Genomic DNA, 144,179 nt, shown 5'->3' with positions numbered 1-144,179 from the left:
TTTTTAACTCAGTGAAAGATGATGGCTGACATATTATTACAATACTCTACCAAGTTGTCCTAAATTCACTCAGAAAGCCTTCCTAAGTGAACAATGCAAAGAAATAGAGGAAAACAATAGAAAGGGAAAGACTTAAAGATCTCTTCAAGAAATTAGAGATACCAAGGGAATATTTCATGCAAAGATGAGCACAATAAAGGACAGAAATGGTATGGAATTAACAGAAGCAGAGGATATTAAGAATATCTTAAGCGGCAAGAATACACAGAAGAACTGTATAAAAAAGATCTTAATGACACAGAAAATCACAATGGTGTGATCACTCACCTACAGCCAGACATCCTTTACTGGGAAGTCAAGCAGGCCTTAGGAAGCATCACTATGAACAAAGCTAATGGAGGTGATAGAGTTCCAGCTGAGCAATTTCAAATTCTAAAAGATGATGCTGTGAAAGTGCTGCACTCAATATGCCAACAAATTTGGAAAACCCAACATTGGCCACAGGACGGGAAAAGGTCAGTTTTCATTCCAATCCCAAAGAAAGGCAATGCCAAAGAAGGCTCAAACTACTGCACAATTGCACTCATCTCACACGCTAGTAAAGTAATGCTCAAAATTCTCCAAGCCAAGCTTCAACAGTATGTGAACCGTGAACTTCCAGATGTTCAAGCTGGATTTAGAAAAGGCAGAGAAGGCAGAGATCAAATTGCCAAAATCCACTGGATCATAGAAAAAGCAAGAGAATTACAGAAAAAACATCTACTTTTGCTTCATTGACTATGTTAAAGCCTTTGACTGTGTAGATTTCAATGAACTACAAAGAACTGTGGAAAATTCTAAAAGAGATGGGAATACCAGACCACCTTATTTGCCTCCTGAGAAACCTGTTTGCAGGTCAAGAAGTAACAGAATCAGAGATGGAACAATAGACAGGTTCAAAAAATTGGGAAAGGAGTTCGTCAAGGCTGTGTATTGTCACCCTGCTTATTTAACTTCTATGCAGAGTAAATCAAGTGAAATGCCAGGCTGGATGAAGCACAAGCTGGAATCAAGATTGCAGGAAGAAATATCAATAACCTCAGATATGCAGATGACACCATCCTTTTGGAGAAAGCAGAGAGGAACTACATGAGCCTCTTGATGAAAGTGAGGAGGAGAGTGAAAAACCTGGCTTTAAACTCAACGTTAAAAAAACTAAGATCATGGCATCCAGTCCCACCACTTCATGGCAAATAGATGGGGAAACAATGGAAACTGTGAGAGACTTTATTTTCTTAGGCTCCAAAATCACTGCAGATGGTGACTGCAGCCATGAAATTAAAAGACGTTTGTTCCTTGGAAGAAAAGTTATGACCAACCTAATGTCTTAAAAGCAGAGACATTACTTTGCCAACAAAGGTCCATATAGTCAAAGCTATGGTTTTTCCAGTAGTCATGTATGGGTGTGACAGATGGACCATAAAGATGGCTGAGGGGTGAAGAATTGATGCTTTTTAACTGTGGTATTGGAAAGTCTGTTTAGATTCCCTTGGACTGCAAGGAGATCAAACCAGTCAATCCTAAAGGAAATCAATCCTGAATATTCATTGGAAGGACTGATGGTGAAGGTGAAGCTCCAATACTTCGGCCACCTGATGCAAAGAACTGACTCATTTGAAAAAACCCTGATGCTGGGAAAGATTGAGGGCAGGAGGAGAAGGGGAATTGGAGATGGTGAAGGACAGGGTAGCCTGGCGTGCTGCAGTCCTCGGGGTCACAAAGAGTCAGAGAGAACTGAGTGACTGAACTACAAGTTCGCCCATCAAAGCTGTAATAGTTAAGATTGGTTTCAATAGAAAAATCAAGAGCCTCTTACTCGAATTTCTCTGATATAAAGCCACAGAAATGATAACAATAAACATACAGTCAAATAAACCTACAATATGAAAGCAAGTATATTGAAAACATATACTCAAAATTGATAGCATGTAATTATAAAGATGATCATTGTACTGTGAAAACTTAGTTGCAATTATGTAGTATTGATAATCTTATAAGAATGAAATAAAATATATTATATATAGCAAATCTCAAAAACAATGTGAGGAATGCTAGAAATGTAATTACTTATCAGATTCAGGTCATCATTATAACTGTCAGTTACAGCAGGAAACATGCTTAGAAAAGCTATGAGGGAGTAAGACTGATCCTCAAAAAAGATTATTTTCCAAATTAAATAGACTTTTGCTTCAGTCCAAACAACTGCATGGCCCATTTCTCTTCTTTGTCTTGGATGTCATGTTCAAAAAGTGATGAGATGTTCCTCGCAGCCTCACTTACTAAGGGAAATATGTCAGTTTCCTCAGGTTCATAGCACAGGAGAACATATAAAAATCACAGCAATAGTTTGTTTAGTTTTAAAATCAGACTGTATATCTTCTTATACAGAACATGTATTCTTTTTCTATAAATAGAGCTTATACAAGTAAAATTTTAAATCTATCAACTAAATTGACAAAATTTGTGTTCTCCAGGTCCTAAGGATGATTAAGAACTAGAAATTAATAATATAAGACAAATATAGAGGATCAATGATTGAAAATAAGTGAAAAATTAACCCCCAACTAATAGTTAAAAGAGGAAATGTGGGGTACAATGGATGAAGCTTGTTAAATATAATGTAAAAAGTTCTTCAAAGTGCTTCTTATATGTTTACAGTCTTATTAAAAACAGATCAAACCTGAAAACAGGCTTCCCAGGTGGCTCAGTGGTAAAGAATCCACCTGCTTGTGCAGGCGATGCAAGTTTGACTCTGGGTCGAAAGATCCACCAGAAAAGGAAATGGCAGCCCACTCCAGGATTTTTGCCTGGGCAACCCCCTGGACAGAGGAGCCTGGCGAACTACAGACTATGGGATCGCAAAGGGTCAGACACAACTGAGCCACTCAGCACATGTGCATACATGCGAAAAGCAAAATTTGTTTCTCACCTCAAATATATAAAGTGGAATATTCCATAATATTTCAAAAATTAAATATAATACAAACAGAGAGAAAGTCTTTCACTAAATATCTGTGACAAGGGCCTAGGAAGCCAAAACATTTTATCTAGATGAATGAGAACACTTCAAGGATTATTTTTCTCAGGCAATCCTGCAAGTGTCCATTCAGCAGTCCAGATCTGTTATTTCAAACTTTGGGCTATTTTTGATATTTAAGAAAATCATAGACGTATTGGGAATCAACTAAATTTTGTGGAAAATTGACATTGGAAGAAATACACAGTTCAAATTCTGGTTGACGCTTTACTTTTTTTGGCCAAAGTCTGACACTTTACTGCTATTGTATTACATTGACTTTTTTGAACTCTCTTTTTATCTTCTGCAAAAGAGGGACAAGGGACACAAGAATCTATGTATTTTACTGCACCACATGCTTTAATTGCTATTTTCAGATCTCAAAAGTACTGTATCAAAAATGGTCTGAGGGACATAAGGTGAAAAATGCAGACAATAAGTGTATTTATCTCTGTTTTCTCTTTAAACTTTGTAATAAAGGAGTTTTTTAAAGTGATAAACTCAAACAGCAGATCTTTCTTAGCCTTAATGCTGCATGAGTAGTATTTAGTATATTATTTTTTTTAAGGGAGAGAAAGGTGAAATCTAAGAACTTGTAAAGGGTGGTGGCAACAGGGGACAAGGGAAGGGGACCAATGCTCCAGAACTGGAAAAAGACTCAGAAATTAGAAAAGTCCAGTTTTTTGGAAGGTGGTAGTAAAGTCTGGGCTCAAATGAGGAGGGTGGAATGAAAATATAAATATAAAAACAGCTAGATCCCAAATTCCTCCTTTTAGCACATATAGTTGCAAAACTACAACCAAACCACCTTTGTAGATGGAAAGTATGTTCACTGGTACAAATGATCTAGAGAAGCACAGGGCTCTGTGGTGCCTGTCAGGGCAGAGAACAGAGGTGAAATGAACTGGATTGACCGCTGCTGCTGCTACGTCGCTTCAGTCGTGTCCGACTCTGTGCGACCCCATAGACGGCAGCCCACCAGGCTCCCCTGTCCCTGGGATTCTCCAGGCAGGAACACTGGAGTGGGTTGCCATTTCCTCCTCCAGTGCATGAAAGCGAAAAGTGAAAGTGAAGTCGCTCAGTCGTATCCGACTCTTCCCAACCCCATGGACTGCAGCCCACCAGGCTCCTCCATCCATGGGATTTTCCAGGCGAGAACACTGGAGTGGGGTGCCATTGCCTTCTCCGTGAATTGACTACAAATCTATGTAAATAACCACACAGCATCTTTTTCCAACACAGCTGATGATAACTAGTAGGCAGACACAGTTCCCAAATTGGAGCCTGGAGGATCCCTATGAAGGGAATATGATCCAACTTCACACACGCACACACACACATCTTTTAAAGAAAAATAAATAACTTCAATTCCTTGAAAGCATAAAAACTATATCGGTTAGAAAGTGAAAATTTGTTACAAATGAGATGCTATTCAAATATGCTTGAGATATACTGATTTTTTTTTTTTTTTGGTCAAACAAACCATTATAGAAGCTATCTGTGGAAAACACTGAGTTTTAGAACTCAGGGCTTCAAGCAAAAAGAGTGAAGTCACCTTGAGATTCAGTCTGAACAGAATCCTGACCCCTGAAGATAGGTGCATGCATGTCTCTCTGTGCATCGTGGGTTAAAGAGAGAGGCACCAGAGAGACAGAAAGAAATGTAGATGTCCTAAGGGTCTCATGAAATTCTAAACGACAAAAACCTTTTCCTTCTCTTCACCTACTTTCAGTTTAAGACAGAGAGGCAATTCATTTGCAAGGTAAGACACTAGTTCCATCAATATAGGAGATAGAGAAAAGAAAAGTTCCTTTAGCTCTTCACTTTCTGGAATGCTTTAGGCTCTTCAAATGAGCTACAAGCTCGCTCACTTCTACCCAAGCACTCAAAAGATTCCTCTTCCCTCTACCTGGGAAACTCTTCTCTTCCTTACCCCATCCCACTTTATCCGGTTCACTTGCTCACCTTTCTAGGTATCATGTTTAATATTAGAGGATATCTACTCCTCTGTGTAGATCTTTTACCATAAGGAAATGCACCCTTTCCATTAAGTCTTTTCAAAAGCATTCTGTGTTATTTTTGCTGATATGGTTTACCATGTGCATTACATTGTTTTCCTCACAGACATACAACAAAAGATGTATTTTGAATAGTGCAAAGCCACAGTGTTCTACTCTGTACAAAGACACATACGCCATGCTGGGCTTAGTCATTCAGTCGTGTCCAACTCTGCAATCCCATGGACCAGAGCCTGCTAGACTCCATTGTCCATGGAGATTCTCCAGGCAAGAATACTAGAGTGGGTTGCCATGAACCTCCTTCAGGGGGTCTTCCCAACCCAGGTTCTCCTAAATCAGGTATCCCACATTGCAGGCAGATTCTTTACCAGCTGAGCCACCGGGGCAGCCTAAGAATACTGAAGTGGGTAGCCTATCCCTTCTCCAGGGGACCTTCCCGACCCAGGAATCAAACCAGGGTCTCCTGCATTGCAGGCAGATTATTTACCACCTGAACTGCCAGGGACGCCCACAAAGATATATACTGATTATCAACTACTAAATTTTCATTCATCTATTCCTTCATTCAGTCCATCAACGTAATATTTATTGATCATCCATTCTGTAACCCCAAACACTTAGAAAGTCCTAGGATGCAGCAGTGAACAAGGCAAGCAGCATCCCTCCCTTCAGGGGATTATTATATATTACTGTATTATTTAATTGGTGCAAAGTTTTCTTTATATTGAATCAACTCCATACTTGTTACTCAGTGGATTTCTGTAAGATGAACTGAAACTTGAAATGTACCTGAAGAAGACTAGCTAGGAAATCATCCCAGAGCATCTTCCTTTCCATTTTGCTGGGGGCTTGGGAGGAGTTCTGCCTGCATCACTGGTGATTAATCCATGTCTCAGCTTTCAACTGCTTCATACTGAGCTCACTGTAACTTTAAATATTGATAACCAAGCTCATATATCACAGAGCTGAGAGAATGACAGTTTCGGTGCATAATAGCTAAAGCTTTCTCCAATAATCAGATATTCAATAATTCATGAAAATATATCCCCCCAAATCAAATTGGAAGCTATTTTGTGTAATATATTATTTAAAATTCAATATTATAATGCACACAACCTCTCCTCAGCCAGAAGAGGACTATTTCAAAATGTGATTATGTGTGGGCTCTATTTAAAAGTGACAATTTTGCTTTTCATTTGTTTAACAGCTTAAGCAGAAGAACTCAGCTGGAACTAAGTCATCTGACAACAGAATCTGGGTGGTCACAAGCAACTTTGAGAAAGTGACATTAGGACCTAAAAAATGCACACACAAGTGGATTGGAGAGCCGTGTATTGGGGGAAAAAATATTTGTTCTTGTCCTACATCAGCTCACTCCCAAATAGTCCCCTCCAAATTAACTATAATTTGTCATCATTGTAAGATAAAACGTGAAGTCTGAAAGTCAAGAGAGCTTCACTTCACTCCAGTGTTGTAAGTAAGCAGTCTCTTCACTTTCAAAGATACTGACTATGTTTTGCACAAGGAAATCAGTGGTAAATTGCCCCGTAGCACATAGTCAGATACTGGTTTCATACTGTTTCTTTCTTGGAAACACCTTTCCATTTCTCCTCTGCCTATCTGAAATCTTCTTTCAGGAAATAGATCATGTTGAAGCCTTTTCAAACCAGATGTGGATCATCCATTCTCAGAACACCTGTGTGTTATTCCCCTGAGTGCTGTGTGTGTTCGTGCTAAGTCACTTCAGTCGTGTCCAACTTGTTGTGACCCCATATGGACTGTAGCCCGCCAGGCTCCTCTGTCCATGGGATTCTTCAGGCAAGACCACGCGAGTGGGTTACCATGCTCTCCTCCAGGAAATCTTCCTGATCTAGGGATGGAACCCACATCTTATGTCTCCTGCATTGGCAGGTGGGTTATTTACCACTAGCACCACATGAGAAGCCCCATATTATTCCATTAACTGCCACTTATTCAGTTTCAGATGTTCAGAACAGGTCTTCCCAAGATGTGCTACTTTGGCATGTGGTTTCTTTTGAGCTAAAGACAATGGAGACTCCGTGGGCTCACGAGAAACTGCTGCCCCTCCTTTTACTACTTAGAAGAATTTAAACTGGAGGACAAACACCTAACGACTCAACGTCTGATCTTCTTATCCTGCGAACGACCCTGTGTCGTTGGAAGCCCAGGTTCCCGTCACAGTCACATCCCTTAACTGAGGAATGCGTATATACCTAATTTTATCTTCCTGTCTTGGAACCTGTCATGTATGTGGTGTTCCCACGCATATGAAAGAAATGTAATTTGATTTTCTCCTGTTAACCTGTCTCATGTCAATGTAATTCTTAGTCTAGCAGAGGAACTTAGAAGGGTAGAGGGGAATTTTCTTCTCCAACAAACCCCTGAACTTAGGTCAAGACTCTGTCAGATGTCATGAACATACACTGTTTCCCTTAGACAATAGGTCACCGCTGCTACCCCTGTGATAGCTGAGGAAAGCGCATCAGCACAGTTCACTGAGTTCTTCAAGGATACAAATGAGGAAGTACTAGAGGCAGAAGTTTATCTGTCTGGTTTAGCATTTCCCTGGTCATCAGGGAAGTCAATAAGCCCCTGAACATTCAATTGCATAAATCTAGTGTTATCTTCTAACTTTGCAGGCAACTTAAGTGAAAAAAGACTGCTTGCATAAGAGTAACGCATGGTGCTTTAGAAGAAGCACTCCATGACTGAGGGCCCTGCCAATATCTAGACTCTGACAATTTGCAACAGGATGATCTTGAACAAAGTTATTGACTTTTCTGGTTCCCAGTATGTTCATTTACAGTAACTTCATTCTAGTCTGTTAAAGGAAAACTTCTACAAAGTAGTATAGAATTGTATGCTAAAATGTAGGCTCTACAGCAAGAAGACCTAGGTCTAGATGTCTAGATGTCAAGGTGTTAACTGACCTGCAGGACCCCAGGCAAGTTATTTACTGTCTGTATGCCTCCAGTTCCTCACATGGAAAATTTTTATGATAGTACCTTCCTAAAGGGCCTAACAGTTATACATGCTTTCCTAAATGTAATTCCTGCAAAACAATGTCTACTATATCAAAAATTCTGAGTAGATGCTGGGTCTCATTGTTAAGTATGTGTAATTGGCAGAGCATCCCACACAGAGCAGATCCCCAGATAATATTTCTCCCCTTCATTCTCACCACCTTGAAAAACTGACTTAACTGTGTGGGAACTCACCTGTCCTCATTTATTAAATTAGAATAATAAGCCTGACCTTTCTCCAAATAAGCAGAGCTATCTGACATTTTAATAATATTTTCAACTATAAGCTGCCAATATCATGCATGTGATCCAGAATTCGTAGACTGTAAAAGTAAGCACCATCCTCAGTAAAAAGAATGTCTGAGTCTAAGGGACTGACTCAAAGCTATACAGTTTAAAAATCTCTTGGATCAGGTGACTAAAAAAGAATCTATAGAAATCTCAGATTTGAACTGGGTTCTAATAGATGGGTAAAACTAGGAATGGTGGAAAGGATAAAAAAAATCATGAAAAATGAGTTACTTCACAAAGATATCTGCTATAATTTCACCAAATACTGACTAGTTTAATTTTATTATAGGTTGTCATATTTTCTGGCTTTAGGCGGAGTAACTAGAGGAAGAGCTTAATATACAGATACATCATCATGTCCTCCTCTATTGGTTGTGTATTATGATCTAAGTCTTATGCCTTTATTATTCTTCATTATTTTATATACTTACTATGAAGCATAATCTTCTCCATCCAGAGATTAGAAACCCGAGATTAAGCAAAGTCAGGTCACTTGACCAGAGCTCCCTCTCCGGGGTGGAACTCAGATGTGAACCCAGCTCAGCATCATACCTCGTGGCTGCCCTCCTTATGTTTTGGACTATATCATTTTAAATGCTTATGAGCTTAATGGATTAAAAATATTATTAAACATGCCTGTCTCCATAAGTCTCCATTAGCATAATGAAAATATGCAAATTATTAATTTTAAACCATCTAAACAACAGCAGCAACATTTTTTCTCCTGCCAGGGAATATTGGCTTAATGAGATTGCACTGGCCCAGTGCTACAGATGCTTAAGCCAAGAAATGAGGAAGAATGAAAAGAAGCATACAAAATAAAAAAGGATGTGGCTGGCCCCACTCTGGAAATTTATAAGGGTATAGACAATAATATCCAAAGGAAACCAAGCTATTTCAGGGCTAACATAGGCACTGTTTTCAGTCAAACATTTACATTCATACGGGGTGATTTAAAAGTCATAGAGGGCTTCCAAGATAGTACTAGTAGTGAAGAATCTGCCTTCTAATTCAGGAGACATAAGAAACACCGGTTCAGTCACCGGGTCAGGAAAATCCCCTGGAGGAGGGCATGGAAACCAACTCCAGTATTCTTTCCTGGAAAATCTCAAGGGACAGAAGAGCCTAGCAGACTAAGTCCATAATGTTGCAAAGAGTCAGATGTGACTGAAGTGACTTAGCACACATGCACAGCACAGTGTTTTTCCCCAATAGTCTGGCACAATGTATAAAATTCTAAATAATATATTTTCTTCCTTCTATCACTCCTTCATCCACCCTTTCCTCCTCCAGATATTTCTTAAGCACCCAACCTGTACCCAATACTGTATTAAGTCTTTGAATAATACAGTGATTGACAAGAAAGACGTGGATGGTGCCTGCATTGAATGTATTAGTCTACTAGGGAAGATGGGCAGTTAAGTAAGAAATTACAATACATGGGATACTACATGTTGCTCATGAATGTTTAAACATAATGTTTAAATAACATAAGTGTTATTTAAAAGTAAGTTGATGCTTGAAGGGATAAATAGGAGATAGCCAGATAAAGTAAATACACTGTGTGTGTATATAATCTGGATGTCAGTGAGATGTGGGAGTGTATGGATATGTGCTCCAGGCAGAGAAAGCAACATGTGAAGACTTCACAGTGAAAGAGAAAATAGAAGAGAAAGTTCCAAGATAAGTTTTAGAATGTGTAGTATGGTTGAACACGGTATGCCTAGTGTGGGTCTGGCGGATGTAAGACTAAAAATAAGGCTGAAGAGGTAAGCAGGATTCAGAGCAGCCCAAAGAAAGTAGACTCTACCTCATTCAGAGGCTGGAAAAAGCTGGAGAAAAAGGGATGGGGCCATATTTGTTAGGAAGACAGTCCATGTGGTTACACATGGAATAGTTCAGAAGATCTATTGCAGAGCAGGATTGGATTAGATGGAAAGTGTCTGGTAAGATATGAAGAGTATATGATATTAGTTCAAAGATGTCTCCCTGAGAGGATTTGCTGTTGTTGTTTTCAGTCACTAAGTTGTGTCCGACTCTGTGACCCCATGGACTGCAGCATCCAGCCTTCCCTGTCCTTCACCATGCCCTGGAGTTTGCTCAAACACATGTCCACTGAGTCAGTGATGCCATCCAACCATTTCATCCTCTGCCACACTCTTCTGCTCCTGCCCTCAATCTTTCCCAGCATCACGGTCTTTCCCAATGAGTCAGCTCTCCACATCAGGTGGCCGAAGTATTGGAGCTTCAGCTTCAGCATCAGTCCCTCCAATGACTCTTCAGGGTTGATTTCCTTTAGGATTCACTGGTCTGATCTCCGTGCTGTCCAAGGCACTCTTTCAAGAGTCTTCTCCAGCACTATAATTCGAAAGCATCAATTCTTTGGTGCTCAGCCTTCTTGATGGTCCAACTCTCACATCCATACATGATTACTAGAAAAACCATAGCTTTCAGAATATGGACATTTGTCAGCAAAATGATGTCTCTGCTTTTTAATATGCTATTTAGGCTTGTCATCACTTTTCTTCCAGTGAGCAAGTGTCTTTAATTTCATGGCTGCAGTCATCATCTGCAGTGATTTTGGAGACCAAGGAAATAGAGTCTGTCACTGAGAGGATTTGGAAATTTTAACTTGGAAAAGTTGAAATCTCAACAGATCTCAAAGGCTCTTGCTCAATATCTGTGACTCTGTCTCTGACTGAGAGATGGGGGTATCTCTGCTGGACTTAAGCACAATCAGGATCACTGGGTAGAAGTCAAGAAAAATCTTACTCTGTAGACACAGAGCTGATTCACTTTGCCATTCAGCAGAAACTAACACAACATTGTCAAGCATGCCACTCCAATAAAAATTAATTTTAAAAAAGGAGAGCTTATTTTCACAAGACTCCTTCTGTTGAGCAAAGCAATGGGTTCTCTCAGGTCCTTATCTGGTTCCTCTAGTGGCCGTTCTGCCTCTTTGCCTTGACTTTCTAATTATGTTCCTTTGGCCCATGTATCTGCCCCTTCACCAATACCACACTTTCTCAATTAATATAGCTAATGTTTAAGTATCAAAACCATATAAATAAAATCAAGTATTGAAGGTCTACCAGGTATTAAAAAAAATAACTATACTACATCTATTGCTTATCTATACAAGAGTATATTCAACTTGTCAATTTCTACACAAAACATGGGTGCAGTCCACATTAAGTTTATACTGATTCTAATTGAAATGCTAATTTCAAAAAGATCTTAAAGATTTTTTTTTCACTTTTTTCAACTCATGAGCATACTTTGTTTCTCCATTAGCTTAGACTTTAAAATTTTTAGTTAATTTATTATTGCCTTGCCTTCTTTATAATCTTGGAAGTATGCTAGTCATGATTCAACCAGAGAAAGAGTGCTTGTTGGAAAAGATGCAATAAGATATTCACTGCAAGCAGTTAGCTTACACAATTGTGGGACTCATTAGGAAAAGTCAAAAGTCTTTAGGGAGGCCATTGGGAAGGTCACAGTTATCAGGAAGGGTGGGCTGGAACCCTTGTGAATGAGATGAACCTGCCCTCCTGTCCATAGGTGGATTTTTTCTTCTTCAGAAGAGCATCAACTCTGTTCTTAAGACCTTTCAAGTGACTGAATAAGGTCCACCTATAGCATCTACCATCTGCAATCTAAATTGACAGTCTGGAAACTTGGAGACCTTGATGTCAGAAAAGTGAACTGTATCTGTATCCTAAATAACTTAAGATAAGAAGAACATTTCTATTAGCAAAAATCAGATTAAAGGTGATGCCAGTACATTGCTGTACACTCACCTGTTTCAGTGAATTCAAGATAGGAATATGTTAAATTAAGGGAGATAGGTATGACATAATCATAAAATCTAGTAAATAATGGAAGATCACATGCAGGATTAAGAAATATGAACAGACAGACAGCTTGGATGTAAAAATATAAACTTGTAACACAGGAAAACAGATTAGGTACCTGTTTTATAGTTTCTGGGTCCCCCCGCCATTATCTGTATTTTATTACCAAAGAAATCAAAGGATGGCACACAAAAGATAACAGTTGACCTTGAACAACAGGAATTTTAACTCTGTGAATTCACTTACAAATGGATTTTTTTAATAAAGGCATACTACAGTACTTCATGATCTGCAGTTGGTTGAATTTGCAGATATGGAACCTTGGATACAGATGGCCTATGGTCAGGTTATATGTGGATTTTCCACTGCGCAAGGGATCAGATTTTGTGTTGTTCAAGGATAAACTGTAATTGTTCTATACCTGAATCAAATCCTGAGATTTTAAACTTGTTTGTGGATGAAGAAAGGGGCAACAAACCTGTATCAGTTGTTATCAACAGCAACTGATAATGTCAATTATCCAAGGACATGCTCTCCAATTTCATTTTCCTGTAGGACAACAAGGGATATCAGAAAGGAAGAATGAACCAGAAGGTAAAGCCATGGGCTATGGAAGATACTGGACAAGCTAGTGTTTCTCACAGTGCAAAACCAGGGTCCAAAAAAGAAATTCACTGCCAGTGGAGAGCATAGTTGCAATTTCTGACAATTATTATTTCATTAGCATGACACAATGATGACTCCTGTATATTTTACAATTTTTATACTTTGTTTTTCATAATTGAGTTTTTTTGGCTTTAATTCTAGGACGAGTACCCTATTCCTACTCCTTTATTGTATATTGGATATGAGAGGGAGTAGGAATGTGGTATGGTAGATATTATGTACTTATTAATAGGTTTCTGGACTTTCAGAAGCCACCAAAATAGGATATAAAGTGATCATGGTCTTTGACTTACATAATTTCTCCCATAGGCAGACAGTGGTTGTGTAGAGTATACACAGATATCTGAGTGGCTAGAGGAGTATATTGTGGCCTAGAATACAAATATGCTCTGAGAATACATTCGATTTTCTTACTGTTAATAGTAGATTTTCAATCCCTGTAATGATCTGGCTGAGTACATGACTGTCCTTCAAAAAAACTTGTTCTGTAAACTCATTTGTAGCTAGGTATCATCCTGTGAAAAAGTTCAGACTAATGGGATGCCATTGGAAGTGACTGGTGCAATCTCTAATTCACCTCCTTAAAAATGAAGTTGTTTGCCTTGATTCCTCCTATCTTTCTTCTGGTTGAGAATTGAAAATAATTTGATTATTGGATTCAGAGATTAAATTTATATTTTGAGAAAAGCAAGCTCAATAAACTAGTCTAGATCCTGGACAACCTCATTGGGAAGAACAACCTCATGATCTCTGGACTGTTAGGTCAGAGAGAAGTAAACTTTGATTTAAACCACTGGGAGAAGATAGGAGTTAGACCAACACTTCCACTGATGACACTGCAGACTCAAGAAAAATTATACAGTTCACCTGCATGCAGACACTGCTGAGTGGAGCAAAGCAGATATTAGAAGGGTGTCATATCTTGAGAGAAAGTAATGACAAGTGATTATGTGAGTTTCCTGTTGTTATGGCTTCTAGCTTAGAGACTCTTTTCAGATGTCACCCCTTAAGGAGCCTGAGACTTGCATAGGAACCCACAAGTCTGCTAGCTTCTTGAAGAAGCAGAGTTTGGAGCAACCGTATACCTGAAAAATGTAGAGAGAAGAAGCTCCAGGGAGAAAAGAACTAGGAAGGGAGAGCTACAGATGCTGTGTAGGAAATCTGACAAAATAGTTACTCAACCTCTAAACTTTAAATGTATTAAGCAGAATTCAAGCAGCCCAGTTAAAGATAAAAAATATAAACTGGAAGTTTAGAATCTGAGGGGCTTCCCTGGTGGCTCAGATGGAAAAGATTCTGCCTGCAATGCAGGAGACCCAGATACAGCCGCTGGGTCAGGAAGATTCCCTGGAGGAGGGAATGGTTAACACCTGCTCTAGTAATCTTGCCTAGAGAATTCTATGGACAGAGAAGTATGGCAGGCATGTGCATGGAGTCACACAGAGTCAGACATGACTGACTAACACTTTCACTTTAGCATCTGGAGTTTGAGTTCAGACAAATCAAAGGCTAGCTAAACCCAAGAATGCCAGTGACAAAAACCAATACCTTTGAAACAAAGGGAAGGTAATCCAGAGTCTTTACAGGATGTTATGGAGAATCTTCATGATCCAATATAAATTACCAGTCACACAAAGAAACAGGAAAATTTGACTCATATTAAAGAAAAAGGCAATTAATGGAGACTAACCTTGACAGCTACTATAACACTTCTTAAGGGCATAAGGGAAAATACTTTTATAATGAACAAAATATGACATTTCAACAGACAAACACTGTAGATACCATAAAAATTTCCAAACGGAAATTGTGTAACTAAAACTGGCAAACTATTAAATAAAATTTAAAATAAAAGGATAGGCAAAAGAATAGATTTGAGATAGCCAAAGGAGTCAACAAAATAAAAGATTAATGGAAGTTATCTAATGTGAAAAAATTAAGAAAATAGAATCTCTGGCTCCTCTTGGAGAACCTCTAATGCTCCAACATACATGTAATTGGAGTCCCATAAGAAGAGGATAGAAGTAGGGCAGCAGAAATATCTGAAAAGATAGCAATTATTTTTCTCCAAATTTAATTCAAGATATATATATATCTTGAATTAAATTTGGAGAAAAAAAAATATATATAGAGAGAGAGAGAAGAAAGTTAAAAAATCAAGTGAATGTCAAGTAGGATAAACAGAAAGGAAACCATGCCTAAGCAAAACATAGTTATTATGAATAAAACAAATAGAAAATCATTAAAGCAGCAAAAAAATAAAATAGAAAAAGGAAAAGGTATAATAGAGGAATAATAGGTTGACTGATCACTGACTTCTCATCACAAACAATGAAATGGTATTTTTAAAGTACTGAAAGGAAAAAAAAAAATGCTGAAGCCTAGATTTCTATATCCAATAAAACTATCTGTCAAAAATAAAAGTGAAACAAAAAAATTTTAAGATAGAGGAAAGCTAAGAAAATTTGACACCAGTAAATCAGCGCTTCAAGGAACTTTAAAGGAAATTCTTCAGGCTGAAAGGAAACCATAACAGATGAAAATCTGAATCTTGAGAAAGAAGGACTAGCAGGGGAAATAGTGTTCAAATACTATCTTACGGGCAGTTATAAAATACTATCATTCCCTTAATTTATTTAAAATGCATATGCATACATAAAGCAAAAAGTTATAACATAATGAGTGGCTTAAATGCATTTAATTATAATATACATAAAAATTATTAATATTTCATAAAGGTTGGGAGTGGATTAAATGGATGTACTGTTTCAAGTTTTCTGTATTTTACTCATAGTAAAATGTAGTACTGTGTGGATCACAATAAACTGGAAAATTCTGAAAGAGATTGGGAATACCAGACCACCTGACCTGCCTCTTGAGAAACCTGTATGCAGGTCAGGAAGCAACAGTTAGAACTGGACATGGAACAACAGACTGGTTCCAAATAGGAAAAGAAGTACATCAAGACTGTATATTGTCACCCTGCTTATTTAACTTATATGCAGAGTACATCATGAGAAATGCTGGACTGGAAGAAGCACAAGCTGGAATCAAGATTGCCGGAAGAAATATCAATAAACTCAGATATGCAGATGACACCACCCTTATGGCAGCAAGTGAAGAGGAACTAAACAGCCTCTTGATGAAAGTGAAAGAGGAGGGTGAAAAAGTTGGCTTAAAGCTCAACATTCAGAAAACTAAGATCATGGCATCTGGTCCCATCACTTCATGGGAAAGAGATGGGGAAACAGTTGAAACAGTGTCAGACTTTATTTTTGGGAGCTCCAAAATCAGTGCAGATGGTGACTGCAGCCATGAAATTAAAAGATGTTTACTCCTTGGAAGGAAAGTTATGACCAACCTAGACAGCATATTAAAAAGTAAAGACATTACTTTGTCAACAAATGTCCATTTAGTCAAGGTTATGGTTTTTCCAGGGGTCGTGTAGGGATGTGAGAGTTGAACCATTAAGAAAGCTGAGCGCCAAAGAATTGATGTTTTTGAACTGTGGTATTGGAGAAGACTCTTGAGAGTTCCTTGGACTGCAAGGAGATCCAACCAGTCCATCCTGAAGGAGATAAGTCCTGGGTGTTCATTGGAAAGACTGATGCTGAAGCTGAAACTCCAATACTTTGGCCACCTGATGCAAAGAGTTGACTCATTGGAAAAGACCCTGATGCTGGGAAGGATTGGGGGCAGGAGGAGAAGGGGGCAACAGAGGATGAGATGGTTGGATGGCATCACCGACTCGATGGACATGGGTTTGGGTAGACTCCGGGAGTTGGTGATGGACAGGGAGGCCTGGCGTGCTGCGGTTCATGGGTTCGCAAAGAGTCGGACATGACTGAGTGACTGAACTCAACTGAACTGAACTGAAAATGTAGTACTGCTTGTAACAGTAGCATGCTGACTTTAAAAGCGAAAACTTTGTGTATTGTAATCTCTAGTACAATGAATCACTTTCCTGTGGCTGCTGCAACCCTAGGGATCAAACCCACATCTCTTATGTCTCCTGCATTGGCAGGCAAGTTCTTTACCACTAGCACCACAATTTAAGCTTGATCATCTGCAAAGACTATCACAAAATAAAGTCACTTTAGGTCAAGTACTTGGAGTTAGGAATTCAATATCTTTTTGAAGGACACAATTCCATACATAAAGTAACTACTAAAGAAATAAGGTACAGATGGATACAGATAAACAAAATTTAAATCACAGTAGTTTAAGGGTTTCTTCACACAGAAATTTAGGTTTTGTCCTAAAGTTAATATGAGCTTTTCTGGGGGCTCAGACAGTAAGGAATCTGCCTGCAATGTGGGAGACCCAGGTTTGATCACTGGGTCGGGAAGATCCCCTAGAAAAGGAAATGGCAACCTGCTCCACTATTCTTGCCTGGAGTATCCCATGGACAGAGGAGCCTGGTGAGCGATAGTCCATGGGATTGCAAACAGCTGGACACAACTGAGCAACTAACACAAAGGTAATAAAGTTACTACTATAATCCCCATTTTATTAATGAAAATTCTGATATTTTGGCAAATTAAATAGCTGGCTCAAAGTCTCACATCTATTAGATGCTTCATGTTCTCTATAATTTCAAAACATGCACTTTTAATCACTACATTCTATTGTTTAGCCTCTCGAAGATTACCAGCAGATAGCTCAAGGTCACAACCGTGCCTAGGACTGAACTGAAACTAAAACACAGGAATTTGGATTCTCTGGCCAGAGGTCTTTTCACAATAGCTATCTGCTTGCATGCTCTCTTCTCTATTTCAGTTTGTGGAGACCTCAAACAACAGATATCCAGAGGTAGCTCATGCTTAACGAAGTTGATTAATTTTTCAAAGGAGGTGACAATCACCATACATATAATTCACTTGGACTTCTAGAAGGCTTTCAATACAATGCACATCAAAGGCTAATCCACAGGGTTAATGTAGGGGGGCTGGTGGGGAAATAGTCAGTTGGATAAACATTTTACAATGGGTATAGTAATGGACAGTTACAGGTCTATAGAAAGTGACCTTGGCTCCAGTCAAAAAGATTAATCAATGCCAAGCTTAATCTAACTCATGCATCAGTTACCTGGGAATGTTAAAAAAAAAATACTGTTTTGTTTTTTTTTTAAGCTTTTACTGGAAACAATCAACAGGTCTTCTAAGAAATCTCATATTTTATATCCTTTTTATCCTTTAAACTTTATTTTTTTTTTAATATTGGGAGAGTGCTACTCAAAGGAACTGATTAATGTAGAACCTTTTCATGCCTGCCCTTTTAAAGTTAAAATTCAAGAGAACTGACTCCTAATGGTAACTGTCTATGGAATTTATGTATTTCCTAGAACCTGGTTTTTCTCTTTTACAAGTCTTAATTTCTGGACTTTTCAGTGTAGGGTATGATTCAGACAATTTGTAAGTATTCTCACAGCTATATAGTTGTAGAATTCTATAATCATATACTTACAGGAATACATAACATTTTCTTCCTGCTGAGAAAAGAGAGAGGCCTCTTGAATAAATAAAAATAAGTCATTTGGTGATTATCAGAAATATACTAATTTTCTTCTTTGCTTCTAAAAAGCGTTTCTATTTCTGAAGGACAGCTCAGACTTTGGACACTGTGTAGTTGGAGTCACAATCTCTGACTCATCAGCCCTGTTGGAGATTCTCTCCTGATCTTCCTTCTCAATGTATATCTACTTTTCACTTAAGGACATGCTTTCTAGATGCAAGAATAACTAATGGAGAGCAGCAAAGAGGACAACGGTCTGTGGCTCCTCCATCATAAAAGGCAAATGCTGGTCCCTGACACATATCATAACACAACTAAAGGTAAGATTATAAGAGATTTTATGGGTAACATTTTTAAAAAACAATTTATTTTCCTGTGTGAGACAGTATGCAATTCTTGTATAAGTGTGCAAGTCTCAAGTGATGGAGACAGAGGATGACACAGTTGGGCGTCATTGATTATTGGCATCTTCCTTTGTGTCTCTCATGAAATTCCCAGTTAATATATTTCATTTAGAAAAGAAAATGTCTTCATTTGAATCAGGTTCATTAAATCCAGAATTCACCCTCTGATATTCATAGAGTTCCTTCTTTACTTGGGCTATTAGGAAACTCAAAACTGAGTGTAACTTTCCTTTGCATACATTTCCTTAGGAAATTTAGCCACTTAAATGAAACTTAAAATCCACTAAGCAGTGGCTTACTGGTTTAAACAAATTAAAAATGTATCCTCTCCTGTATAAAATGTAGAAGGGGGATTTCCCTGGCAGTCCAGTGGTTAAGACGCAGCACTTCCACTATGGTTTGGGGAACTAAGATCCTTCATGCCATGTGGTGGGATTTACAAGAGCAAGAACAACAACAAAAAAGTCAGAAGGCCGGCTGCTCAGAACTGGTGTGCAAGGGCCAGGAAGTCATCAGATCTGCTTTCTGAAGCCCACGCTCTGTCATGCCTGGTTTGTCGCAGAGCGAGTCCACATCCTTGTGGAACAAGAGGACCGCGGGAGTCCCAGCATCACATCTGCAGAAGTGTGAAATGGATGTGGGGCTGACAACCCCAGCGACAGTACTTGGAACTGTCTTCTGTCATGACAACACACACACTAGCAAGTCACGGCTTCTTTCTTTTCTTTTTTCGCACACTTCCCAAACACGTTTAAGGATTTGAGGTGTGCTCACTTTATTTCTAAATCCAGAGGAGGGAGGGCTTAAGAACTGAAATAGATATCCCTGCTGAGGTAGATACACCGACACAAAGGTGAGAATCGGTTTTTGGAGTTATTTCTTGGCTTTTGAACTGCAGACGCGTAGAAAGTCTGCAGCTAGCACCATTAATGTGCTTTTGAGTCTTTCACATCCTCCATTGTAGGTAGTTGCTTGTTCTCTACTATCTCTTGCCCTTCCTACCCAATATGATAGAATATAGTTGTAATACGTAATTACTTGAAGAAACTTTCATTCAACCCAGCCATGTCTTTTTCACATGAAGAAAATGAGGCCCCTGGATGTGAAGTGATATGTTCAAGATCACAAAATAAAGGCAGATACCACCTATAGCATCCATTCCACTAGAGCAGAGGGGTGTAGAGTTAAGACACTGCTTGACCCTGAAGTCATATTTCTGGGGACAAATCCTTCTCTTCCACTTACTTGCTAACTGCTTTTGGGAAAGATGTTTAAGTTTTTTATACCTCAGTTTTCTACTCTGTCAAATGAGGATATCAACAGTACCAATGTCTAAGGGGTTTTGGTGAAAATTAAATGAGATCATTTATGCAAAGCATTTAACAAGTGTTTGGCTTGTTGTTAGTGCTTAATCATTATTAGTTAAGATTTAAGAAATGGCAGAGACTAGTAAACAATTTGTCAGTGGACAAATGAACACACTCTGTGGAAGGGATTTTGCCCTGAGTTTAGAGAAGGCAGCAAGTCCTGTGAACCTGAATGATGTGGGAAGTGTTCACAGAGAATTCTGCATGATTTCTCTGGCCAAGTTTGCTTGTTTAGTAACTTAAGAAAAAACAAAAAACAAACAAAAAAACCCAAAAAACTGCTGTCCAAGCTGTTAGCTGGAATTGAAAGATACAGTGATGGTTAGAGGGCCTATTTAGTAACAGCAGAAAAATGCACTGGAAGTGAATCATTTGTCTGGACACAGAAGGCTGAGTCAGGGAGATGGACTGTCACGTAGGCAGGTTGGGCTAAAGCCAAGAACACGGGGCAATGACTGCTCTGAGGAACAAATTCAATCCAGGCAGTAAGACTCTCTCCATACCCCCAGCCCACTCCCTGGTTCAGGGTCTTTCAATGGGTCTCTCAGTTAAAATCCGAGGAGGAGAGCACAGACTGGCAAGGATAAAAAACGGGAAAATGCCATCTTGTCCTCCACTGAATTACTAATAGCATGTTAGTTTCCTATCCAACAAGCCTCATATGACAGGAGAAAAAAAAATATTGATTCAACATGAGAAACAATACATTAAAACTCATGACTCTTAAACGACAGAATCTTTCCCTAAGAAGTAATGAGTTCTCCAAAGCTATAAAGGTTCAAGAATGCAAAAGATAAACCATAGTGAGAAGTTTTTCACTAAGCAGAACCCTACAGGGATAACCTCAACCCAACCTCGCTCCCTAATTTTATATTTTGGATTGAATTAGGAGCTATTAATCAAACATTGGGCTTTCCAGGTGACTCAATGGTAAAGACTGCCCCTGCCAATGCAGGAGACACGGGTTTAATCCTTGGAGCGGGAAGATCCCTGGAGGAGGAAATGGCAGCCTACTGCAGTAATCTTGCTTGGAGAATCCTATGGACAGAGGAGTATGGCTGGCTAGTCCATGGGGTCACAGACCACCCGAGCAACTGAGTATGCATGCACGACACAGTCAGACACGAGGTTTCCTGGTTGAAAAATGTGAAGATTGCAGCCAAAGGCAAGGTAAAAATAAGAGCAAAAATTAATAAATAGTTTGGAAGAATCTACTATATAGTGGACATGTCCTAGGTATGATGCAGGATAGAGAGTTGCAGTGATCGTAGTCACTGTCCTCCAAGCTCACAGTGAGGATAGGGAGGAGAGACTATTTTTACATCATTGGATTATTCATTATTTTTTTTCCCACCTGAAGGCAAACACCATTTACTGGCAACTATATTCCAAGTCCTCTTCTAGTCTGTGGTGGTAAAACACTGAATAAACTTAGCCACTGGTCTCAAAGTGGAGGAAGGTTTTGGAGGTCAAGAACTATTTACTGGAGGATATATACTCAATTAAGGAGAATGGGAGTAGAAAAGAACCTTCTCACATTCAACCCACATTATGGTCCAGAAGGGAGGGAGAGGTACCCTAGTGCCTTTAAGAATCTGAAGGACCTTCAGTATCTGGGGAAGTGAGGGAAGATGAGGGATGAAGATGGAGAGGTGCTCAGGGGGTGAATTGGAGTGCTTTTATAAAGCCATATTAAAAGGTCCGAGATTAATGGAGAGTTACTGTTGAGTTTTCAGCCGAGGAGTGACATCACCAGAGTAAAGATCATCCTGGCTGCTATGTGGGGAGTGGACTGAAGAAGATTTGTTAGCAAGCTGTTGAAATGTTTTTGGAGGTAAGATACTATAGCTTTGAGGCTAAGACAAGGCTGTAGCATCAGCTGATTGCTTTTAAATCAAACTAGATGTGTGGCTTTGGACAAGTTACTTCACCCAGAAAATAAAGATAGTTAAAGTGTTGCATTATGAGACTATTATCAAATCAAATGAGTCAGGCATGTAATGTGCTGAGGATGGTGCTTGGAACTTAGTAAGCACTCAATAAATATGATTTATTATTACTATTATTGTTGTTATTAAGTGCGGATGATGGTGAACTAGGTATTGATTACTAAACTGGGAAATATGTACACAATTATGGAGATACTGCAGAAGACTGTTGGATGCTGTAGAGCCAGGAAAAGACATGCGTAGTTACAGAATTCATGACTAGTCATACACAACGGGGCATATATACTATATCTCTCTCACACACACACACACACTCACAGCTTCCTGTGGGTTAGAATGTTCAAAGAATGCTTCATAGATCAATTTTGACGACCAAATATACTTTGAAGAACATAATTAAGACTGAGAGGAGAAAGGAGGGCCTTGAAGGCAGTAGAAAAATCAAGGGAAGTATGAACCAAAACACGCAGCCTGCATGCAGGCTAAGTGGATTCTGTAGGGTCTGAATCTTAGTGACCCCATGGACTGTAGCCCGCCAGGCTCCTCTGTCCATGGGATTCTCCAGGCAAGAATACTGGAGTGGGTTGCCATGCCCTCCTCCAAGGGATCTTCCTGACGCAGGGATTGAACCCACGTCTCTTATGTCTCCTGCATCGGCAGGTGGGTTCTTTACCACCAGCGCATCCTAGAAGGTGGCATATTTGTCAGAAATTTCTTCATTCATTCAACACACATTACTGAGTATATCCTATTTTTCAAGATAAAACAAAGAACAAGACAGAGAAGTCTCCTGGCCTCCAGGAACTTAAATTATTTTGGGGAGCCAGAGTTAGTTTTAACTCAATTAATAGCCCTAGGAAGCCTGTCTTTTACATGTAGTAGATGCTATTGGCATCAAACCTAGATTACTGTTACTTGGCAGGTGAATCTGTTCCCTAGATGCTGTAAGTATTGGCTACCAATGAATCACTGACTTACTTTCCTTGGCCAGTAGAAGTCAGCTTACCTGAAGAAACCTAGGAAGTTATACTTTCTCCAGAAATGAACTGAAGCCAAGACCTGATTGATAGATATGGGATAAAAAAGGCCAAGACTCTTGCCACAGGTGACATTAGCTCTACGACATAATTTATATACTGAAGATGTCCTGGGATCAGGTTGAAGTTAGACTCCAACTAAAACCACATTTTTACTTATTTGCAAACATGCCCTGGTCTCACCTTACCTCTCCTTTATAGATTTCTTCTAGGAGATCTTCCTCAATAAGTCACTTGCTCATCCATACCCAACTCAGGTTCTGCCTCTACAAAACTCAACATAAGATGATTTTTACTGTTCCCTTTCTCAAATTCAATTATTTTCCCTAAAAATTAATTTTTGTGTTCTGATTAGAATAACAGACTATCTACCCGGGACACAATTATTTAAATATATATATATATTTATAATAGTATCATAATATTTTTATTATATAAAAATATATAATATATATTATATTATACTAAATATATAATATAATATATTAATATATATTATATTTATAAATATATTTAATATAATATAATTATTATAATATATTTAATACAATATATATTTTATATATATATAAAATAGTATTTTCATCATGTTGTTGTTAAGTCACTAAGTCATGTCCCACTCATTGTGACCCCACAGCCTCCCTGTCCCTCACCATCTCGCAGAATTTGCCCAAGCTCATGTCCATTGAATCAGTGATGCCACCCAACCATTTAATCCTCTGCTGCCCTCTTCTCCTTTTGTTGTATCAGGTGGCCAGTGTATCCAAGCTTCATCTTCAGCATCAGCCCTCCTAATGAGTATTCAGGGTTGATTTCCCCTGGAATTGAGTAGTTTGATCTCCTTGCAGTCCAAAGACTCTCAAGAGTCTTCTCCAATGCCACAATTTGAAAGCATAAATTCTCCAGTGTTAAGCCTTCTTTATGGTCCAACTTTCACATGCATACATGACTACTGGAAAAACCATAGCTTTGACTTTACAGACCTTTGTCAGCAAAGTGATGTCTTTGCTTTTTAATTCACTGTCTAGGTTTGTCATAGCCCTCCTTTCAAAAAGCAAGCATCTTCTAATTTGACAGCTGTAGTCACCATCTGCAGTGATTTTGGAGACCAAGAAGAGAAAATCTGTAACTGCTTTCACTTTTTCCCCACTCTATTTGCCATGAAGTGACGGGACCAGATGCCATGATCTTAGTGTTTTGAATGTTGAGTTTTAAGCCAGCTTTTCACTCTCCTCCTTCACCTTCATCAAGAGGTTCTTCAGTTCCTCTTCACTTTCTGCCATTAGAGTGGTGTCATCTGCATATCTGAGGTTGTTGATATTTCTCCCAGCAGTCTTGATTCCAGCTTGCATTTCACATCCAGCCCAGCATTTCACATGATGTTCTCTGCATATAGGGCTTCTCAGGTGGCTCTGTGGATAAACAGTCTGCCTACAATGCAGGAGATGCAGGAGAAGCAGGTTTGATCCCTGGGTCAGGAAGATCCCCTGGAGGAGGACAAGGCAACCCACCCTAGTATTCTAGCCTGGAGAATTTCATGAACAGAGGAGTCTGAGGGCTACAGTCCATAGGGTGGCAAAGAGTCAGACATACTAAATCAACTGAACATGCACACATGCACTCTGCATATAAGTTAAATAAATAGAGTGACAATATATAGCCTTGTTGTACTCCTTTCCCAATTTTGAACCAGTCAGTTGTCCCATGTAAGGTTTTAACTGTTGCTTCTCGACCCACATATGGGTTTCTCAGAAGACAGGTAAGATGGTATGGTTTTCCCATCTCTTTAAGAATTTTCCACAGTTTATTGTGATCAACAGAATCAAAGGCTTTCATGTAGTCAGTGAAACCAAATTAGATATTTTTCTGGAATTTTCTTGTTTTCTCTATGATCCAGTGAATTTTGGCAATTTGATATCTGGTTCCTCTGCTTTTTCTAAACCCAGCTTGTATATCTGGAAGTTCTTGATCCAAGTACTGTTGAGCCTAGCTTGAAGGATTTTCCACATCATACAGATGCAATAATTATTTGATCTAGTTGCTTTCATCTTTAAAAGTATATGCTGTGTTTATTATATATATATCATATTTATATATACATATTTTAAAGGGTATATATATATTTAATTTTTTTTCTTATTTTAATAATTTGCAGGACTCTTCTGGTTACATGTTCCAACAAGCAGTATATCGTATTAACTCCCAATCAGCACCCCTCCTCCTGCATGTTACTTGGTGTACTATTCTAATCCCTAATAAATGTATGAGGAAACTTGGATTATGTAGAGATTAAAACTGCAACATTGACTCATAGAACCAGGATTAACCTCAGAGTTTCCTAATTCTCAACCCCTTGCAGCTTCCATTACTCCAATCCATTACTAAAGGAAGATGCTGAGTATTCATGGACAATGCATGCTCATTTGCTTTCATTTTGTGTCCTCACGGATATACAGTAAGAAGGAATTTTGATCCCTAGGTGGCGATGCCAACAAATCAGATATGTTGAGTCTCTTCACCTCCGCATTATGGAAAGATCCAGTGGCAGAGAAACACCAAAAGATGGCTTTCTATGGGTAGTTGCTGTGATTAGTCGCTAAATCATGTCCAACTTTTGCACCCCCATGAACTTCAGCCCACCAGGGTCCTCTGTCCATGGGATTCTCCAAGCAAGAATACTGGAATGGGTAGCAATTCCCTTCTCCAGGCAATCTTCCCAACCCAGGAATCAAACACACACCTCTTACATTGCAGGTGTATTCTTTACCACTGCATGGGGGAAGCTCCTATAGGTAGTAATCACAATGCAAATGGCCGCTGGACTAGGAAAAAATGCAATGAAGATTCTGTGATCAAACCTTTACCCAACAGAAACTCCAATAAGACTCAAGAATCTCTGGTATTTGGACACTGTTAGGTCCACACATTTCTTTTTATACCGAGTTGAAGTTGCTGTCATTTGTTATACTTCTCAGGATGCCCGAGTTTCCATTTTCATGAATTAAAATGCTCTTGATATTGTTTTGTAACAAGGTTATTACATATATATTGACACACACATTTACGCATGAAGATGTGGGAAACCGGAGAAGTCAGCAGAATGAGAGGAGTGGAAGAAATGTTCCAAGGAGTAGAGAAGAATCACATACTCTAGATCTATGCTAATTATGTTCTAGATTCCTAATCAGAATGTCCAGCAGACTGTGTAGGGCTGCGACAACAGGAGAACATGTACCATAAAGAAATGTTTGTTCTAATCTTTTAAACTCGTGTGTGCCACAGAGCTGGGCACAGAGCTCCCAGTAAATGTTTATTCACTAAATGTTTGAACTTTACATTCTACTCGAAGACCAAACCCTGTTTCAAACACTATTGAAAACATCATCATCTAGAAATAGATTCTTTTCAGTTGATATGCAATTGCAAGGGTAGAAAACATGCTTTAAAGACAAAGTTTGCCTGAAGGATCAGAAACTTCATGCCGACTCGGGCTTAATTCTATGCGGTGCAACTAACTAGGTGTGTTGAACTGGCAAGTGACCTAACTTCTCTCTTGTCTCTAGTTACCCTGAGTGTAAAATAAGGGGTCAAACCAGGTGATAGAGGACTTCTTAACAGTGCCTTGAAATTTTAACATTTTCTAAATTAAACTAAAGTTTCTACACTGTGTAAAAGTTTCCCTAGCCCTAAAATGAATTCCTATGGGATTTGAGTTCCACTGAAATACCTTTTAAAGAAAGTGTGCATTTCCCCCTACATATAGAATTTGGTGATGGGCAGGTTGCCTGAAAAGGTATTTCACTGCAATTAGTTTTCTTTACTTCCTGACAGAAGGTTTCAGAGCCCAGAGGCAGCTTCCACCAGGATAAAAATACTTTGCACTGTCAGTAGAAGATATTCTTATATAACTCACACTGATTTCTTTTCCCCATTTTGCAAGAATTCAGAGGAATTCTGGGGTTTGCTGACAACCCCAAGAGATCATCACACATTAATGCTTTACTCCCTTGTCTGATAGAACCAGAACATTGCTGATTTCATCTATTTTTTTGGATAAATTTATAAAAAGAACATTAGGTCAAGGGTAAAGATTTTTTCTCATTTTTTTTTTTTTTGCTCATGAATGCTATTTCTTTTACAAACATAAAGACAATGAACTGTTTTATTAAAACAATTGTTCTCAACCAGGAGAGGTTTTGCATCCCCTCCTCTACCCCACCAAGGAACATTTGGCAAAGTCTAGAAACATTTTTGTTTGTTGCAACTGGGAAAAGTCTACTTGCATCTCAGGGATGCTGGTAAACATTCCACATGCACAAAACATCCCTTCCCAAGAAATTATCAGGCCCCAAATTTACTCTACTTTATTATACTATGATTCTTTTCTTGCTTTCCCTCATAAGAAAATACAGTTTATTCCTCCAATTACAATGGTGTTATGTCCCAAAAATCCATTGTAAGCTGAAAATATCCTAAATCCAAAATGCATTTCATATACCTAACCTACTATGCTGCTGTTGCTTAGACAGTCAGCTGTGTCCAACTGTTTGTGACCTCATGGATTATAGCCCATGGGGATATCCATGGGATTCTCCAGGCAAGAATACTGGAGTGGATTGTCATTCCCTTCTCCAGGGGATTTTCCGGACCCAGGGATTGAACCTGGGTCTCACACATTGCAGGCAGATTCTTTACCATCTGAGGCACCAGAGAAGTCTAGCATACTATAGTTTAGTCTAATCTACCTTAAACATGCTCAGCCCTCTAAATCATCTAATGCAAAACTTCATATATTATTATTTATTGTTGAATATCTTATGTAATTTATCAAACACTGTACCTATAGTGAAAAATAGAATGGTTGTATGGGTACAGAGTGGTTTGTAAGTGTATGGGTTGTTTCCCCTCATGATCGTGTGGGAGATTTGGAAGATCTGACTGCCCAGTATCATCAGATAGTATTACACCATGTATTCCTAGCTTGGGAAAAAATCAAAATTCAAAGTACAATTACTGCTGAATGCATATCACTTGCACACCATCATAAGGTTGAAAAATTATAAGTTGAACCATTGTTAGTCAGGGATCATCTGTATGAATTATATAGTTATAATCATCATTTATATATAATTTAGCATTCTCATTTTATTAATATCACACTATAGACATTTTCCTATTGATGTTTATGTTCTCCTAACTTCCATTTTAATGCCTATGTAAAAATCCTTTGGGTTGATGTTCTATAGTACATAATCCCATTCTCCTATTATTGATCATTTAAGCTGTTCCCAATATATGCCCCTATCATAAATGATTTCTGATAAATTGTCAAGGATGTAAATAAGCACATCAGCAATATGAGATTTTTAAGGTTTTGGTTTTCCAAAGATTTGTCACAGGTGATATTGAAAGCTGGGATATCTTTTAAGTACCTTTACCAAGACCTCTTAAAAGTATTTTATAATACATAAGTGTATCAAACTAACATGTTGTATACCTTAAACTTACATAATGTTATATGTTAATTATTTCTCAATAAAAATAAATTTAAAAATTAAAAGCACTAAGCATCTTATGTAAAGAAAATAAAAGTGCATGGCAATGACGTGACCCAAATTTAGTTAACTTTTTGTTTCTCATTAAAAATACAATTTGAAAGAACAAAGTCAACAAGTACACATTATTTACTCTTTCTAACCTTTAGAAATATGTTTATTTCCCAGTCAAAAAAAGGGGGAATACCTCCAAGCCCTTGTTCCCAGCATTGCAATTTTCAAAAGAAGCATATATATTATAAAGTTCAGTGAAGAATCAAAACTAAGCGCAGTAATGCATGATACATTTCAAATATTCACACAGATTTCCTACAAGTCCCCATGGAAGGGAAAAAATGGGAAATGGAAACCACCTTGCTTGCTTGATATATTTGAAATAAATAACAGTGTAGATTATGGTCAGAGTCATTTATTCTCAACAATGACCGTCTTCCTTTCTCCCTTCCTTCCTTCATTTTTTTTTTGGCAACAAATACCTTTCGACAGCCTAGCATTGTATTGTTCTAAGTCTTTCTACCCATTCTGACCTTCGCTATCTTAGCTTAGAAAGAATGAATTGTTCCTTTCCTCTCAAACTTTTATAATGCACTTTCCCCTTCGATTAATGGAAGAGTCAAATAAGAAGTCACTTGAGAAATTCTGGAATAGGCAAAGTTACTAAGGGTTGGGGAAGCATGGAAAAGGTAATCCACTAGCTAGAAAATCTGTGAAGGGTGGCCCAGAAAAAGCAGAATTCAGATTGCTCCTGCACATTAAGTAGGAATTGATCCTCTGAGCAGCATAAGAAAGATATGATCCAAAGTGGAGGGGAAGTTCACAGAAGACTGAATAGGCATATATGAATTCTGTTTATCCTGCAACATTCAGCATAAAGCACTCCCTGTATTTAAAGAACCTCTTCTGATCCTCCAAGTAGGAAGTGATCTCTCCCTTCTCTTAACACAAAAAGATCCCTAAGAATACCTCTTCTGTGGGATGCTTTTTTATACATTTTTATTTTATTTCAAATGACAATATCTTGATGGCAGAAGGCATACCTCATTCATTTTTCTATTCCATATGATAGCTGATGCAATGTATTAAAGATAGTAGTTGTTCATTAAATAGTTTTACTGAAATGACAGGTAAATGAATATTTAACAAAGAGTATAACTAAAGAGAGGCCAGGGATGCTGACCTTTCTATTATGCAGATTATGTTTGCAGATACATGATTTGGTTTGATGGTTATTGAGAGCAAAGCATTCTGATTGCTGTAACTTTCAACATCACGAGCTAAAACAGAGAAATAAGAAGAAGAAAAAATAGAAAAAAGATTCAATAGAAAGACTCAGTGAGGAGAAGAAACATGAAAATTTGCACAGTCTGCTGCTGTGTAACAAATTGCCCCAAAATATGGTGGCTTAAATAATAAACAGTATCTCAATTCTTGTCAGGAATCCAAATGGGCTTTATATTAAAAAAAAAAAAATTCAGTTATCCAAAGACTGAAGTGGAAAAGACTCTTCCTGCAAGCTCACTCATAGATACGGCTGTTGGAAGGTCTCAGGTGCCCCGATGTGGACAAGGCAGGAGGTGTCAGCGCCTTGCCACATGGGTCTCTTCATAGGCAGAGGGATGACTTCAAAGGAGAGAGAGAGTGTGGAGGAGAACAAACAAGATGGAAGTCCTATTCTTGCATAACCTCATCTTGATACGTGAGATCTCATAAATCTTACCGTGATCTATTTGTTAGAAGGGAGTCATTAGGCTTACTCTCAAGGGGAGAAAATTACACAAGCGCATGAATACCAGAGGTGAGGATCATTGTGAGTTTATTTAGAGGATGGACTTCCATGGTGGCTCAGACGGTAAAGCGTCTGCCTACAATGCGGGAGACCCGGGTTCAATCCCTGGGTCGGGAAGATCTCCTGGAGAAGGAAATGGCAGCCCACTCCAGTATTCTTGCCTGGAAAATCCCATGGGCAGAGGACCCTGGTGGGCTACAGTCCATGGGGTGGCAAAGAGTCGGACACGACTGAGCGACTTCTCTTTCACTTTCGCTGTAATTTAAAGGATGACTATCAGATGGGTCAACGAAGGAAAATGAAGAAGCCCATTATGAGATTGGTTTAAAAAGTTAAAGAAAAAAAGAGAGAGAGAGCTTGGGGAGAGAAACAATGAAAAGAAAGGAAACAAGAAAAGATAACAAACTAAAAATAGGAAAAATGGGCAGGGGGATATGAAAGGCAGGAGATTTCACCCACACACTTCCAAGTTTACCTCAAGCTTTTTTTTCTTCCCCCTCCTGCAGTTGCCCTAATGAGAGAAGCAAATCTCTCTAGAGAAACTGTCTTCAGATTGAGCATCCCAAGAGAGTCACTCACCAGCACAGAGGACATAAACTGCTGTTTATATTCTCCATCACGACTTACTGTCTCATTGGACCTGGAACAACCTTTTAAAAAAGAAGTTTTGATCCTGCAGCCTGGGGAAGAACGTGCTTCAAAATTCTTGACCTTTTCCAGTGTTCCTAGGGGCCAGAAGTGTTTAGAGAAGTGAAAAATTCAATTTCTCTGCTTGACTTGTCACTCAGACCTTGAAAAGAATAGGGAGATAGATAGACCATTGCAAATATCCCCATAGCTTTACTCCAGGTCCCTAAGGAAGGGAAAAAATTGGGAAATCGAAACCATGCCACTGCCTTATGCTGGACAGAAATAACAGTCTTTGAACAGGAATGGGTATTTCCCCAACAAGTCATTGTTTTTCAATAAATAATCTTTTAGTTATTATTCTAATAGTGCATTGTTATAAATCACCTACATCTCTTTATGTTTAACGTGTTAAGCAATTTTGTATGATTACCCCCAAACCAAAAAGAAATAGAGCAACCTAAAATTTCCAAGTTTTTTCAGAATTCTCCTATCATTAGATGACTACATACCAAGAGCAAAGCTAATTTTTGGCTCACTCATAGTTTTGAGTGAAACACTAATCGTTTCACAGATGTCTGTATCTTAAAGGCTGATGCTAGGCTCTATTTCAATGAAGTTTTTTATGTTCTTACCAATTTATGCCAATATTTCTAAAACAAACCATCAGCTAACATCTTCTGTAAATGTTTCATTCACTGTCTGAAGTTTCTTCCCTACATCTTTCTCTTCTTGGATAGCTATTGCTTTTTTCATTTAAGGATTTTCTAAATATTATTTTTTTTCATACAACCTTTTTTCTCCATGTTACCCCTTTGATAAGACTGAGTTTCTTGAATCCCCTACACTGGGAACTTGGGCACAGACCAATTAGAACCCATCACTTTAATTATATACTGAAGGTGGAAGCTGTGCCTTTTGCCTATAATCATTGGTACTTAGCTTACTGCCTTACTCATAATATATGCTCATTACATATTTTTTGAATAAGTTGAGTAAACAAAAGTTATGCTTGTAACTCAGTTTTATAACTTACAGGCTAGAAAATTCTGTCTTCCCTAAGATTCCTTTGCAAAGAACCAATAACTGCCAAACTATCAATGCACAGGTGTACCATAATATCTGGCCATTGGACTACTTATCAGAGGCAAGGAACTGGATCTAGCTTACACTCAAAAGGTTGGAATAATACAAGCACATGAATACCACTAGCTGGGCTGATCCTACCCAGGGTAATTGCGTGGGAACTGCAAATATAGCTCAGGGTGCTACTCGGTCGGCATTGAGAATCTGAACTGAAGAGTCACCTGCAGCTCAAACTGAACAGCCGTCATCACGTCACATATAGATGAACAGAGCGCTGCTTCTCTCTGGGGACACCAGTGGGCACGATCTCTGCTAGCAGCCAGTTCTGGTGACTGCAGGTTTTCAACGCTCTCCGTCTGTTTATAATATTAGCACGCCAAGCAGTGGAGATAAGAGAAGTCACCCTTTTATCTCTGCACCAAAATACAAAGATTCAAACCTATTTGACCCTGGGCAATGGTCTGCACATAAACCTGACTTTCAACTATAGATCTGAGACATGGTGCATCCAAAACCCAAGTGGACAGAGGACAACATCAAGGGCAACGCACGCACATCTGGAGAAAGAACTGGGCCTCAGTAGGTCTTCCCTTGTCTGTGCTGAGTAAACTGAAAACAATCACATGGCATTTACGAAAAAAAACGTCTACATAGTAAACTGATAATGGCCTGAATGCTCAAAGGAAGATGACATTTGGTTTGAGAGTTTACGGAGCAAAATCATATTTGCTATGTGCTGTAATTGATTTTCATATAGATGGAGAAACAGCATTTTAATTTTATATATATATATATAATCTGCCTATGTTATATATTAAAACTTAAATATGTTTATGTACTTATATGTATATGTGCATATGTATGTATACAACTATGTATATATAGTTACGTATTCATATACAGGAAGACAGATGGAAACAGAGAAAAACTTTTCCACTTGGCTACATGCCAGGTGTTTTGGAAGGCATAAGACTTGCTTTGACTTCAGAGAAACTTTGGTATGCATGAAAGGCTTGGTTACTCACACAATTCTTGGTGCAGTAAGAAAAATCAAGTGAAAAAAATGTGTACACTTGAAAGGTTCTTGAGTGTCCTTCACTGACTTTCATGGGATGAAGAAATTGATGCCCAGAGACTGAATGTGAGAGAAGGAATACCCGTAGAAATATCAGGGTATCCTGATTTTCAGGTTAAAAATAAACTCCACTTCTTTCCCTGACTAATAGGAGTATCATGTAGAGTTTAAGAACTCTAAGAACTCTAATTTTGAAAGCAGAATGCCAGGTTTGAATGTTGACTGTCCCATTTGCAAACTTATTATACAAGCATGGACACATTATGAAATCTTCATGAACTTCTATTTTCTTTTCTCTATTTGAGGGTTTATTTTCATGGTGAATTAATGAATATCTATAAAGCATTTTGGTTATGACATATAATATTTGCTCAGTTAATAAATATCATTATTCTTACTATCGGTATCATTATTATTATTATAGTTGCTTGTGATCATGGCCATATACTAAATACTTTGATTAAAATGGGAGTGATTCAATAAGTGTCTCATTGACACTACCTGCTGTGTGAAGTTTTCTTAAACATCCTTCCACATAGTATTTTGTAAAGCCCTGTGTTACACAAAGTGTTATTTTTACACACCCATAGCCTCATCAGATTGTCTGTTTTTAGAGTAAGGACCATATTTTCTTTTTTAATTACTCTGGCACTAACTAAGGGCCTAGAAAATGCTCTGAAACTAGCTTGTTCTGCTTGTGAATGGATGTTAAGATTATGGTTGTGTTAGAAGTGGTCTAATGGTATGTTGGGACAAAATGCAACGATAAAAAAAGAGCACATAATATAAATAGCTTTAGTAATGGGGCTCCTTTGAGAACCTCTGAACTAAACATTTTATAGCACCACCATCACCACTGTCACTGCTAAGATTTATTGGAGCTTAGTATGTGGAAATACTTTACTTACATTATCATTACTTCATCGCAACTAGGGTGTTAGGAATCATCATTCCCCTACTCTAGAGAAGAAACCATAGTATCAGAGATTTTCACTAAGCAATTATCTGATTTAGACATTAAACCTCTACTTAGCTTTTATTTTGAAATTGAGGTTCCTAACTATCATGTCATGTTGCCTCTAACCTATTTTTTCCACTCATTTATTCATTCATTCATTCAACACCTCATAAGCACTTAGTATGTGGCAGGCTCTGACCTAAGACAGAGTTTGGTATTATCCTGCCTTGCACACAGGTGAGTAGTTTTCGGAGAGGTAGTATAAGCTTTCCCCTGTTGGCTTGCTCCTGTACACATATTTCATCTACAAGTCCTTGCCCTCTGCCTCTCTCCATCCCATTCCCTAGGTTCACATCTTCCCATTTACGAATGGGGGAAAAAAGAGAAACCCAATAGCCCTGTTAATTCTCTTAGTGACAGAGCCAAGAAAACTTGGCTCTGAAGGACTTGCCCTCCCGACTCAATGCACCATGTACCAAAGGTAATTAGGGCAACTTATTTAAAACTTACGATCTAATTAGTGGCTTTTAATGATAGTTAATTACACAGAGAGCAACAAAGCAGTTACATTTCCAACCAAGCTTTTTCCCAGACTGAGATAGGAACAGGTATTTATTTGGAGTTGTAAAGGAGAGGGGACACTACAGTTAACATCTAATTACACAGAATGGTCCCTGGTAATTATGAGCAATGTGATTTTATTTATCTGACAATTATACGGGCTTTACAAAATCTTTGACCTGGGAGGCTTGGAAAGGGGACAGAGAAAGTAAATGCTCTAGAGTGTCCAGGCATATTTTTTAAATTACCCAGGTGACTTGAAGTTAGTATGACCTGGTAAGAAAAAGAGGGGAAAATGCCCTCATTTCTATTAGAGAGGTAATGATAAGGTACATTGGCATATGCAATATAATAACATAAGATTGAATTAATTAATGAAAGCTCTAATTCAAATACCAACTTCACTACTTGCTAGCTAGGCAGAAAACTAATCACTCAGAGCCTCCATTTTTCTAAAAATAATATTTACCCTAAATATCTCTTGGAGACAATGAACTCATTTGTCATGAGTGAATATATAAGTATCAGATTTAGAAAGGAATAAGACATTTTCTCCCCTCAAGAGTCTTCAAGTTTAGTTAGGGAGACAAATATGAAAATAAATAAAATTAATAGCACATTCTCATTTTTAGAGATAATATTCTGAGATAATGTGGAAGTTATTTAATAATATATTAGTATATGTTATAACTAATTGTGTGTGTGTGCGTACTAAGTTGTTTCAATTGTGTCCGACTCTTTGCAACCTTATGGACTGTAATCCACCAGGCTCCTCTAATGCAGGATACATAATGAATTATTATGATGATAGTTATACCAATTATACCATTATTATAATTCAACTCAACAAACATTCATTGAGAACTGAGTATGTGCTGGGCACTTAAGTTTTCTGCCGGTGGAGGGCACTGTCTCAATTCAGACATAGGTCGTATGAAGTCGGTTCCCAGCCACACTGGGACATGTGCTTCTCCCAGTGTATCTTCTCTAAGGCATCCAGTACCCTCCTTCTTAGAAGCTGGGCTTTGCTGTCAGATAGAGCTGCATTCCAATCCAGGTTCAGCTCCACCTGTAGTTCTGTAATACCCATCAATCCGAATGGAAATCAGTCCTGAATATTCGTTAGAATGACTGATGCTGAAGCTGAAGCTCCAGTCCTTTGGCCACCTGATAAGAAGAACTGACTCATTGGAAAAGACCCTGATGCTTAGAAAGACTGAAGGCAGAACAAGAAGGGGATGACAGAGAATGAGATGGTTGGATGGCATCACTGATTCGATGGACATGAGTTTGAGCAAGCTCTGGGAATTGGTGATGGGCAGGGAAGCTGGCGTGCTGCAGTCCATGGGGTCACAAAGAGTCAGACACAACTGAACAACTGAACTGAACTGAATAGTGTTAAGACTCAATTTCCTCATCTACAAAATGTCAGCAATGCACTGTTACTTCTTGATACAACCAAATGGCCCACTTGGTTTCAAATCCACTCAACATCACTTTCATTAAAATTGTTCAGTCTAATTATTTCTAATGAAATATCAACATCGATGGTTGTTAAAAATGCTACCTTTGGAGGCAATACAGTTTTTGATAAAAAGTGACAGTTTCTGGATTCAAACAACCTGGGTATGTTCTCTTGACTAATATACTCTTTTACATAGCTTGACTTCTTTAGCTTGTGTATATACCATTTTATCACTGAAAATACACATCTGGCTCTTCTCTGTGGCACAGCTGGATTTTATTTGCATGTAACATGAATTTTGAGTTTTTTGATAAGTGCAGCTTAGTGTACAGAAATAGCACAACACAGTGAAGTGGTTCTAAACTAAGAGTCACATGATTTGGGTTCCTACCCTCAATTTGGTCACAGAGTGTGTGATCATAGATGAGTCATTCCATATTTCTATTTTTGACATTTCTAAAAAGGAATGCTGGTGGGAGGACGGCAGGGGGAGGTGCTCTCTCCCACCATCTCATCCCTTAGAATAATATTCATCCTAAAGTATTCTTGTGAAAATATGATATGCTAGATTTATTTTGCAGGAGGGGTGTAAGAAATGAAGATATATTGTACTTTTCCCAAGTTTTTTCATTTTGTATGTTTTTAACCTCACCCAGGAGCTAATAAGAGAAAGAAACATGCCACAGAGTTACTTAGCATCCTCCGTACTGACTTAGAGTTGAGGGTATATGATCTGCAGTAGCTGACCTGTTCCATTAACTCACTACTGAATGCAGTTGCTGACGGGAATGGCTCAGTGGTAAATGAATCTGCCTCCAGTGCAGGAGATACAAGAGGGGTGGGATCGATCCCTGGATTGGGAAGATCCTCTGGAGGAAGACATGGCAACCCACTCCAGTATCATCGCTTGGAGAATCCCATGGACAGCGGAGCTTGGTGGGCTACAGTCCATAGAGTCACAAAGATTCAGACACGAGTGAAGTGACCGAGCACGCAAGCACACACTAATAGGGAGGGGCGTAAAAAGGTCTCTGTGACCCCACGGACTGTAACTTGCCAGGCTCTTCTGTCCACGGAATTCTCCAGGCAAGAATACTGGAGTGGGTAGGCATTCCCTTATCCAGGGGATCTTCCCGACCCAGGGATCAAACCCAAGTCTCCTGCATTGCAGACAGATTCTTTACCATCTGAGTCCCCAGGGAAGCCCATGAAAAGGTCCCTTTGATCACAAAGAATAAAGGATTAAACTCTATGTGGAATTATTGTTTTGTTTATTAATTTATACTCATAAACCTCTATAGCCTGAATTTCTGTGACTTTCTATCTCTAAAATACAAAGTCATGATCAGGAAAAAAAAAAAAATTCAGAGGCTGACAGATGATTGTTTGCTATAAAGTGTATGTGCCTCTTGGGGGTAGGTGAGTGGCATGGTGCTAAACCAGCATATGTGTTGGCTATGTGCCCAGTTCAGACTCTAAATCAGTGAAGGATCTCCAGCAAGTCTCTTAACCTCTAACCAGAGTGACCTGGCCATGCCCTCCCAGGGTGTTCACCCAGTAAGATTTCCAATTTATGTTCCCAGGCAAAGCTTACTCCTCTCAGAATAATTCAAAGTGCTGTTTCCAGGCACCGATTGCCCTCCATTTCTCCCTCCTTTGGCCCCTACCTTTTTCCCTTCCACTGATTGATTTATTCAAAATGTATTTATTATGTATCATTCACAGATTAGTTATTTTCCTAGACACAAGAGCTGCAACTGAGTGAAAACATAAATCTATGCTCTTATGCACGTTATAGTCTATTGGGGAAGACTACAATGAAAATAAATAAGATGTCTATTTCAGAAGGTAATAGGAGCTGGGGGCAGAAATTAAGCAGAGAAAGGGAATAAGGAGTGTCGGGAACATGGTGATTCTAAATAGATGGTCAGAGAGGGTCTCAGTGGGGGTGACTCAGGGCCCCAAGGAAGTAAGTAACATGAGCTAAGCCAGGGGAAGACATTCCAGGTGAGTGATGTCTGAAATGCTTGAGATGCAGCTAGCAGGGCAGACTTGTTGTCACAACAGAGTGGGCAAGTAGACAGAAGTAGCTGGCAATGTCAGAGGAGAAACAGGAAGCCAGAGAAACACATGGCTTTGTAGGCTGATAGGTTTCCCTTGGAGTGGGAAGGGAGGCCACTGCAGGGCTTTAATGTGATTTTTATTTTAATAGGATCACTCCAGCTGTTGTGAAAAAAGCAGAAGACCGTTTTTTTCTTTTGGCGGGGTGACTACTATAATACATTATCATAGCCTAAACTAGACCCAATGACAGCATACATCAGTGTGGTGAGGGTGGAGGTGATGATAGATTTTGAATGTATTTTGAAGATTTTATTTCCACATGATCTTAACTACAAAACTTGACTTCCTTCAGAGTTACTCAGATACACCAAATATTATAAACTACTATGCACTCAAGATATGAAAATTAACAGGAATTTTTTCTTCTTTTAGGTTAGGTATACTTTCAGATAATTGCTTTTAGGCTTCCAGCAAGCCTGCCCTGTTTCCTTTCACTCAACAGTTATATTTTCTGAATAATCTACCACAGTTCATAAGAACCAAAGTCTAATGGTAGGAAACTTACAAATTAGTTACTATAAGGAACTATTTTGTGTTCAGTTCAGTTCAGTCGCTCAGTCATATCCAACTCTTTGCGACCCCATGGACTGCAGCATTCCAGGCCTCCCTGTCCATCACCAACTCCCGGAGTCTACTCAAACTCATGCCCATTGAGTCAGTGATGTCATCCAACCATCTCATCCTCTGTCGTCCCCTTCTCCTCCCGCCTTCAAACTTTCCCAGAATCACAGTCTTTTCAAATGAGTCAGCTCTTCGCATCAGGTGGCCAAAGTATTGGAGTTCCAGCTTCAGCATCAGTCCTTCCAATGAACACCCAGGACTGATCTCCTTTGGGATGGACTGGTTGGATCTCCTTTCAGTCCAAGGGACTCTTAAGAGCCTTCTCCAACACCACAGTTCAAAAGTATCAATTCTTCAGCACTCAGCCCTCTTTATGGTCCAACTCTCACATCTATACATGACTACTGGAAAAACCATAGCTTTGACTAGACAGACTTTGTCTGCAGAGTATGCCAGCAAATTTGGAAAACTCAGCAGTGGCCACAAGACTGGAAAATGTCAGTTTTCGTTCCAATCCCAAAGAAGGGCAATGCCAAAGAGTGTTCAAACTACCACACAATTGCACTCTTCTCACAAGTTAGTAAAGTAATACTCAAAATTGTGTGTAGCTGATAACTAAACAGAACTGCTCAGGACCCAGATTATGTTGGCTTTTCCTCACCATTTAGTAAAACATCATATCTGCAGATTTAATGCCACTGTTAATACCTTCAGAGCCCTAACAATTTGATCCCATTAGCACCTTCACCTTTTCTGTCTTGACCATTGTCCTACATAGCCCCCTCCCCCAGTTCCCTAATAGCTCTTCTATCAAGCCCCCATCTCCCATATCCAAACTGCAATTTACCAAGTGAGCATATACACTCAAGAATTGCATGGGGATGAATGAAAACCAACTCTGAAAATATAATTGAAGTGATTTTAGGGTCTACAGGTGATATATTAGAGCCAAAGGGAGAAAATGGCAAATAGTAGATAAACTGGAATTCACATAGCATCTGTGCCATTCTGTATTCTTTGTTACAAAGTAAGAGGTCCAGTTAACAAAAGATACCTTAAGGTATGTGAATACACCAGCCAGTACAAGGGACACAGAGATGCAGGTTTGATCTATGAGTCAGGAAGAGTCCCTGGAGTAGCAAGTATTCCAGCATTCTTGCCTGGAAAATTCCATGGTCAGAGGAGCCTGGTAGCCTACTGATCATGGGGCTGCAAAGAATTGGACACAACAGAGTGGCTGAGCACAAGCTATAGGTAGTACTATTCGGGCACTCCTGGTATAATTAAACTTCAAAGATGTCTGCATTTTGAACTGTCTTGTTGGAGAAGACTCTTGAGCATCCCTTGGACTGCAAAGAGATTAAACCAGTCTATCCTAAAGGAAATCAGTCCTGAATATTCATCGGAAGGACTAATGCTGAAGCTGAAACTCCAATACTTGGGCCACCTGATGCAAAGAACTGACTCATTGGAAAACACCCTGATGCTTGGAAAGACTGAAGGCAGGAGGAAAAGGGGATGACAGATAATGAGATGGATGGGTGGCATCACTGACTCGATGGACATGAGTTTGAGCAAGCTCTGGGTGTTGGTGATGGGCAGGGAAGCCTGGCATGCTGTAGTCCATGGGGTCACAAAGAGTCGGACAGGACTGAGTGACTGAACTGAACTGATGTCTGCATCATCAGCTTTAAATCTAGAGGAACAATTCCAAAAACTCAGAATGTAAGGTACTCAGTGGTAGACCTTTTGGGGTGAATGTTTTCCAGGGACTTTCCTCCTCTAGCTTACGTGGGTACAAGCAGAATCCTATAGAGGATGAGAGCTTGAACCATCTATAATATCCCTTCCAATTTCCATAGAAGGGAATGAATCCAAGAGCAGGGGCTGTCATGACTGTAGTCACAAGGTCATTAAGTGGCAGAATCTGCATCTGACTCAGCTCTACTACTTCTATGTTGCTCTTTCCCTATGGTCACATTCTGCTGATCATTGCTCTTTACAATCCAGTTCAAGTCAGTTTAGTTCAGTCGCTCAGTCTTGTCCGACTCTTTGCGACCCCATGGACTGCAGCATGCCAGGCTTCCCTGTCCATCACCAACTCCCAGAGCTTACTCAAATTCATGTCCATTGAGCCGGCGATGCCGTCCAACCATCTCATCCTCCTCGTGCCCTTCTCCTCCTGCCTTCAATCTTTCCCAGCATCAGGTGAGTCAGATGAGTCAGTTCTTTGTGTCAGGTGCCCAAAGTATTAGAGTTTCAGCTTCAGTATCAGTCCTTCCAAAGCCTTGTAGAAAAAGCCCCAGTGGGAAGCAATTGTTCTTTCTCCTCATTCTAATACATTCATGTTTTGGGAAAGTAACATTTGTGACCCAAATCCTAAGAAGTGAATGCTTGGACTCACACTCAGTCATGTCTGACTCTTTGTGGCCCCATGGACTCTAGGCTGCTAGGCTCCTCTGTCCATGGGCTTATCCTGGCAAGAATCCTGGAGTGGTTTGCCATTTCCTTCTTTAAGGGATCTTCCTGACCCAGGATTGAACCTGTACCTAATGTGTTTTCTGCATTGGCAGGTGGGTTCTTTACCACTTAACCCCCTGGAGAGCCCCAAGAAGTGAATAAGAATGCTAAAAGTTTCACTTTTCCCCAATAAGACACATAGGGAATCAAGATAGTTAACAATCATCCTCATTCCCCCAGGATATTTCTCTGTTGGAACAAGTCTCTTTCTTAGCAAGTGGCTCTAATTTTAGATTAGCTGTAAACATATTGTGACCCTATATTTCACCTAATAATTTTACTGTTTTTAGAGAATCTGATGATGGTCATGAATATTTCTGTGACTAAAGGTTCAGCTTGTCTGAGTCACGAATGCACATGCACACATACACAAAGATGCACAAATGCACACGTTTATTCCAGTTATACTGTCACGTTTTAGACTCAACATATCAATACAACATCTTAAAGAACCACAATTAGCTGCTCTGAGTTTGCTATCCACAATTGGATAGCAAGAGAAACACTTCAAAATAGAATAGATTTGTTATCAGATGGAACAAATAGATTTTAAAGCACCACATACTTAAATTTGCTGACAAAGGTCCATACAGTCAAAGTTATGGTCTTTCTAGTAGTCATGTATGGATGTAAGAGTTGGACCATAAAAAAGGCTGAGTGCTGAAAAACTGATGCTTTTGAACTACAGTGCTGGAGAAGACTCTTGAGAGTCCCTTGGACCGCAAGACCAAACCAGTCCATCCTAAAGGAGATCAACCCTGAACATTCATTGGAAGGACAGATGCTGAAGCTGAAGCTCCAATATTTTGGTCACCTGAGGCAAAGGGCCAACCCAATGGAAAAGACCCTGATGCTGGGAAAGACTGAGGCAGGAGGAGAAGGGGGAGACAGAAGATGAGATGGTTGGATGACATCACCGACTTGATGGACATGAGTTTGAGAAAACTCCAGAGATAGTGAAGGACTGGGAAGTCTGGTGTGCTGCAGTCCATGGGGTCACAAAGGGTTGGAAACAACTTAGCGACTGAACAACAACAACTAAAATTGCTATATTTCTAGTACTGCATGTTACACATCCCTTTGTAAGAATGACATGCTTTCGTCATTTTTTAAATAAAATAATTTTGAAGCTAGTTAAGGAAAGTATCTCATACACATGGTAAAACTAAAGGTTAGCAAGTAGACTGTCTTGCCCATGGAAACAGCTAGTTTTGAGCAATTCTAAGAGTGGGTTCCACACAACCTCATGCTTTGAATATATTCTGATTACTACTGTATACGCCAACATAGTATTTGTACATAATATGAAGTGATGCTGGCAGTCCAGTTGAAGGTGGCCTCTAACAAAACTATAGTCTATAAGACTACCTTAATGTCCTTTGGAAAGTGTCAGAGTAATGTTTTTGGCAAACATAACCAGGCATTTACAGCCAGAAATCATCATGGCTTGCTCTCCACACTGTCAGAACGTCAACACTGCCTTCTTTATTCATATCCATGGGCTGCCTGCCTTGGGGTCTCCTGCTTTCTTTAGAAGTGTTTTCCCCCAGAATGTGGGCTGTCTCTAGTTTAAAATCAGCAAAGCTGGTAACAACTCTGCTACACATTCGTGTTTTGTTTATGCATTGAGCCATAGGAGGGAGTCATAAAGACTGCAGCATGTTAGAGTGGGATGGGGCCACCGCAACCATCAATCATGCCATACAAGAGTCAGTGCTAAATCCTCGTGGGTTCAAATGACTTTCCCTGCAATAAAATCTAAGCCAGGATGAGGGATTCCTACTTTTGCCTATGAGGGAGTAACAGCTACAGGACTTTTTCTCCCACTATAATCTTAACAGAAAACTAAACAATATAAATGAAACATGTATTTTTCAGATATTGGACAAATAAGCAGCACCAATTTTACCCCTGAGAAAAGAAGCAAACAAGGTTTAATACATGATTATCTAGACTTTCTGTCTGGAGGAAATTTTCAGGCCAGTATGCAAACTAAGTCCAGTGGATTCATTGAGGTGAGGAGATGGAGACTGGAGTTTAGGGAGTCTGAGATGGCTGGAAATTTCAGAGAACAATTTGGAGAGGAGAGAAATAAACAAAGCAAAAACTCCAAAAATCAGTACAGAAAACTCTTGGAGTCTTGGCTGAATATTAATCTGCACAGGCTCAGGATGACATTGCATAAAGCCGTGTGACAAGAACAACTGCCAGAGGAAGAACCTAAGAGCTGTCGGCTTAAACATGCTCTAAGCTCATACAAGGCTTTTGTTGTTGTGTCCAACTCTTTGCGACCCCATGGACTGTAGCCCATCAGGCTCCTCTGTCCATTGGATTTCCCAGGCAAGAATACTGGAATAGGTTGCCATTTCTTTCTCCAGGGGATCGTCCTGATCCAAGGAACACACGTGTCTTGCATTGGCAGGCAGATTCTGTACCACTAAGTCACCAGGAAAGCCCTATACACGGGAAGGAACCATTTAACATCCCTCTACCTTGAGTGGAGACTTTAACAAATACAAAGGTCGTTCAGTAAAGACCCCAAGGTCACACCTAGCTCTAGAGTAAAGACTACTCTAAACCTGTCAAGAAAAAAAAAAGTTTAAATGAACTTTAAAGCTATCATGTTGATGCACGAATAAATTAATGACTGGAGCAAATTACTTTCAACATTCATTAAGGACAACAACAAAATTCAGCCTTCAGCAATGTAAAATTTGCAGTGTTTGGCAGGCAACCAAAACTTACTACTAGGTATGAAAATCAGCAGGAAAGACTGACAGAAAACCAGGAGAATAAAATGGTCAACAACAACAGACTTAGAATAGCAAGAGATAATGGAATTAGAAGACAAGAACCCTTAATTAGCTAGCATAAATTTTATAAATGTGCTCAAGGAATTAAAAGAATATATAGACACAATAAAGAGAGAATCATTACTTGAAATGAAATATTCATCCATTTGGCTTAACCCCAGAAGACAAATCAGTGAATTAAAGACATAGTAAGAGAAACTGGTTGAAACATAGCAAAGAGCAAAAGGTTCTCAAAAATAAATAAATAAATAAACAGTATCAGTATCCCACAGAACAATAATAAGCATGGCAATTAAAATTCAATAAGTAGAAGGAAAGAGAAAGGAAGAGGAATATAATAGAGGAAATAATGACTTAATTTTTTTCAAACTTGGTGAAAAAAACCTCCTCAACAAACCTTAAAAAGGAGAAAAATAAAGAGAATCACAGCAAAGTATATCATAATCAAATAGTTGAAGCACAGTGGTGAAGAGAAAAACCTTAGCAACAACAGAGGCAAAAAGACATTACTCACAGAAGAACAGGAACAAAAAAAGGATGGCTGCAAAAGTATGAAAACCAGAAAGAAGATAAAAATTAACTTAGAATTCTATATCTTATGAAGAAGAAAGACTTCTTTTAGCTAAAGCTGAGGAAATTTGCCACTAGCAAAACACACTCGATAAGAACTGTTAAAGGTAGTTTCCAGTCAGAAGAAGAATAGCAAATGGAAAAATGGAATTGCAAAGAGGAGCAAAGAGCACAGAGGTGGTAAATAAAAATATATGTTATTAACTCAATTTTAAATATAATCAAATTTAAAGAGAAAATAATGATGGGTTAGGTACAATGTTTATAACATACAGAGGCTCTGTGTCCTCACCACTTCTATTCAAAACTGTGTTAGTGCTCTTAACCAATGCAATAAAAGAAGAAAAACATTTTAAAAGTTACTAGAACCATTAAGAGATTTTAAAGCAAATACAGGATATAAAGTCAGTATCTAACACCAAGTATTTCTATAATCTAGTGAAAAATTCAAACTGAAAAATAATATATTGCAATATTACATAAAATTATAAATAAATTGTGATCTATTTCATTAAACATGCAATAAATACAACCCATACAATAAAAACCAGTAAACATTTCTGAGAGAATGTAAAGGAGATTCAAATATATGAAGTAATAGACTAATGGGTTAGGAGGTTCAATACTGCTAAGATGTTAACAACCCCAAAATTATCTGTTGTTTTCAGGCACATTCTTGATTAAAATATCAGTAAGCCTTTTTATAGAAATTGACAAACTGATTTTAATATTTATATTAGAAATTAAGGACAAAAGTAGTTAAAATAATTCTAAAAATTAAAACCAAAATTTCAGAACTTAATACTACCTGATTTCAAGGTTTATTTTTAAATTACAATGAGTAAAATTGGGTGACATTCCCATAAGGACAGATGCAAACTGTGACAGAACAGATTTGTACGTATATGGTTACGTGGTTTTCAGAAAATTGCCATAGCATTTTAGCACATGTATTATTTTTAAAATGTATTGCTCAAACTACTATATATTCAAGTGGAAAAAATAAATCTTGACCCTTTCTTCACATCATAGATTAAAAAAAATTGAAATGAGTTATAGCCATAAATATAAAGGCTATAATTATAAAACTTCTAGGAGAACATTTTTCTAAACTTATAGTAATAACAAACTTCATAGATAAACAAAAATGCACAAGCCATAAAAAATTTAAAATTCTTCTTCAAAAGACACTGTTAAGGAAATAAAAAGTTAGTACATACATTGACAAAGAACTAATATCTAAAATATAGATAGAATTCTTATAATTTTGTAATAATGAAGCAAATTACATGTTCAAGACTAAAAATATGAATACACTCTTTACAAAAGCAAACATGCATATACCAATAAGCATATAAAAAGATTTCAAACATCATTAATCATCATAGACATGAACGATGAAAACTCAATGAGACAACAACAGACCCTCACAAGAATGCTTACATTACAAAGCATTGACAATAGCAAACGTTCTTATGGAGGCGGAGAAACTGGAAATTTCATACATTGCTATTGGGAAAGCAGAATGGTGCATCTATTTTGGAAAATGGTTAAACAGTTTCCTTTATGGGTAAACACATACATAGCACATAACCTAACAATTTCACTTCTAGATACGTATCTGAGAAAAAATTAAAATTCATGTCCCCCAAAAACTTCCATGCTAATGTTCAGAACATCTTTATTTCTAATATCCCCAAATGTTCATATAACAGCTGAAAAGTGAAAGCAGTGGAAGTGTTAGCTGGGTCCAACACAGTCACGCCCCGCTCTTTGCGATCCATGGGCTGTAGCCCGCCAGGCTTCTCTGTCCGTGGAATGCTGGAGTGAGCAGCCGCTTCCTCTGCCAGGCGGTCTTTCCCAACCAGGGACTGAACCCAGATCTCTTGCATCACAAGCATGCAGTGAGCTGTCACTGAGCCAGCGGGGAAGTCCAAGGTAAACTGATACACAGATGTTGGCATACTCTTCCAAAAAAATACCTCTAAGCCTGAGAAATTTGAGAGTCAGGCACATCATTGTGTGTTCATTGCTTTTTACTGCTAAGTGAAAAGAGCCTGACCCAAAACACTTTGTTCTGTAGAATGCATTCTAGAAAAGGCAAAATTACTGTGACAGAAAGCAGATCGGATCTGCTACTATTGGGAAACAGGACATGATGGACATTTTGGGGGTGAAGGAAATGTTTCATGTCGTGATTATGCTGGAGGTTACATGAATGCCTACATTTGTCAACACTCATAGAACTGTGAATTTAAAGTAGGTGTATTTTGTGGTATGTAAAGTAGGCTTCAATAAGGTTAAATGGAAAACATCAGAACTAGATTGTGCCCATGCTCCCCTTTACAATCTAATCTCCTGTTCTCCCTCCAGCCCCAAAATCTGCCTTTCTCCCCCAGGATCTGTTCTGGCCACACCGGCTTAAATTTCCCAGACACGCCAGGAGCACTCCAGCCTCAGGTCTTTTTTACTTGCTGTGACCTCTGCTTAAAATATCATGTGGCTCTCTTTTTATTTCCTTTAGAACTTGATTCAGATATTATCTTCTGATCAAGCCTTTCCCCCCCAAACCCTATTTAATATGCCCAGTTTCCTCCTCGCCCCCAAATATCCTAGCCCCCTTCCCAACTTCATCTTTCTTTTTCATCTAACATGTTAACTATTTTTCATATTTAATTACTTAGCTATCTATCCCACCAGAATTTAAGCTCCATAAGGGCAGGAATTGTTAGTTTTATTCACAATTGACATCTCAGTTTCTGGAACCACAACTAGTACAAAGTAACTACTTGGTACTTTTTCTCCATTAGACTATTTTTATTTAACCATTTTGGACTATGTTGACATTTTCTTGTGGCACAGGCTTTTAAAATACATCTCAAAGAAAATTACAGAATCTCTCACTAAAGTGGTTCTAGTGACATTTCCCCAAGAAGCTAGTTTTAAAAGTAAGGATAAAATGGTGAGGATATGAGGGGCTGGTGGTGGCACCATTTTCTGCTTTATGCCAGAGAACTTGGAAATAATTCAATATTTTTCAGTACCACGGAAATCCTCTATAATAAAGCAGTTAAAGAAAATATTTATGAAAATTTTTCAAATGAAAAGCATTGAAACACTGTATTGTTAGCTGGACCTCTGATCACAAAATTCAAATAAGCAGGACTTGAACACAAGGAGCATTATTTTCAGATCAAAGCTTACTATTCTTTTATTTTCCCCTTAAAAATCTGATGTCAGTTCTTTAATCTTACCAAGATGATTCCAGGTCTTGCAAATTAGGGAGGAAAGAGACAGACACAGTCAGAGACAGAAAGAAACAAGGAGAGAAGGAACATTTTTGGATGTTTTAATGCAGTGAGTCCTCAAGCACAGTAGCCATATGGCCCAATCAGTAACAGGACACCTGATTAATTGCATCAGCATTTCTTCATCTTGGGAAAAGCATAGATAGGATGAAAATAAAGAATCTGAAGGTGAAAAAAAAAGTCATCCTAGTGCCTTCCTTCCCTCTAGAAACAGGACTCTAGCAATAGTGAAGAAGAAAATAATTCATCCTTATAAATGATTTTTCCAAGATTCTCCCACAGATCCTCTGTTACACAAAAACTACATCCTAAAACTTGTGGTAGCCAATTAGCCAACACTCCGAAGATGGATGAAATGACCTTAGTGTCATCAAGATGGGTGACCATCCCTACATGATTGGGTGTTGCTGTGGCCTGATTTGCTGCCATTTTTACGGTTCAATACCACAAAGCAATTAACAGTGAATGAGTGAGCTTTCCCAACCTTTACTAGAAATGGTGGCGGTATATCATTGTGTCAGTCTCTTGGCAGATTCAAGAAATCTAAATTTAACAGGTGACTGCTTCCTGCATGGCTGATTGCAACCAATGGATCTTAAGGATACCTACTCCCAGTCCGGTGATCCAGACCATTAGAACAAGCTGCTGAAAAGAAAGGGGATGAATGAGGCCTACTTAAGAATCCATCATGCCCAAGGGCTTCTGCAGAGCTCCTGCTGTCCTGCATACGTAATTTTTTTCAAATAATTCTGATGACTGGCTCCAATTTAAACTGCAGTGGCAGAAAAATAGGTGGATGGATAGATACAAATATATAGATACAAATATATACACAGATTAAAAATAGATACTGATAAAAGATATAGAAATATATTCATTATTACCCTTATTTTTGTGTCATTAATGACTATCCTTTTGGACTACTTTAGGTAGCTTTACTTCTTCTTTTTTTCTTTTTTTCTTTTTTGTTTTTTTTAGCTGTTTGAGGTCAAAATTGGGCCAATGAAGATACTAATCAACATTTAATACCCCAGTCCATCTGAACAAGTCAGCATGGCCAGAGGTGTACGGTCATCCTCAAAAAAGAACTATTTTCTTTTATCTCACAGCTATGCTCACAGGGCAACAGATAATACCTGGCATTGAAATTTATCTGTGCTGGTCAAATGGCAAAATCTGAAAATTGGGGTTAATGGAGAGGTCCTTTTTCATTGATGTGGTTGGGAATGATTCCCAGAAAATCTGAACAGCCCACCATTTCTCACATAAGGAAGAATGAGGAAAAACCAATGTATCTCTGGACTAGGAAAAGAAGGTCTACTATTGTCCTCCCAATAAAATGACATGCTGCCACATTATCCCCATTTTAAAGATAAGGAAATTAAGGCAGAAGGAAATTATATTAATTTGTCTAAAATCATGCAGATCAGAAGTGATAAAGCTGGCTTTTAAACTCAGGCATGTGGCTAGAGTCTGTGATATTATTAATAAGTAACATGCAATAGCATCACTCAATGGTACACATAATGTTAATTCTCTACTTTGGGAATCTGAATATAAGTGGTTATCTGTGATTACTTAAGGATTCTTCTAAGATAAACCTAAATTTTCCTTAAGTATATATAGTCAGCAATACAGAAAACTGTGACATATCCATACAGTGGAATATTGTTTGGCCATTAATAAGGAATGGATTACTGATTCATGTTACAACATTTACAAACCTTGAAAACATTGTACAATGTGAAAGCAGCCAGACACAAAAGGCTTTATATTACATGAGCCTGTTTCTATGAAATATCCAAAAAAAGCAAATGCATAGAGACAGAATGTAGATTCATGGTTGCCAGGAGCTGAAGGAAGGAGGAATGGGTGAGTGTCTGTCAAAAGGTATGGGGAATTTTTTAGGGATGGGTAATCAAAAGGTTCTGGAATTAGATAGGAACAATGATTGCACAACCCTGAGAATATACCAAAAAGCACTGAAAGATACACTTTAAACTGGAAATGATTATGGCATGTGAAATATCTCAATTAAAAAATATATATGTATGTATTTGAGATTTAGAATAACAGCAAATAGAAATAAGAATTACTACTGATACAAGCCAAGAACTGCACAATGCTTTAAAGACAGCAACTCACTGAATTCTCATGACAGCCCTAAGAAGTCGGTGCTGTTATTACTACCCTCATTTTACAATGTGAGACCTGCAGAGTTTAAATGACTGGACCGACGTGACTTGGTAAGTGGGTGTGACAGGGAATGAAGCCAGGTGTGTCTGACTCCAAGGTTAGCATGCTTTTCTGGAGCCACTTGCAGGGTATCACCCTTGGCATTCCCCTGCTAGCCTGCAAATAATTTGTAAGAAAATTAAGGGTCAAAGTTGATGGTCCTGATATTTAATATCTTCTGCTTTCATAGTTTTCTAATGGCTGGAGACTGGATGTTTCAGATCCATCCACACTCTACAAGTAGACATGGAGGTGGTTGTAGACATGCTCACAAGCAGAGTGAAAGGGAGAGGAGTCACAGATGAGGCTGATGACCCATGCTAGAGTGGGTATCTCCAAACATGGTACCTCTCAATATTTCAGCCAGACTTCACATTGTGTTATGTTTCTCAAGATGCCCAGGTTTGCTTGGATACCTTGGACTTCTGTGGCTGGAAGTCCTTAGGAATTATGGAAACTTAAGTTCTGTTAGTAATAATAACAGTCTGCAATTTTCCAGAATGTATTATGTACCAGTAATTTTGTTAAGCTTTGACCATTCCATAGACTATTCATAGTAACCTTATAGACAGAATACTTTTATTAACACACTTTATAGGTGATGGCACCGATTATGAGGTTCATGCCTGCTGAGCACTTACTGTATGATTGGCAATGATACGGTATATCGTGCTTTATATATATATCATCTAAATAATTGAACAGTCCGTGAAGTTTAGAAAACTGAGGCTCGGTTAACAATATGTCCGAGTTAATAAGCGTCCAATTCAATGACACAGCTAATGGGAGTTAGAGCCGGAATTTAAAGGCCAATTTAAATTTTCACTAAGTAAACCAACCCACACAGCATAAAACCAACACACAGATCACAAAACTGCACATAATCAGCCTCCCAGAAAATCTGTCATACCCTCTGCTGGTCACTTTCTCCCTCTGCCCAAAGGTTTTGACTGCTATCACCATTAATTTGCTGTGCCTGTTTTTAACTTTACACAAGAGACTACCACACAGTAAGCAATCATTTATATCTGGCTGCTTCTTTTTCAGTGTTTGTTTTATTTGTTTAAGACTCTTTGTTGTGTTTAGCAGTAGTTTGTTCATTGCTATATAATATCCCATTGTCTGAATATACCACACTGTATCCATTGTCCTGTTGATGGACATTTTTCATGCATTGAGGTTTAAAATATTTCTATTGCCATAAACATTATTTTATGTATCATTTGTGCATACAAATGCACAAATGTATGCATTTCCTAGGAATGAAATTGCTGGCTCAAAGGGTATGCAAATACCCAGCTTTAGCAAACACTATTAAACTGGGAAGACCCAGAGGAATCCGGTGGAGAGGGAGGTGGGAGAGGGGATCGGGATGGGGAATACATGTAATTCCATGGCTGATTCATGTCAATGTATGACAAAACCCACTGCAATGTTGTGAAGTAATTAGCCTCCAACTAATAAAAATAAATGAAAAAAAATTTTTTTAATTTAAAAAAACAGTTTTTCAAAGTAGATCTAACAGTGTACATCTTCATCAGCAACGGAGGAAAGTTCCAATTTCTTTATCTCTGCTAATGTTGGTATTCTAAAGTCTTTTCATTTTAATGGTATCAATGTGGTTTTAATATGTATTACCTAATAATTAGTGAGGTTGAATGCGTCTCTTATTTTTGTAACATTAGAGCCTTTTTCCTCACTTATCTAATGAGTTCTCTTTTTTCCTTCATATGTAGATCTTTGATTTGTAAATGTAAGATTGTGAGTTTTTCTACATGTGAGTTATATTTCAACTAAAATATAATATAGTAAATAAAACAATCTCACTCCAGGAATTAGATGCTTAGTCAGTAAATTCACATTTATAGAGTGATTTACTTTAATGACTTCCATTTTAACTCTGTTCTATTTAATGCTTCTCCAAAATATAATATTTAGCAAATAATTTGTATCATTATTCTTATTTTTGAGATGAAAAAAATAAAACTTAGTGAGGTAAGTTCTCATAGACAGTAAAGTGGTGATATTGAGTAGAAAACATTTCTTCCTACTTACGTATTTATATTCCACTGACATTTATTGTAAATTATGATAAAAACACAGCATATCTGCTTTCTTAACAAACTTTTAAGTGTATAACAGTATTTTCCTTTTAGCCACAATGTATGAAGATGTCTAGAACTTTTCCATCTTGTGTATCTTAAACTTTATACCCATTGAACAAGTCTCCTCCTCTCAGCTCCTGGCAAACATCATTCTACTCTCTCTCTACATATTTGATTATGTTGAGTACCTCATACAAGTGAAATTCTGCAGCAGTTGTTCTCTGTAACTGGCTAATTCCACATAGCCTACTGCCCTCCAGGCTTTCCTGGTGGTTCAGGGTGAAGAATCTGCCTGCCCAAGCAGGAGATGCAGGTTCCATCTCTGGGTCGAAAAGATCCCCTGGAGAAAGAAATGGCACCCCACTCTAGTATTCTTGCTGGGAAATCCGTGGACAGAGGAGCCTGGCAGGTTACTGTCCATGGGGTCACACAAGAGTCGGACACGCCTTAGCGACTGAATGACAACAATGTCCTCCATAATCATCTGGTTGCTGCTTGCAGCAGGATTTTCCTCTTTATTTAAGGCTGAATAATCTTCTTTACCTGTTCATTGTTACTGAACGTGAAGCTGTTTCCATATCTTGGTCAATGGGAATAATACAGAAATAAGCAGGGGAGTGCTAATATCTCCAGGATCCTGATTTCAATTCTTTGCATATAGATACCCAGAAGTGGGATTGCTGGATCATATGGTGGGTCTAATTTTAAATTTTTCGAGAAATCTCTGTACTCTTTTCTGTAGTAGCTATATCATCTCACATTGTCATTAGCAATGTATAAGGATTCTGATTTTTCCAATACTTCTCTAGTATTTGTTATCTTTTTAAAAATAACCACCCTAGCAAATATAAAGTGGTATCTCACTGTAGTTTTGATTTGCATTTCCCTGATGGTACATCTTCTTTGGAAAAAAATGTCTATTCAAGTCATTTATCCATTTTGAAATCAGATTATCTTGGGTGTTGTTATTTTTTTTTTCCATTTTTGCTATCAAGCTGTAGAAGATCTTTATTATATTTTGGATATTAATCCCATATCAGATATCTGGTTTGCAAATGCTTTCTCCCATTCCATAGGTTGTCTTTTTACTCCACCAATTGTTCCTTTTTCTGTACAGAAACTTCTTGATTTGAGGTGGTCCTCCTTGTCCATTTCTGCCCGTGTTGCTTGTGTTTTTAGTATCATGTAAAGTAGGTGATCATTTTAAGTACTCTGGTGACTACCTGAGTATATTATAGCCTTTTGAAGCGTTTCCCTTAACATTTATCATGATCAGGACTCCCTCCATACTCTACCTTACGCAAGAAGCATTTTTCTGACTTCTTCACATTTTCCTCAGTCAATCTATGTGATTGTTTACTTATATCACTCTTCCAACTTAAGTTATTGGATAGTATTTTTTCTTGATTATCTCTCCAAGTAAACGTTTAGGACAGTGGTCATGTCTTTCTTTGATTTATTTCCTCGATACCTGTGGTTCAAACAGCATTTATTACCACATCTAATCAAACAAAAGGATGGAGTGTGGCATCCTTGTCCATTTGAAGTCATCAAACTCCTGGCCTGAACTCATTGGTTCTAAATAATCTTGAATACTCAATCCTTTGGTGTAGTTGGAAGATAAAATAGTGAAAACGCCCATTGAATTTGGCATGGGAAGGCTATAGTCTAATTACATCTGGTTGCTAATTGTTGTGTGACATTGGGTATATTGTCCATCCTGTCTATACTGTAGTCTCCTCACCTTCAAAGCAGAAAAGAAATGCCTACTTGCTTATTCCTCAAAATTAATATGAAGGTCACATAAAGTAGCATCCATGAAACTCTGGCAAACTAGCCAGCAGTGAAAATTAAAATATTGAAATGTATTATTTTCCCAGCAAAATAGGTAGATAAGAGCTTTGGATGTTACCCTACTAGGTGACAGGAACACTTGAGGACTAAAACTTCTCAAGGAAAAAGATAAACAATTCTTAATCATGAAATGTCAGACATGGCTGCCTTTGGAAGGTATTTGGGGTCTTGTCTGTTATTTCTTCAATTGTATTCTATGTAGCAAAGCCTCCTTCTGTTCATTGAAAAGTCCAGCTGGAAGAAGCAGCAAAAGAAAGAGTGGGCCTTAAGTGTCACTAGATTCAAACTAAAAAACAATATAATTGGGGGAGTAGAAATTCATTGATAGAAAAAAAATTACTAAATTGTCAGGATTAAATGGTGCCTTAGAAAACATCTATTTTGAAGTTCCCAATAGATGCTTATTTAGTCCTTCTATAACTTAACCCAGGAGAGAATTTATAAACAACTTTCATTTCCATTTTTTGTATGCAAAAAAACCTCAGACAATGAGAATATACCATCTCATAGCTAGGATTCGACCTACACCAGCCTGTGTTTTCCTGGTTACTTCTCGAGGTGTCACCTGGCCTCTTGGTGCCAGCAGCCAGCCCCCAGTAACTTGGATGGAGGCTGTGACCTTCCCAATAGGACCCAGAACCTGGGCTTCCATTCTCCAATCTGTTACTATAGACCCGGGACCAGGGTGAGCAAGGCCAATCAAGACGCCTGTTATTTGCAAAATCACCACCAGCTTTTGTTTATGCCTACAGACTGGGACTACTAAGAGGTGCTGCTCAGAAAGAAAGAGCTGTTGCCTGGTTGGTTGCAGCAAGCTGACAGGAAGTGCCCTGAACGATCAAGGCCTGGACAAGCCTCTTTCACCAGCTGATGCCCGAATCCAGAAGGAACCAACAGGAGGTAAATTTGGCAATGGCCAGCTCCCTGATCCCAACGTGTCTCAGTCTTTGTTCCCTGTGCCAAGCGGAATGCCAGCTGGATGTGCCCCAATTACTGTAGTTGATCAAATACTGAGAACTTTCAGGCCAGAGTTCTGTTTCTTCTTTTTTTTTTTTTCCCTTTCCCCAGACTGCTGTGAAATCAGCTGTGCCGGCTGTGTATAAATGTGACCTATAGCTCTTTACGTGCCAGATGTGAACAGATGTGCACTTAGCACGACTTCTTTAGGCCAGCCACCCAGCCAGAGGAGCTGCTGATTAGGAGAGACAAGACGGAAAGAAAAGCAAATGTGACAGTGTAACTGGCTAACACAGCAATATCGCCTTGCAAGCTAAGCAAAGGTTGAGGATCCAGGTAAAATAGGACCAGGCTTGAATAAGCAAGGAAGGTCAAGGGAAAACAAAAGAAAAAGAGAGAATATAAAGGAGAATCAGGGAAGACTGGTAAACTTATTTATTCAGTCCTTTTGGTCTTAAGAAAGGTAAGCCCAAGTTTTGCAAATGTATAGGTATTCATATGCACTCACATACATAGGTGCATTTATTTAAATGCTGAAGCTCTTTGGGAAATGGCAAATATATGATTAAGAGTGTGGTGCAGGCTTCCAGCGGGAGTTCAGGACTTTAAAGGAAGTGACCTGTAACTTGTAGAGGGCATGGATAGCTTATGGAGGACTTGGGGCTTCTGTTTCAAGTAGGCAAAAAGAGTTGTAGAAGGAGATGAAACTCTAATATAATGTAGTTTGACCGATAGTTCAGAAGGAGCACTGTATGAGGTGGATTAGAGAGGCAGGAAGATCAGCTAAAAACCTCAGGCAAGGGCTTAAGCCAGAGTGATGTGAGACTGAACCAAGATAGAGAGGTGGAAACCAAAGGTCAGAGGACCTGGGTGACAGCTCTGCAGAGATTAGAACGTGAGGAGTGCGGGGTGGACCTGAGACGGAGGGTTCAAGTAGGAAGGGGAATTCGTAGTGAGGATACCTGGAGACGTAGAAAGAAGAAAACCAGCCTTCAATTAAGTGCCTGTCCAGTGCCTGGCTGAGTGTGGTTTGATCTTTATATCAACCCTGTAAATTAGAGAATATGATATTTTGCTCCTTGGGTTTGTTTTTCAAACACGGAATTTCTTTACTATGTTGCATTCATTTCTACTGAACAATGAACTGAATCAACTACATGTATGCAGGATGAAGCAGGGCAAAGGCTGATAGAGTTTTGCCAAGAGAATGCACTGGTCACAGCAAACACCCTCCCCAACAACACAAGAGAAGACTCTACACATGGACATCACCAGACAGTCAATACCAAAATCAGATTAATTATAGTCTTTGCAGCCAAAGATGGGGAAGCTCTATACAGCCAGCAAAACAAGACCAGGAGCTGACTGTGGCTCAGATCATGAGCTCCTTATTGCCAAATTCAGACTTAAATTGAAGAAAAGAATGAAACCCACTAGACCATTCAGGTATGACCTAAATCAAATCCCTTACCATTATACAGTGGAAGTGACAAATAGATTCAAGGGATTAGATCTGATAGAGTGCCTGAAGAACAATGGATGGGGGTTCATGACATTATAGAGGAGGCAGTGATCAAGACCATCTCCCAAAAAAAGAAATGTAAAAAGGCAAAATAGCTGTTTGAGGAGGCCTTACAAATAGCTGAGAAAAGAAGAGAAGCTAAAAGCAAAGGAGAAAAGGAAAGATATACCCATTTGAATGCAGAGTTCCAAAGAATAGCAAGGAGAGATAAGAATGCCTTTGTCATCGATCAAGGCGAAGAAATAGAGGAAAACAATAGAATGGGAAAGACTGGAGATCTCTTCAAGAAAATTAGAGATATCAAGAAAACATTTCATGCAAAGATGGGCTCAATAAAGGACAGAAATGGTATGGACCTAACAGAAGCAGAAGATATTAAGAAGAGGTGGCAAGAAGGCACAGAAGAACTGTACAAAAAAGATCTTCTCAACCCAGATAATCACGATGATGTGATCACTCACACTCACCTAGAGTCAGACATCCTGGAATGTGAAGTCAAGTGGGCCTTAGAAAGTATCATTATAAACAAAGCTAGTGGAGGTCATGGAATTCCAATTGAGCTATTTCAAATCCTAAAAGATGATGCTGTGAAAGTGCTGCACTCAATATGCCAGCAAATTTGGAAAACTCAGCAGTGGCCACAGGACTGGAAAGTAAGTTTTCATTCCAATCCCAAAGAAAGGCAATGCCAAGGAATGCTCAAACTACTGCATAAGTGCACTCATCTCCCACGCTAGCAAAGTAATGCTCAAAATTCTTCAAGCCAGGCTTCAGCAGTACGTGAACTGTGAACTTTCAGATGTTCAAGCTGGTTTTAGAAAAGGCAGAGGAACCAGAGATCAAATTGCCAACATCCACTGGATCATCGAAAAAGCAAGAGAGTTCAGAAAAACAGCTATTTCTGCTTTCTTGACTATGCCAAAGCCTTTGACTGTGTGGATCACAACAAACTGTGGAAAATTCTTCAAGAGATGGGAAAACCAGACCACCTGACCTGCCTCCTAAGAAATCTGTATGCAGGTCAGTAAGCAACAGTTAGAACTGGACATGGAACAACAGACTGTTTCCAAATTGGGAAAAGAGTATGGCAAAACTGTATATTATCACCCTGCTTATTTAACTTATATGCACAGTACATCATGAGAAATTCTGGGCTGGAGGAAGCACAAACTGGTATCAAGATTGCCAGGAGAAATATCAATAACCTCAGATATGCAGATGACACCACACTTATGGAAGAAAGCAAAGCAGAACTAAAGAGCCTCTTGATGAAAGTGAATGAGGAGAGTGAAAAAGTTGGCTAAAAACTCACATTCAGAAAACTAATATTATGGCATCTGGTCCCATCACTTCATGGCAAATAGATGGGGAAACAGTGGTAACAGTTTAATAACAGAGACTTTATTTAATTAATAAATTAAAGAAACTTTATTTTTAGGGGCTCCAAAATCACTGCAGATGGTGACAGCAGTCATGAAATCAAAAGACGCTTGGAAGGAAAGTTATGCCAAACCTAGACAGCACATTAAAAAGCAGAGACATTACTTCACAAACAAAGGTCCACGTAGTCAAACTATGGTTTCTCCAGTAGTCATGTATGGATGTGAGAGTTGGACTAAAAGGAAAGCTGAGTGCTGATGAATTGATGTTTTTTAAATGTGGTGTTGGAGAAGACTCTTGAGAGTCGCTTGGACTGCAAGGAGATCCAACCAGTCAATCCTCAACGATATCAGTCCTGAATATTCATTGGAAGGACTGATACTGAAGCTGAAACTCCAACACTCTGACCACCTGATGCAAAGAACGGACTTGATCGAAAAGACCTTGATGCTGGGAAAGATTGAAGGTGGGAGGAGAAGGGGATGCCAGAGGATGAGATGGTTTGATGGCATTACCAGCTCGATGGACATGAATTTGAGCAAGCTCCGGGAGTTGGTGATGGACAGGGAGGCCTGGTGTACTGCGGTCCATGGGGTCGCAGAGTCAGACATGACTGAGTGACTGAACTGAACTGAGCCGATACATATATCCCTTCCCTCTTGGACACCCCTCCACACCGCCCCCTATCCCATTCATCCAGGTCATCGCGGAACCACCACGCTCCGCTCCCTGCGCTACACCACAGGCTCCCACTGGCCATCTACTCTCCATCTGGTAGTGTATTTATATCAGTCCTCATCTCCCGATTCATTCCATCCTCCTTCCCCTCCTGCCCTGGGCCCACACATCTGTTCTCTATGTCTGTGCCTCTATTCCTGCCCTAGAACTAGGTTTGACTGTACTATTTTTCTAGATTCCACATACATGCATTAATATATAATATTTATTTTTCTCTCTCTGACTTCTAGACATGGTAACCAGAGTGACCAAACACTCCAGAATTAAGGGATTCAGGAGGCATGAAGCTTACAGTGCCCAAACAGGAATAAGTTGTTCACTGGACATCTCAGCTCAGTGCTCAGAGTATTTAGATTTCTTGACTAAATTCACGTTCCTGGAAGGAGCAGAGTTGAGACTGACTTTCTCCCCAGGCCACGATGATTCTGAGAGAAAAACAATAGCTTTACCCAGAACAGCAATGCAGAAAGAAACGCACATTTGACTCATACGCGAGAGGAGATGGGGGAAAATGTTCTATTTTGGAAAATTGACATTCAAGGTTTTCTGAAACAGAGGCTTTCATTATTTACTTTTTTTAAAATATTCTGTTTTTCTCATACCCTCCATGTTCATCAGGCTCTTCTCCCTCATTTTGTTAAAGGCTTGATGCAGAATGATTACGTATGTGACTGGGTAATTATTTATATTTTAAGCTTAGGATCCAGACTCTGAGTAAAGGTGCAATGTGCATCTAATGAATAAATATCTGCCTAGTTAACATTATCTGCTGGTGTCAGCTTGCCTTCCTCTTTTTCTCCACAAAGAAATGACAGGTCAAATATTAGTCAGCGTCAGGCTGCAATTATGGAGCAGATATAGCGTGAGGTGAAGACCTTCACACAAGGCCCTGTGCAGGTCATTCAGTGAGGAATGGACCAGTACTATTTCATCACTTCCCTTGCCTTGAATCCCGATTTGTTTTCTTAGTAGGTCAGAGGAAGTGTGGCCTGTGACCTGTGGAATCAGCACCATCTGGGAGTTGGTAAGAAATTCAGATTTATGGCCCCACCTTAGACTTACTGAATCAGAATCTTTGGGGTGGGTCCCAAGAATTTCTGGATTTAGAATTTTACTAGGTGATTCTCATCATTATGAAAGATTTTTAAGCTCTATGTGTAGGTACTTATATATTGTAAGGTCTCTTTCACAACTATTGAACTCGCCCTTTGTCACACAGAAGTAGTCATAAGCAATATATAAGAGAATGAGTATGATTGTGTTGCAATAAACCTTTACTAATGGACAGAGAAATTTAAATTTCATGTCATTTTCACTTTATCAAAATCTATTATTCTCCTTTTGAGTTATGTATGTCAAAATTTGAAAATGCCAAAACCAATGCTAGGAGAATAAAAACAGGCAGGCAGTATTTGGCCTGGGTTATAGTTTTAAGAAATTGTACTTTAGAGAATCTGTATATTGTCACCCTGCTTATTTAATTTATATGCAGAGTATAGGCATGAGAAATGCCAGGCTGGAAGAGGCACAAGCTGGAATCAAGATTGCCGGGAGAAATATCAATAACCTCAGATATGCAGATGACACCACCCTTATGCAGAAAGTGAAGAAGAACCAAAAAGCCTCTTGATGAAAATGAAAGAGGAGAGTGAAAAAGCTGCCTTAAAATTCAACATTCAGAAAACTAAGATCATGGCATCCAGTCCCATCATTTCATGGCAAATAGATGGGGAAATAATGGAAACAGTGAGAGACTTTATTTTTGGGGACTCCAAAATCACTGCAGGTGGTGATTGCTGTCATGAAATTAAAAGACACTTGCTCCTTGGAAGAAAAACTATGAGCAACTTAGACGGCATATTAAAAAGCAGAGACATTACTTTGCCAACAAAGGTCTATCTAGTCAAAGCTATGGTTTTTCCAGTAGTCATGTATGGATGTAAAAGTTGGACTATACAGAAAGTTGAGTGGGGAAGAATTGATGCTTTTGAACTGTGGTGTTGGAGAAGACTCTTGAGAGTCCCTCGGACTGCAAGGAGATCCAACCAGTCAATCCTAAAGGAAATCAGTCCTGAATATTTATTGGAAGGACTGATGTTGAACCTGAAACTCCAATATATTTTGGCCACCTGATGCAAGGAGCTGACTCATTTGAAAAGACCCTGATGCTGGGAAAGATTGAAGACAGGAGGAGAAGGGGACCACAGAGGATGAGATGGCTGGATGGCATCACTGACTCGATGGACATGAGTTTGAGTAAACTCCAATAATTGGTGATGGACAGGGAGGCCTGGCGTGCTGCAGTCCGTGGGGTTGCAAAGAGTCGGACACGACTGAGTGGCTGAACTGACCTGACGCCAGATTGGGTGCAGGAGACACAGACAGAGAAAGGCAATGAGAAACTCTCATTAGTGTGTATTAAAATGTCCCGAGAATACCAATAAACTACCAGACTCTTGTAGTTAAAGAAAATGTGAATTTTGTAGTCCAAGAATTTCAGTTATTTGTTTAAGATTTTAAGGCTGTTTTCAAAAATTTATTTTTTATTGTAGTATAGTTGAATTATTTGTTGTTGTTCAGTTGCTCAGTCATGTCCGACTCTCTGTGACCTCATGGACTGTAGCCCTGCAGGCCCCTCTGTCCATGGGATTCTCCAGATACAAATGCTGGAGTGGGTTGCCATTTCCTTCTCCAATAGTTGAATTATAATGGTGTATTAATTACTTATGTACAGCAAAGTGACTTAGAGTTCTATATATATACACACACATATAACTACATGTATAGAGAGACTTCTTCATATGTTTTCCATTATGGTTCTTCACAGGATATTGAATATAGTTGCTTGTGCTACACAGTCTGACCTTGTTGTTTATCCATTCTATATATACCAGGTTGCATTCGCTAATCTCAAACTCCCCTAACTTTTACCCTCTTCCACTCCCCTCTCCCTTGGCAAACACCAATCTATTATCCATTTCTCTGATTTGATTTCCATTTCATAGGTTCATATAGATTCCACATATAAGTGCTATCTTACAGCATCTGTCTTTGCCTTTCTGACTTCACTTAGTATGTACAGAGTTATCTCTTTTTAGCACTGAGACATTGTGAAAACCATAAATATCAATTAATAAGGATTGGATGCATGAAATATGGTATAACCATTCCTAGGTGTTAAAAATGATTAAGGTAGGGACATTTTAATTCTGAACCAAATACTGTGTTACAGTACAAGCTAAAGTTATCTTTACCAATTGTAATATATTTTTTTCAAAAATGTGCTCTTATTTCTAGAAAAACATACAGAAATTATGCAAATTCAGGGATAACATTTGCTTCAAAATAGTGTGGAAAAGTGTTAGGTATAAATTTTAAAACGTTGATTGTGACTTGATAATAATGGAAAGTACATGATGGGCATGTAGAGTTAGATTTTATTTTCTATACGTTTACACATAAAATTGTTTGTAAGAAAAAATAATTTCATCCCCCCAAAATGATGACTGAGACAGATGTAGATGTTTTGATGTGGAACAACATTCAAGCTGTACTGTTTACTAAAATAAAAAACAGAGTACAGAATAATGTGCAGGAGATGATTTATTTATGTGTCTCCCAAAAGGTTCTGCACCATATAGACTTTTGACATTTCAATCTATGTCTCACAATCCTCCAACTGTCTTTCTAAAACACAGCCTAGATCCTGCCTCGCTTGTGCTTGGAAAACTCTGGATGGTGTCCCTTTGCTAACAGAGTGGAATTCTAATTCCATAGTACGGCATTCAACTCCCACCATGATATATCCACGATGTATCTTTCCAGATATTCCTCGTTCCACTCCTCTTTTCCAACACATCCTATACTTCATAGTGAAATAATTCTTAGTTACACAGAATTTTAAGCTATGAAGCCATACCATAACAAAATTCTGACCCTGATGCTGGCCATGTGATCTTGGACAAATTCCTGTGCCTCTCTGAGCTCAAAAATTTCATTATAAATAGGAATCATAACAATGATTATCTCATGTGACTGTTGTGAGAAACAATGATATACCACATGAAAAATGTTTAGTATTGAGTCTGACACTGAGTAATTCAATAAATGTTGGCTATCATTGTTTACGATTATAATTATTTAACCATTTCTTTCCTCACTAGTTCAATAAATCTTTATTGAGTTCTCATTAAATGCCAGGCAGCACCCTTGGCTGATAGTACAATATTCACCATTCTAGAATTACATCACATACTTCCAATGCCATGCCTTTGCTTGAGCCATTTTCATTTTATGGATTATCCTTGCTATTTCTCCGTCTGGCAAACTCACAGTGATTAACTCTCCTAACTGAGTTCATGCTTTTCTCCCAACTGCACTGCTGCTCTCAGATTTCCTCACTGCTTTTTTCCTACGCCATCATAACATCTCACTCAATCTGTGACTTCCTTTTATCTACACCTGGGTCTTTTTCATAGTCTGTAAGGCTCTCTAAGGAAGGATCCATTGTTAATTTATCTTTGTATCTTCAGAGGCTAGACTCTGACCTGCTTAGAGGACCCTCAAAGAATCCCTTCAAAAGTGGTTTATCTTTCTATTAACATTAGGAAATGAAGTGTCAGATAAATGACTGTCATGATCGTCTAATACTGAAGCAAAGAGGTCTGCAACATTATGAAGACCAACGTTTACTTTTCAGATAGTCAGAACGAATGTTAGTGAAGTGCACTGACAAAGTTCCATCACTTTCAGCTCATTCATTCCTTCAGTCAGTATGCACTTTGTGTCACGCTCTGCTTGAGTCTGCCAGAAACTGGAGCTAGTTTACAGTTCTTTCTTTGGTATCATGTTGTTGCTATGCCTATCAACAGATCTTTCCCAGAGGGCACATTTGAATAAGGAAATGCATGGTTGCCTGAATGTTGGTAGCATTGCCATAGACAGGGAGACTTTGTTGAGGGAAAAATGGTGTCCAGAAATTGCATTTGGCTGAAGTCATGTTTTGTCCTGGGGTAAAATGTGCAAATTCCTTTCTGGCTGGATTGGGGATCCCTATAATCTATTCCCAGTTCTTTCTCAGTGGGAGTGATTCAGTGAAATTATCCTAACATCTCACTTTATGCTTTCCCATGCTTCTAGTAGACCTGACGATGGTTTATGACTTTGTGAGGTCACAAGAACATCTTGAGCTCTAACGAAAGCTGTGGATTCTCCCCAGGAGAGGAGATTGCACACATGTCATCCATGTACACATACACACTCCTGATCTTCTCATAAGATCACTGCTTTCTCAGCCAGGGACCTACATCTTCCAGATCAAGAACTCCTAGACGCAGGGGTCTCTGAGAAATTGGCAACTGCATAATTCCACCTTGAGGATTTTGTTCAAATCATTCTTTTCAGACACAGGGTGTGATTGTGAATTTCTATTCCATCCTCTCTGCCTGCCTAGGCTTAGGTCCACAAAGGAATATATTAAGTAAACAGATGCACATTTAGCCATCATGATTTGAGGGTGGTGGGGGAGAGGGGAAGGAAATGGGGATTCTTGTCACATGGCAGTGTGTGTCTCCTGCCTGCCTTGCTGGGTTTCACTTATTGAATTAGGGCAAATTGGAACTTTCATAAACTGTGATATAAATCATTATCTCAAGTTAGCAGATGCAGTCACACCAGGGTAGAGCCCTGTTAATAACTCTGCTGGATCAGGACTGATTGGAACAATTTGAAACTTGTTTCTCTCAGCTTGATCAGTCTCATTGTAACCACGGCAATTATCCCATTTCACTTTCAATGGCTCAGCACAGACATGTTGTTGTTTTATATCCATCCTTCTTAATGAAGCCAGCTCAGGCTTTTGTTCCTTTCTCAAAGACCTATCCTATGCAAACAATAAATAACTCCACCCCTTGGAGCATAAGGTGGATGCTTGCTAGGCTGAGATCTCCAATGGGCTAGACAAATACAACCTATATGTTGGTGATTTCATAGATTTATTTATTGATTTCATTCCTTCTTATTTGAGCAGCTGCTATGTATCCAAAACTGACGTGTTAGGCTGTGGAACGCAGAGAACTGGATGGAACTGTATTATGTTGCACCTGTTTCATTGCTATTCCTCCTGATGGGATATACATCTTCCAGGGCAGGGAACACCCTTTAATAATGATAAGAGCTATGAGGCATCAGTTCTCTACAATGGGTCAGGAACTATGCTAACCAATCTGTATCCAGGAGGCACAAGGCAAGGGATGCTGCAGAGCTGCAAAGGCGTTTCTAAGAGAAAACTCTGCCTTCACGCTGAATTGATTCAACAAAGTCTTCACTGAGACTTCTGCATATGAATAGGATCTTAAAGAAGAAGGCATTTGATAGGTGAAGGATGAGACGGTATACTTGGAACAGAGAGAAGGGCATGATCCAGACATATTTCACTATGTTTGTCGGAATCCCAGATCAAATATGAGGTGGCAGAGATAGGGTGGAGAATTGCCAAACAAGAATCCTTTTGAAAACCTTATGAGCCTGGAATAGTTGTCAATGAAATATGAGTAAAAATTAAACATATATTCAGCATTTAGTGTATCTGTTATCCTCCTATTACATGAAGTCCTTGACTTCTACTTTTATTGGTATTCAACTTACTACAACAAAGATTTTACTCAGTGTTTTCATGAATACAAAGGAAAATAAAACTTAATCATTTAATGAGCTTCCTGTTCAATTGAAGAGATGAAACAAATTTCATGTTGGAAATTTATATGCAGTCTCAAGGAAAAGGGGGTTAATAAAACATAGGCCAATTTAGTGGAGCACTTTTCCTTTCTGCTCCTCCCTCCCGCACTTTCCTTGGTTAACTCTTACTGAAGGGTATTTCCACAGAGGCATCAGGAAGCCATTCCTGCTAGATGCCCCCTTCCACATTGAGTCGTCCTGATTCTGATTTAATACAAGTGACCTTTAAAGCAATTTTCCAACCTGCAATATTTTTGTAGGGATATTTTATTTTAAGAAATACACATGCCCCATATATTCATCTTCCAAAGAAAAGAATAAAAATTTTTTAGAGGCTCGGTGACTATGGGCTGAATAAATTTATATATCCATGAGGGAACATAGCATCATTTCAAAAGGGAATTGTGTACAGGGAAGATGGCATTCAAGCTTCAACATTCATGATTTTTTTTTTTTTTTGTCTTTTGAGAATTCAATACAGGATAAAGAAAACCATGAGGGAAGGAAAGTGAGGGCGTATGTGGGGATATAGCAGGTGGTATAGTATATAGCAACATATATAATATGTTATATATGTAATATATATCTATATATATATCTTATATACACTAAATATCTTATATAACAAGGTATATAAGAAAGATAAATTAAAAATTGAGCTGGATAGAATTCACAGGTCTCAGATGATAAAAGCTCAGCGCTGTGTGCTAAGTCACTTCAGTCATGTCTGACTCTTTGTAACCCGATGAACTGTAGCCTGCCAGGCTCCTCTGTCCATATGATTCTCCAGGTAAGAATACTGGAGTGGGTTGCCATGGCCTCCTCCAGAGGATCTTCCGGAGCCGGGGATTGAAATCCACATCTCTTAAGTCTAACCTGCATTGGCAGACAGGTTCTTTACCACTAGCACCACCTGGGAAGCTTAGAGAGTAAAAAGGGAGGCCTGTGATTGTCCTGTTTGCTCTTGTGAACCTGAGAGTTCTACTCCATACTTAGTGATGCTAAGAATAAAGGAGGTGACTCTCACTTTCACTATGTTCATTATTAAGGAAAGTCTAAACATCACAGTACAATGGCACCTTTCAATCAGAAGTCTTCAAACTCCACAGTTTACCTGCTCTGTTAATACTTGAACCTGTGCTGTTCCCCTGTTTATTTAAATTATATGCTGATAATTTAAAATATATGCTGGTATATGCATGATAAATATCATGCAAAATGCCAGGCTAGATGAGTTACAAAGTGGAATCAAGACTGTCAGGTGAAATATCAGCAACGTCAGATACGCAGATGATACCACTTTAATGTCAGAAAGATAAGAGGAACTAAAGAGCCTCTTGAGGAGGGTGAAAGAGGAGAATGAAAAAGCCAGCTTAAACTCAATATTAAAACAAACAAACGAACAAACAACAACAGAAAACTAACATCATGGCATCCAGTAACATTACTTCATGGCAAATAGAAGGGGAAAATGTAGAAGCACTGACATATTTCCTCTTCTTAGGCTTAAAATCACTGTGGATGGTGACTGCTGCAACCATGAAATTAGATGATTGCTTCTTGGCAGGAAAGCTATTACAAATCTAGACAGCGTATTAAAGAGCAAAGACATCACTTTGCCGACAAAGGTTCATACGGTCAAGGCTATGGTCTTTCCTGTAGTCATGTACAGATATGAACGCTGGACCATAAAGAAGGCAGAGTGCTGAAGAACTGATGCTTTCGAACTGTGGTGCTGGAGAAGAATTTTGAGAGTCCCTTGGACAGCAAGGAGCCCAAACCACTGGTCAATCTCTCTTTTTTAATTATAGTTATTTATTTTTTAATTGAGGATAACTGCTTTACAGAATTGTGTTGGTTTCTGCCAAACATTAACATGACAAGTCAATCAGTCTTAAAGGGAATCAATCCTGAATATTCATTGGAAGGACTGATGTTGTAGCTGAAACTCCAATACTTTGACCAGCTGATACAAAGAGTGGATTTATTGGAAAAGACCCTGATGCTGGGAAAGATTGAAGGCAGAAGAAGAGGGCGACAGAGGATGAGATGGTTGGATGGCATCACCAATTCGATGGACATGAACTTGGGCAGACTGGGAGATGGTGAGGGACAGGGAAGCCTGGCATGCTGCAGTCCATGGAATTGTGAAGAGTCAGACACAACTTCATGACTGAACAACAACAACAATGCTTCTTACTACCACCCTGCATTTCCCATATGGTCTCTCTGTCAGGATTTGGGAAGTGACAGAAAGCCTTAATTCTTTAACACCTTCTAAGGAAACCCTCTTTAGCTCTCTGACTTTCAAGAATTTCTTTCTGGTAATGGGTTAGATCATCATCATATCATCAACAGGGATGATCACATGTAAAATACCTGCCATGGGCCAGACACTAAGCTAAGGGCTTTCTATGAACTTGGGTATTTAATCCATACAGTATCCCTGGGAAGATACAAAAAAGAGTTTCAGTAAATGTTGAACTAAGGAATATCAGAGGGTGCATGCTAAGTTACTTTAGTCATGCCCGACTCTTTGCAACTGTAGCCCGTCAGGTTCCTCTGTCTATGGGATTCTCCAGGCAAGAATACTGGGATAGGTTGCCAGTCCCTTCTCCAAAGGACTATCAGCATTACCCCTACTTTACAAAGAAGGAAATAAACCAAGAGTCGCACATAGAGACCCAGATGTTCTTATTTCAAAGTTCCTTCGCCTTTCTTACACGTTCCCCATGACTACTGAGAGAAGAGATTATAGCTCTCAAAAATTCTGATTATTCAGCCAAGGCACAGAGAGGATAGATGGATCTCCCAAGGCTACAACATCATGATAGTGAACCCAGGTCTGCTAGGGTTGACTCTGTTTATGAAGCTGTGTGAACTGAGCCAGAGACTTAACCTCCCTGAATCTCCTCTTTTTCTTTTCTTTTTTTTTTTCCCTTGTCTGCAAACCTGAGGTTAATATGCCTACCTAGTAAAATCATTGTGAAGACTGAGGGGCTTTGTCATTGCTATTATGATTACATATTTATTAACCCATATTTTAGAGTAGATTATGTGTTCCTAGACAGCATATTAAAAAGCAGAGACACTTTGTCAACAAAAGTCTATCTAGTCAAGGCTATGGTTTTTCCAGTAGTCATGTATGGATGTGAGAGTTGGACTATAAGAATTGATGCTTTTGAACTGTGGGGTTGAAGAAGACTCTTGAGAGTTCCTTGGACTGCAAGGAGACCCAACCAGTCCCTCCTAAAGGAGATCAGTCCTGAATGTTCATTGGAAGGACTGATGCTGAAGCTGAAACTCCAATATTTTGGCCACCTGATGAGAGGAGCTGACTCATTTGAAAAGATCCTGATGCCGGGAAAGACTGAGGGCAGGAGGAGAAGGGGATGACAGAGGATGAGATGGTTGGATGGCATCACCGACTCAATGGACATGAGTTTGGATAAACTTCTGGAGTTGGTGATGGACAGGGAGGCCTGGCATGCTGCGGTTCATGGGGTTGCAAAGAGTCAGACACGACTGAGCAAATAAACTGAACTGAACTGATGTGTTAAACACTTTTTGAGCATTATCTGATTTAATCCTAGTAGCAACTTGTAGTATAAAAGCATCAGGCTATGGAATGATCACACCAAAATGGGTTCGGGTTCTGGCTCTACTGCTTTCTGGCTGGATATCTTTGAGCAACTACTTCATCTCTCTAAGCCTCAAATGATACATTAAAAAAAAAAATAAAATTAGAGTATTTATTCAGTATGTTTATTTATCTATTTATCTGCACTTGGTCTTAGTTGTGGCATGTGGGATCTAGTTCCCTGACCAGGGATTAAACCCTGGTCCCCCACTTTGGGAGAACAAAATCTTAGCCGCTGGACCACCAGGGAAGTCCCTCAATATGGGTTGTGTAACTCAAATAAGAAATTGTAAGGCATTAACTTATAGTAAGTATCCAAAATCTTGGATTGCTTTAAGATAAATGATTTTGTATTTTATCCTTTAGGACTGCAGGAGCTATAGGGCTTTGGTTCTATTCTTTACAAAGTCTAAGTTTGTGTTAACTTCATTTAATAAGGTTTCTAATTTTTATCTAATGCCTTTTCAGAATATATTGATACCATCATATGAGTTTTACCCTTTTATTTGTTGGCTTGACAGATGAATCAATAGTTTGAACCACCTGTGCATTTCTAGAGATAAATCTGTTACTCTTTATGGCTTCATTGTTTGGTGTGTGTGTGTATATGTGCATGTGTGAATGTTTAGGTGTATGTGTGTGTGTGCATGTGTGCATTAGTCCACAGTTTCCTAATTAGCATTAAATCTAGCTTTGGCTTTAAAGACCTAGTGGCTTCATAAAATAAAGTTAAGATAATATATTTTCTAGGGAGTAGCATATTTTAAGGAGTACTGAAAAAATTTTAAGGGTACTCATTTTTTCTGGTGTCTATTTTAGTGATAGCTACTTAATCATGTGTCTTATCTCTTTTACTAGACTTGGTTTATTCATATTTTCTATTTCTTTGAGGTCAATTATAATGATTTACAGATTCACAGGAAATAATCCTTTTGATCCAGGCTTACAAAATTTGTATTTGTGTTACCACTTCACTATTTTAATTTTTTGAATATAATTTGATCCTTCAGTTTATTCTTAATTAGGCTAACAAGAAGGCTTCCAATTACCTTTTCAATGAACCAATTTACAAGCTGATATATCTTTTTTAAAAAATAATTTTGTGTTCTATTTCATTAATATCAAGTTTTATCTTTACTAATTTCCTGTATGAAGTTTCTGTGATCTTAGCTTTACTTCTCTTTTTCCTCCTTAATTCCTCCAGATGAGAACTGTCCTCTTTTTCTTTTTTTTTTTTTACTGTCTTCTTTAATTGTGAAGGCATCTGTGACTTGGACTTCCCCTGCTATGCTTTGTATGACTTTCTACATGGTTTGTGGTTTGCCTTTTGATTTCCTCTTTGATCCAAAGATTATACAAATTTAACTTACTTAGTGTTCAAGTGGCTAAGATATTTTAGTCAAATTTTAATAATTTATTTCTATTGTAGTTAGATTATTATGAGAGAAGGTGGCCTGAAATAACCATGGTGCTATACTCCTTTTCTCAAAACTTGAATAAATCCTGGCTGTTTTAAAATCCCTTTGCACGTTACTTTCTGGGTTGGGTATTGTGTGTGTGTGTGTGGTGTGTGTGTGGTATGTGTTTGTCTAATTGCCTCCTCTGGAGTGTGAATCCCTTGAGAGTAGGGATAGTGTTTTATCCCATTTCTGTCCCCAGAGCCTAGCAGAGTTGGGCACATTGCTGGTGTTCAAATATTCATCTGATTTGAATTTAATTGGACACAATGAATACGCCTCTTAAACAAGGATGACTCTCAGCCTGCAGTGCAGGCAGTAATTGTGTGAGGGTGGTCCCCCCTTAGGTGAAAGTGACTCCGAATTCTGAATCTCACCACATCCCTATTTACAGCCCCTCCTGCCCTATACCTCCCCATCCCCCAACGCCTCATCCCCAGCCCAAATAAGATAGCTTTCATTCCCTGCTGCCAAATGCCCAAGGAAGGAAGGGGCAGATCTGAAAATGTTGGGAAATGTAGCCGTTCAGTGTTGAACAAACAGCATAACAAAGGCATCTGTCACAACGCATCACCTCCTGTTCCTGGGAGACTTCCGCCAGCATCGTGGTGCGCTCACCCCCCTCCCCTTCCTCTCTGCTCACTCCCTCTAATTACATGTGGCGTTCTCTCTCCATCACACAATGAGAGAGGTCCTCATTTTGGCAGGAGAGTGGAGAAGATTGGCTAGGGAATAAATCCTGCCATAAGCAACATTTCCTCCTCAGACAGAGAATTTGGACCAGGTCACCTGTATGAGCAATCGGTTTATGTGGATTGAAAGGCCATTTCATGCCTAAACAAGCCTTCTGACTGACAGAAAATAAAATATATCTCTTATTTTCTCACTCTTGTCATTAAAGCCCCAAATCTTGAGAATCACATTCCCCACCCTCATCAAGCTGATTCATATCTACTTTTTCAGCCAAGCCTCCCTTTGCATTTTCTGGAAAACAGAGTCGGCTTCTAACTTCTGTATTTATAGCCTCTTTACACCCCTAGTTTCAGCTGCTTTGTCCCCTGGGATGCAAACTCAAGTAAAATAATAACATCAATAGTAACAGCCGCTTGTGTTTTGTACATACTGTGTGCCAGGAACCGTGCCAAATGATTTTATGCTTTTATCTCGTGTGATACTTACAATGATCTTATGAAGGATATTGTATTATTTTCCCCATCTGTTAGATAAGTAAACCAGAGTTTAAAGAGGTTAAATATAAAGCAACATAAAAATAACACCGTATACCTCAGAAGCGGGATTTCAGAGGTATGATTTATGCTCTTTTTGTGTTGGAAACGTGTGAATGTGGTTACCGGACTACTTCTCCACTCCTGTTTGTGTGGGTCCCTGTCTCATCACTGGTGAAAGCCCAGGTCAGAGGTGATCTTCAATACAAACTCTGCTCAGATCCTCAAGGAAGTCTTTCCTTTCCTGGCTGTGCACCAACCCCTCCGCCCTGCCATCCCTTTATTTATTCCCCTCTTTTGGTCAATACAGCTGAGCCCGTCCTGCCCAGGGGAGGGAGGCGTTCCTCATGGGACTACCCCTGCTCTGCTTCATGGAGTGACATTTCATCAAGCAGCTCATTATTCCTCTGTTCCTGGATGTGAGCCTTGTGTTCGGGTAAGGGGAAGGCTAGATAAATCAACGTTCAAATTCAGATTACCTTTCAGCTAGTTTAGAAAGCTAACTGGTATACAGATCCCACTTTTTCTTACTCCTTGAAGTATGTATTATTTTTCCTGTCTTTACACTCAGTGACAGTCATTGTTTTGAAATAATGAAGGCTTAATGAAACTGACAGCATTTGGACCTTTTTAGAATATTGCATTAAATTCTTCTTCATTATTCATTTATTAGTTCATCAAATGTTTACTGAGCACCTGTTATGTTCCAAGCACTGCCCCAGGTATTGGAGACTCAGCAGTAAACAATTTAGACAAGGTCCCATTCAAAAGAACTTACTGTCCCTCCAATTAAAAATAAATAAATTATAAATAAATAAACATTCTTCTAAATATTTTTTTTTTTAAAGAGCTTACTGTCAAGTTACATCTCCAGACCCATTGGCAGGAAAAATATGCAACAGATTATACAATAAAGTCAGGCATTGTTAAGAATAATAGCGTTCATTTAGCCTATTATTTTTTAATACTGTGCTTTCTTAAGGTGAAATTAGTGTAGGGACTTCCCTGGTGGTCCAGTGGCTAAGACTCCATGCTTCCGAAGCAGGGGCCCTGGGTTCAATCCCTGGTCAGGAAACTAGATTCCTCATGCAGCAACCAAGAGCTTGCTTTTGCTGCAACTAAAGGTCCCAGTGCCGCAATGAAGATCAAAGATCCCACATGCTGCAGATAAGACCCTGCACATCCAAATGAATGAATACATAGAAAAAGAAACAAAACAACACAACATTGTAAATCAAGTGTACTCCAGTATAATATAAAATCAATGAGAATAAATCTGTCTTTACGAGATCAATCCCGTCAACGTCTCCAGTTTACAGACGGTGCTGCGCTCTGCTTAGTCACTCAGTGACTTTGCGGCCCCATGGACTGCAGCTCGCCAGGCTCCTCTTGAGATACATGCTGTTGTTATCCTTATCTTATAGGTGAGCAAACTGAAGCTCTGAGAGACTAGGAGACACGTCCAAGTTTTCAGAGTTGGAAAATGGTGAAGGTGGGTTTCCAACTCATAGGAGGCTGCCCAGGTTCCAGACCACTCCCCACACTATTAATGCTAGAGCAGCCCAGAGTTCTCAAAGGACCTGGCACTCCGTTTAAACTGCGATGACAAACCATTCACCCTACAGTGCCAGCTCTTCCCTTAACAGAAACCTGCTCAGACTGCCTTCCATTCTGACACTAAAGGGAGAGTTATGTATTAGGGACTGGTATTCTCAAATTGGGTGACTTGTTGCCTCTGGGGGACCTTTGACCATGTTGGGAGACATTTGTTTATAGTCACCACCAGAGGTGAGGATGGTGGGGATGGGTGCCTCTGCCAACTAGAAGGTAAAAGTCAGTAATGCTAAAGTCCTTCAAACCACAGTACAATCTTCCCACAATAAAAAATTTATGTGTTAATATCCTTGCTGTTGAGAAACCCTGGTATAGAGGGAAAAGAATAGTAACCTACAGAGAGTACTTATAGTTTAAGTATGTATACACACCCGACAACACTTACTGGTGTCTGCAATTCTAACCTTGATTCTCAACCCAAATGCGTAATTTTTTTAAGCTCATGCAGCAAAAACATCCGGACAACCTACTCTCTGTGAGATGTCCATAGACACTTTTCATGCAGGAAAAAATAATACGAAGCTGATTCTGCTGTAAAGTATGGCAACTAAGATCACAAGAGCTAGTGTCAAACATTCCCAGATTAGAAACCAGGTTCCAGCCTTCCAAGTTGTATGACCTTCTTTCAGAGATACATCTTCTCTAACCCTCACTGGCTTCACCTGAGGATTGACAAAAATAAAAGTTTTCTCTTTTATAAATTATTAGGGAGTTGAAATAAAATAGTGCATTTAAGGTGCTTAGCAGATCTTGGCATTTGGTCATCTCTCCATGGGGCTACAAAGAGTCAGACACGACTGAGCAACTAACACACACACACACACACACACACACACACACACACACAAACACACACAATAAGTGGCAGTTATCAAAAACAAAGTGGGTCTAGAAGGCCAAAGCTGCTTTCTCAAATTCACTCAGCTCATAAGGACCATGATTCCACATACAACATGAACACCTGCTTAGTGAGTCTGAGTGCAATACCCTCATGCTCATCTTCCATGGTAGATTTTTGCATTCCCTTCTTCCAGGACCTTTGTATCTGGGCTGTAACTCAGGGCACAGATTTGCCTTGCTATTTCCACTGCACAGCTGGATGATTCTCCTCATTTGGCTAGACACACCGTCTTTCCCGGGGCACTGCAGTTGGAATCACGGCTGCCTTTCATTTGTAAATTTGGCCTTTCTGGTTCTTGAGCCAGCCTGACTAAGGCAGATGGCTTACTAGCCTCAGGTCCAACATAGTGAGTACTGGGGACTGAATCCTGCAGCCTTGCACATCCACCTGGTATCTGGCACTTAGGACATCCTCCCCAAACCTGTGTGCACAATATTTTTTTCTGATTTTCCCCTGCTGTCTTAGTTCCATTTGAATGTATGGCATGGTCTGCCTCAGTCTCCCTATCTGGCAGTCTAATTCAATGATGCTTTAAATTGCTATTCTGCCTCAGCACATTCAGTTATTATCCCAACATTCTGCTACCCACTGGTAGAGGGTTAAGACTTCTGCCTCCCAGCTCCTGAGCATCCTTTTATAGATCAAATTGATCCCTCTAAAATAGAGATCTTACCTCTTGTCTCTCCAGAGTACTCGCGTCAAGACCTCATTATGCTACCTTATCCACTGAGTTATTCTTATTATATTTTTCTACAAGAATTTAATCAACCCTGAATATTCATTGGAAGGACTGATGGTGAAGCTGAAGTTCCAATACTTTGGACCCCTGATGCAAAGAGCCGACTCATTGGAAAAGACTCTGATGCTGGGAAAGACTGAAGGCAGGAGGAGAAGGGAAAGACAGAGGATGAGGTGGTTAGATGGCATCACAGACTCAATGGACATGAGTTTGAGCAAATGCCAGGAGATGGGGAAGGACAGGGAAGCCTGACATGCTGCAGTCCATGGGTCGCAAAGAGTTGGACACAGCTGAGCGACTGAACAACAGCAACAAGAATTTAAAATTTAAGGTGTGCCAAGCACCTCGTGAGGTACTTTACAATCATTCAGACTTCTAATGTGTAGAGCAGCTCTGAGACACATTACCTCATTAAACAGAAGAAACATATAAGTAGCTAAGGTCACATGGTTTGTAAGAGGCAAAATAAGGATCTGACATAGTCCTGTTTATTTTCCGAATCCATACTTATCACATTGAAGCTAAGAGATGCTATCTTGGGCTACAAAGCTTCTTGTTCCAGACATGAGGGGATCTACTTCAATAATCAGGTTAATGTACCTAGTCCCTCTTCAACTTGGTCCCTCTCACTTCTCTCCTCTGCCAGTCTCTGAGGTATCATTTTAGACATCCTATCAGAGACCGTTGAACTACGCCATACTCCAAATGTAAATGCACTATCTAAGTTCGCTGCACACTCCCTCTGTCTCCATTAACTGCACAGTTTTCCATCTATCCTTTCTGTGACTATAATCAGGACTTCTCTGATTTATATTGGCCCATTACAACCCATGACCTTGAGCTGGAAGACTTTGTAATCATCGTCATAATCACTAGCGGCAACAGCAACATCATCACTGTCATTACCACCAGCACTACCATCGCCATCACCACCCTTGTCATCTTTGTCGCTTTCATCGTCATCATTTTCATTGTCACCTGGCTTCTATAATGCTCAAGAAATTAAATGACTAATGATGACCAGCTCACAAAGTTCTGTTTGGTTGAAAATGTAAGGCATGGACATACGAAAGGATAAGTAAGAATAAGAACAAGGCCCCTAAGTCCACCAGTATATATTACAAATGCTGGGGAAAGGGTTAAGTTGGAGATGTGGTGGGAGAAAAATCAGGAGGGACTGTGAGTGAAAGGAAGAGATGATAATGAATATGGGTGCGGTTGACCTAGATGTGCAATATCATCTAAAATAGCATAAAGAGGACACAGCAGGAGGCACAGTTGTGTGAATAAATATTAGAGGGAAAGGGATTCATAAGATTTGCAGTCTTTCGCAGGACAATCATTTCGGCTAAAGCCAGATATCTGCTGTGGGTTAACAATCAGGAACAGTATATGAAGTTTGGGACTGAGAGAAGGATAAGCCTTTGTCTGGAAGTTCTCTCCCTAGTCCTGAATGAACATATGACTTAGAGTGAGTAGTGTATACGATTAAATGAAAAAGGTGGTCAAAAATGAGCAAAAGCATCTTTGTGTAATACTTGGTCTTGCTAAACATTTTAATATTTATCTTCATCTGATAATGTGAGCAATCACCTTATAATAAATAATGTTGACTTCCTTATGAGCTAGGTATCATTTTAGGAATGAGAAAACGAGAAATCAGAAATATTAAGGTATTTACTGAGGGTTGTCCACCTAGGAAGGAAAAGAGCAGAACTTGAATCTGGGTCTGCTGGCTTCAGTTAGGAGTACTCAAGAAACCAATATTACATTTCAGGATAAGATGTGAGAAAGGCAAAGTCAAAATTGATTTCAAGAAAATCAGACAGTGGTCTTTCCTAATTGAAAAGTATGTGGGAAGATGTATGTAGAATACCTGGGCTTTGAAATACTAAAATCACAAAGTGCAGGGCTTCCTGCTGACTTGATTGTCCCAGCCTCCCTCACCCATTTTGACAAGATTAGTTATAATAACCTCTATCGCCAGGACTATTAAAAGAATCAGGAAAATATCTATATTACAGTTTGTTATTAAAAAAGAAAATACATATGGCTCTGTGCTTTAAAACAAATTATTGCTGTCTTGGGAATATTTTGATTGGATCAAATTATTTGGTGTCTACTCCATGATCACATTTTTCTCCCCCTATAAAATAGAAACAAAAAGGAAGAACGCTCAGCCAATGTATTTCAATAACAAAGTAGCCACACAGATTCCCCGTGGTGCTGGTAAGCAGCAGAGAAGCAATCAGAAGGAAGGGGAAAAGTTCAGCAGGAACTAGTTTGAAAAATAGCAGATACAGTCTGACAAACGCCAGTCTGCTACCACCCTGCCATGAGTGGCCATTTCCCCTCGGAGTGACACTTTTCAATTATGAGATGGTAGCTGAGAGCATCCTGGGCGTGTCTGCAGCTGCCTGCTATTTCCTTGCCCAATTTTTTACAAACACCAAGAAAATGAACCCTTGTTTCTATAGACACTCTTTCCCAAGTAGTAATAACAAAAGGGCAGGAGACGATATATGCATGTGTATGTGAGCATAATCGGAGTGTTTTATGTATTAAAGAGGTCAGTGAAGCTTTTCTAGGGGAAAAACCCCCGATCTGATTTTGGGGGGTTGGTTAAGGTTAATGTTAACATTAAGATGAAATGAAAAACAGTTCAGAGGGAGGAAAATGAATGCCCATTACTTGAAAGCTTCAAGAAGCACCGCACATTCAGGAACACTAAATAAGCAATTTAGTGTGACTAGGTCAGAGTGTGCAAGTAGGGGTAAAGAACAGGGTTGGGAGAGAACTGTGTAGAGATAAGTAGACCATCATTGATCACAGCTGTTGATAAAGGCTATGTAAAAATCGAGCAATTTAGTGCTTAGAACAACCATTTGCTTCTGGTAAGTGAATATATGCTAAATTAAATTTTGTTAACTCTGTAAATCTTATACCAGACTCATGCTAAAAATTCTGTTATGAATATGGGCTTTTAGGGCTTCCCAGGTAGCGCTAGTGGTAAAGAACCTGCCTGCCAATGCAGGAGACGTAAAGTGATAACGGGTTCGATCCCTCGATCAGGAAGATCCCCTGGAGGAGGGCGTGGCAACCCACTCCAGTATTCTTGCCTGGAGAATCCCCTGGACAGAGGAGCCTGGCGGGCTGCAGTTACAGGGTCACCAACAGTTGGACACAACTGAAGCAACTTAACACACACACATGGGGATTTCAGGTATGTTCCCTGGCTTCCCTGGTGGCTCAGAGGTTAAAGTGTCTGCCTGCAATGCGGGAGACCTGGGTTTGATTCCTGGGTGGGGAAGATCCCCTGGAGAAGGAAATGACAACCCACTCCAGTGTTCTTGCCTGGAGAATCCCATGGACAGAGGAGCCTGGTGGCCTACAGTCCACGGGGTCACAAAGAGTTGGACGCGACTGAGCGACTTCACTTTCACTTTCCCTGACTTCAGAAAGTTTATCATCTGCTTACAGAAAGAAAAAGGGGGGAAAATGTGCATCCATAAAACATAAAGCTAGAGAACCTGAATTAATGTCAAGAAATAAAACAATGTTAGGGGTAAAATCTGCTTGCTGTAGGATATTGGAGGATAGATGGTGATGGGGGTTTAGTCACTAAGTCGTGTCTGACTCTTGAGACCCCATGGACTGTAGTCCACCAGCTTCCTCTGTCCATAGGATTTCTCAAGTAAGAATATTCGAGTGGGTTGCCATTTGCTTCTTCAGGGGATCTTCCAGACCCAGGGATCAAATATGCATCTCTTATATTACAGGTGGTCTCCTGAATCACAACCTGATTCTTTACCACTGAGCCACCAGGGAAACCCCACTGGAGGACAGGAAGACCCCTAACAGATTGAGTCTGCTTGCATGACATCTTAGAAAATATGGAGACCAAGAATAAGTGAGAGTCAGAGAAGAGTTTAGAGCTATGGGGGATGACAAGCAGTGATGACATGGGTCCAGTGTAAGTCTTCCAAATGAAACAAATTTGAGAGATTTGCCTAGTCAGTCGGTGGGTGACTCTTTGAGTGAGAATACTGAGTATAAAGTAGAAGAGAATGCATTTACTTTGGAAGAAAATCCTTAAATCTGAGTTTCCTATCTGTCACTTATTATGGGTATTGGAAGTAAGTCAACTCCCTTTCTTTGGAACAGATACATGCTGCTTTATCTGACAAGCAACCCTCCCCTCCTGGTAGGGTTGTTTTCGTCTCCTGTTCAAACTGTATGTCTGCACAGAACCTGTTATACCCTAAAAAGCTTCATTCAACCTTTCCACTATTGGCCTTATTTATTGGTAAGAGAGATGAGTACCTGATCCAAGCTGGGCTACCCAGAGTCCTCTCCAGGGAATTTATATTCAAATTGCATTAAGAAAGGGCAGTTTGTCTTCCTTTTGTGATGTGAATTGCAAGATATAAAACGAGAAAGCTGTCAGCACCTATGTTTTTACAATATTGAAGTAGATGTTCTGCAATGACAGAAAATAAATACACAGCAAGAAGCAGAAACAAGAAGTATATAGAGAGAGTCCTAGTGGCAGTGAAGTCAAGTTGTGCTGATTCTGAAACTTAAATTCATATATTTCTTCCTTGTGGTTTATGTGTCCGTACTTTTCTTTGGATCTGAGATCCAAAGAAATCTGAAATCCAAAGGATCCTTCCAGTAAATCCTCCATTTTACCAAAGTTAGCACAAGCTGAACTCCTGCCTCTCACAAGCAAAAGAATTCCAATTAATGCATTTCTAAAGCAACTTCCTAGGAAGACATAGCATATTCTTCCTGAGAAAAAATAGCAATCCCTCATCTAAATAGGCTTTTAAAAACTGAATGAGTGTACATGAGAGCATCTTGCTAGATACAAGTAAGTTGTTGCTGTTGTGATTATTATTGGAAGAGAAAAGTAGATAGCTTGGCCTGACTAGAGTATGGTATTTCTGGTAGAGAAGAAGATCAAAGAGTTAGAGGTAAGGTTAAGTTAACTACTGAATGTTATTTTGCTGGAGGACCCAGGAACTTGTATTAGGTTTTTAAACTAACAACTTCTTTCCATAATAATCCCAAAGTATAGATATTTATGTGTGTATGCATATGTATAAGTATGTACAGAAAGTGGGAAGTTGATCAACAATGTAATTGCCTCAATAATTAGTGATCCTCCATGCAGAACTCTTTTGAAATCAGCAATAGCGTATCACTTATCTTCAAGTTCAAATATTGTCTCCCTCTCTCCAAGTAAATATTTTTTCCACCACTGGAAATCACCCAAAGAGTAGAACAAGTTACAGTGAATTTAACAGCATGGAAAATAGTAACAAAACAGCAAATACTTGGATCTTGGCCCCAGAAAGGCAAAAGAGAGCAGCCCACTTTTGGACACACAGTGATCCCACCCACTAGTAAGGCAAGCTTCATGATCCGGAGTCCAAGATCTATCCCCATAATGTCACTCCTCTTTCCTACGAAGAGGGGGAAAGGAGGGACCCTCTGGTCCAGTCACTGTAGTGTCCTCCTGCTAAGTTTTCTCACCCATTTTCTATCTTCTCCCAGCTGGTCATACATCTGTTTACTCTTAAGTCTCAGCTTCCTCCTTTTATACCATAAGAAGAATATCTGCTAGCCCTCTTAATCTTAGAAAGTTGAGATAAATATTCACTCATTAAGGTAAAGCACATAGTAGGTACTTAGTAAATGCACATTGAGCACATAGTAGGTACTTGTAAATGTAAATTTATCTTCTACACAGCATGACTCTAAGAGATGGTTTAATACTTACTAAGATGACATCTTCCATATTGTTTTTATTCCATTTTAGGTCACCAAAAATAGAGTTGGGTATAAGGTTTTTAGTTTCCCCTCTACTATTCCATTGATCTATAGTATTTGCAACAATAAACAACAAATAACTCCATATCTTTGTCAAGTTCAGTGCTCTGGACTGAGTCAGGGAATATTTTGTAACCAACAGACATAGTTCAGCCTATAATTATGATTATTATTAGCTGTAATAATAGATCATAATAGCATCTGCTAACAGCAACAACAGAACTCTTCCTAGGCCTCATTAATCTGGACCTCACTAATTTGCAATGTGTACTTATTTGACAACTATTAGAACAAAGTTCTGCCCAATGTGATCTGAGAGTAATTTTTAATGCAATTCGAAAAATATTTGGTAAAAGCCTGAGTGTCTCACACTGAGCTAGACTCTGATACAGAAATTAAAGATACTTCAGGATACAAATTCAGGCTTACTGAGATTTAAATCTTCTAACTGTTATGTTCACATTCATTTGACCTTGGCTAAATTTCATATTTTTTCATTTATAAAAGGGATATAATAATGAGCTGTTAAAAATAATGCTTTTAAAGTGTGTAATACAAGCATGTAACTAGCATTTAATGCATCATAGTTATTATTTTTATTATTCTTGTCAATGATGATGATGACAAATAAGTCAGGAGGGATATATTTAATACAGATACAGATGGAAACAATTGCAGTATCATAGAGTAAAATGTAAACTGCTGCAGTAGAAATATTTACATAGTGTTGTAGGATCATAAATGAGTTTCCAATTAATTTTATCTAAAAGAGGCAGGAGAGGATTTGCTATCTGCTCAGAGTCTTGGAGAAGGAGTTTCTTTCTGGGGGTTTGAGGAGACAAAGTGATTAAAGTCATAATAAAGAACACTCATTATTCTTGAAAATATAACAATCTGGTGTCATTAAGACAAGGATTATCATAAATATAAAATTCTAAAAATAGGTAAAAGGAAGAGTGTATGGAATACATTAACAAAGTAAATATCCTTTTCCCCCCAGTGTCAAAGCATTTAAGATGCTTTTAAAAACCCTAATAGAATCATTTAAAAATGCTGTGAACTGTGATAATCATACATCCTGTCTATTTACTAAAATTTACTTTATTCCCTGGAAGCACTGCTAGGAATGAATTTATGCTATTGTCTCCATGTGAAATAAAACAAATATATTTATTTGAAAAGACTCATCAGTCTAGATGTCATATTGCTTTTTTTAAAAAATAGAGACTAGGGATAAATTGTCACCATGTTAACTGAAAAAGAAAAGAGCACCCCTTGTAACTCCTGCTTTGTTTCTATACTATTTTAACATTCTTAACACTTTTATCAAGGTATAATTGACAAATAAAATTGTAAGGTATTTAAAGTGTACAACATGATGTTTTGATATACATTGTAAAAAAAAATTGTAAAAAGAATTCCCCCCATCAAGTTAATTAGCACATGGGTCACTTCACACAATTACTTCTTTCTCCCTTTTTTGAGGTGGGGGTGAGAACATTTAAGTTCTACTCTCTTAGCAAATTTCGGTTACAATTCAGTATGAGCAACTACAGTCAGCATATTATACATTAGACATGCAGGCCTTATTCATCTTACAAATGAAAATGTAGATGTTTTATTTCTTTAGAGTAATTTTCTCCTATTAGTCTGGGTTAGTGAGATCTGCCTGTTGATACCATTAGAGGGGACAAATGATGAATTACCTTGAATAAGTTATTTAACTTCTTTTTAGCTCAGTTTTCTTGGCTTTCAAATGGAGACCATGGTATACAGAGATAAACGGGAGCTGGTCTTAATTCTTTTTTGATGTGATCACATACTTTTATACGATTTCTTTCTCTTTTTTTGTCAGTTAATTAATATTATTCATTTTTTCATTTTTATTTATTTTTATTGGAGTGTAATTGCTTTATACTGCTGTTACTTTCTGCTGTACAAGAAAGTGAACCAGCTATAAGTATACATACATCCCTTCCCTGCTGAGCCTCTCTCCCACCACTACCTCCCCATCCCACCCTACGTGATTTCTCTGAGAGAAAATTCTCCATCAAATTCCTTCTTAGATCCCTAGGGATTAATATATGGTTCGTGGTTCATGAACGTCATTTGAAATAAATGGAAGTAGCTCATATGAATGTGGGATAATATTATGTTTAAAAACATCATCAAGATGGTCTCCTTGCTGGAAAATTGAAAAAAAAAATCCTACAAATAACCATAAAGAACAAAGAAATATTAGGAGGGATCCAGTATTTTCTGTCAGCATAAAATCTGTGTTTATTAGGTAGTAACTGGCCATTTCCTTTCACAATGTCTTCAAGAATGACTCAGTTCCCAAGGTACCCAAGGGTTCTATGGCCTGCAGTTCCAAAGAAGATTGAAGAATTATCTCTGAACTGCTACTAATATGTGTATTTTTTTGAAAGTCTCTCAGTCATGTCCAACTCTTTGCAACCCCATTGACTAAACAGTCCATGGAATTCTCCAGGCCAGAATACTAGAGTGGGTAGCTGTTCCCTTCTCCAGGGGAACTTCCCAACCCAGGGATTGAACCCAGGTGTCCCTCATTGCAGGCAGATTCCTTACCAGCTGAGCCATAGGGAAGCCCAAGAATACTGGAGTGGATAGCCTACCCCTTCTCCAGTGGTTCTTCCTGGCCCAGGAATCAAACCAGGGTCTCCTGCACTGCAGGCGGATTCTTTACCAGCTGAGCTATCAAGGAAATATAGTCGAAATCAACTATTTAATACTCTCTGGCTCTATAGAGTCATGGAATTAATAACTGTCTCAAACATGGGAACTCAAAGTCAAGCTTCTTTCAAGATTGGATTCAAAGAAAACGCCAAAAACCACGACAAAACAACGCCACGCTCACACCTTGAATGAGAAAACACTAGATGGGAAATATGAAGAAAACACCATTACTGAGTATGTGCTGTGTTCCCAGAACACTTACGCCATCACAGTATCATGATAAGCCTAGGAGAAAGCACCATTGCCCATCTCGAAGATGACAAAATAAGGTGAAGAGGCGTCAAAGAATTGGTTTAGTCTTACACACAGCATCTGGCAAAGCTAATGTTTAAATCACCATTTTCTTACTTCAAAAGTCTGTTTTCTTTTTTTTTCTTTTTAATCTTAAACAGCTTTACCAAAGCATTCTTGTTGTAACTTAAAATTTACATGAAAGGAGTTGCTGGATAAAACAAATTTTGAAAACTGAGTTCATTCCAGTTGTGTGTGTGTGGAAGTTGCTCGGTTGTATCAGACTCTTTGTGACCCTGTGGACTGTAGCCTGCCAGTCTCCTCTGTCCATGGGATTCTCCAGGCAAGAATACTGGAGTGAGGAGCCAGCCTCTTCTTCGGGGGTTTTCCCAACCAAGGGACTGAACCCAGGTCTCCTACTTGCAGGCAGGTTCTTTACCATTTGAGCTATGAGGGAAGCCCTCATTCCAGGTACACAGACTTAATTGTGATCATCTGCATTGATTCCAAGATGGGATATAGAATATATAACGTATTTTTCAACAGTGCTCTCTTTCGTATGTTTTAAAATCCTTATAGAGATTGAAACCACTTATGTTCATTTATTCTTACATTCAAAAATATTTACTAAATATATGGCTATTGTATGATATACATGTAAGGATAAAAGTGTGGGTAAGAGTCATAATATAAGCACTTGCTGTTGTTCAGTTGCCCAGTTGTGTCCAACTCTTTGCAACACCATGGACTGCAGCATGCCAGGCTTCCCTGTCCTTCACCATCTCCTGGAGTTTGCTCACACTCACGTCCATTGAGTTGGTGATGCCATCCAATCAACTCATCCTCTGTGGATCCCTCTCCTCCCACCTTCAATCATTCCCAGCATCAGAGTCTTTTCTAATGAGTCAGCTCTTCACATCAGGTGGCCAAAGTATTGGAGCTTCATCTTCAGCATGAGCCCTTCCAATGAATATTCAGGGTTTATTTCCTTTAGGATTGACTGGTTTGACCTTCTTGCAGTCCAAGGGACTCTCAAGAGTCTTCTCCAACACCATAGTTCAAAAGCATCAATTCTTCAGCACTCAGCCTTCTTTATGGTCCAACTCTCACATCCATACATGACTACTGAAAAAACCATAGCTTTGACTAGATGGACCTTTGTTGGCAAAGTAATGTCTCTGCTTTTTAATATGCTGTCTAGGTTGGTCATAGCTTTTCTTCCAAAGAGCAAGCATCTTTTAAGTTCATGGCTTCAGTCACCATCTGTGGTGATTTTGGAGCCCAAGAAAATAAAGTCTTTCACTGTTTCCATGGTTTTCCCATCCATTTGCTATTAAGTGATGGGACTGGATGCCATGATCTTAGTTTTTTGAGCATTGAGTTGTAAGCCAACTTTTTCACTCTCCTTTTTCACCTTCATCAAGAAGCTCTTAAGTTCCTCTTAGCTTTCTGCCATAAAGGAGATGTCATTTACGTATCTGAGGTTATTGATATTTCTCCTGGAAATCTTGATTCCAGCAAGTTCATGATGGAACTGCTTCATCCAGTTCATGATGTGCTCTGCATATAAGTTAAATAAGCCAGGTAACAATATACAGACTTGATGTACTCCTTTCCCAGTTTGAAACCAGTCTGTTGTTCCATGTCCAGTTCTTATTGTTGCTTCTTGACCTGCATACAAGTTTCTCAGGAGGCAGGTAAGGTAGTCTGGTATTTCCATCTCTTTAAGAATTTTCCAGTTTGTTGTGATCCACACAATCAAAGGCTTTAACATAGTCAATAAAACAGAAGTAGTTTTTCTGGAATTATCTTGTTTTTTGTATGATCCAGGAGATGTTGGCAATTTGATCTCTGGTTCTCCTGCTTTTTTTAAATCCAACTTGAACATATGGAAGTTCTCAGTTCAAGTATTATTGAAGCCTAGCTTGGAGAATTTTGGGTATTACTTTGCTAGCGTTTGAGATGAGTGCAATTGTGTAGTAGTTTAAACATTCTTTGGCATTGCTTTTTTTGGGATGTGCCAGTCCTGTGGCCACTGTTTTCCAAATTTCCTGACATATTGAGTGCAGCACTTTAACAGCATCATCTTTTAGGGTTTGAAATAGCTCAGCTGGAATTCCATCACCTCACCTAGCTTCACTCATAGCGATGCTTCCCAAGGCCCACTTGATTTTGCACTCCAGGATGTCTGACTCTAGGTGAATTATTACACCATCATGGTTATCTGGGTCATGTAGATCTTTTTTGTATAGTTCTTCTGTATATTCTTGCCACTTCTTCTTAATATCTTCTGCTTCTGTTAGGTCTATACCATTTCTGTCCTTTATTGTGCCCATATTTGCATGAAATATTCCCTCGGTATCTCCAATTTTCTTGAAGAGGTCTCTAGTCTCCCATTCTAGTATTTTCCTCTATTTCTTTGCATTGATCACTTTGGAAGCCATTTTTATCTCTCTTTGCTATTCTTTGGAACTCTGTATTCAGATTGGTGTATCTTTCCTTTTCTCATTTTCCTTTCACTTGAGTTAGTCAATAAATGGTAAAAGTTCACAATTTGCCAGGTAGTGTCAAGACAGTGTTTAGTCTACTATGAGTCTAAACCCAAACAGTATATGTGGAAAACAATTAAACAAACAATTATTGTTATGTACAATGTTCACTACTCATTCATTCAGTGAATACTATCTTAGCATTTACTCTGTATCAAGCATTGAACTAGACCATCAGTATACAGCCGTCAGTAAGTCAGTCCTTGCCCTCAGGGAGCTTACATTTTGGTTGATAGAAAACAATTACAAAATGTATGCTCTAAAGGAGATTGAAAGCAGAAAGGGACGAGAAAAAGTAGGAAAACAGGGGAGATTGGTCATAAAGACAGAGATGAGGAGGTGACAAATAAATTTAGTCCTAAGTGATGAGAAGTACCTAGCCATTCCCAATACTAGTTGTGAAAGCCAGGAAATAGACAGTGTCCAGTTTATATAATATTTTGAGAAATTTGATAAGTAATTAGGACTGTGTTCAATGGGAAACCACTTAGATTTTTTTTTAATATTGCAGTATAGTTGATTTACAATGTTGTGTTCATTTCAGCAAATTGATTCAGTTTTACATGTATTGAGTTGGCCTAAAATTTCATTTGGATTTTTCCACAAGATGTTACAGAAAAACCAGAATAAACTTTTTGACCAACCCTATATATAAAGTGCCCCTGAAACATTAAGTAGGAATGTGGGAGGAAGGAGTCTAGGGTAGGGGGTAGGATAGGAAGGGAGATGAACAATGAGGTTGGTACACTAGATAGGAGTCAAATCAGTTAGAGACTTGTAAAACATGCTACCAAGTTTGGATTTTATCATAATGGAAATGATAAGATATGTAAGTTTAATAGCAGGGGAACTGCAGGATTCCTCTAAACTTTAAGAGAATCACTCCAAATGTTTTATGAAAAAAATCAATTAAATTGAACACAAAAATAAGACTGTGGGCTCCAAATGTATTCAAAACAGTGCACTTTAGGAAACACTGACCCCTCTTTAAGAGAGAACAAAATGTAGGATAAAGCTTAGCCTAACGGGGTATTAACATAATTTTCATGGAAAGATAGCTCTGGTATCAATATTAAGGAAAGGATAAAGGGTGAAATTCGTTGGTGAAAGGTAGAACATGAATTGTGAATGGCTATGACTCTTCTCTCCCATTTTGTAGATTAGAATGGTCTGTTTGGATTGCCTTTACGGGATAATAGGATTGACTCCAGGAATTTACTAGGACTCTCAGCTCTCAATGGCTTCAGTTATCCTTCTCCATTATGAACATTTCAAAAATTTCACCTTCTTTTTCCTTCTTGGAAAGAAGAGAAAGGTAATACTTCTACCACTTACATCTCACATTATAGTTGTTTGGGGTGATTTTCTAAAAGAAGTTAAGATAGTATGACAAGTTAGCAATGTTTCTTCTAGATAAGCTGTGTCTAAAATCCCTGTCATATGGCTGATTCTGGCCTTAATTCCTCCAGTATGTCAAGACATGTTCTGAAATATACATATTTTAGATGAGGTCATTTGATTTCAATTTGGATATTTCTCATGAAAATATAAAATCTCGTTTTCTCCTTCCTCATCCAAAGATAATTAACCTAAGTTACTTTAACAAACTACTAAGCTCATTTCCAACAACATCAGCCCTATTTTGTGTCTCCAACAGACCTACAGAATAAAAGGGAGGACTTATGAGAGTATAATGAAAAATTTAGCAACCCCTCCTCCTCAGTAACGAGGGATGAGAATGTTGGTGAGCCAGAGGCGGGAACTGTGAGTACATTTAATGGTGACATACCATTTTTAGACCCAATTATGTAAATTTATCCTGGAATATTGTGTGAGGATGAGGTGATCATTTTCCCCACTACCACCCACCCACATACACACCCTGGGATTTATAGCAATTATGTCAATTGTCCTATTTATGGTACTTGACACGTTTAATGTAAGAAGGGGACAATGCACCCTATTACCTCTTATTACAATGCAGCATGGTGATGAATGGTATAATAGTGATGATAATTAAAATGTGTTGTGCATACTTAAACATGAGATTCAAGGTTTGAAGAAGTGCCTATTATCACAGCCCCTTTTCCCTGTCTCGTCTTCTAAAGAAAGACTCAATATCTTCCTTTACTAGTCTGCAATTACTTACATGGATCAAGAAAACACTGATATTATTTGGAGTTGACTCCCCTTTGTGCAGTTCTTTCTTTCTCTTTGCTACCCTGTGAGGGACCTCTGAGTGCCCTAAAAATCTCCATCTTTAGCTCTTGCTGCTGACAGTTTTTCAAGCAGAGGTCCCTGAATTCTAGACTCTTCAAAAGTTGTTAGATTTAAATTGTCATAGGAACACTGGGGAATGATGTTAAGGTTCTGACTGTCAGTTTTCTTTCTTCTTACTTTAATATATCTGTCCTTGTTCTGTGACCACGGTCTCTAAAATGTAAATGAGCTGCCCTGAGTTTCCATAGAAGCTAGAATGGACTGGATGACTTTGGTAAATCACTCAAGCTATCTAAAAACCTTCACCACCTTCTCTACAAAAAGAAAAAAAAATAAAATAAAAGGAGGTTGAGCTTATACACAACATCATGACAAAGGCAAAAATATTAAGAAGTCAATCTGTATCAATATTACAGATATGTTATTACATAAATGCTAGATGAAAGTATAAGAAAAAGATTCATATCAGCATGGCATTTGAGAGTAAACAAAAACTTTTTAACAAAAAGTAATTTCTTTATAACTTTCCAACAGTGTCATATATAAAATTTTATGTATTTTCTAAGAGAGGAAACAGGTGAAAATTGACTAAACCCAAAGTCACAGTGCTATTAAATGACTCATTTGATATTGGGAAGGAGTATTTCTAAGTTTGAATGAAGGAGGTAGCCACAAATTTCTATTTCTCTTCTGTGCAAAAGAGATGAAGAAATAGGACTACTGGAAGAGAGAAGAAAGTAGAATTACAAGTGGCACCATAGTGCGATCACCACACGCGGTCAGGCTTAGAGTCACCCTCCTGCTGTCCGGCATCCTGTCATTAGAGATGGTCCGGCTCTCCCGAACTCTCCTGCATGACTTTGTCTACGTTTCCTGTCCTCCTCAAGCCTTCAACTCTCTATGCCCATGTTCAGTCTCAACCAATGCTTCTACATCCTATTTCACGGAGGAAGTGACAGCAGTTAGGAAGGAATTTCCATAAGCTCCCACCTCCCTGTCAACCATGTGTCTGTATTCTCTGGTCCCCCATTTAAATGATGATTTAAACCTTAGCGTTCTTCTCCCTGTGTTTCCTTCACTATGTTCTTCTGTCCAAATCCAATTCCTCCACTTGTCTAGTAGAAACCATCCTCTCTCACCCACTCAAGACATTGTGCTAGCTCTCATTCCTTCCTTTGCTTTAATGTCATTCATTCTTTTCTCTCTTATTCTTATCACCACACAAACATGCTTAGTTAGAATAAAGAAGAAAAAAAAATCTCTTGATTCATGATGCCTTTCCATCTTTTGCTCTATTTCTCTGGTTCCCTTTATTACAAAATTCCATAAAAGTCTTATCTAACACCCCGTTTCCAATCCCTACTTCTCATTATCTTTTGTCGTATTCCAGGTGACTCATGACCACTGAAATTGCTCTTATCAAGGTCATCAATGATATCCCCATTGTGAAATTCAACAGTCAGTTCTTGTGGAGGGGATTCTTTTGTGTTTTCTTCAATACTGTATTGCAAGCTGCTAGACTAAGTCCCCATATATGGACAGTGCTCAGCAGACACCCAGTGAATGAAAAAGTGTACATAAGCCAGACCTGGGCTTCAGTCCAGAGTTCCCCACCTTCTCATTGTATGCCATTGTGGGTCCCTTAATCCTCTCTGAGCCTACATCTGATTATCTTTACAATAGGAACAATAATAATGACCTCTCAGGGATATTGTAAAGGGGAAATGAAATAATGTATGTACATACATTAGTGACAAACAGAAAATGCTTTGTTGTTGCAGGTCTGTTTCAAATAGTGCAGTATCTATTATTTGCAGCAAGGGTGATTAATAAAAAAAGAATTTTCTGAGGATGTTTCAAATCTTTAGAAGTTTGCATTGAGGGCAAAACACATTTTATAGTAGTGTTGATTTGTTTGTGATTAGAATTTCCTGAGGCTGGGACCTCTCAAACATAACTATTGAGCATGCTAAGTAGGTAAGTGTCTCTAAGGTGAGACAATGGGAAGTTTGCTGCATCATTATCTTGTGTGATTGCTAAATCTAAAAGAAATAAAACACATTGCCCATTAAGACTTCCTAAGGGTGCAATGTGGAAGAGAAGTAATTCATTCCAAACGGGTGATGGCTGCTAACTGAGGTCTACCTCTTTAACAGCCTGGAAAGGGTATTGTGTCAGCAATCCATGTCATAGTGGATCGAGGTGACGTTCCCTGGTCTTTAATTAGTGGAACTGATGACCCTTCAGAGGTCAACTGGTGTAACAAAGACCTTTGACTGGTGATCTTATCGTTTCTTTAAAGGCAGCATCAAATATCAATGCTCAGCTTTGATTTACATCTTTCTTACCAATATTTTCATGTTGATTATTTCATAATGATACCAATGGGGCTGATTTGTTTATTTAAATGATGGCTGCTGTCATTTTTTTAGGACTATTTGTGCCCAGAAGCGAAACTTATAGATAAAGAACTGGAATACTGAATCTTGAAGGATGTGGGAAGTTTGGGGACCATCTTTTCCCGTTTTTGACCCTGTCTGGGAGGGATGTTAAGGCAAGGGAAAGGCAAAGACATGGGAAGTCTCTCCTTTATGAAAAACAGGTTGATAGGGACTTCTTTGATGGTACAGTGGAAAGGAAACCACCTGCCAAGCAGCAGACATGGGTTCAACCCCTCATCTGGGAAGATTCCATATGCCAACCAGCAACTAAGCCCATAAGCCGTAACTACTGAATCCACGTTCTACAGACACTGAAGCCCGAACCCTGGAGGCCGCGCTCCACGATGAGAAGCAGCCCGTGAACCGTGACTAGAGAGTAGCTCCCTCTCACCACAGCTAGAGAAAAGGTCGTGTAGCAACGAAGCCCCAGCACAACAACAAATACAAATAATCGGATAATATTTTAAAAACAGATTGATAACAGAGCAATTCTTGTTTCATCAGCTTCGTTTTACATTTATTTTTTTTTCTTTTCCTCACACAAACATGTTCGCATACACACATACATGTACACTCAGGGCACAAATGTATTCGTAGTGGATCCATATTTTCTGCATGTACTTTTTTATCTGCTTATAAATGTAAATGCACACACAGGCATATATACGCATATATACCAGCTAAAATACTTATGCTATACCCATTCAACGAGATGAATATCTTCACATACAGCAGCTAAAGCACATCTATTCCCAACTGAGCACATTTAAGGATACCCATGAAACATCCATAAACTCATACAAAAATATACACAACTCACATATGCTGCTACATCTACCTAAACATATGTGCACATATACAGATATACATATATGCTGAAAAATACCAATTTAGTCACTAGATCTTTATTTTTCATAGGATAAGTACTTTGAAATAGGTAGATATTTTATTTATTTATTTTCCCTTCTGAGCACTGATGGATTTGGAGTATGCAGCTGTGGCAGAATATTTTTTTTAATATGCAGTTATATTTCCAGCATATTACCTTGCAAAAGGGCTTCCCTGGTGGCTCAGATGGTAAAAAATCTGCCTCCAATACAGGAGACCTGGGTTCGATCCCTGGGTTGGGAAGATTCCCTGGAGGAGGGCATGGCAACCCACTCCAGTTTTCTGGCCTGGAGAAATCTATGGACTATTCCATGGGGTCGCAAAGAGTTGGAAAAGACTGAGTGACTTTCATGCATACCTTGCATAAAGTAAATAATCAATAAATATTTGATGAATGAGAGAGTGAATGGATGGGTGAAGAAGTGAATGAATATGAGCAGGAGAGAGTGAATTGCTTTGCATAATAGAGGGCAGAATCTGGCTGCACCATGGGCAATGAGGGAGAGAGGACCGAATGCAAGTGTTGGCCATATTCCCATGGAGCTATTAAAAGAATAAATCCCTTTTAACTGTGGGGCCCACAACCATTGGTCATTTCCCCTTTATGATATCATATTTAACAATGTCACCAGCCCCAATCTTTCCATTTATATTGCTTTGTAGGGAGGAAAACAGGAAGATACTTAAGGAATTCCTTTGACCCCTATGTCCAAATATATTATTATTCTATTTTTGTGAAACAAACTACCCCTTAACTTAGTGACTTGAAACAAGTGATTTATTATTTTTCGTAGTTCATGGGTTGGCTGGGATGGTTTCACCTGGTTTACTCATGAGTCACATTCAGCTGGGCCAGAAGGCCCAAGAGGGCCCTGCTTTCATGCCTGACGGCTGATATAAGCTCTCAGCAAGCGCCCCTTGGTCGTCTTTCCCATGGTCTCTCACTCTCCAGGACACTAGTCTAGCTTCCTTGTGTGGTGACCTGAGAAAATTTCTAAAAATTAAAACACAGCCACTGAAGCTGTCTTGATCAAGTCCTAAGCTCTAAAATCTGCACAGTTATTCATCTGTCATTGTATATTAGTCAAAGCAAGTCACAAGGCCAACCCAGATTCAAAGGGTGGGGAGGAAGTCTCCATCATCTGGAAAGAGAAGCTCTAAGGATTTTTGGCTGTCTCAAACCTATGCATGAAATTTTCCTTATAACTATACTTTCTGCCACTTGGAATTCCTAAACCTCCTCATGTGAGTTCCCATTCATCCTCAAGATGTGCACTTGTTCCAAGGCCAATTAATAGAAGTGGGACACTGAGGTCCACAAACACTGTCTCAGCCTTTTAAGAGAAGATGAAAGTTTGACTGATTCTCTTTGCCTTGGTAGGGATCTGACAGCCAAGGAATCAGGTAGGTATGCCTATTGTAGAAGAGGTTATTTGTCACCAGGACATGTGTCCATTAGAAACTGGATCAAAGCCATGGATTCATTTGTCATAATTCCCAAAGGAGCCTTCATGAGTAATGAGTTCTGGGCTCTAGAGGCTAAGGTCGTTGTGATTAAAATGTATCCTTGACAGAGAAAAAAACCACTGGGTAAGTATACATGTTTTACTACATATTGAAATTACTCCACAAGAAAAATATAAAAATTACTTTAACTCACATTAGAGGCTCTTTCACATATTCGTATATTTCTACATTTTTGTAATCAGGGCACATATTTATTATTTTATGCTCTCATTCTCCTAATTAGCATAACTAATTTCCCTTAATATTATGTATAAACATATATCTTCCTCTTTTGAACTTCCCCTGTGAATATGTAAGATTCTTGCAAGGTATTCACAATATTCCAGTTTGCAATTATTATTGCTATTTATATATGTCTCACTTCCCCTGATTCATCATTGCCATCATTACCATCATCATCACTATTCAGGGCATTCACTGAACAACCACTATTAACCTTGCACCATACACTTTATAGATGCTACCTCCAATGCTCACAAAACTCTACTGTCCCTGTATAATTAATGAAAGAGAAATCTAAGTCTCAGAGAAGTTTACTAGCTTCCTTAAAATTCTGTTGCAGGTAGGTAATGGAAGAGATTTACTTCTACAGCTTATAGTATGATTATAAGCAAATGATGAGAAACAAAAGATAGGATTCAAGTCAAAATAATTTTCAAATATCCCATTATAGCTAGCAGGGTCCATGCATGTAAGACACACTAATACATAATTTTAGATGAATATACAATTTTATAAAATATGTCCATGTATGGGATGGTCATTAGGAGTTTACCAACACAGCATGTAATTATATTTTGTCACAATATGATAAATAAAGTGACAGACTTTAGTTTCTTGTGCTCCAAAATCTCTGTGGATGGTGATTTCAGCCATGAAATTAAAAGATGCCTGCTCCTTGGAAGAAAAGCTATGACAAACCTTGGCAGCATATTAAAAAGCAGAGACATCACTTTGCTAACAAAGGTCCATACAGTCAAAGCTATGGTTTTTCCAGTAGTCACATATGAATGTGAGATTTGGACCATAAAGAAGGGGAGCTCCGAAGAATTGATACTTTCAAGCTGAGGTGCTAGAGAAGACTCCTGAGAGTCCCTGGAACAGCCAGGAGATCAAACCCACCAATCATAAAGGAAATCAATCCTGATTTTTCATTGGAAGGACTGATGCTGAAAATGAAGCTCCAATACTTTGGCCACCTGATGTGGAGAGCTGACTCATTGGAAAAATCCCTTATGCTGGGGAAGATTGAGGGCAGGAGGAGAAGGCGGGGACAGAAGATGAGATGGTTGGATGGCATCACCGACTCAATCGATGTAAGTTTGAGCACACTCCAGGAGATAGTGAAGGACAGGCAAGCCTGTCATGCTGCAGTCCACTGAGTCACAAAAAGTTGGACACGACTGGGAGACTGATCAACATCAATATGATGTCACATAAAGTAGTGTAATCATTTCATTATAGCCTACTTTGCTTGACCATGCCCCTAATGCTGGAAATATCTGCTGACTCCATAGGATAGCCATTATGACTATACAGGTGTCAGTTCAAAGACAGGAGAGCAGAGTAACTAAGAGTCAATGAATCCTATTGACTTTAGAAGAGTCAGTTATCCATCCAGGCCTTTTCATTTTTATTGATAAGTCAGAGCTTATGGAAGTATCATTATCTCGGGGTTGTCACAAATGTTGACAAGAATTCAATCTTACGATGGAGTTTAGTCGCTAAGTCATGTCTGACTCTCTGCAGCTCCATGGACAGTAGCCTGCCAGACTCCACTGCCTGAGATTTTCCAGGCAAGAATACTGGAGTGGGTTGCCATTTCCTTCTTCAGGTGATCTTTCCCACCCAGGGATCAAACCTGGGTCTCCTGCACTGCAGGCAGATTCTTTAACAACTGAGCCACGAGGGAAGCCAGTAAATACTATCAAACATTCAATGGATAGTCAGCCAGACTTTGTCTGGCAGCAAACAAAAGAAAGTATCTGAAGACAGGCATCTTATCTTTGGGTGGGAGACACATGATCAGTCCAGTTCAGTCGCTCAGGTTCCTTGATTCTAGCTTGTGCTTGATCCAGCCCAGCATTTTGCATGATGTCCTCAGCATATAAGTTAAATAGGCAGGGTAACAGTATACAGTCTGATGTACTCCTTTCCCAATTTGAAACCAGTCCATTGTTCCATTTCCAGTTCTAATGGCTGCCTCTTGACCTGCATACAGATGCCTCAGGAGGCAGGTAAGGTGTTCTGGTTTTCCCATCTCTTTAAGAATTTTCTACAGTTTCTTGTGATCCACACTGTCAAAGGCTTTGGCATAGTCAATAAAGCTGAAGTAGACGTTTTTCTGGAACTCTCTTGCTTTTGATATGATCCAGGAGACGTTGGCTATTTGATCTCTGCTTCCTCTGCCTTTTCTAAAATCCAGCTTGAATATCTGGAAGTTCTCGGTTCACACACTGTTGAAGCCTGGCTTGGAGAATTTTGAGCATTATTTTGCTAGCATGTGAGATGAGTGTAATTGTGCGGTAGTTTGAACATCTTTGGTATTGTCTTTCTTTGGAATTGGAATGAAAATTGACCTTTTCCAGTCTTATGGCCACGGCTGAGTTTCCAAGTTTGCAGTCACATGGAATGCAGCACTTTAACAGCATCATCTCTTAGGATATGAAATTTCTCAGCTGGAATTCCATCACCTCCGCTAGCTTTGTTCATACTGTTGTTCCCAAGGTGCACTTGATTTCTCACTCCAGGATGTCTGGCTCTAGGTGAGTGATCACACCATCATGTTTATCTGAGTCATTAATATCTTTTATGTATAGTTCTTTTGTGTATTTTTGCCACCTCTTCTTAATATCTTCTGATTCTGTTAGGTCCATGCCATTTCTGTCCTTTACTGTGCTCATCTTTTGATATCTTTAATTTCCTTGAGGAGATTTATAGTCTTTCCCATTCTATTGTTTTCCTCTAATTTCTTTGCATTGATCATTTAGGAAGGCTTCCTTTTCACCCTTGCTATTATTTGGAATTCTGCATTTAGATGGGTATATCTTCTCTTTTCTCCTTTGCCTTTTGCTTCAAGGAGCGAAAGGCAAGGCACATGATAAAAGCATAAAATAAATGTGTATACAATACCCAGCCAACATAAGTCTTGAAAGCAAACTTTTATATTCGCCATTTCAGATCATCTCAAACTCTACTCAGCCTTTAGATTTTAGTTAATGTAACTTCCCCCAAGGAAGGTCATTTTAAAGCCTCAGACTGGTCAAATTCCTTTAGACTTACATTCTTTGAAAACATATATTCATTTTATATTATTTTATCTACTTGTGTGATTATTTCATTCATTTTTCTTCTTCTCCTAGTTTGTAAATAAGAATCCATAACTATCATATTGTATCTCTAGCATCTAACTACACAGTGCCTAGCAGAAAAATGATACACTAACAAGCATTCATTGACTAAATGAACTTGATGGATAATAGAAATGAACAAGGTCAGTTTTTATTATGAAAGAAAACTTCCTAATTTCTTTTCCTAGAGCTCTTCTACTTCATGACATCATTAAATACATTTCTGGATATTCTCAAATCCCCTTCATGCAATCCCTGTAATGAAGCAAAATTAAAGAGTATCAGAGTAGCAAAATAGGATCTAGATTATTTTTAATCAGCACCAAAAAGAACTTGAATACATCCAAAGAGAATTTCATCATCATTTGTTTTATTTAATTAAAAACCTACAGACAGAGATTAGCTCTCTGCTGTCTTGAGAAGGAATTCTTTAACACAGTAATGATTTATGATTTAATAGACAATGTTTAACCTACTTTTGTCCAGCATCTGAAGACACTTATCATACAATTGGCCGTTCATGTTAATGAAAAAATATATCCTTTACAATAGTCATGTTCACACTTGAATTTAGATGGCAGATGATATATATCAGTCCTAGGGAAAAGAAATAGATATTGAGCAACTGGGAAGAGAGAAGACTTTTTAATTAATTTTATGATAAGAATAAATGAATTAGGTTTCAAATTCCCAACAGTGGACATTTATATATGTTAATATATATAGTGGAAGAAAGTGAAAAAGTGTTAGTCACTCAGTTGAGTCTGACTCTATGTGACCCCATGGATTGTAGCCTGCCAGGCTCCTCTGTCCATGGAATTCTCCAGGCAAGAATACTGGAGTGGGTACCCATCCCCTTCTCCAAGGGATCTTCCTGACCCAGAGATTGAACTCTGGTCTTCTGCATTGCAGGCAGATTCTTTACAGTCTGAACAACCAGGGAACCCATCTCTATACATATGCATATATGAAAAAGTGAAAGCCAAGTCATTCAGTCGTGTCCGACTCTTTGCCACCCCATGGACTGTAGCCTACCATGCCCCTCCATCCATGGGATTTTCCAGGCAAGAGTACTGTAGTGGGATGCCATTTCCTTCTCCAATATGTATATATACTTGTGCCTATATGTGTATATATATATACACACACTCACACACACACATATGTATCTTTGTAAATATGTTTAATTTATGCATAAGTGTGTATAGATAAGTATAGCTATTATTTTGATTTTCCATCATGACTTTTATTCAAAAAGGAAGAAATGAGATGAGCTCAGACAGGAAGAGAATAATAGAGTTTTATCCATTTCCAATTCGTAAGGAGGCAGTTCTTTGCCATTTTAAATGGCTTAGTTTATTTTTAAAAGCAACCAAAAAATAAAGAAAAAAATTAGGTTGATACTTTATCTCCTGCCGTTAGTGAACCTTCAGGAAAATCAAGTACACAGTTTGGGAGAAAATTGCTGCCACTTAAATTTCCCCACAACCCTGCTTCCTATTGCCAGCACACACTTGCAGTATACTAAGTTCTTGCACAACATTCCTTTATGTTATTGATTAGAGCATATATTTTAATTAAAGGCAAATAAACATGTTTTTATGGAGATTTTGCAAAATAAACCACCATAGCATAGTCACTGAGACACAGAATGTTAAGAACCGGAATATGAGGGACTCAGACCACTCCCTGCCCATTGGCCATGCTCAGCAGAATGCAAATCAGGATGCTTCCTAGCTACAGCATTAATTTTGCCTCTAGATGTGTATGCCTTTGCTGCTCTAGATGCATTTGCAAAATTAAAAGTATAATTTATCTCCAAAAGGCAATATTCCATCAGCCTAGTAACTTGGTCCTGATGAAAGAAAACAGCCCTAAACAATCCTTATTCACTGTTTGGTCTGGTCTCAGGGACAGCAGTGGGGTGATAATCTCCATATCCAGGATGGGTTGTGGAGATGTAGGTCAGTTCCTCTTCTTCCTTGGAACAAATATCGGTAACTTAAGCCAGATTTGTCTCTTGCCCTATATTTCACTGTGCATCATCAGTCAAGTGATTCAAAATATATCAACTGTGAGGAAGAGGAGTGAGGTCTCCTGTCACCAGAAGCCTCCAAGGCAACTGTTTTTCCTTGGACTAAATAAAGGTACAAATGGGCACAGGTTTAAGCTATGGGTACCAAAGCAGGAATAGAGAGGGACAAAAAAATGTAGTCTCAGGACTTTCCTTGAGATCCAGTGGTTAAGAATCCACCTTGCAATGCAGGGAATGTGGATTCGATTCTGGGTTCGGGAACTAAGCTCGCATATGCAGCAAAGTAACAAAGAGTGTATGTCATAAATAGAGTCTGTGTGCCACAACAAAAGATCCTGCATGACCCAAGGAAGGTCCTACACGCTGCAGCTAAGACCGGACACAGCAAAGAAGTAAATAAATAGTAGTCTTAAATAGCATCAAGGAAGTTCTGTACAGACCAAGTGGAGTGCTGGAGACTCCAAGGTACAGAGCTCAGGCGACAAGCAGAATATCACATCCCAGGAAGGGGTGTGGCTATTTGTGAACTAGAGGGTGTAAATGCAAGAACGGAGCTGGGAGTAGAGGGTGTATCACCCTCAGTAGTTTGCCAAAGAAGATTTTGAGTCAATACTGTTTCAACTTTGCCAGATTTCTTTGTATCTTTCTCCTCCTCACTCTAGAACCCCGATGCAATTAGGTACTGATTAATATATTTCAATCATGGATATAGCATAGGTTTATTTATATTTGTGAATGTATTGATTTCTTTATTTTACTGTTTGATAGTTATAAGGATTCTTAGCAGTCACTGAGAAAAGAGAGTGAACGGCATTTATCCCAGATCATAAATCAAGTGGAGAAACAGCCATGCTTGGAAAACAGATTAACTGGGTTCCAGTGTAGTCATCCTCTCTTGTGTTCTTCCGATTAAATAAGGAACCAGTCTCATGGTGAATGTGGAAATGAATTAAATGGGATAATAGGCAAGTGATTATGCATTAGGGACTAATGGATGAGTGTTGACCTATTTTTTAACTCTGAAGTTTTTTTAGGGCTGATACTTTAATAGCATTGGTTGAGAGTCAATTGAGATAAAGTGATTGAAGCTCTTAAGATAGTGAATGTCGTCTTAAGATAGTAAATAAAGATAGGTAGTCTTTATTTAATATGAACATAATTCCCTTTTTTAATGTCAGTATATTACTTTTAAAATAGTTTTTGAAAAACCAATGTGGATGGAGCAGTCCCAGAGTGGTGGGAATTATTAAGATTATTTCATGAGTTTGGGCTTTTTTTCCCCTTTATTTTCCACTCTGATTGCCCTTGTTTTAGAGTTAATATGAGACTCTTTCTTTTCTTAGTGGCATATTCATTTACTCATTTACCAAATGTTCTTAAAGCTAAAGTTCAACCCGAGACAAAGGTTTTCACTGCCAGCTTCTAGTATGGGCAGTATATTTCCAATAGCAAAGAGTACCTACCTTGACTTATGTGGGAGGGAGCACTTGTAAATGCTTGAGAAAGATCTTTCATGCATTGATTAGGCAATATCATTGAAGTCCAAATATAGGCAATGACAAAGGGGTGTTATGTTTTGGGATATATCACATGAATATCTGAATATCCACTTCATTTTAAGACTTAAAGCATGTAGGTCATGCCCAGCCCCTTTCCAAGATATAAACATGATGTTTTTTGTTTTTTAATCAATACTGGATACTAAATTTCTGGCTTCTCCTCCAGTTTTTCCCAAATAATTTTAATTCAGTATTTCAAAGGCAGAGTTTTGTGCACATGTCTCAGACCTTCCACAACCAATAAACAGCTAAATGTAAAGAGCCAGGCATAGAACTTGAATCTTATTCTCTCTTAGTGAACTGGCAGATCCTGTAAGTCAGGCAGGGCTAGAAGTTATGTCCAAGAAGGTCATCCAAAAGAGAAAGAAAGGCAGGCTCACAGGTCCGGAGTCATTGAGAAGCAGCAGCAGGGACACATGCTCAAGCAAGGGTGCTGGTGGGAGATTCAGGCAGAGAGTGATATTAAAACTCGAGGGTCAGACCAAGGTCAGCCTTGGCTGCTGGGCAATAATGTAATGCTTGTTATTTCTTCAGCTACACAGGAGGGAAACCATGGTCTGTTGTGTGTGTGTGTGATCTATCATGACTTGCAATTGAGGTGTCATCTGCTCCCTGACATACGACCGACAAGGTATGGCTGGATGAGAAGTTTTGCCCTAGGACTCATAAGGAGTTTGTAACGGATGGAGATGTGGTGCACACAAGAAGAAGAGACACTGCAATCAGGAAGAAGAGACTGGAGTGACGCGGACACAAATCAAGGATGCCAGCTATGCAGGAAGGGTCTAAGAGCAGCCCACTGCCTCCCTGTGTTCCCAGGGAGAACTGTGTGCAGAAGATGTGCTGACAAGCTCACAAATTATACTGCACCCCAAGATCTCAGAGCACAGATGGTACAGTTATCTTCACCCTTGAGGGGTGCACGTTTTCTTGGAACTGCTTAGCTACGTGTGTGTCAGTGGCCCTCAGACACACCGACAGCTTTATTTCAGACCCTACATAGTAAGGGTAGTGGCTCCTTGCTGTAGCAGGAAGCAGCCACACTGCCCATGTAGGCTGCAGAATGAGTGGATCTGATAGCCATGAGCAACAGACACACGCCAAGGGCTGAATCTCCTCTGAACCTCATGTATGCTGTATGTTCCAAGCAACCTGAAATCATGTGTTCATCTCTTCCCTCGGTGGTATGTCCCCACCTTTTGACCTTGGCCACACTCTTGTTATATTTATTCTATCCTGCAGCACAGCCTGATCACCGCATGAAACACCAAAAGCCACCAGAAGCTGAAAAAGGAACAGATTCTCCCCAAGAACCTCCAGAGCAAGTGGGGTCCTGACAACTCGATCTCCATTCAGTGAAACTGATTTCAAGCATCTGGCCTCCAGAACTGTGAGAATATAAACTCCTCTTGCTTTATGTTATGGAATGTGTGGTAATTTGTTACAGCAGCTACAGGAGACTAACACACACTCCGTGCAAGAGGAGAACATATTTCTTTGCAAAGTTGGTTATTTATGCCATAAAAACATTAATCTCCACCATATAGGATATGGCAGGATTAAACGAGATAATTCATATAAGGTGAAGGGAATGGCAGCTCACTCTTGCCTGGAGAATCCCATGTACAGAGAAGCCTGATGGGTTACAGTCCATGGGGCTGCCAAGAGTTGGACATGACTGAAGCTACTTATCATGGAGCATGGAGGGAAGATAACTCAATTTGCAGGTAGCTGGTTAAATATAAATGAACTTCTAAAGTCTGAATATGATTTAAACCTAAGAAAGAGTTGCTTACATTTACAAGTAGTTGTACTACTGGTATTTTTAATGTATTTTTTGAAACACATTTTTATGTTTTTTGGCACATAAACAGAAAAGGTGGAATTACAGTACTTTAACTGGGCAATGCCCATGAAAGCCTGTAGCATAGGTGCACACCATCAATAATGGAAGTGAAAAGACTGGAGAGTTGGGGGAAGCTCTGAGAATTGCTGAATAAATAGAATGTATGTAAATCCACACAATTAAACAAGCCACTGACTGAGAAAATGCTTCTGGAGCTTTGAAGTGTTCTGTGTGCTCTTTCATCTCCTCTTTCCTCTTCTCCTTCTTTGTACATATTGTTAGTGACTCTCTGCACACATAGGTTGCTTGGGAAGATGGGGGCAATGGATGGGCATTGCTGGAATGGAGGGAGAAAAGTTAACATTTCCTTCAGCTACCTCTGTTTTTTGTTTCTGATTCTTAAAATAGCAAACTGGAGAATACATTGAAAACAATATTCTTGAGTGAAGATCTATATTTTTTGTGCATCCCATTCATCTCTTCTTATCTTTTCACTTGTGGACGCTCAAGAGTTAGCTGTATTTATTTAAGCTGTTAGATCTATTGTGTGATCAGAAGCCCTCTGAGAATGGTAACCTAAATACATTTTTTTTTAATCAGTCTGATTTTCTCTTGCACTAGTGACGCATGTACGTGATCAGTTACTGAAATTTGTAACATAGAGTAAGCGGACTTCAACTCTAATAGTACAATAATTTTTAGCTTTCCCCTCTTTTTTCATCCTCAGAGGGTCTTAAATTCTTTCTATAAGTATCTAGGCAATCAATCTACCTAAATAAAATCTGTCTAAATAAAAATATTAATACAAAAATGTATGACACACATATCAGTACATTATGGTTTAGCTAGAGGCAATGAAAATTCTATAGTTGGCTTATTTTTACATTTTTAAGACCCCCTGCCTCACCCAGCTACAATAATCAGAAATTTAAACATTCAATTAACAGCAGTAATTATATTATACATACAATTTAGCTGTTAATCCTTTACTGTGCGTCAGATACTAAAACAAATATTTTAGCTATGTTACCTCATTTTTTAAATTCTTCCAACACCTTGGTGGAATAGCAGTTATTACCACCATTTTAGACATGAGGAAACACATACCCAGAGAGTTTAAATGATTTGTCCGGGACAAAAGAGCTGTAAATGTCAGAGTCAAATGTTTCAGCCATGAACTTTCTGATCTCAGAGCCCATGTCCTCAACCACAACAAGGCTGCATAGCAAGAATGGACAGTCTGGAGAATCTAGGGTAAGTAAACCTCCTTTCTGTCTGTTGGCAAAACAAGATGTAGAGACAGGGGTTACAGAACTAATCTGATACTACGAACATTTTCAGAGAAAGTTCCCAGTCAAGACTTTAGGTTTGAAAACATTCTAGTTTTTTTGTTTTTTTTTTTTAAATCTTTTCTCACGTAAGTACTGAATTTAATTCCACCTTCCAATAAAACAAAAAAGAAAACCTCATACCAACAACACACTTCTAGTTTAGGAGATCTTTCCTGTAAGAAATGTGAACTGCACTGGTGTATACATAAGTTCTTTATATCAAAAACGCCTCATTGTACCAAAAATTTTAAAAAAGTAAAATTGATCTTTCCTGGTACTGAGAAAGCCCGTTTCTAGGATAGTCCAGGGGTGATATTTCTAGAATATTCCCTATTCTCCTTTGCTGCAGATTGACTGCACTGTCACATTTATTAAGCCCCTGACCCAAGGCATTTTATCCCAGGGAATTAAACAAGAGTTCTCCTGTTCATATCTCTTAATTTTATTATTCTCAAGGAACCCCAGCAAAAGAAGAGCTCATAAAAGTTAACTTAGCCAAACCAGCAGCAGTTATGTAAATCTACCTGTTTTCTCCTCCTCAAAATGGGCAATCTCTTCTTGTTCATTCATTCATTCATATGTAATAATCGTCTAATACACAGTATAGTGTGAAAGTTTAAATACCTGTCCTTCAGAGCTTTCAGAGTGAATTAGAAAGACAGACCTGGACTTAAACCCAGGCTCCACTGTGTCCTAGTAGCAGGATATTGGACAAATGACTTAACCTCTTAGATCCTCAGTTACCTTATTTGACTTCACGGGATAGAAGTATTGTTCACTAAGTGTTTTCTCAGCAAAGGACTACTGTTGTAATCTTTACTGAAATTTTGTTGGAGAGAAGACTCTGGGAAAATTAATTTCTCTTTGCCTCAGTTCCTTTATTTATTAAAACTATAGTATTTGGGGAAGATTAAATGAGTTAATACATGAAAACGGTGCCTGGCACACAATGATCATTTAATAGGAGTTATTGTAGATTGTTCCCCTGCATAAGGAAATGGAAACCCACTCCAGTATTCTTGCCTTGGAAATTTCACAGATAGAGGAGACTCACAGCCTACGGTCCATGGGGTCACAAAGAGTCAGACACAGCTTAGCAATAATGATCTATTATAGATTGTCATGTTGAGTGAAGTAAGTCAGAGAAAGGCAAATATCATGTGATATCACTTATATGTGGAATCTTAAAAAAAAAAGGGTACAAATGAACTTAAGTACAAAACAGTTACAAATGTACAAAATAAACTGATGGTTACCACGGGGTTAGGGAGCAGATAAATTAGAAGATTGGGATCGACATATATGCACATATGAAATAGATAACTAAAACATATATAAACATATATAAAATAGACTGCTGATAAGCACCTACGGTGTAGCACAGGGAACTCTACTCAATGATCTGCCATCGCCTTTACGGGAAAAGATCTAAAAAAGAGTGAATATACATATAACAGATTCACATTGCTGAACAGTAGAAATGAACACAACATTGTAAATCAATAAAAATTTTAAAAAATAATGAATCATTGTGATGTATTTTTATAAAAAATAAGTCAAGTTCACATCTATGCATGCATCATTGATCTTTAAAGCAAAGAGCATTTCAAAGTAGAACGAAGTGAGTCAAGACAAACTGCTTCAGGGAAATTTGAAATGAATTGTTTGGGAATTTACAACAGGGTGAGCTTTTCTTCAATATGTTAAAACTGTGTGGAACTAGAAAAGTCTGCTTAAATATAGATCTGAACTATCACACAACATAATGGAGTTAACAGCCACAATTCAGAAGCAATTTTTCCTGGGCTTATGCAGTTTAAATATATTTTTTCCCCTTCTTTTCCATCTTGGGGCTTAGGAGGAGACAATCCTTCATGGAGTTCCAGTCAGCTGTCAACTTTGAAGTATGGTATTTTCCACTTAACTTTCAAGTTATTGATGGGCAAAACATTTCCTCAACTATTTTTCAGCTTGAAAAAAAACTTTTTAGTCACCCTCTCATAATTCAGAAAAAGCTGTTTAGAATGTGTACGCATGTGTTCTTTTGTATGTGTGTGCTTAAATGGTGATCATGTACATGTTTTTGCAGGCAATTTTTGAGTATGTTTGTAAAGAGCACACTTAATCCTTTCATGTTGTCTCACTGTTTATAAACTAATGTTGTATATGTATATTTGTATATGCATAATATTTCTATTGTTATGTGTATTTCAAATTTTTGTGTTCTTTCTCCCTAGTTAAGTGAATTTCAATGTATTTACTTCATATTTCTGCTTGAATTTTCTGCTTAACAAAATGCCTTGCATATAGAATAAAAATAATAAACAGTTGCTGAATACAAAATCATGAATGAAGTTTGCTGGACGAGGGTTGCTTGAGACACTGAGGAAAAAAGATAAAATGATTTGCCAAGCATTTAATTCAAGTTGCACACCTACTAAGTTAAATGCTACAGATAGAAGTGATGGACACAAACGGTTGAGTCCTAGCATTGCTTCTGGGTTGTAAGATAAGGTGAGGTTAAGTTTCCATGATCTGCAGGATAAGTCTGAGATAAGAGAATAGAATTAGGGTATGGTTTGCTAATATGCTATGAAACTACTAGAAGTCAGAGAATGGTCCAAATGCCAGATTAAAAGAAATGTATGTAAGATAGGAGCTTATAAGGTGAACTTAATCACTACTAACAATATTTGCAATCTTGTATAAGTGGTTTCACCCTCTAAAATGTCAGTGTAATTATTTGTAAAACTAGATGTTTAATTCATGTGCTGTGCTTAGTCATGTCTGACTCTTTGCAACCCAATGTATTGTAGCCCACCAGGCTCCTCTGTCCATGGAATTTTTCAGGCAAGAATACTGGAGTGGGTTGCCATTTCCTACTACAGGGGATCTTCCCAACCTAGGGGTCAAACCCAGGTCTCCCGTGTCTCTTGCATTGGCAGATGGATTCCTTACCACTGAGCCACCTGGAAATCCCTGGTTTAATTTATAACATCTTTTTAAAGCATTTCTCCATCCTACTATAAGCTGAAATAGTTTGTTCTACAAGTCATTTGCTATTTTGATTGTTTGAAACTGTATAACAATCCCCCCCCCCACCAAAAAAAGTTTATGGCTAAAAATAACCACAATTCTTTGAAGTGATGGACTCAGCCAGGCAGTTCTTCTGCTCCATGTACTACTGGTGGTTGCTATAGTTGTTTAAGGGATTAATTGTGTTGAAAACATAAGATGGTTTATTTTCATAAAATGAAAGTGAAAGTCACTCAGTTGTATCTGACTTTTTGAGGACCCATGGGCTATACAGTCCATGGAAAGCTCCAGGCCAGAGTACTGGAGTGGGTAGCCTTTTCCTTCTCCAGGGGGTCTTCCCAATTCAGGGATTGAACCCAGGCCTCCTGCATTGCAGGCAGATTCTTTGCTAGCTGAGCCACAAGGGAAGCCCAAGAATGCAAGAGTGGGTAGCCTATCCCTTCTCCAGTGGGTCTTCCCAACCCAGGAATCAAACCCAGGTCTCCGCATTGCAGGTGGATTCTTTACCAGCTGAGCCATTATTGTCATGGCTGGTGATTAATTCTGACTGTTGGCTGGGAGCTCAGCTAGGAATTTCAACCATGTCATTTTTATACAGCCTATCCTGATGGCTTGGACTATTCATAGCATGGCATAGATAGAGGTTCTCAAACATGTGTTCGAACAGGCAGCAAGTGAAAGCTTCCAATCACCTTAAAAATTAAGCATTGGGCGGCACAGTATCACTTCTGCCACATTTTAGTGGTTGAGCAGTCAGTCATAGGGTTAGCCAAACTCAAGGAAAAGAGGAATAAACCTCAGCTCTCACTAGGGAGACAGGCAAAAAAAGTTGTGGACGTTTGAAAGCAACCCACATTTTTGTTCTCTGACTATAAACTACTTGTATTCATTTTACTTGCAAAATATTCTCCCTCTCTCCCCCACACTTTCCTAAGTCTTATCCTGTAATTTGACATAACACCAAGAACAGGGTTTTGTCATCTAAATGAGATCTGGGCTTTTTGGATGGGATTCTCCTCTGTGTGAGACCCAGTGATCTGAAGAGACTACGCTGACCTCCCCGCCTCCCAATATGAAAGAGTGAAGCGAGGACTGGAGAACCACACGTCACACTCCCACCCAGTGCTCTGCTTGTGAATGTTTACCAACCATTCTCCAGGGGCAGGAAGAGTGCGGATGTGTGGGATTCGCTGATTTCTGTGGTATAAATATTCCCACTCTGGCCAATTTCAATACATTAACTTGCCATAAACTGGCCTGAAAAATTCTTGAGAATTTAACTATTGGCTCTACAGAACACTCTATCCAAACGAAGAAAAGGGAGTTAAGAAACAGAAGGCATATGAATGGTTCATAGCAATTCTGAAATAAAGCTGTGCATGTGTTCGCTATTAATTAATTAAAGTGGTCCTCCATGACTCTTGGCTTTTACTCTCTGGGCACTGGCTCTGCTTTCTCCATTAGCCTTTCCTTTCTACAAAGAAAACAAAATGTCCCATTTTGTATCCACTTAGGATCAATAGTCTTCTTCATGCACATAGGAAGTTGGAGATCCACAAATATTTTCTTCATTTTAAACAGTCTCTGAGTCCTTTTACTTTCATGTTTATCACTTGCAGACTCCAAATTGTTAATTCTCTCCTGATCCCAAATAAACCCATCTTTGTTGGGAAAATAAAAAATTGTGTGGGTTTCCTATGTATTCAGTACAGTTTGGCTCAGTCACTCAGTTGTGTCCAACTCTGCAGCCCATGGACTGCAACACCCCAGGCTTCCCTCTCCATCACCAACTTCCGGAGCTTGCTCAAACTCATGTCCATTGAGTCGGTGATGCCATCCAACCATCTCATCCTCTGTCGTTCCCTTCTCCTCCTGCCTTCAATATCTCCCAGCATCAGGGTCTTTCAAAAATCTGAACCCAGAAATCAATTTGAGACTGCTTCTTTCTTGCCTGAGCTGGGAGTCAGAATGCCATGAAACAATGCTATTGAGAAAAAGATAGTCCAAAAGGATACATGCACTGCAGTGGTCATTGCAGTACTGTTTAAAATAGCTAAGGCATGGGGGCAACCTCTGTGTGTATGTGTGTGTGTGTGTGTGTGAGTCACTCAGTCATGTCCAACTCTTTGCAACCCCAGGGACTGTAGCCTGCCAGGCTCTTTTGTCCCTGGAATTCTCCAGACAAGAATACTGGAGTGGGTTGCCATTCCCTTCTCCATGTATGTGTATACACACACACACACACACACACACACACACAAATATATGTATGTATATAATATATTGTAATTTATTTATTAAATAAATTTATATAATAAATGAATTTATATAATTTATTATTATTATATATTTAATAATATATAATATATATTATATGTATAATATATATAGAGAGAGAATGGAATATTACTCAGCCTTAAAAAGAAGGAAATAACGCCATTTGCAGCAACATGGATAGACCTAGAGATTGTCATACTGAGTGAAGTCAGACAGATAAACATTGTATGATATCACTTACATATGGAATCTAGAAAGAAATGATATAAATGAACTTATTGACAAAAAAAAAAAAACAACTCACCGTCTTAGAGAATAAACTTATGGTTACCAGAGGGGAATCATGAGGGGAAGGGATAGTTTGGGAGTTTGAGATTGATACATACAAACCACGAAATTTAAAATGGAAAATAGACAATGACCTACAGTATAGCACAGGAAACTCTGCTCAATATTATGTAACAACCTAAATGTGAAAACATTTTGAAAAAGAATAGATACATGTCAGTGTATAACTGAATCAGTTTGCTGTACATCTGAAACTATCACAACACTGTTAATCAAATATCATCATGTGTATGTGCTCAGTCATATCCAACTCTTTGTGACCCAAGGACTGTAACCCATCAGGCTCCTCTGTCCATGGAATTTTCCAGGCAAGAATACTGGAATGGGTTGCCATTTCCTACTCCAGGGGATCTTCCCGACCCAGGGATCGAATCCGAGTCTCTTGTGTCTCCTCCATTGGCAGGTAGATTCTTTACCACTGCACCACCTAATTAATCACACTCCAATAGAAAATTAAAAAATTTAAAAAAAAAGAATCTTCAAACCTTTCCTTTCTAACAGAAATGGTCTAAGATAAATACTGTTCAGCATATTAGATGCCTCATTGACTGGCTGAGAGGTATCACCTTAAACATTCTTAAGATGCTAACCAAGAGTCTAACCGATAACTCTTGAGACTTGATATTGAAACCACATATCTTTTATGATTATTTCCACTGCCTGGGCTCAGCTAAGTGGTTTTCTGTTCTGTGTGATGGTGACCAGGGCTATGTCCACTGGGAGCCTGATTTGAGGGGAATGCCAAAGTTGGTTTCCTCACAGGGCAGCCAGTGGATACCGGCTGTTGGCTAGGAGCTCAGCTGGGCTACTGTGGCAACACACGGCCAGTCTCTGACTTAGGCTTCTCAGCCAAAGCACCGTGGCTTCAAGAGGAAGATTGCCAAGAAAAAGAGGGAAGAAGCAAACGATTCCTGCCCTCTTAAAGACTATGCCTGTAATTGGCATAATGTCACTCCTTCCTCATGCTTGTGGTGAGTAGTCCCAGGGTCAGCATAGATAGAGTGCAAGGGAGAATTAAAAACTCCAGTTCTCAAGAGAAGAATGAAAACAATTCTGACTGTCTTTAATCCACAAGACAGAGACATTATCCTGCCTGCTTCATGGGTCAGAAACACTTCATTCGAGAGAATAACTTTGTTCCATCATCTGTAAAGAATCTGCTTAGGTTACTCACGTGAGTGTGTTAGTCACTCAGTCATGTGACTCTTTGTGACCCCACAGACTATAGCTGGCCAGGCTCCTCTGTCCATGGGGTTTTCCAGACAAAAATACTGGAGTGGGTGGTATTTCTTCTCCAAGGGATCTTCCTGACCCAGGGATCAAACCGGGGTCTCCTGCAGTGCAGGCAGATTCTTTACTGTCTGAGCTACCAGGGGAACTAGGTTATACTCGGCTGACTAAAACTTGCTCTTTCTCCCTTATTGATTGTTTTAACCACCAAAGTGGGAAAATCTCTCATTTTGGAAAGACGTTATGTGTGCATTCATGACAAGCAGCTTCAGTCGCGTCCGACTCTTTGCAACTCTATAGGCTGTAGCCCACCGGGCTCCTCTGTCCATGGAATTCTCCAGGCAAGAATACTGGAGTGGTTTGCCAGGCCGTCCTCAAGGGTATCGTCCTGACCCAGGGATTGAACTCCTTAAGTGTCCAGCACTGGCAGGCAGGATCCTTACCACTAGCGCCACCTAGGAAGCCCGGAAAGAGATTATACTGAACACAATACCCACCTCAAATAACCATGTACTTGTGCTGGTGTCTCCTCTAATAATCCCCTCCTTGTGGTTTCCATGTTGGATATAATGAATTTCATTCCTCATTTATTAACTATCATCACTCTTAGAGCTAGCCCCCCTTGTCTCTGCAAAGGAAAGAGTATCTCATACGCAGGATAGCTGGACATTAAACTTGCCTCAGCTATTTTCTAAGTGACCTTGAGCAAATCAGTGAACTCTCATCAATCTTCTCATTTATGATATGTTGATAAAAATAAAACAAAATAACACTCTAGTACAATGAGATTGTGGAATCTTAAAAAAAAAAGGTACTGATGAACATTATTTGCAGGGCAAGCATAGAGACACAGATGTAGAATGAACCTGCAGACACTGGGCAAGAATGAGAGTGTAGGATGAGTCAGAAGATTAGCACTGATATACACACTACCACGTGTAAAATAGCTAGCTAGTAGGAACCGGCTGTGTAGCACAAGGAGCTCATTTCGGTGCTCTGGGATGACCTAGAGAGGTGGGATTGCTGGGGGGTGGGAGGGGTAACCAAGACAAAGGGAATACACACACATTCACACACGCACAGCTGATTCTGTACAACAGACACTAACACAACATTATAGAGGGATTATACTCCGATTTTTTAAAATAGAGATTTTGAATATGGAAGTGCTTTTGCAAAGTGTTATATCATGTGAAGGATGACTATCTACGTACTAGGAGCCCTTCTGACGAACCCTCTGGGGTTACAGATTGTGCTTGCATGGAACACTGCTTGGCTGGTGGAAATCTGCCGGCGGACGCTGGCTGTGTCACTGAAAAGGAGCCCTCTGTCCATAGCCGCCTCGTCACCATCGCCTCCGGGAAGAAGGCCACACATCAGTGGGGTCCCCATCTGTTTCAGGCAGCCAGCCAGCCAGCTCCAACCTGTCACCCAACCATCTCTAGCCCAGTTGGTCCCTTCATATTGCATCCTAAACCCCAGTAATTTCAATCTGCTTTGTTGATTGTTTAGGTACTTGGTCTATAGGATACCAAACCATCAGTTTAACTAATTTTGGTGTTGGATCCACCAGGTGTTCCGTAGCTACATAGTCATGTGGTTCACACAGAGAGTGTTCCCTACGGCTCTTTGGGAAGAGGACAAAAACTTTTGTAATGTGTGCCATTATTCCTTCAGAGTCTTAGCGTTGCCACTACAACTGTTGGAACCTAAGAAATAGAATTAACTTCATGCACAGAAAGAACGTCACTGAATCCCCAAGTATAAAACATCATCCTTTTCCCCACATCTTTATTTTCCTAGCCTAGTCCTTTATTTTCCTTGCCTGATATTCTGACCTTTTGCCCTCTTTGGAAACTGAAGGTCAAAACAAAATTGCTGATTAACTCAAAATGGGAAATAATCATTAGCTAGCAATATAACTGAATTAATTGGTTATTACTTGAGCAGTGGCTTCCTAGATGAGTCCAGAAGGAAGAGAACAGAAGACAGGTAAGAGGGTCATTAAGGATGGGATAAGGGAACGTGGCAGTTTTCACGTCTGATAGGACAAAGTAAGTTTAGGAAGAAAGGGCCTCAGTCACTGGGTAAAATAGTAGAACACAGGCCAGTGAGACAAAAGGCAGGTGGGGACGTGCACTTGATCCAAAGCTTCACGGCAGGACTTCCACTAAGGAGATATTGTAGGTAGAGTAGTAGGTGGGTGCAGCAGATAAGGAGCTGACGTTGCTTGGGGAATAGTGGCAGCTGATTTTACTCAGAGCTGAATGTTGTGCTTGCTAGCATCTATCATACTTTCCTCAGGCAAAGTATGGACTGGAGCAGATTGCAAAAGTAGTTACCATGTTTTGGACCAATTTCCATTAACAGATGAAGCTGATGTCCCCACCCTTTGGAACTGGGCTGCCCTTGTGACTGGCTTTGATCAACAAAATGTAGACAAAGAGATGATGGACCAGTTAGAGGCCTAGACTTTAAGAGGTCTTACAGTTTCAGCGTTTGTTGCTCTTATAACCTGCTGTTAGCACGTGAATAAATCCAGGTCAACCTGCTGGAAAATGAGAGGCATGGAACCTAAGTGGCCTGACACCCTCAGCTGACAATCAGTCAATTCCTGGAGACAAGGCTACCTGTCTAACAGTACTGACTGCAGATGAGTGAAACAGCAAAAGAAACAGCCCAAATTGCCAACCATAGAACCATGCACTAGTTAGGTGATTGCTGTCTTAGGGTACCAAGTTGTAGAGCAGTTTATTAGGCACCAACAACTAGCTGATTGAGGGATGCAACACAAATAGATCTGATTTGGGGTTATCGATAATGTGTAAGGGACATTTAACTTCTCTTTCAGGAAAAAATGTGAACTTAGTGTAATGTGGAGGAAAAGATGGCGGTAGTCCTCGCAAGACTTACCCACTTGCACTAAACTCCTCACTCACTGGGAGTTTCATCCTCTTCCACTCGAAGTCAAGAGTCTTTGAAAGTAAGACTATAAGGAGGTGATGATTGACAATGATTTTATCACTTTGTACAAGTAATAGTCACATCTTAAAGCACAGAAGCCTTAACCCAAATTAGTGAAAATGATGGTGAGAATGTCAGGTGCTGAGGTCATAATGATACATAACATAAATGACAGTCTTTATAATGATATGAAACTAATTTTTATTATTGGACACTTTCTATATTTGGGGTGCTGTATAAGGATTTCAGTAGCATGCTCTCATTTCACCTTCACAATAACAATACCAAAAAGTACTGTCCTCATTTTATAGACTGAAACCAAATCTCAGAAAGTCAGAGTGATTTTTCTCAGGTTTATAGTAATAGGGAATGGAAGAACTGGGACTGGGAAGGAGTATCCACAAAGAGTCAGGCCACTCTTCCAAAGGGGGAAAAAAAAAGTGAGAGTTTACAATGTCTCTGATTTCACAATGTGCTGTGAAGAAAATAAACATGGCAAATGATAGACAATAAATGATTGATCACTTTAAATTGGCTGGTTGTGGGTATCACTGAGATATAAAGGATAGGAAAACAGAGATGTGAAAATTCTGAGAGGGGAGAACTGAAATATCAAGTAAGGGGGAAGAGTTAACACACAGGCCATAAGACTGCAATAATCTTGGACTGTTTCAGGGACAGAGGGTGAGGATGGAACATAATAAGAAAAGTAAAGAATGAGTAAGAGATATCATGAAGAAAATCAGGAGCTTGGTTCTTTAAGAGGCATCATGGTCTATTTCTAGATCACACTGAACAGTTTAGGTTTCATTTTAAGTACAGTGGAAATAATAGGAAGACTTTCTTTAGGTCCATTATATAATCACATATATATTTTTTAAAAAATCATACTGCCTTCTGTGTGGAGGATCTGTTTTATGATTATAAGAGTATAAGCAAGGGAACCAATAAAGAATATTAAAGTAATTCCACGGAGTGATGATGGCTTGGGCTATGGCAATAATAGACAGAAAGAAGATACTAATTTGGAATACTATTTTGAATGTTGACTTGATAGAACTTAATGACAGAAAGATGGAGTTCAAAGGGGGAAAAAAATCAAGGATGACTAAGAGATTTTAAGATCAGAGGGTCACATACTGAAAGGAGAATGATGAGGCTAAGAGCAGGTTGTGATGTGGGCAAAGGCACAACATTTCTGTTTCTTTGGAATTCATGGTATTTCATATCCAAGAAAGATTTAGAAAGATAGTCTATATAGGAGTATGATGTTTAAGAAAGCGTCAGAGATGATAACATTGTGGTTACCTGCATATGCATAACATGCTGCTGTTGCTTCATTGCTTCAGCCGTGTCTGACTCTGTGTAACCCCACGGACTTCCAGGCTCCTCTGTCCATGGGATTTCTCAGGCAAGGATACTGGAGTGGGTTGCCATTTCCTCCTCCAGGGGATCTTCCCAATCCAGGGACTGAACTCAGGTCTCCTGCATTGCAGACAGACTCTTTACCGTGTAAGCCACCAGGGAAACAAATAGCTCATCGTGGTTGGATGAGCTCACTTAGAAAAACAGTTCAAGGATGAGATCAGAGATGGCCAGAATTGATCTCTTGGCCACACAAAAAGTTGGAGGTCAGTTTGAGAAAGAATGAACAGTTACAAAGGTAACTGAGAAAGAGAAGCTGGTGAGGGAGGATGAAAGCCAGGAGAATGTGTTATGTGAGAAGCCAAGAGAAACAAAAATATTTTAAGACAAGGAAAATTGCCAATTGTGTCAATGTTTCTGAAAGTTCCAGTAAGAGAAAGAAAAGTGACTGTTTAATTTAGCAACTTGGGGATAATTGATGATTATAGCAATTCAGAAAGTTATTGAAAAGCCTAACTAGAAGTGGGCTAAGAGAGAGTGGAAGGGCAAAAGTGAATTAATACTCTGCCCTCTGCCACATGTCAGTAGGGAAACACTGTATTTTGCAGAAGTGGACCTTTCAATGGGTCTCCATCTAGGTGGCTTGGTAGAAACGTCATAGAGAAATGGATAAAAGAAAGATATACTAATCATGTTCTCTGAGATGGAGAAATTTCAGTGATCCTAATATTTCATTAAACTAATTTTAGTATAATCTTATTATAGGTCAAGCCCTACTCTAAACAATAAAAAAAAGTTTTAGAGAAGTATGAAACTACTTACATCCAGAGGGAACCAACTGACATGTAAGCAAGTAACTGAAACACAGACTAACCTCTGGGTAGGGTAAGTTGCCTTTAAGTAACAGGAAGTTTCATGGGAGAACTTAATACTCTAAGACTTGAGAAGGATAACTGTACTTGGATGAGTAAGCAAGAAAGAGGAGTGGGTGTGTCTTCCAGTATAGCTAAAGTACTATAAAAGTTGGTAAGATCTAAAGAGGTAGGGTAAACTACTCAGTTTAGCAGCTAGCTTATAACTTTGTGTTTGATTAGTAGTTGAACTTCCAGATGTTCAAGCTGGTTTTAGAAAAGGCAGAGGAACCAGAGATCAAATTGCCAACATCTGATGGATCATTGAAAAAGCGAGAGAGTTCCAGAAAACATCTATTTCTGCTTTATTGACTATGCCAATGCCTTTGACTGTGTGGATCACAATAAACTGTGGAAAATTTTGAAAGAGTTGGGAATACCAGACCACCTGAGCTGCCTCTTGAGAAACCTGTATGCAGGTCAGCAAGCAACAGTTAGAACTGGACATGGAACAACAGACTGGTTCCAAATAGGAAAAGGAGTACTTCAAGGCTGTATATTGTCACCCTGCTTATTTAACTTATATGCAGAGCACATCATGAGAAACACTGGGCTGGAAGAAGCACAAACTGGAATCAAGATTGCTGGGAGAAATACCAATAACCTCAGACATGCTGATGATACCACACTTATGGCAGAAAGTGAAGAGGAACTAAAAAGCCTCTTGATGAAAGTGAAAGAGGAGAGTGAAAAAGTTGGCTTAAAATTCAACATTCAGAAAACTAAGATCATGGCATCTGGTCCCATCACTTCATGGGAAATAGATGGGCAAACAGTGGAAACAGTGAGAGACTTTATTTTCTTGGGCTCCAAAATCACTGCAGATGGTGATTGCAGCCATGAAATTAAAAGACACTTGCTCCTTGGAAGGAAAGTTATGACCTACCTAGATATCATCTTAAAAAGCAGAGACATTGCTTTGCTAACAAAGGTCGTCTATTCAAGGCTATGGTTTTTCCAGTGGTCATGTATGGATGTGAGAGTTGGACTGTGAAGAAAGCTGAGTGCTGAAAAATTGATTCTTTTGAACTGTGGTGTTGGAGAAGACTCTTGAGAGTCCCTTGGACTGCAAGGAGATCCAAGCAGTCCATCCTAAAGGAGATCAGTCCTGGGTGTTCATTGGAAGGACTGATGTTGAACCTGAAACTCCAATACTTTGGCCACCTGATGCGAAGAGTTGACTCATTGGAAAAGACCGTGATGCTGGGAGGGATTGGGGGCAGGAGGAGAAGGGGATGACAGAGGATGAGATGGCTGGATGGCATCACCAACTCGAAGGACATGAGTTTGAGCAAACTCCAAGAGATGGAGAAGGACAGGGAAGCCTGACATGCTGCAGTCCATGGGGTCGCAAAGAGTTGGACATGACTGAGCAACTGAACAACAATAGACAATATTAAATATTTAAGATGAAGATAAGCAATAAGTATAATCAATGGATGATTTGATTTGCTAATACAGGTTTGAAGTACTTTACTAACTTAGAACAACCTGAAATAAATCACATAAGTTTTACCCACAAGAAAGAAAAATAAAGGTCAATCTGTGGAAGATCTTGGTCCTATGGACTTTATGGTGATGTAAATGGGGAGTCAGGAAAGAGAATTACAAGGAGACTGTTATTCGTAAGGGCTGATTTGGAGGAAAGAGAATGGAAGTGAGCAGGCCTTCAGTGTGAGGCTACTGAAATAGACCAGATGAGAGCTAATGAGCTATAAAATGGGGCAGAAAGATTTCAAAGAGTTTGAAGGAAAAAAAGAAAAAACAAAAAAAACACATTGCTGGTGGACTGATAGCAATTTATCCTATGGTTAACTTCATGGTGAGTCAGGCTGGTATCGCTTTACAGTGAATGAGTCCATGAGCTGAGGTTTACTGCTGGCTGAAATGTGTGAATGGTGCAAAAGGGTGGAGTTGAGGAGTGATAAGGAGAGACAGGTGTAGAAAGAGAGCACTGAGCCTTCTGCAGGGTGGCAAATCGCAGCGTGTGATGGGTTTATCCCGGAGGATGCTCTTGGCGTTCACTGCAGCCTTTAGAGAGGACTTTGCTTATTTTCATCCCTCTGCTTCAGCCCAGGATCGCCTCTCCTCTAACATCCACATCCTCAGGATGTTTTCCCAGGCAATGGCTGGAGGAGAGCTGGAAAGGAGAAAAATGAAAAGCCGTCTCCTCCTCAAATTGTTCTGATACTTAGTTCGGTCTTGGGGGTGATGGTTCATAAGGCAGTCACACTTAGCAACGTTTGGTTCCACCATGTAAAATGGATAAAAGTATTGCTGTTCTGATTGAAGTTGGGATAAAAGCCTAAACGTCCAGTCTTCTTGGCTGGCCTTACAAGGTCCTCCTAATGGCCTTTGTTGGATTGTAGGAAGTGCAGTTAGAAAACCACTGATCCAGCACCCTCATTTCCATGCTGGGAAACTGAATCTCAGAGACATGAAGCGACTTCTGCAGGGTCCCATAGCTTTTCAGTGGCTTAATAACGGCGGAAATCAGGTCCTAATCCTGCACTTCACTTCACAATAAATTCATTTAATCCAGAGTTAAAGGCTGTCTTTCTGCTTTCCTGTGGTTTCTAACCCATTGTATTAAACATGTCTTTTTTTTTTAATTCTGATGTTGACATCTGGGGTCTCACTGATGGTAGGGAAACTGCCCCTCCCAGAGCAAGTCAATTCCTAGAGTAAACAACTCATCTGTGTTTTACCCTTCATATGCAAACTAACCAACTGAATACCCAACCCCCTCAAACACACACTCTTAGACTCCAATAGTCCTCTGCTTTAATCACCACAAGTCCAGGAGCCAAACCACCTAGGATAACCACTACATCCCAGAGCATGCTGAAATTTACACTAGCCAACCCTAAACTGGCTTACCTGCCTCATCTGTTCCCCCTCCCCCATGGAAACCATAATAAAGGCTTTTGCCCGTGTTTCTTTCCTCTTCTTCCACTTCCTGATCCATCCTTGTATTTCTCCATATGGCCCTGCATTGTGTGGTATGGCCCTGCATTGTGTGGTATGTCCCCTCCTCTTGGGAGCTGTGAGTAGCATGTTGTTTTTTCAGTGGTGGTCATCTCATGATCTGATGGTCTCACAACACCTGAATAATAATAAACCCTACATCGTAAAACACACATGCCTCTAACCCTGTTCTTTTTTGTTTTGTCTGTCTCACCCACTGTGGCGTGAGCCCCTACTTTGCATCTTACATGTACCTGGCACAAAGAGCAAACACATAATATATAGATGTTAAAATCATGCCTCCTGTGAGTTTTAAAATTATGATTAGAAATTTACTTTTCATGCAAAACTTCTTCTAGGCATGATAATTGATCTCAATGAGGTCATTGTCAAGTCTTCCCTGGGAAAAATAAGACATGCATCCGGGTAACTGTTATAAAAAATTATAATATATTATGTCAAAATAAAGGCTCAAATAAGATTCATGAACATCTACCAGAAAATAAAACACTACAGGAAGGTGAAACATGAAGAAGTAGTGATGATAAGCCACTTCAATTGGCAAGTATGAAATAAATAAAGTCATAAACAGAGAGAAACAATGGACCATTTAATTATTTTGCTTCATCGTCGCTGTTCAGTCACTAACTCATGTCTGATGCTTTGAGACCCCATGAACTGCAGCACACCAGGCTTCCCTATCCTCACTGTCTCCCAGAGTTTGTTCAAACTCATATCCATTGCTTTAAACAGTTCAAAATATCAACATTTCCTTTAGGAAAATGTACAAACACATCAGTATGACCTAGAAGATAAGACTCTTCTGCTTTCTGTATCTAACCAACTGTTCCCATTTACTCCTCTAAGAAGGCCTGCCACCATTTTTGGCACCATTTTTAACACCATTGGCACCATTTTTTTCCAACAACATTTGCTCACTTTGTGTCTCTGTATAACATTTTGGGGATTCTCACATCATTTCACATTTTTCTTTGTTGCTATATTTGTTATTGTGATCTGTGATGAGTGGTCTTTGTTAGGGTTGTCACTGTTTTGAGGTACCATGCCCATAAGAGGATATATTTAATTGACAAATGTGGTGAGTGTTCTGACTGCTCCAATGACCGATTGTTTTCATATATCTCTCCCAATCCTTGGGTCTCCCTATTTCCTGAAACATAGCAGTACTGATATTAGGCCAATCAATAACTCTTCAGTGGCCTCCAAGTATTCAGGTGAAAGGAAGAGTTGCATGTCTGTCACTTTAGATCCAAAGCTAGCCATGATTAAGCTTAATGCAGATGGTATATTGAAAGCCAAGATAGGCTAAAAGCAAGTCTCTTTTTTGCCGAACAGTTAGCCAGTAGTAAACACAAATAAAAAGTTGTTGAAGGAAATTAAAAAGGACTCCTCCAGCAAACACATGAGTGATAAAATAAAAAAGCAAAACAGCCTTATTGCTAGTATGAGAAAGTTTTAGTTGTCTGGATAGAAGACCAAACCAGACACAACATTCCCTTAAATCAAAGCCTAATCCAGAGCAGGGCCCTAACTCTTCAATTCTATGAGGTCTGAGAGAGATGAAGGTGCTCCAGAAGATGTTAGAAAGTATCAGAGGTTGGTTCATGAAGTTTAAAGAAAGACGTCTTCTCCATAATGTCAAAGCACAGGTGGACAGCAAGTGCAAATGCAGAAGTTACAGCAAGTTATCCAGAAGATTTAGCTAGCTGAGATCATTTCTGCAAGCAGCTTCACTACACAACCAATTTTCAGTGTAGATGAAACAGCCTTCTTCTATGGGAAGAAGATGCCATCTAGGACTTCCATAGCTAGAATGGAAAAGGCAATGCCTGGCTTCAAAGCTTCAATGGATAGGCTGACTCCCTAGCTTCCCTGATAGCTCAGCTGGTAACGAACCCGCCTGCAATGCAGGAGACCCAGGTTCAATCCCTGAGTCGGGAAGATCCCCTGGAGAAGGGATAGTCTACCCGCTCCAGCTCCAGTGTTCTGGCCTGGAGAATTCATGGACTGCATGCATAGTTTCATGGGGTCACGAAGAGTTGGACACGACTGAGTGACTTTCACTCACTCACTCACTCACAGCCAGTAACTTGAAATTGAAACTAGTGCTCACCATTTTGAAAATCCTAGCGCGCTTAAGAACAATGCTAAACCTACTCTGCCTGTACTCTTGAAATGAAATGACAAAGCCTGAATGACTGAACAGCTGTTTACAACATGGCTTACTGAATATTTTAAGCTCACTGTTGAGACTTCTTGCTCAGAAAAAAAGACTTTTAATAACTATTGTTATTTAAAAATGATTTAGAAGTATTTATTAAAGAAAGAGTCAGATGTTGCAGCAAACTTCATTGTGGTCTTTAAGAAATCGCTAGTCACCTCAGCCTTCACCAGTCACCACCCTGATCTGTCAGCAGCCATCAGCATTGAAGCACCACCCTTCACCAGCAAAAAGATGATTATTTACTCAAGGTTCAGGTTACAGTTTTAGTAGTTTTTAGCAATAGAGTATTTTTAATTAAGGTGTATACATAGTTTTTCTTAGACATAATGCTGCTTCACTGCTAACAGGCTACATATAGCATAAACATGACTTTTACATGCACTGGAAAAGCAAAAAATTTGTGTGATTTGCTTCATTGCAATAATTCACTTCAATGTGGTAGTCTGGACCTGAGCACACAGCATCTCCGGGAAATGCCTGTTTTGTAGCATAAGGACTGGAGTGTTATCTCCTCCTATTCACAGGCTCTACCCATACCTACAGGGAAGTGGATTATACAGAGATGAAGGGCATTTTAGAATACTGCCAATGCACATGTCATTTTTGAACAGTTGTAACACAGACACTGTGATAAATACTATATATACATGAGCTTATTTAAACTGCATAATCATTTTGTGAAGTAGACATTGCTATCCTTTCCTTAAAACTGAAAAGAAAAAAATCCCTCAGACTTAGATAGTCGATGCTAGGGTACCACCCACATGGTACCATCCTTCATCCTTACTTCAGGGTTGAAACCCTAGTCTCCCAATTGCTGGAAGGCATTCTTAGCTGAGTCCCTCCCCAAGAAGTATCATTGGACAAGGAGAGATGTCCACCCAAGGTCATGTTCCCTCTCAGGCGACGCTCATACCCAGTGACTAGACTCTATGGGCTATGAAGTCCTCATCCCAGTCTCAACACAGGACAATACTCACGTGTCATTTCAGCCCCAACAGTCCTCACAGGATGGGCTGAGATCTTTGCTGCAAATTCATTGCCGTTCAACTTCTCCCTCTTGCAAATCCTGCTTCCCTCATCCCTTACCCCTCATGAATGTTGTTCTCAAGAGCACTATGAGCAAGTCTCGTAGACACTAATTTCAGAGTCTGGGTGTGTTCTCAAAGAACCTGATCTAGCACAGGTAGATTTTTTAAAAAAGGTAATAAAAGCTTAGCTCACTATTGAATCCATGTGGTAGCAAACCCACTATGCAACACTGACTCAAGCACCCCTTAATAGACACTTAGGCATCACAAATGGAGACTTTGGAAAATGAGCATGGCTCTTTTGCCTGAAGTTTGAGATGAATTTGGGCACCATATTATTTGCACAGAGAAGAAATGGAAGAATTTTTCACTTTCTAATTGGAGTCAAAGTTATACAACAACACTGCGATTGATTTCTTACAACGTTATCAATTCAAATAATTTTGAGAGTCGGACAAGAAATAATAGACCCCCTAGGCTCACCCATTTTTTAATCTGAAATTGCATCACCGATGTCACTGCCTGAGTGCTTGCACTAATAGAAAACTCGAGCTTCGAGGCTAGTGGTTCCCAAAAGATAGTCCATGTTCCAGGTCAGTGATAGCAGAGTTCTGCTGGCAAGTTACGTGTTCAATAAGTATCTGTTAAATAAATGAATTATTAAACATCACTGTAGGCTTTTTTCTGATAGGAATTTTTAGTGTAATCTGTTGAGCATATATTTTTATAAGTCCTTCCAGATGATTCTGATGCACAATCAGGATCGAGCCAACATCAAGGAGGTTGTTACATTAATTCTTATTATGGCAAAATATATATGGACGTTAATTTGCCATTTAACTATTTTATTTTAAAATGGTGTTAGGACTTCCCTGGTGGCACAGTAGATAAGAATCCACTTACCAATGCAGGGGACACAGGTTTGACCCCTGGCCTGGGAGGATTCCATAAGCTGCGGAGGAGTAAGTGCGTGCACCACCAATACCGGTGCTCCGGAGCCCACACGTTGCAGTTCCTGAAGCTCACGTGCCTGTGCTCGGCAACAAGAGGCGCCACCACGGTGAAAAGTCTGTGCGCCGCGATGAAGTCACCCCTGCCCACCGCAACGCGAGAAAGCCCTTGCACAGCCACAAAGACCCAGCACAACCAAAAATAAGTAAATGATTTTTTTTTTAATTACTAAAAATTTATTTAAAACTTAAAAAGTAAAATGTTGTTGATTGTGGAAAAAACATGTAGCAAACTTCTAAGCTATTTAAAAATGTGCAGTTCAATAAGATTAAGTACATTCATAGCGTTATCCAATCATCTCTACTATTTACTTCTACAGGTTTTCCACCAGCCCAAAAAGAAACTTGTACCTGTTAAACAATCACTCCCCTTTCCCCCTCCTACCAGCCCTGAGGCTGTTCTTCATTATCCTGACCCACCCAAGTCAGTTTATCTCCTGGTAATGTTTATATTTCTTGTTTTGCTCCTTGAGCCTAATCATATCAGACTAAACTTGCCCATCTGGCATGAGTGGAACACTATACATATCATGATTTTTCTCCTCTTGATCTGTTTCTATTTGTCTAAATCCCTTTTAAACTGTGCTCTCTGAAACCTGGCATAGTTTTAACAGGAAGCATAAAGCAGAGCTATCTCCTACCTGGAGGCTGACATTATATTTCTTTAATTTAGCCTTAAATTGTTTTAGTTTTGAGAGTGGCTATTTTATTCTTCTGATACACATTGAACTTGACAACTAATTTTTCATATGTGCTACTGGTAAGTCTCATTTCCTTATGCGTAAAGATGTTTTTAAGAATCTAAATTCAGGACTTTACATTCATCCTTTTAAAAATTGTTTAAAGCACTTCTTTTTTTTTTTCTGCCAACTGAGCTCTTTTGAGATCTAATATTACAATTTAATTATTAGCCTGATTCAAGTGAGTTTCAAGTTCTATTACCAGGCTGTATCTTTCAGGACCTCTGAAAAGATTAAAGAATATATGTGTGTGTGTGTGTGTGTGTGTGTGTGTGTGTGTGAGTTCAGTTCAGTCGCTCAGTCATGTCTGTCTCTTTGCAACCCCATGGACTGCAGCATGCCAGGCTTCCCTGTCCATCACTAAATCCCAGAGCTTGCTCAAACTCATGTCCATTGAGTCGGTGATGAAATCCATCCAACCATCTCATCCTCTGTCATCCCTGCTACTCCCGCTTTCAATCTTTTCCAGCATCAGGGTCTTTTCAAATGAGTTAGTTGTTCACATCAGGTGGCCAAAGTATTGGTGTTTCAGCTTCAGCATCAGTCCTTCCAATGAATATTCAGGACTGATTCCCTTTAGGACGGACTGGTTGGATCTCCTAGCAGTTCAAGGAACTCTCAAGAGTCTTCTCCAACACTACAGTTCAAAAGCATCAATTCTTCCATGCTTAGGTTTCCAACTCTCACATCTGTACATGACAACTGGAAAAACCATAACTTTGACTACATGGACCTTTGTTGGCAAAGTAATGTCTCTGCTTTTTAATATGCTGTCTAGCCTTTCTTCCAAAGAGAAAGCATCTTTTAATTTCATGGCTGCGGTCACCATCTGCAGTGATATTGGAGCCCAAGAAAATAAAGTCTCTCACTCTTTCCATTGTTTCCCCATCTATTTGCCATGAATTGATGGGACCAGATGTCATGGTAAAGCCAACTTTTTCACTCTCCTCTTCTACTTTCATCAAGAGACTCTTTAATCCTTCTTTACTTTCTGCCATAAGAGTGGTGTCCTCCGAATATCTGAGGTTACTGATATTTCTCCCAGCAATCTTGATTCCAGCTTGTGCTTCATTCAGGCATTTCACATGATGTACTCTGCATATAAGTTAATTAAGCAGGGTGACGATACGCAGCCTTGATGTACTCCTTTCCCAAATTGGAACCAGTAAACGTTGTTCCATGTCCAGTTCTAACTGTTGCTTCCTGACTTGCACACAGATTTCTCAGGAGGCAGGTCAGGTGGTCTGGTATTCCCATCTCTTCAAGAATTTTCCAGTTTGTTGTGATCCACAGAGTCAAAGGCTTTGGTGTAGTCAATAAAGCAGAAATAGATGTTTTTCTGGAACTCTCTTGCTTTTTTGATGATCCAGTGGATGTTGGCAACTTGATCTCTGGTTCCTCTGCCTTTTCTAAATCCAGCTTGAACATCTGGAAGTTCACAGTTCACATATTATTGAAGCCTGGCTTGGAGAATTTTGAGCATTAGTTTGCAAGGGTGTGAAATGAGTGCAATTGTGCAGTAGTTTGAGCATTCTTTGGCATTGCCTTTCTTTGGGACTGGAATGAAAACTGACCTTTTCCAGTCCTGTGATCACTGCTGAGCTCTCCAAATTTACTGGCATATTGAGTTCAGCACTTTCATAGCATCATCTTTTAGGATTTGAAATAGCTCAACTGAAATTCCATCACCTCCACTAGCTTTGTTCATAGTGTATATATATATATATATATTACTATGTACTATATACTACATATATATATAAATATATATATATAAAATATGTGCTGAATTTCATAAATCTTGGGAAACTTAATACAATGCTTTGGAATAGCCATCTGTTTAATAACTGACACTATTTCCTTAGAACCTAACACATATCAAGTACAACAACCGTATACTCTGCAGTACTGTGGTGGGTTAGGAAAACGTAATCCCGTTTTGCACTAGTCACTGGGATAGGCTGCCCTTCTGTAATGGCCACTAAATATGCACTGCCCTACACTAATCTCCAGGATCTGTGATTATGGCGATATATAATTATCATGATATAATTCTATTTTGTCATGTTATATGACACAGTTGACTTTAATATAGGGATTACCTTATCTTGTATTATCTTGGCAAACCAGTTGCAATCATGTGAGTCCCTAAAAGCAGAGAGCTTTATTCCTAGTTGTTACAGAAGAGGAGTCAGAGAGATCTGAAGCATGAGAAGGACCCAGTATGTGGTTGTTCCTCTTAATATGGAAGAGAGGCTATGTGAGGTGTCTGTGATTGTACTGAGTGAGCCAAAAAGCTCATCTGGGTATTTTCATAACATCTAAATAACAATGTGCCAGTCTAAACTTTGGCTTCAAAAGGCATCGTATGTTTTCCATGATCCCTTATGCATTTGCCATTTCAGGGGAAGAATGAGTACTAGTTAACCTGCTGACCCAGGGGAAAGGAGACCAATGGAGCAGAACCAGCCAAACCGTCAGCCGACAGAATGAAGCAGAGCTGCCTCCAATATTATAGCCTGAAGAAGAGCTCCTGGCTTAGCCCAGCCTCCTTCAGCCAAAACCCTGTGATTTTTGAGAATAAGTGATTTTGTTTTAAAGCCACTGCAAAATCCTTCTGTGCAATATCATTGTGGCAACAGTTAACTGCTACGTCTTGAGAGTTAAGTAGCAGAGGACAGAAGTGAAGATGGTTAAGAAAGTCATCCATGACCATCAGAGTTAGTAAGCAAAGCAGAGATGGTTTAGTTTTTACTGCAGTCTGACGGCAAGCTCTATGCTCTTAAGCATTAATTGTACTCGTTACAATCACTCTTGGGTTTTTGCTTTAGACTGGGAAGTAGAAGAAGGGGGTGGTGTTCACTTTGGAATTCATCATTCACATCTTACGTCTCTTTATGTGAAATTGCTGTTATTGTGGCCATTCTTTTCTCAAGAAATGAGGTATTAGCAGGGGAACTCGGCTCCCACAAAGAAACAAACACGGTCTCAGCAGCTGTCTGACTGTGACCGAGTCATCCATCGTCCCCCAAGCTGCTCAGGGACAGTGATACAGGCCGCCTCTGAAACAGGCGGGCAGCTGCGCTGGAGCAGGAAGCTGGTGATTTAAGGTGGTGTCTGTTCCATCCCATGCTGCCGCTCTGCCCTCAGAGGAATTCACATAAGTGGGCACTGGATGAGCTCTCCAGGGAGGCGGTCAGCTCAGCCGTACTGAAGCACAGGGAAATTTATGGGGGTGTTTCCAAATGGCTGCCAACAAACCTGAAAGGTCTCTTCCCTTGCTTCACTCCATTTACACCGCTACCATCTAGTTACGAGATTCGAGCGGTGATCCCCAGGGCCTCAGGTCTGGGTTACAGATATGAGAGCCATCCAGGCTTTCATCTCTTCTTTCTTACTTCCATTCAAGGCCTCATATCCCTCCCTTAGCCCCCTTTGTATTGCCCATCCTAATGAGAGTCACTGTGGATAAGATATAGTATCAGAGACATGGATTTGAATCCCAAATAACAATTATTATCATTACATAAATTGCCAACATTATTAAATAGTTGTTAGAAAGCTATTAGTATTACTATCACAGCTAATAATTGTTTAATGTAAAATATAAAATTGTATATATATATATGGCTTCCCTGGTGGCTCAGATGGTAAAACATCTGCCTGCAATGTGGGAGACCCAGGTTCAATCCCTGGGTCGGGAAGATCCCCTGGAAAAGGAAATGGCAACCCACTCCAGTATCCTTGCCTGGAAATTCCCGTGGACGGAGGAGCCTGGTGGACTACAGTCCACAGGGTCGCAAAGTCGGACACGACTGATCATTCATATATGATCAATCATATATGACTGACTCACGACTCACTCACTCATATATGATCAGTCATATATGACTGACTCACGACTCACTCACTCATATATGTGTATATATATGTGTGTGTGTGTGTATAATTTCAGACAATAAGTCTGTGAGGTAGGGAGCATGACTCTCACTCTAAAAAGAAAGAAACTGCAACTCAGAAAATGTAAACACCCTGCCTAATATCCTACAGTTAGTGGGTGGTGAAACTAACCCTGAACTTCCTACTCTAGGCTTTAAAAATCACTTGGCCAAACTGCTTCGATGCCTCACTTCCCAGCTAGAAGCACCGGTCAACTAACCCAATTTCTTTTAGATTTATTTTGTTTTTCTGAAGAAGAAAACCATGATAATACTTCTATTAGTCTGGATTCATTTAGTTACAAGTGATAGAAAATACAACACATACTGGTTAAGGGCCAAAGAAAAATACTGATTGATGTAATTTTGGGGGGACTAGAGACCCAGAGAGTGTCATTTCTCAACACTGTTTATCTTTGGGTTGGTCATGGGCTTCCCTCATAGCTCAGTCGGTAAAGAATCTGCCTGCAATGCAGGAGACCCAGGTTCGATTCCTGGGTTGGGAAGATTCCCCTGGAGAAGGAAATGCCACTCCAGTATTCTTGCCTGGAAAATCCCATGGACAGAGGAGCCTGGTGGGCTATAGTCCATGGGGTCACAAGAATCAGACAGGAGCTAGCGACAAAACCACCTCCACGACCACCACGCCAGTAGAGCCCCTTGTAGGTGGTGTTCATGGCAACTACAGGCTTAGACCTTACTGGTTACAGCAAATCCAGTGACCACATAATGTGTCCTTAATAAAAGTTTTATCCCAAGATAGTTTATTAAAAATAAGTCCAGTAGCACAAGGACAGAATACACTGATTGTACTTGACTTCAACCTCTAGAGAAGTGGGTTGTTGAACTACCTGAACTTCTCATTGGAGAGAGTAGATTGTCCTCTAAAAAAATCAACATGTTTTTACTAGAAGATTAAGGACCCTGGCATTTTTTAAGCATTTAATAATGTATAATCGTATCACAGATCTTTTTACCCTTATTCTTTGCAACATCCCCAGGAGTAAGTTGGGTAGGTATTATTAGAACCATCTTATATCTGAAGAAACTATGGCTTAGAGAAGTTAATGCATTTTTACAGGACCACACACCTAATAAGTTGCAAAGTCAGGAAGCAGACTCAGAGGTACCAACCCCAGATTCTGTGTGCTAATTTTAGGACTGAAACAAGTCATCCTCTTAAGTGGCAATCACTCTCTTAAACAACAGCTCCTTGGGACTTAACCCAGTACTTGTGAGTATAGAAAAAACTGTCTCCATGCACTCCACACAGCAAGGAACTTTGCCCCCACTTATCAGAAACACATCTTTCTGGACTACTTAAAGGTTGAGAATTGCCACCAGCATGTTGAATTTCCTACCTCTTTATATCCCCTCCCAACTGGAACAGTGGGTAATTTGAAAAGACTAGAGCCAAAAAAAAAAAAAAAAATCTTGTCCCTTTGCTGTCTGTCTTATCAGTTCAACAGAGCAGTGGTGATGGCAGCCTAGGAAACATGCTAGCAGACAGATTTTTCTGGGTGAACATTGCATTCTTGGCCCAGAGTTCATCTTTATAGGTATGTTGTCAGGAAGCACTGAGAGATGGAATCTTCACGGGACAGGAATCATCATGAAGAAGCAGCTGTGGAAGCGCATCTCCAAAGACAATCCAGCTGAGAAATCACCCAGTGGAAAGAAAGTATGGAGCGCAATCTATAAGCGGTAAATTTAGGAGGGATCTCACACACACGTCACAGCCATTTACCTAAACACCACTGGAATATTTTGTTGTCATTTAATCCAGTATTGGTGAAGTTTGTTCATTAACACATGGAGATGCTTAGATACGGGGAAAAAATCAGTAGTCCACTGAGGAATTCACATCCACTATCTCCTCAACCCTCAATAACTTCATGAGTAGGTATTATTATTCCCATTTTGAAGATGAGAAAACCAAGTTCACAAGTGTTGTATAAGCAGCCCAATGTTTTAACCACATCATAGAGGAGAGCCCACACGGACTCCCACTGTTCTGTCCTGGCCCCAGACAGTCACAGAGGACCATGAAAGTCACACCCTAAGATGTTAAGACCCACTGTCTCTGAAAACATGGCATTGTGGGTGTTTGTTTCTCTGTTTTATCTCTCCTTTGCTGATAGGATTTTTCTATTTTTGTGATGGTGATAATGATAATAATAAGAATGTATCACCTTCGTCACTCAAATCACTATTGCAAGTCAAATAAAATTTGGTTCATTTCAGTTCAGTTCAGTTCAGTCGCTCATTCATGTCCAACTCTTTGTGACCCCATGAATCGCAGCACGCCAGGCCTCCCTGTCCATCACCAACTCCCGGAGTTTACTCAAACTCATGTCCATCGAGTCAGTGATGCCATCCAGCCATCTCATCCTCTGTCGTCCCCTTCTCCTCCTGCTCCCAATCCCTCCCAGCATCAGGGTGTTTTCCAATGAGTCAACTCTTCACATGAGGTGGCCAAAGTATTGTATAGTTTATATTAAATATTAAAATAAACTTTTCTTTTAACATATACCTACATATGTCACTGAATAATTTGTGATTATTATAAATCAAATAAAATTTACTGCCTATCCATTAACAAATATTAACCACATTTTTAACCATGCACCTGGCAATATTCTATGTCCTCTGGGTTAAATAATGTATAAATTAGACTCTTTTCAAGAGCATGATATCTTGGGCCAACAAGATATGACTCTTATGAATAAACAGTAAGCAAATATTAACATTTTGTGCTATAGGAAAATTTTAGGGAAATAGGAAAAAGATAGGGGAAAATAACTGAGGGAGTGATGGATGAGGGAATTTATTTGTATTTGTCACATGGATAATTGCTAATATTTACAGAAAACCTAAAGACGTAAAGCCCACAACGTCTACTATCTCACTTAATTTGGAAAGTAAGTACTTGGAGTATTTAGGCAACATATTAAGAGCAGCTAATTAGTGATGGAGACAGCAAGAAAAGCTAAGTGACTTCTTGGAAAGTAGATGATGGATGCAAGACAAAAGAAGGTTTTGAACCCAGGCAGGCTAACCCCAAGTCCAAGACTCTTTTCACCATAGAGTGTAGATTCCTGTGTAGCATGTCATGCTTTTGAAAATGTTTCATATTTATTTCATTTACTCTTATTAAGGCAGTTATTTTTTCCTACTACTTGAGTTGTATCTATTTATTTAAATTTAATAGGGATAATACAAGTTTGCTCACACACCCTTAAACTCCATGAGTGAAGTCAACATTACTACTTCTGTGTACTGATAGGATAGCAAATGATCTCACCTTCACTAGTTAGCCAGGATAATCAAACAAATAAAACAACAAATACATATTGAAAAGTCTAGTGCCTTGCCAGATACTAAATTTATATCTTTTGAAAAAATAAAAATATATATTTTTATTATGAAAGCAATAAATGGTCATATTCATTGTTTTTAAAATTGTTTCCTAAGCTATAAATGCTATTCATATAAGCATCCAGGACTGTTATTACTAAGTTATGAGACTGAGCCACATTGACTCTGTATATCAGTCAAATAGCACAGTGCCTGGAATGTAGAAGGGACTTAATAAAAGTTTGTTGATTAAAAACAGAGAACAAAAACAAAATAGACAATATGCAGCAAAGAAAATAAGCTTATCAGAACTTCATCCCCCCAAAATACCCATTATCCGTAATCACATTCCAAAAAACACACTGCATATCTATTGTTATAATTATTTGTGAATGGTTTTTTGCAGTGTTGCTCTGATGCTAAGGAAATTAATTAGCTAGTTTACACAGATTATTTACTACATATCAAGAAAACTACTGTGCTCTAGGATTACAAAAGTAAATAATCCTATGAGAAATCTATATTTGAGGTTTAAACTTTGAAATTATTTTAAAAAAAAACTACATAAAGAAAAGTATTAGATAGCTTTTCCACCTCCCATATAGTTTACAACTCTGTATTTCCATAAATATTAAATTAAGTATATTCTATTCTCTTATGAATACCATAAAATTCTCCCAATCCCCTACCCTCTTTTTATCTAAATATAGTAATGATCTGCTCATTTCTCTTTAACATATGTAGAAATACAATCATAGAATATTTAATATAGAAAAGACATGATAATGAACAGAGTAGTTACTCAAATATTTTTGTTCAATTACTAAGCAACTGAGTGGAGGAAGGAAGAGGATGCCTGTTATTTAAAGAATCCAGTGCGAGGACTTAATGTTTTCTACTGAATTGTAGATACAAATTCTCTGTGTGATCACAATTGGCTACTTCCCTCCAATGCCCCCTCGTACGCAAAGATTTTTGTCAAGATAAGAAAACATGGTTAAAACTGGTGAAAACTGAATTCTTCACTAATATTATGCTTTGAAAAATTGCAAAAGTAATATATGTTGCTTGCAGAAAAAAATTAAAACAATCAGCAGCATGTAAAATTTTTATGTGATTCTCACATCTTGCCCCATCCTGTTCTCATATCCATTACTGCCATCTGACAAAAACCCATTTTTCTATGTATCAATTATTATTTTTATATTTTATAGTACATTTATATCATATAACTATAGTCATAAATATCATTTTTAAGCAGACATGGCATCATATTGTATGTACTGCACTATAAAGAGCTTGTTTCCTTAATCTAAAAGCAATTTCTTGAGTTTGTGTCAGGGTTAAACGATGTCGTGATTGAGAATATGGGTTCTGCCTTAAGGCAGATACAAGCCTCATTCCATACTAGCTATGTCATCTTGCACAATTGATTTATCTGTGAGCTTCAGTTTCCTTCACAGTTAAAGCAATAAAAAATATTCTTTCCTAATGAAGTTGTAGTGAAAAATACTTGACACAATCTGAAATAATTACTACCATTATTTATACAATGAAATATTCTAGAGCATGGATATATAGGTTAAATAGCATTCCCTCCAAATTAATGTTCACCCAAAACCCCAGAATGTGACCTTATTCAGAAATTAAGTTAATGCTGTAGATGTAATTAGTTAAAATAAGGTCATGCTTGATTAGAGTGGGCTCTAATCCAGTGAAGGGTGTCCTTATAAGAAGAGGGGGATTTGGACCCAGAGCCACACAGAAAGGAGAAACTCACGGGGGAACACAGTGTGCTATCGAAGACAGAGACTGGAGGAAGGCATCTGCAAGCCAAGCATCGCCAGGAACCACCAAACGCTGAAAGACGCAAGGACTCTCCCCTAGCGCCTTCAGGGTGAGCAGGGCCGCTCGCCAAAACCTTGATTTTGGACGTCGAGCTGCCTGAACTGTAAGGCAATACATTTCTGTTGTTTTAAGCCAGTTAGTTTCTGGTAATTTGTTAACACTGTCTTAAGAAATTAATACAACGGCTGTATTTCTAGCCATTCTAAAATTGATCCATTTAGAGTATCATTATTGTTTTGTGTGTTGTTCTATACAGTGTTGTGGATATTTCTGTGACTGATTGCAGAAATATATTTGTTGTACTAAGGATAAATATCATATTTAAATTTTTTGATAGCTACTGCCAAATTGCCCTATAAAAGGGTTGTATAAAATTATACTGTGGCATCAGTATAAGAGAGCGCCCTTCTCTATATTCTCACTAAAGATGGATAGTATCCATTTTTGCACATGAGAGCTGTGAAGGAGTATTTCACCACTTATTATAACTCATCTGTACCTTAATTTCTCCCACCTATAAAATTGAGATAGTGATAGCATTTAATTTTTAAGCTGTTGTGAGAATAAAAGTGTCAAATACTTAGAATAGTACCTAACATATAAAGAACAGCTGAATAAATGCTGCTTTTTTCTTTATTAGTATTATGATGATTGAAATGTTCAGGAGGAATAACCAGCTCAGAAACCAACATATCCTGCCTTTAAGAATTCTTTCAAATTATTGGTGATTGTGAACACATCTCGTTCCAGCTGATTTCAAGTCTATTTCTTAGCAAGTAGAGTTTTTCTTGACCTTGATCAAGCAGCTACAAAAGAGATGCCTTATTTCTCTCGTTGCCTCTGGCTAGCTAAGCACCATGTAGAAGGAAATGGCAACTAGTCCAGTGTTCTTGCCTGGGAAATCCCATGGACAGAGGAGCCTGGTGGGCTACAGTCCAAGAATTGCAAAAGATTTGGACATGGCTTAGTGACTAAGCAACAACAACAACAATTGAAGGCCTATTTTTTCTTTCTTTACCTTCCTCTACTCTTCCATTGTCTTCCTAACCTCTTCCTTTTTCCTTCTTCACTCTTTTTCCTTCCTTCCCTCCCTCCCTTCCTTTCTTTCTTTCATTCTTTCAAAAACCAGATTCAGAGAGGCAGCACTGTATTTTGAGTAAATATGTCTCCTCAAAGATATACACTAGACATATAATTAGAAAAAAAAAGATTAATGTCCAAGCTCTGCCTTTAGTGAGCCCATTTAATTGGGACAAGCCATTTAATTACTTTGGATGGTAGTTTCATTATTTATTCATTCATCTATTTATTTCACAAATATTTCTTGAGAGCTTTCTATGGGCTGATATGTGAAGACACAACAGTGAATAAGAGAGATGTAGCAATTGCCCCCATGGGACTTTAATTTTATTGTGAGAGATATTAAAATCTAAAACTCAATGATTTCTTTATTGTGGTGATAAATCTACACTAGGAAAGCAAAAAACCATGGAGCAGGGATGTTTATCTTAGGCTGAAAAGTCAAAGAAAACTCCTTTAAGAATGTGAGTCTGACATCTGAAATATGCCTAAGAGTAATCCAGGCAAAATCAGAGCCAAGGAGAAGTTGTAGGCAGAGGGAACAGGGTATCTGAGGGCTTGAGGCCAGGAGGTATACAGCTCATCACTGAGAATCTGAAAGAAGGTGTGTGTACTTAGAAGGTAAAGAGAGTATTAAGTGAAATGAGAATGGTGGGTAGGCAGGGGTTAGATAGGCAGTTAATAAAATAGGTCAACAATCTAACTCCTTAAATTGTCTGACTCTTTGCGACCCCATAGACTATAGCCCACCAGGCTCCTCTGTCCATGGGATTCTCCAGGCAAGAATACTGGAGTGGGTTACCGTTCCCTTCTCCAGGGCATCGTCCCAAATCAGGGATCAAACCTGAGTGTTCCTGCATTGCAGGCAGAATCTTTACTATCTGAGAATAGGTTAATAGCAACATTATCTAAAATCACACAAGTTGAAAATGTTTTGGGAATTTCTCATTGTAATTATGGGGTGGTGGAGGCGGCAAGACCAGAAGCAGGGAAACCATTAAGGAAACTCTTATAACGCTCGAGGAATGAAGTGATAACATCTGAGTCATGTGTGAGATGAGTCACGTGTGGGAGACATCAAGGAAGAATTTGTTGTTGTTCAGTCACTCAGTTCTGTCTGACTCTTTGAGACCCCATGGACTGCAGCACGCCAGGCTTCCCTGTCCTTCACCCTCTCCCAGAGCTTGCTCAAATTCATGTCCATTGAGTCGGTGATGCCATCCAACCACCTCGTCATCTGTCGTCCCCAGTGGACTTTTATAATAAAAACAATGCCAAGACCACCTAGCGCCCACCTGACAAGTAAGTCTACTCACTCTTTGGTTAGAGGTGGTTGCCTGAAGCTCTTCGGTCAGAAAGATTCTGAAGCTACAACAAGGGAAGGCAAGTGTATCCTGACCGGTGAGCGACAGTGATCATGGGTGTAGGAAGGGTGAGGGGCAGCAGGAATTCCTCATGCATGCCCTGTCTGTCAAACACTTATTTTACAGGCTAATATCTGAGACCAGAGAGATCAAGTGAATTTTGAGGTTTCAGTTTCCGCAGCTTGTTCTAAAGCTGAGACTAGTGCTCTTATCACTTTTATGTTTCCTGCGCTCCCTTTCCAGTTTACTTTGCTGGACCACATCTCATCCTCTGTCATCCCCTTCTCCTCCTGCCCTCAATCTTTCCCAGCATCAGGGTCTTTTCAAATGAGTCAGCTCTTTGCATCAGGTGGCCAAAGACATATGGGCAAATTGGGATTACCCTTTCTCTGAGAAGTATAGAGCAAGTTGGGAGGGTGTACATACAGAGGTCAGGAGAGCAGAAATAATGTTGTACAGGAAAATGATGAGAGTGGTCATAGAAATGAAGAAGTGTATGTGTTGGGCTGGCCAAAAACTTGTTCAGGTTTTTCTGTAGGTTCTTATGGAAACCCCCAAACAACTTTTTGGCTAACCCAATATTATAGCAGAACAATTTGGTGGTAGAATAAAAATTCACTGCAGAATTAGACCTATCTTAGCTTATTCCAAGAGTGCCTTTTCAGGCATTCATAATTTCCAACCCCACCCCCCACCCCCCCGCCATGGGTGATATTTTGATAATGATGCTTAACTCACAGTGCTCTTCTAAGACATCATGAAAGAGCATGTGGAAATTACTGGCTACAATAGAGACCACGGAATTGTTTTCTGTTAAATAGCTTCCTTAGACACGGGCTTTAGTCCCTGGAAAACCACTCCTAGCCTCAGCTCACCTTTTCCCTTTTCTCCCGTATGGGCAGCGTACCCTACCCGGCAGATCCACACACAGCTTCAACTCAGAGCAAGTGACACGTGGGAAGCAGAGATTCAAAGTTGATCAGAATTTTGAAAGACACTTTGCTAGGATATGACCACAGGTCCTAATTTTCCCAGGACAGCCTATTTTCATTGATTGCCCCAGGACCATTATTAGTCTCCTCCTCTTTTACTCTCAAAGTCTGGGTGATAAATTATATGACTATCCCACCCCTTGAGCCTTTTCATCTCTCCCTTTATGTTCTGTTCTATGTTCTTTGGCATCTTTTCCTCTTACATTTCCTGTTTTGTTTTTTTTTTCTTTTTTAAAATTTTGTACTGGGGTATAGTCGATTAACAAACAGTGTTGTGATAGTTTTAGGTGAACAGCAAAGGGACTAAGCCACACATACACATGTATCCATTCTCCCCAAACCCCCCTCCCATCCAGGCTGCCACATAACCTGGAGCAGAGTTCCCTGTGCTGTCCAGTAGGGCCTTCTTGGTTATCCGTTTAAAATATAGCAGCATGTACATGTACCTCCCAAACTTCTTAGCTATGTCTTCCCCCCATTCTTCTGCCCCATAACCATGTTCATTCTCTATGTCTGTGAGTCTCTTTCTGTTTTGTAAGTAAGTTCATGTGTATCATTTCCTTTTAGATTCCCCAAAGAAGGGATGTCATATGATATTTCTCCTCTCTGTCTGACTTACTTCATTCAGCTCGGCACACTCTGTCCATCCATGTTGCTACAAATGGCGTTGTTTCCTTCTTTTCAATGGCTGACCTTTACTTTTTTTTCTATCATGCACTTCAATCTCACTGTATTTTGAGTCTCTTTACTTATGATTTTTTCCTTTCTCTTCATCATTTCCTCCACACATTTTTCCTATAAAATAACTATCCCCACTTATAGTTCTTCATTCCCTTTTATTCTTTTCTTCCTTCCTTAATTCCCATCTTTTTCTGTCTCTGTGTCTTCATCTCTGTGTTCCTCCTACATTCTCCTCCTTCTTGTCTCTTATTCCCATTTCTGCACTAGTTTTAGTGTTTCCATCTACATCACATACAGTGGAGTCTGGGAAAAGCATCCTTGTGAGTGGACGTGTTTTCTCAGTTTACTTTTGGCTTGCAGATATGGTCCAGAAGACAGGTGGCCTCATAGGAGGATGAGTAATGACATGGAAATGATATATTTGTCACAGCTTGCTAGCAACAGAGGAAAGTTTAAAATAGGATTTGAAAAGCAGGGGTGGCCCAAACCCAGAATAGATGGCCTCAAATCACTGATGATTTTAAAATTTTATTTTATTTGCCAAAGGGTTGGAGTGAGGTTACTCACAATTCACCACAGGCTCACCCTCCTTCCGAAATGTAATCACAGAGCAGCACCATCATAAAAATAGAAATAGCTCATGCATCCATTTGTCACCCCTTAGGATACAGCTAATCAGAGCATCCCGGAGCCACAGCCAGGGAGCAGGGACATTAAAGCAAATTTGTGGGTGCCATACAACGATTGAGTTCAGGGTGAGAAGAGAGGGCAGGAGGGGTTCTATGACTTGAGATGAGACATATGACTCAGAAGGGTTTGCATCTTCCTAAAATGTTAACATGCATGACTCTAAACTCTACATTCTGACCTAGGAGTCAGGAAGGCGGCTGCTTCTTCCGATCAGTAGATCATAGGACTGGGCTGCTGACTCCAGCCACTTCAGTTTTCCTGGAGAAAATAAGGGGCCACCCAAGGTGACTGAGGTGATATTGCTAGCTCACATGTGAACCTGGGCTTGCCATTTTCTGTGATAACACACTGCCTTATTTGTCATGAAGAACTACAGGCAAATGTAGCCTGAGGCTCAAAGAATATTAGATTTAGGTCCTTGAAAAGGACTCAAGGACCTACATTAAGATTTCTCAAATTTTAATGTGCAAACAAATTACCTATGGATACTCTTAAAACTGCTAATTCCAATTCAGTGCTGAAACTCTGCAACTCTAACAAATCCCCAGGAGTTTCGGATTCTACTTTTCTCTATAGAACATATTTTAAAGAGCAAGGACTTAAGATGCCTCCACCTTTTTATGCATGGAAGGAAGGATGACTTGCCCAGGATCCCCATATGCACCAACAGAGACTGCTTTAACATGTATGTTGTATTATTCTCACTAGCATGACCCCTAGAATCAGATAAGTTCAAATATAATCAGTCATCCCCGTGCTGCTGGTTTTATCCTCTCAGTTTCTTCATCTGTGAAATGAGATGGATAATTTCACTACTTCTTGAGATTTTTGTAAGAATTAAATGGGAAAATACATAATACATTGATTAGCATAGTGTCTGGTACATAGTATATATTTTCATTATATAATCTTCCTGTATCTTATTACATTCTGGTAAAACTAATGATGAACAGAATTATCAAAAAAATCACACCTAAATTTACTAGATACTAAAGGGAAGAGGATGGCATTACTCACAGACAACTCCCTCCTCTTTCTAAGCATTTAGCAACCAAATAAGTACCCAAATTTCCAAGTGAAAAGTTCGTGGTTCTAAGGACTACAATGCAAGATTGTGTACACTGAGCTACATACATGTCCAATAGCCATCATTCACATCCTAGTTGTAACAAAGTTGCATATTCATCATAGTTTTATGACAGGGAGCAGTGTGCAAAGTAAGAGGTGACTTTTATTTTTTCTGATTTGCACAAAGGTCCCTTTGGATTAGCCTTGGTGCTGCCTTTACTAACCCTCTAGGTACACTCCCCAAAGGGATTTATTCTTTCGTAAGCATCCTGCCTAGTCTTCCTCTCTCTTGGCTCCTTTATTTATCCTCAGAGACACAGGAAGATCATTTTTAAGATTTTTTATGAGTCAAATGCCCATTGCCCTTCTTCACAAATCAAGGCAAAATTTAACTATTTCACCTGCTACCACTTTTCCCACTTTCTGCCATTCAGCTTTCTAAAGAACATTCCTGAACCATGCTTGACTATGAGACTAGTCTCGCTCATCGAGTTAAAACTCACTCACAAGTAAAATATTAAGGATGCCCTCCAGCTTACCTGTACTATGAAGACAGAAGATCCATATCCACATTAATTATAGCATATATTGTACACAAATTATACATAAATAATATTAAACTCTCAGTGAGGTTAATTTTCTTGCTGAGATTATAGATAAATACTGGATAATGTCAGAAGATTTGGGGACTAAATAATATCAAAATTCTGCCTGGGGCCACAGAAAGATCTCCCTGTTGGTACTATCAAAAACAAAACAATAGGCCCCCAAACGAGTCACTGATGATAAGCCCCACATCACTAAACTGAAACATAATTACAGCTTCAGCTGTCTCAGAAATGGCATCTTAAACCAGTCAGTTGGGAATCACCTGATCATCACTAGAGGGATCATTTGCCTTAAAGACTCCTGCCAACCCCTAAAGGAGAGTAACTTTGCACTAATGTTTTTGCCTAGAATAATTTCCTTGTTCTTGCTTCCTTTCTCTTGTTAAAAGTTATTCATTTTGCATAGCTTTTCCAAGCTCCTTTCTCTCTACTAGATTGGAGGCTGCCCAATTTGAATTTATCTTTGCTCTAAAAAACTTTTAGAACTTTTAAAATGCCTCAGTTTATCTCTTAACACTACAAGGCAACGTGATGTTTCTATTAAATGAATTTACATTTGCTACAAACTCCAGTGAAGAACTCTCGTACACTGAACATTATAAGTGACTTTTTGCATCGGTCAACCAGCATTTCATGGTCTCCACCATAGCGAGTTCTATCCACACAGTCTTCCATTACGTTGCCCGACAACATTCTGAATTAGGTGTTATTAACACTTCACCAGGCTTCCCAGGTGGCTCAGTGGTAAAGAATCCACCTGTCAGTGTAGGAGACGCAGGTCTGATCCCTCGGTTGGGAAGATCCCCTGGAAAAAGAAATGGCAACCCACTCTAGTATTCTTGCCTGGAAAATCCCTTGGACAGGGGAGCCCGGCGGGCTACAGTCTATGGGGTCACAAAAGGACCCCATAGAGGAGCCTTCGTGACTAAGCAATGACCACATTTTACCACTAATGCAGCAGCATCTCAGAGAGGTAAAACAGCTTGCTTCAGATCACCAGCATGTAAGTTACAGAGTTGGGATCCCAAACCCGATCCCTAGGATCCTTCTCTATCATATTGTTATTTGTGCTAGATCAGGGCACCCTAAAGATTTGAAGAGACTCGTCAGAGCCTGAATGGGGGGGTCACAGATGTTCCAACTTCTTCCCCACAGTCCTTGCCACCTGGCGCCACCTGGCCCTATGGTTCATTGCCAGGTGGAAAGGCCACCTCATTCCATAACAATCAGAGCTTGGAATGAAAGCAATGAAGTAGACAGCTGTCCTTTCCTGCGTTCTGTTTTCATTGCATTTGCTGCTGAGATAATCAGATGTTCCTTCCAAGCGATAATTTTTTGTTTGTTTACCCTGGAAATTTGATGCCTAAGCTAGGTTGTGCCTGGCAAGAAGAGAATTCAGCAGGGTAGTTGGTGACATCTGAGACTGGGGAGGAAAACTGGCACCAAGAGGTGCATTCACAGCCAGCAATGAGCAGCAGATAAGGTGCAGATTTTTCTAATATTCAAGAGAAGAAAAGTCCCAGATCTCAGACATTTACTCTGAAAATGTCAAGTTCTATTACCAAGAACAGAGGAACCACCAGGCATAGACTCAGAAGATCTGAGAGCACCTCTCTTGCCTTCTCTCACTCTTCTATCCTTTACCTGTAAAAGAGAAGGCTAACATAACTCTGTAATCATTAAATTTGAAAATGTATTTGTTTAATACATAGATATTTATTAAGCGTTTCTGTGTATCAGGCACCAGACTAGTTGCATCAGAGACAGTGGAGAATAATGGTAGCTCTTCACCCAGAGGTTATAGCCTTCTGAACATCACAGTAATGGTCAATTAATATTTGTATTATAATGTGATAGTAGAGACACTATTAGAATTCTTCTTGAAACTCATTGCATTCTGCTTTTAGGAGGCTAGAATCTCATTTTCTCCCAATTCACTGATCTCAACATATTTCCAAACACAAAATATCTTTAAAATGGCTTAAAAGTTCTGGCCCTATTATGTTATTGTTCTCTTCTTCTCTGAGTCCACTATGATCACATGATCAAATAATGCTAAGCATGCTCTCCTGCCTAAGGTCCAGAGGGCTTTCTTGCCTTCTACTAGAAAGGCTCTTACTCTCGGAACCTGCATGGGATATCTTTGCACCTCAGCCTTGTGCTCTAATTTCACTTTTTCAGCATGTCCTTCCCCAACTACACTATTTAAAAATGCAGCTCTCTCCCCACCATTATTACCCATCCCTTGCATTACTTTTCCCCGATTCAATCAGCACTGCCCAAGATGCTTCCCTGGTGGCACAGTTGGTAAAGAATCTGCCTGCAATGCAGGAGACTGGGGTTCGATCCCTGGGTCAGGAAGATCCCCTGGAGAAGGAAATGGCAATCCACCCCAGTATTCTCGCTAGGGAAATCCCGTGGACAGAGGAGCCTGGCAGGTTACAGCCCAAAGGTTTGTAAAATAGTAGAACAATTTGGAAACTAAATCACAACAACAAGACACTTTATGTAACATAATAACAATCATATAGTCAACTAATAACTACAAATTCTTCCTCAATAAGGAGAAGGGTCTTCACCTGATTCCATTTAGGAATATATCTCCAAATAGTAGTACACGTACTGGAATATAGTAGGTGTTTGATAAATATCAAATGCAGATAGGGATTGATGGATGAAAGAAAGAATGAGTATAGTGTTTTAATAGCAGGGCCACATTTTGTCCTGGGTTATTAGGAACTGTTGGAGAAGGAAATGGCAACCCACTCCAGTATCCTTGCCTGGAAAATCTCATGGACAGAGGAGCCTGGTGGGCTACAGTCCATGGGGTCACAAAGAGTCAGGCATGACTGAGTGACTAACACACATTAGGAACTGTAAGGTTTTCGTTTAGCTGTCAAAAAAGTTATATAGCTTTTATAGTGTTTTAATAACCTCAATTATAATTGCAATTATTATTACCATTATTAGAGTTAGTAGGTTGATGTGGAATCTGCTTTAAGTAACTAGATTGAATCGATTTCATGCTGACTGCATTTCCCACCTCCCCACATAATCATAGTATAAATCATTCAGTGTGATAAAATGAATTTCCTTCAGTGGAGAAAAGTACCTTTTCCTCTCCTATGTATATTATGCACCACCAAATGGGGCTCTTAAATACATTTGATAGAACAACAGAAATATGCAGCATCCTAATACAAGCTAGCAGAAGTTTATTAACATTTGCATATATTATAGATTCTCTCTTGCACATTTTGAAAAAGACGTGTTATGCATTTGATCAGACTCAGAAAAGCCACACAACAGAGGTTAATCTTGTTTTGCATCCTTCTCATTTATTCTAAGGACAGCTCCAAAACATATTACATATATTTAATAAGCTGGACAATGTTCTTGTGATCTGGGCACAGACCTTAACATTATTGCACCAGGAAAGACAGTGGTTTGCTGTGGAAATGAAATGGCCATGTTGGGAATGAAACTGAGGCCCATAATGTCATGGAAGCATTATTGTATACCTCCCGGAAATTCTGCTTTCATTTTCAAAAATGCACAGATCAGTTGGAGGGGTGATGGTTCCTCTTTGTGAGGAACATGGTTGCGTACATAGCTGTGTCTCACTGTTACGCCTTTTAAATTAGCCTGAGACACTGACTTGGTATGACTGCCGAATAAAGAAATAGTGTGACTTATTATCGGGGCACCAGTGATGGAGGAATGACTCATAGATTTTACTCTGGTTCTGTATTACAGCCAGAACCTTCAGAATAATCCATTATAACCTCCTCAGTCTACATCTATAGGCATCCAAAAGGAAAAACAAACAAATAAAAGCAGCAGCAAAAAGCTCAGTTAAATATTACTTTTGAAGAGAAGCATCACTTAGAATACACAGTCCTTCAGTCTTCAGAATTTTCTGTTGAAATCGATTAGTCTGACTCACCAGGTGATCACGGACAGTTCTGATTTTCTTTGGTTTTCTCTTTTTATTGAAGTATAATTGACCTATAACATCATGTTAGTTCCAGGTACACTATACAGTGATTCTATATTTCTATATCTTGTGAAATGATCACCATGCCAAGTCAAGGTACCATCTGTCACCATACAAAGTTATTACAGTATTACTGACTTTATTCTCCATGGTTTGCATTTCATCCACATGACTCATTTATAACTGGAAGTTTGTACCTCTTAATCCCCCTCACCTATTTTATGTTTTAGTTCTAATAGTTTTTTGGGACGTCTTTAGAAGTTTCTATATACGGTATCATGACCCATGCAAACAGTGGCAGATTCACCCCTTCCTTTGCAATTTAGATTATTTTTGTTTCTTTCCCTTGCTTAATTGATTTGTCTAGAATATCCAGTGCTGCTGCTGCTGCTGCTGCTAAGTCGCTTCAGTCGTGTCCGACTCTGTGTGACCCCATAGATGGCAGCCCACCAGGCTCTGCCGTCCCTGGGATTCTCAGGGCAAGAACACTGGAGTGGGTTGCCATTTCCTTCTCTAACGCATGAAAGTGAAAAGTGAAAGTGAAGTAGCTCA

Source organism: Cervus canadensis, chromosome 30, assembly GCF_019320065.1.
Source record: "Cervus canadensis isolate Bull #8, Minnesota chromosome 30, ASM1932006v1, whole genome shotgun sequence".
Lineage (NCBI taxonomy): Eukaryota > Metazoa > Chordata > Mammalia > Artiodactyla > Cervidae > Cervus > Cervus canadensis.
This window is presented reverse-complemented; position numbering follows the sequence as displayed.